General features: G+C 39.6%; 1 protein-coding gene, 1 non-coding gene and 1 pseudogene across 3 annotated transcripts; 2 read left to right on the top strand and 1 right to left on the bottom strand.

Annotated features, from left to right (window-relative positions):
• Positions 1-30421: 30421 nt before the first annotated feature.
• LOC123937835 lies at positions 30422-30564 on the bottom strand. Its single transcript, XR_006817617.1, has one exon. It is a non-coding gene; the product is annotated as a small nucleolar RNA SNORA67 (small nucleolar RNA).
• Positions 30565-32765: 2201 nt separating this feature from the next.
• On the top strand, positions 32766-121684 carry SMIM14 (small integral membrane protein 14). Of its 2 annotated transcripts, none has more exons than XM_045997100.1 (5): positions 32766-33048; positions 65890-65999; positions 93152-93200; positions 104166-104308; positions 120732-121684. In XM_045997100.1, exons 2-5 carry the CDS (start codon positions 65925-65927, stop codon positions 120753-120755), a joined length of 291 nt encoding a protein of 96 aa, XP_045853056.1. In that variant the 5' UTR covers positions 32766-33048; positions 65890-65924; the 3' UTR covers positions 120756-121684. The 2 variants fall into 2 exon arrangements, with proteins under 2 accessions (XP_045853056.1, XP_045853055.1); XM_045997099.1 differs by lacking the exon at positions 120732-121684 and adding an exon at positions 106615-109725 and having other exon boundaries at positions 32772-33048.
• Positions 69309-71883, top strand: LOC123936643 (annotated as a pseudogene).
• Positions 121685-121896: the final 212 nt, after the last annotated feature.

A 121896-nucleotide genomic window follows, 5' to 3' on the forward strand; every position in this document is an offset into this window, starting at 1 on the left:
AACGTAATATATAAGAACTGTTTTCCATGTCAAAGTTCTCCATCGTGTTATGTTGAAAAATGCTAATTTATAATTAATCAGTGGCTCTGTAGGACTGCACTGGCTCCTCTTTTCAATCTCAGCCACCCTGTTTCTCTTAACTGTACTTTTCAGGAAAGAAGCTGAAAATGAATCAGAATCCATAATAAAGGAGGACGAGGGGGAGGGGTTATGAATTACCATGGAAATGCAAATCCTATTTGACACCCGACAGGAACTACAGTAGACAAAGGTCCTGCTTCTCCCTCCCTAAATGATTGTCTAAACACGTGGTTGAGACTTAAAAAGGATTTGAAGGGAGTGTGAATGATGGAGAACTAGACTGTAGCAGACTATTTGGTTAGAGGCTTTTGGGTTTTCGGTTGTTTTTTTTTTTTTTTTTTTTTTTTTTTTTCAAGAAAGCTCTGTTCCCAACATGGCGCCCCAACTCACAACCTGGGTTGCATGCTCTACCAACTGAGCCAGCCAGGCGCCCCCTAGAGGCCTTTTTTCCCCTTAAGCTTTTGGGACAATAGCTGAGATTTGTTTGTTCTTGTGGTTTATTTTGTTTTCTTTTTATCTCTCTTTCTCTGAAAGAATGCCTTCTAAATATTTTAATTCTTTGCAACTAAAAGCAACCAGGAGAACATGACATAGAGCCGGCTGTTTAGGATTTGATCTAGTTGTAAAGAGGGATCTTGAGGTTGACTTCTATTAGTCTCTCTTTGAAATTGACCTAGGAAAAGAAACAGGAGTTAAAAGATCACATACTTATCCAAATCAAATATTGTACACTTAGGAACCTAGGCAATCACGTTTCAATACTTGGAGGAAATTTTACTAATTGCACTTTGAGGACAAGGCAATCAAAGTGGTTCATTTAGCAAATTGAAGATTAGACTGGAGGTTAAAACATCTGGCCAAACAATTTTCCAATCATCAATCTTCTCTCAAGCTATGAGCTCTCAGAGAATCATGTTTTACATGCTTCACATCTTACTTGTCTTTGTAACCAGCATGCCTGGCATATAACAGGTACTCAACAAATAGTAGCTGAATGCATAAACATGAAAACAGTCTCTTGGAGTTATGCATTCAAGCTATCAACTTCTTTTTCTCTGATTTTTTTTAAAGTTTATTTTTGTAATCTTTATACCTAACATGGGTCTGGAATTCATGACCCCAAGATCAAGAGTTACACACTCTTCCAACCCAGCCAACCAGACACCCTTTCCCTGACCGTTTCCAATTCTTGTTTTCAATGGACCATGCCCTAGTGATGGAAAGTATCAACAATTTCCTTCTCACCTATTAGCAGGAGGAGTGTCGGAGTATAAAGAGCACAACTGAGGCTGGTGCCATTCTCTGAGTTAGAGAGAAGGGGGACTTCAAAAGCCAGTAAGTAATTTTGTAATGGCCTTAAGCTCTTCAGAGGAGTAGGAAAGAAACCATTGGAAACTCATCGGCACAACGGGGAATCTTGATGACGGAGGACACGTTCTTCCTTCAGTATGAATTTAGACTTCGGTATTTTCAAGATAAGTCATTAATGCAAGTCCTTGGGAGACATACTTACATTACAAATGACCAAAGGACTGGCAGTGTTGCTGTTCACCTAGTTCAGAAAATTACTTGAGACCAGAGCCACTAAGAGTGGGTACTCCACTCATGAAAAATTCCTGCCCAGCAGAAGCAGATTATATTGTCAGACTTCTTACAATTATTTGTGTTGACTTCCTTCTTCTCTTATAGTTTCTTTATGAAACAATAAGTCCCCTAGGCTTGGGCGGATGTTGAGAGAAAGATCCAGAGGAAGAATTCTTTTCCTATAGAAGGAGAAGGACCAGGTTTTTTTCCCAAGGATAGTATGGGGTTGTAGGACTATCCTGAGGAGAAGATGTTTTGGGCAGAGGCAGGGCAAGAGCCTGAACTGTCTTATTAGGAATGGAGGGAAGGGCCTGGTGAGGGCAACCTCCCAATAAAGTCTTTGGATACTTTCCCTTCAAGTATGCAAAGGAAATCTCAAATTGTTGTTATGTTAACTCTTGTCTCTTGTATATTATAGTTCTCCTTTGTAAATAATTGTTTTTCTATTCCAGCACAGTCTGTCATGTTAATCTGTAGAGGCTCAAGGGACAGGGTAATAACAAGGAAAGGGCTCTTTTCATCATTGTTTTTTTAAGCACTCCAGTAGAGAAAGGCTATAAGCCCATCATGTGGACTCTGGCTGTTGGCTGAAGGTCTTGGTTCTTTTTTTTTTTCCCCCCTAAAGATTTTATTTATTTATTCGACAGGCAGAGATCACAAGCAGGCAGAGAGAGAGAGGAAGGGAAGCAGGATCTCTGCGAGCAGAGAGCCCAATGTGGGGCTCCATCCCAGGACCCCGAGATCATGACCCGAGCCGAAGGCAGAGGCTTTAACCCACTGAGCCACCTAGGCGCCCCAGAAGGTCTTGGTTCTTTGCCACATGGATCTCTTCTGATGAAATGGCAACTGGCTTCCCCACAGAGTGATCCAAGAAAGGCCAACACAGAAGCTAACATTTATGACCTCACCCTGAAGTAACATACCATCACTTCTGCCATATTCTGGTGCTCACATAAACCAATCCCGATACAGTGTGGGAATGATGAGGGAGCAGGAGGCTGGCTGAGGACAAAGCAAAAGCTGGCACCTTGCACCCCCTCTCCATCCACTCCCCTCGGTAATATGTGTAGTATTCCTCAGGTACTTCTGACCGCCATAAAGAAGAAACAAATAGCTAACTTGCCTGCAAGACAGGACTCTCCCAACTATCTTGATGTTAATGGCTTGGCAAAAGACCACACTGATCAAGCCTGAAGACCTCCAGGATACTCCCGGCACCTCAGAGGCCCTCTTTAGCATATGAAAGCTCCATTGAAACCTCCCTTCCCCTCACCTTCCCCTCACCGTCCCCTAATCGCAGGGTATATAACCTGCCATCCCTCACAACCCAGGGCAGCAGCTCTTTCTGCTGACAGGCTCTGTCCCCGTGCTTTTTTTTTTTTTTTTTTTTTTTTTTTTTTTTTTTTTTTTTTTAGATTTCTTTTTTTTGACAGATAGAGATTACAAGTAGGCAGAGAGGCAGGCAGAGAGAGAGAGAGGAGTAAGCAGGCTCCCAGCCAAGCAGAGAGCCCGATGCGGGGCTCGATCCCAGGACCCCGGGATCATGACCTGAGCCGAAGGCAGAGGCTTTAACCCGCTGAGCCACCCAGGCGCCCCCTGTCCCCGTGCTTTAATAAACCACCATTTTGCACCAAAGATGTCTCAAGAATTCTTTCTTAGTCATCGGCTCCGGACCTCAGCCCACCGAACCTCACCTAGGTTCTAGAACTTCATCAGGAAGGCACCATAGAAGAGAGTAAGTACCCAGAGATAGGAAGAATCATTGGGAGCTATCTCAAAATTTGGCTACCAAAGATGAAATTCCTAAATGTATTTGATCACAAAACCCTTTCTTTAATATTTTCCTGGGACTACTGTTCCATGGAACACATTCAGGAAATGCTGTCATAGGTCATGGAAATCTGTTGGAATTTCTGCCAAGTTACGTCTCAATCTCTGTTTTATTTAAAAGAATTTTTTTCACTCTATCTAAAAAGTTACTAGCAAAAAGAAACACGTCAAATGAAACAAAAGAAGAGGAAAGATTGGGGCGCCTGTGTGGCTCAGTGAGTTAAGCCTCTCCCTTCAGCTCAGGTCATGATCTCAGGGTCCTGGGATGGAGCCCCACATCGGGTTCTCTGCTCAGCTGGGAGCCTGCCCCCCCCCCCCCCCGCCCACCTGCCTCTCTGCCTACTTGTGATCTCTCTCTCTCTGTCAAATAAATAAATAAAATCTTAAAAAAAAAAAGGTAGAGAGACTCAGTTAGCAACTGTTGCAGTGTTGTAGGTCAGAGGTAATGGCTATGAGGTTGACAATAGGGAATGAAGAGAAGGAGCTGAAATGAGATTGTGGATGCAGAAACCACAGAACAATGTGATTGTGAAAGAAGAACGCATCTCCAGTGACTCTGATTTCTAGTGTAAGTGACTGTGTCCTTGATAAGTCCATCAACCAACAGTGAGTATGTCCATTAGAATACTTTTTGCAACAAGGGGCATAAGCCCTTACTCAAATGGACTGGAATAATAAGGAAAGTATTGGGTCCGCAGATCAGAAATCCAGAGGTGGGACGGGCTTTTAGGGCTAACATAAAGTACCTCCAGTTCCATTTCCCTTCTCTTGCTCTGTTCTCTTCCTTGTGTCAGCTTTTTCCTTAGACTGCTTTTTAAGATTCTTGAACTTTTCTGGCCTCATATCTGCACAAGATATTTGATAGAGTTTGGGGCAGGGTGCCCCCAAATATGCCTCTTTGGGATTTTGATTCTTTTAAATTAAAATTACTTAAGGAACAGGGGGCACCTGGGTGGCTCAGTGGGTTAAAGCTTCTGCCTTCAGCTCAGGTCATGATCCCAGGGTCCTGGGATGGAGCCCCACATCTGGCTCTCTGCTCCACGGGGAGCCTGCTTCCTCCTCTCTCTCTGCCTTGCCTCTCTGCCTGCCTCTCTGCTTACTTGTGATCTCTGTCTGTCAAGTGAATAAATAAAATCTTTAAAAATAAATAAATAAAATAAAATTACTTAAGGAACAGTCCCACAAAGACACTCTCAGCCTCTGTCCCCCTGAAGACAGAAAATAAATCCCCTATGTGAAGCTTGCCCTCTTTGCACCTGGAGAGTAGAAAGCATCCTTATTGCCAGAGAGAAGAGATTCAGGGCTGAGAAGGCTATATAAGCAAACCTAATTACTTAATGAACTTTCTACTTCAGGCCCAAACTTCTTTGTCTTGTCAGTTCTTCACGGATTTATCGTGTCTTTCCCAAAAACTCTTGGCTTTGGTCACTTCTTCTAGTCTCATATTTTTATGAGCTCCCATAAGTATGAAATTACATTTTTCTCCTGCTCATCTGTCTCATGTCAACTTCAGTATTAGACAAGCCAAAGAACCTAAAAAGGAAGAAAAAAAGTTTTCCTCCGTTACACTATATTGGAGAAAAAAGAGGCTATCTCTCCATGAGGCACTCTCTGTTTATTCACTTGTCAACGCCTAAATTGAATCTCAAACCCAGCACTGACTCAGGCCCTGAGACCAAAAAGAATGCTTTGTGCTCATTTAAACCAATAACTAGCAAGGAGGCTGGGCAGGATTCTTAGCCCTGCGAAGCCTGCCTCTGGACCTGGAGGGTATTGCACGGAGAGGAGATAACCACAAAGTCCGTTGGAATGAATCCCGCAGGCAGTTGGAAATGTGATTCCACAGCACAAAGAATTACAGATTGGGGAGTCATTTGCATTGACGTTAATTTGAAGACTTGGAAGAATTGAGGTCATTGAGGGTGACCATGTGTAGGAAGAAGAGCAAGAGAACATTGAGGAAGAGTTACGTTAAAGGGTCAATGCTGAGTGATGGGAGCCGCAGAAGAAAGTGATGGGTGGCCAGAGAGGCAGGTATTTGTGGAACCAGGGTGGTGACAGTCTCCCTGTAGGCATGGAATGAATGTTTCCAAAGGAATTCCCTTTTCATTTGTTTTTCTCTCCCACTCATAGACACTCATAGACAAATGCCCTGTCATCTATTTCTTTTCTCTCTCGCAATGTCCGTCAAAGTCTTAACAAATGGCAAACGCTCAGTAATTATCTGTCGCTTGATTAGGGTGGGAAATTTGGCTAATAAAGCACATTGTAAGAACGTATATGCAGGAGCGGAACCAAAAGCAAGAACACGTGAAGAACTGTGATCTTACTTAACTCAAGTGTTGGTGTCATGCTTAACAAAAAAGGTTATAAACTAAAAGCTACTTTTGTGCTAGTAAAACCACCGGAAGTATCTCCTGAGTACACTAGTGGCTTTAGAAATGTCTTTTGAAGCATATTTACTATTAATACAACAAAAATGGTCAAAATATAAAATTTCAGTTAAAAGTATTAGACGCTTCTCTGTTGTGTTTGAGAAAGTCTACCTTACATAATGTCAATTCAGTGATTCTCTTGTTACTTTCTTCCTCGAAGAATAGGAGTTTAAATGTGCACTTTTTTTAATATAAGAAAGAGAAAATCAAAGAATCACCTCTAAACCAGACAGTTCAGTCTCTATTTTACATACTTTTATTTTTATTATTTTTAAAGATTTTATTTTTTTATTTGACAAAGAGAGCACAAGCAGGGAGATTGGCAGGGGAAGGCAGAGGGAGAAGCAGGCTCCCTGCCCCGAAGCCAGGCTTGATCCCAGGACCTTGGGATCATGACCCGACCGAAGGCAGACGCTCAACTGACTGAGCCACAGGCGCCCCTGCTTATTTTTATTTTACATCATTCTGTGTTGTGCAGCATCTTCTCAGTAGGAGGGATTGTTTGGCTTTACTGAAGGGGAGTGGGAATCTGTTAAAATCCTCTGCATACCAGGAAGCAGAAGGTAAGGATTTTTTTATTGGCTGATTCTTTTTTTTTAAGTTTATATTATTTTTATTTTATTATTTTATTTATTTATTTGAGAGAGAGAAAGAGCACAAACAATGGGAGAAGCAGGTTCCCTGCTGAGCAGGGAGCCTGATGCAGGACTTGATCCCAGAACCCTGGGATTATGACATGAGCAGAAGATAGCCCCTTAACCAACTGAGCCACCCAGGCGTCTCTTGGTTGATTCTTTGATTAAGATTTAGTATATTAGGGCAATGCACTGTTTACAGTTAATACTGAGTGATGATGATGATGATGAAGAAGAAGAAGAAAGGAATGAATGAATGAATGAGGAACAAAAGAACATACTTTATAAAAGTGGAATTTAATTGGTGCTATGATTTGTATAAATTATGCATGATGTACAGAAGAAGAGCTGGAATGAATTCTTATGAATTCTTCATTTGAAATAATCACTTCTGGTCCTATCAGATTGTCTTTCTCCATTGCTGCATATAGCCTCTCTGCACAGGTCATTAAACAGGGACCCAAGGTCCAAAAACTGGAGTGCTTTATGGTCCTCAGTTTCTTCATCTGTGAAAAGGAAATAATAATGTTATCTATTACTGTGAGTTACATACTATAACTAACACATAACACAAGGACCAGCATCTCTAAAATATTCAACTACTGCTAGCTAACAACCATCAGATTTTATTCTAGACTGTCCCTGGTGATCTATTTACTCTTCCAAGTAATTGGTGGACAGAGTCATCCAGAATTTAATGGCAGTTTTTCCTTATGTGATTTCCAGTATTTGGGTGGAGAACTATTTATCTGAGCCAAGGACTGTGTGTGCTTTTCTTGTGTCATGTTTATTCAGTCGTGAAATAACCACAGTGTCTGTCTTATATTACCCAGTAGTTCTATGATTTAATTGTTGAAAATGATACCAGGTCCCAAATTATATTTGAAGGTAGGGTCAGTCTTCCAGTAGGAAAAGCAGGCTCCACCCATATAGATCATTCTGTTAGGGAAAACTTTGTCCTAGATTTTATCCCTGGTTCACCTACAAATACCTTGGTTTCTATAATTTTAGGGTAAGATTTCTTTGCTTTTACACCATGCTTTCAAAAAATTGTCAAATACCCTCTCTTTTTCATGCTTATCTGGTGGATCTAACTAATCTTATACTCCTTGAAACTTTTGCTCTAGTCCTAGATAACTATTATATTTAAGAACTGAAAATTTGTCTATGATTATGTTTCCAAATGATTCCCACTTCAGCTCACGTGGGATGCTACAAAGTATTTCACCAAACCAATTTATTCACCAATACCTCCCCTTAAATTTCCCCACTGTCTCATTTTAGACATGAAACATGGTGCTTGGAGTTAGGGAAGACTCTAGGAGTATAAGTTCAAATATCATAAAATCATTCTCTGGAGTCTGACCATGTTCTTGGTCAACCTCAGTATGATATCATAACAGCTGAATTGTTTAGTCAAGTGTTTTAATTTCAAATAAACTGTTATGTGTTGAGAATGGTTCCAACTGGACCTGGAGCAGCCAGTTTTGTCCCTCCCCTTAAGTAGTGGGGTTCTGGTGTCAAAATATTCTGCTTACTATGTTTCTGCTAAATTAAGTAATATCATCCTCTTGTCATCCTTTATTTCCTTTCTTATCTTTTAAACAGCGTCCCTGATGATAACCTAAACTACGTGTCTTTATTTTCTTAGGATATTTTTAGTTAATGTGTAATATCTACACATGCACTGACAGTAATAGTCAAACAGGGTTTTTATGGCTCAAGACTCAGAAAACTCAAAATGACAGTGCTTACAAATTTACAGTCTGTTAAAAAAAAAATATATATATATATATATATATCAATGGCATTAAAGTAAAGGTTGCATCACAACAAAGTCTGCCTCACTGGCAGGAGTCTGGAGAGGCCAGGGTAGGCTGCTTTGTTTGCTTTATGTGAGGGTTGAAGCCAGAGGCCATTTTCTGTCTCAGATCAGGAACTACTGACGTGTGCACAGAATATCATAGAAGCAGAAAGCCCAAGATGGCGTCTTGGTGAGGGGGGCGTTTGTTACATTTTACTGGTCCTGTAGTTATATTCCTGCTAAATAGCCAGTCTCAACAGCAGAGCTGAGACCAGCCATAAAGCATTGGTTTCGCTGATATTAATAATCACTGTTGACAAAGTGGTACAAATCACAACTACCCCCAAACTTGTCAGACCCATGGTTACGAAACAACACTATCGATCAATAAGTTTTGTGCCTTGGCCAGGGGTCAGTGCCAGGCAGGAACTTTAACAAAACAGTGCAGACTCATTTCTGGCCTGTGGGAATCAACTGTCACAGTTCAGTTTGCCATTCTAATCAGCAGTCAAGACCTTTTTTTTTTTTTTAAAGATTTATTTATTTATTTATTTATTTTACAGAGAGAGATCACAAGTAGGCAGAGAGGCAGGCACAGAGAGAGAGAGGGAAGCAGGCTCCCTGCTGAGCAGAGAGCCTGATGCGGGACTCGATCCCAGGACCCTGAGATCATGACCTGAGCCGAAGGCAGCAGCTTAACCCACTGAGCCACCCAGGCGCCCCAGCAGTCAAGACCTTTTTACAACAAAACAATTATCCTTATTTTGACAGAATGAATTTGCCTTATAATTGAAATGCATGCATAGATTCTAAATAAACATTTGCAATGACCAGTGAAGAGGTGGTATGAATTCAAGCAGAAACTAAACAGCTAAATAATATCAGCATAAATTTTCTCATATTTTTATGCTGACTTGATGATTCTCCTGACTCCCTAATCTAGAGCTTTCCGAACTATAAGGTATACATCTGCTAAATGATTAAGACCTATAATCAATCTATCATTAATCAAGTCTACCTCTTCCTTGGAAAGGCCAGTTCTCCTCTGTAGGGATAATGTCCTGTGAAACAAAAACCAAAAGACACAGTTACATAAATATTTTTCTATATAGTCATAGTTAGAGCTTCCCACTTTTATCATTCATTTTGAGAATGTAGACCATTCCTGGAAGTTTGTTTGTTTCTCCTCGGTTCACTTCCTGGCTCTTCAAAAGAGGAAGAGGTTTTGTTTTGTTTTTAAGATTTGATTTATTTATTTGAGAGAGGGAAAGAGAGAGAGTGATTGAGAGAGAGAGAGAGATCACAAGCCAGGGGGAGAGGCAGAGGAAGAAGCAGACTCCCCGCTGAGCAGGGAGCCCAATATGGGGTTTGATCCCAGGACCCTGAGATCATGACCTGAGCCAAAAGCAGACATGAGCCACCCAGGCATCCCTCAAAAGAGGAAGAGGTTTTGGCAGGGTCCTTCCTTAGAAACAGGCACCTGATTCTGAAGTAAGACAGAATATTATTCTCTTATTCTGAGTCTCTGTTTAAGCCTCGCCTTCATTGTTAGATTTTCCCTTCTGCAAAAGCCATTTATTGGCTCCTTTCCCCTCAGCAATAATTTCACATTTTTTCATTAATCATTAATTTTTATTCAAACCTTTCTTCCTGAATAAGATCTCTCTGCTTTAGCCCCTGGGCTAGTCTATGTAGCTGGTAATGAGATGAGATGTGCTTGGACTTAGCTTTCAGTCCATTCCAAATTTAGAGGGTCAGATTGAATAAGTAGAGAAAATGGGGCTATCCTGTCCACTAGGCAACAAAACATTTGTGCAATTAGCCCCATCTTGGAAAAGTGGGGGAAGGGATGGTCTATCCCATCAAGCTCTTCGAAATTCTTGCGTTAGGTTCAAATTAGCGGATGCTAGCCCGTTCTACGTTATCACCCTCGGGAGCCCTTGAATGTAAACCCAGGCCAGGGACTACTGTTCCAGTGTGTTTGTTACGGACTGATTGTTTGTGTCCATCCCCAACCCCCGAATTTATGTCAAAACTCTCCCCTCAATGTGGTGGTACTAGGAAGTGGAGCCTATGGGAGATGATCAAGATTAGATGAAGGTTGTGCCCTCATGAATAAGATTAGTGCCCCTATAAAAGTCATGAGGGAGACTGTTGCTCTCTTCTCTGTGCCTAGTGAGGACTCGATGAGAAATCAGTGTTTTGCAGACTTAAAGAGGGCCTCCAATAGAACTCAACCATGTTGGCACTGTGATCTCTGACTTTCAGCCTCCAGAACAGTAAATTTCTGTTGTACACAAGCCACCCGGTCTATGGTACTTTGTTCTAACACCCCAAATGGACTAGGACAGCATTAAAAAAAGAAAATTGTCTGGGGCACTTGGGTGGCTCAGTCGCTTAAGCACCCACCCTTGGCTCAGGTCATGATTTCAGGGTCTTGGGATAGAGCCCTGTACGGTGGGGGGGCAGGCGAGGTCCCTGCTCTGTAGGGAGTCTGTTTCTCCCTCTGCCCCTCCTCCTGCTCATGCTCTCTCTCTCTCTTTCTGAAATAAATAAATAAATAAAATCTCTTTTTTAAAAAAGGAAATTGTCATAAACCACGAAAGACCTTTCTTAAATGTTCCTCTATTATCCCCACTCTTTCCCCTACTTCTAATGTAAAAGCTTAACAATTTGTTTCACTGAGACCCAACTTTCAATCTCCCTCCTGTTAAGTTGCAAAACACAAGCGAGAGGTTTGTGGACCAATCCTTCAAACCATCGTCACCCCTGCATCTTTTTAAGTAGTTGTTGGGTTTAGTCCAGTTCTAGCTGTCTCTTAATCGACTCCTTTGAGGGTGATAAGGAGTATGATAAGCCCAGTCCATTGACTGCCATGTTTCTTTGTCCATTGTTTGTACCATGTGGGCAGAGGAGTGAGTGCTTTGATCTGTGGAATGTGAGAGGGCCATATGGGCACAATATTCTTTTCCCAGCTCTTTGGTAGTTTTGAAGACAGTGGCTTCAGTCACTAGATACGCAAAACCCAACCCAGAGGATGTATCAAGTTCAATATCCATCTAAGTTCCCCTGAAGCAATAGATAAAGGGTCAATATTATCTACTGGCCAGCTATGTGCTGGACCTTCTCCCCTGGGAATAATTCCAAAGGCTAATAGTAAACAGAAACATTATTAACAGTTTGAGTTTCGGTAAAAGCCACTGGTACATTTTGTCGTGCGGTCCATTGCTACATGGCTTGAATTCCTTAATGTCAACTCATTTCATGGACCCAGGTTGCCACTTCAAGACATCAAAATTGTTGGGGGCACTGGGGTGGCTCAGCCTGTAAGCATCTGCCTTCGGCTTAGGTCAAGATCCCAGGGTCCTGGGATTGAGCCCCACATGGAACCCCACATTGAGCTCCCCATCGAGCTCCGCATCGGGCTCCTTGCTCAAGTGGGAAGCCGGCTTCTCCCTCCCCAACTCTCCCTGCTTGTGTTTCCTCTCTTGCTCTCTGTCTCTGTTTCTCTCTGTCTCTGATAAATAAATAAAATCTTGAGATCACACTTGTTCATCCCTTTCATCAAGTTTCTTTGGTGAGGGTGCCTGGGTGGCTCAGTGGGTTAAGCCGCTGCCTTCAGCTCAGGTCATGATCTCAGGATCCTGGGATCGAGTCCCACATCGGGCTCTCTGCTCAGCGGAGAGCCTGCTTCCCTTCCTCTCTCTCTGCCTGCCTCTCTTGTGATTTCTCTCTGTCAAATAAATAAATAAAATCTTTAAAAAAAAAAGTTTCTTTGGTGAGCAGCAACGTGTTTCACTTTTGTTCGCTTTTGGAATTTACATAAAGATTTCCAAAGAGCAGTACCCCTTTTATCATCCAATGGTTTTTGGCACACTTTCTAGGCCAGATTGCAAATCCCTTGGTAACAGCCCAAGAGTCAGTAGACACTCAGAGAGTAGGACTTCTATTTCTATCTAATTCTATCACTGCCAGGAATGGTGCCTATAAGCCAGCCCCCTGGACCAACTTGTTTTTTTCTTTCACGAGAATTTTGCCATCTGGGGCACCTGGGTGGTTCAGTTGTTAAACGTCTATCTTCAGCTCTGGTCGTGATCCCGGGATCCTGGGATTGAGCCCCACATGGGGCTCCCTGTTCAGTGGGAAGCGTGCCCCTCCCTCTCCCACTCCCCCTGCTTGTGTTCCCTCTCTCTCTGTCACATAAATAAAAGAAATATTGAAAAACAAAGAAAATAAAAGAATTTTGCCATCTACTGGACTCTGGGCCACCACTTTCCATGACCCTGTGTTCTGGAATTGCTATCAGTGAACCAGGTTGATTGCTGGATATCCTTGAACAGTCAGTTGAAATGAGGGACCAAATTCTGCAAGAACATCAGGGAAGACCTGATTTAAGTTAACTCTGAAGGTTCTCATTTTGCCTCTCCAACTAGTACTGGTCAAAGAGTCAATTAATACATCATTCCCTTTTAAGTTTTTCTCAATAAGGAGAGAAATTTCTCTTAAAATCTTTATCTGTACGCACATTAAAGTAAAAAAGATACCTTGATGACATACATTTTTTAAAAATCATAGTTCTAAATTGTAACCACATTTTAGTTTTTATCTCTTTTGTAGTGGCATTCCATATCCCTTAAATTAATTCCATTACCCTAAGAGACTGATTAGCAAGCTTAACCAATCTTGTACATTGTACTCCTGTATTCAGTAGACCTAAAGGCATTTCATCCAGTCTTGGTGGTCATCTGATATACTAAAGCAGACCATGGGGGAATATCCAAGTGACAATCTGGAGCCGAATATTGTAAGAAACAAGAGCTCACAAAAGATGATTGGATAAAACACTCTCTAGACAAGCATTTTGGAATTAGGGGTGAAGGCTGCACAGATCAGTTGACTCGTCATTAATTATATACTTAGATGGCTTATTGACAGGGAGGATTCTCCAAGTTGGAAGTATATAATGACATAACAGGATTTGATCAGAGAAACAGTACTACTGCAAATGATAGAGGATTTGTTACAGGAATTTGACTGGGCCTGAAGCCAGCATGGCAGGCAGTCCAGAAGGAAAATGAACACGAAGTTGGGGAGAGCAAAGGAAAACTGGAATCCATGGAGACAGGCTGGAACCTGCTTTGGTCCCTCATGACTTCTAAGCCTTTAACTTCAGTGATGCAGGTAACTAACAAGAGAAGCTAATATCCTTCGTTACGAAGCTAAATGGGAAGCTGATTCAGGAGTCAGAGTTGGAGAAGCTAAGGGAGGAGATCCAACAGGAAACAGAATTGCTTTGGACCTCGCTGCTGCAGCAGACCTCCAAAGTGAGCCGACAAATCATTGACAATGTGCGCAAGCTGCTACAGTACGTGGTGTGTTGCATTGACCCATTGAGTGTAAAAAGATGATAATGGGTGAGTTTAACCAGATGGGGAGTGAATTGTGTCACAATAAAACTTCTTCTTCTTCTTCTTTTTTTTTAAGCTCGCTCCTTTCCTCCTTTATCACTTCTGCCTTCCAAATCTCTCCCTTGCCCAAAATGTCATTGTGGTTCAGGTGAACCTGTAACTATGTAAGGAAGAAAATTTCTGGGATTCAGTTCTTGTTTAACTGACGTAACACAGTACAAAACCACCACAAATGTTTTCTGTTAAATTGTGTTAATTTTGTTTAAAAAGTACTTTTTTTTTTTTTAAAGATTTTATTTATTTATTTGACGGAGAGAGAGATCACAAGCAGGCAGAGAGGCAGGCAGAGAGAGAGGAGGAAGCAGGCTCCCTGTGGAGCAGAGAGCCTGATGCGGGGCTCGATCCCAGGACCCTGAGATCATGACCTGAGCCGAAGGCAGCGGCTTAATCCACTGAGCCACCCAGGCGCCCCTAAAAAGTACTTTTAAGCTAGATGGACAACCCACATTCTAGCTCTAAGAAAGTCATCACTGGATATAAGTAAAGGTTCTACCAATATCTTTGCAGTTTAAAAAATGATATGTTTAGGGGCGCCTGGGTGGCTCAATCTTTAAGTGTCTGCCTTTGGCTCAGGTCTTGATACCAGGGTCCTGGGATCGAGCCCCACATTGGGCTCCCAGCTCCATGGGAAGCCTGCTTCTCCCTCTCCCACTCCCCCAGGTTGTGTTCCTTCTGCTGTGTCTCTCTCTGTTAAATAAAGAAATAAAATCTTTTTTAAAAAACGATATGTTTATACAAGAAAGCATAGGACTAAATAACCTTGTAAACAGTTACATTTTCTTGTCTCTAAAGAATAATGTGAATTATTATGGTACTAGGAACCATGGGTTTATTTTTATTTTTTAAAGATTTTATTTATTGGGGTGCCTGGGTGGGTTAAGTCTCTGCCTTCAGCTCAGGTCATGATCTCAGGGTGCTGGGATCAAGCCCTGCATTGGGCTCTCTGCTCAGCGGGGAGCCTGCTTCTCCCCCCACCACCCTGCCTGACTCTCTGCCTACTTGTGAGCTCTCTCTCTCTCTGTGTCAAATAAATAAATATAATCTTTTTTAAAAAAGATTATATTTATTTGACAGAGAGGGAGAGAGAGAGAGCACAAGTAGGAGGAGCAGCAGGCAGAGGGAGAAGTAGGCTCCGTACTGAGCAAGGAGCCCGATATGGAGCTTGATCCCAGGACCCTGAGATCATGACCTGAGCCAAAGGCAGAAACTTAACTGCCTGAGCCACCCAGGTACCCCAGAAACATGGTTTTTTTAAAAAAGCAAATTTAGCTTACTTCCTGGACATCTCTCAGATGTCAAAGCAAACTAAAACTAAAACTAAAACTATGACTATTTATATTCAGGTCATAAGATGACAGATAATTCTGGTAGACATTAAATAAGTATGATGATACTAAGCTTAGAAATTAAGTGATGCATGAGTTTTGCATAGACGTGTTTCCCAATGGCCATAAGTACATGCAAAGATACCCCATATAATGAGTCACTAGGGAAATGCAAGTCAAAATCACAGTGACATACCACTTCATACCCAATAAGATGGCTAAAACACAAAAGACAGTAACAAGTTGGAAAAAATGTAGAAGGTATGTGGAATTCATGGAACTCTCATACATTTTTTGTAGGATTGTAAAATGGTATAGGCACTTTGGAAGACAGTTGGGTAATTATTCAAAATGCTGAACCTAGAGTTACCATATGCCCAAGCAATTCCACTGCTGGGCCAGAACAGGCAAATCCACAGAAACAGAAAATACAGTAGTGGGTTCCAGCAGCCGGAAGAAGGAGGTGCATGGAAAATGATTCTTACTGATTATGAGGTTTCTTGTGGCAGTGATGAAAACGTTCTGTAAGTAGACAGTAGTAGTGGTTTCACGAATCTATGAGTATATTAAAAACTATGAACTGTATGTTTTATTTATTTTTTAAAAGATTTTATTTATTTAACAGAGACAGACACAGAATTGTGCTTTAAATGGGTGAATTTTATGGTGCATGAATCAGATCTCAATAAAGCTATTATTTTTTTTTAAAGATTTTGTTTATTTATTTCTTTATTTGACACAGAGAGAGATAGGGAGAGAGAGAGAGCACAAACGGGGGAGTGGCAGGCAGAGGCGCAGGGAGAAACAGGCTCTCCGCTGAGCAGGGCTGGATCCCAGGACCCTGGAATCATGACCTGAGCTGAAGGCTGACGTTTAACCAATAGTAAATACTTGGAGGTTTAAATTTTATGTTTATACCTCTTGAAAGCTGCTTCACTGAAATCTTTTAGACTTACTTGACCAAAGAGGGTATGTAACAGCAAATAAACACATGAAAAGATGCTCAACACTGTATTAGAGAAGCACAAATTAATAACCACAATGAGATAACACTCCACACCTATGCCTAAAACTGAAAAGACTGACCATACCAATTATTGGTGAGGATTAGAAGAAATTAACACATACACGCTGCTGATGGGAATATAAAATGATACTTTGGCAGCTTCTTAAAATAATAATATGTGCCTTCCATATGACGCAACCTTTCCACTCCTTGGTATTTATACAACAAACATGAAAGATATTATCCTACAAAGACAAAACACGAATGTTCCTAGTAGCTTTATTTTAAATAGCCCAAATCGAAAACCCAGACAAGTTCATGGATAAACAAATTAGGGTATGCTCTACAAATGGAATGTTACATGGCAATAAAAAAGAACGAACTATTCATACATGAAACCACAGGGATAAATCTCAAAATGAGTATGCTGAGTGAGAGATGTTAGACAAGAAAGATGTACATGTTGTGTGAATACATTTGTATAAAAGTCTATAAAATGCAAAATAATCTAGGTAGTGATCGCTTAGGGAAGAGGGGGTAGAACAAAGAGGAAGGAGGAATTACGAAAGCAACACGTGGGTGTGATAAATAAATTAGTTTTCTTGGTTGTGGTTGTGGTATGTTAATACTTATGATTAGACATGTTAATTCAAGGTAATATTTTTTAAACCATCAAGGAAGCTCTTCATACAGATCTTTTCTGTCAAATAAAAAATACATAAAAGTCATGTTTTCAGTATAATGTGCATATCTATGATATTTTATGCATGTATAGATTTTTTTTTTTGCATATGTAGATCCTTGTAACCACTACCACAGACAGGCTACAAAACAATTCAACACCTGAAATAATTCCCTCCTGCTGCCCCTATAATCCTTTTCCACTCTTAATCTTGGCAACCACTGATCTGTTATATTTGTTCCTATATTTTTACTTTTTAAAAAAGATTTTATTTATTTGGGGCGCCTGGGTGGCTCAGTGGGTTAAAGCCTTAAAGCCTCTGCCTTAGGCTCAGGTCATGATCCCAGGGTCCTGGGATCGAGCCCTACATCAGGCTCTCTGCTCAGCAGGGAGCCTGCTTCCTCCTCTCTCTCCCTGCCTGCCTTTCTGACTAGTTGCAATCTCTGTCTATCAAATAAATAAATAAAATCTTTTTTTTTTTTTTTAAGATTTTATTTATTTATTTATTTGATAGCGAGAGAGAGAGATCACAGGTAGGCAGAGAGGCAGGCAGAGAGAGAGAGAGAGAGGGAAGCAGGCTCCCTGCCGAGCAGAGAGCCCGATGTGGGACTCGATCCCAGGACCCTGAGATCATGACCTGAGCCGAAGGCAGCGGCTTAACCAACTGAGCCACCCAGGCGCCCAATAAAATCTTTTTAAAAAGATTTTATTTATTTGAGAGAGAGTGCATGCTCTCGAGCATGCGTCGGGGAGAGGCAGAGGGAGAGGGAAAGAAATTATTCCAAGTAGGCTCCACACCCAGCATGGATCCTGACCTAGGGCTTGACTCATGACCCTGAGATCATGACCTGAGCTGAAATGAAGAGTCGAACGCTCAACAGACTGAGCTACCCAGTCTGTACTTAAGATTTTTAATATGGTTTCCCAATTGTTCCAGCACCAGTACTCCACACAGTGATTTCCTTTTATAAGGCACTCAGTTTATTTGAACTTAACCATGACTGGAGCAGCAGAAAAACTTGACCTTCTGTAAGTGCTTTATAGGTAGGTATTTGTTATTATTGCTGATAATGATGACTACTTGTATACTGTGAACCTTCTTATGGTCCAAAAAACATTTTGCCTGGAAGTCAGGAACATAATGATTAACTAAAATTAGTTATTTCAAATGAGTACTTTCTTTTTTTGCTCTTGAGGTTTGTTTTTTGGGGGGTGGGGGGGGGGGACTGGGTGTTTTCCACAAATAATTTGGAGAGATAAAATATGTGACCACTTTTGCCAACTGCAGTCATGTAACAATGGCAATTAAGTTTTCCATTAAACATTATTCAATATTATAGGTCAATGACATTGTTCTTGTTGAGACTTTTGCCTCAAAATGCAAGATTTAGTCAGGGAATGGAACATATCTTCTCTTACAATGCACCAGTTTCCCAATTTCGTTATCATCAAAATATCGGTTGCAGATTACTCTGCTGGGAGGTCTGTCATTCACCTTCCATCCACTTCTTTTTTTTTTTTTTTAAGATTTTATTTATTTATTTGACAGAGATCACAAGTAGGCAGAGAGGCAGGCAGAGAGAGAGGAGGAAGGAAGCAGGCTCCCTGCAGAGCAGAGAGCCCGATGCGGGGCTCGATCCCAGGACCCTGGGATCATGACCCGAGCCAAAGGCAGAGGCTTTAACCCACTGAGCCACCCAAGTGCCCCCCATCCACTTCTTTAAACGAGATTGCCCATGCCTCCTTCTCCAAGAGTTGGCTCACACATAATATTGTTCTTCAGTCCCTAGCCAGCTGGATCAGGAGTGGACTAACCTGGGCTAATTGGTTTTTCTCTCCTCAGAATTTGGAGTTGGAGTTTCTTTGCCCGCTCGAGCGGGAGAGAATACATAGCTGGTATGGGTACGCGTTGCATGTACATTTGGGCATATGTGGTGCTGGGGCATTTGTCTAGGGCCCTGCTACATCATGTAGTACAACTTGGAAACTTGCCATTCTAAATAGTAGGTGTGCAGAATGCCCTGCTACCCAGCTGACAACCCTCTCTCAGTTTTACCCACTTTCTCATGTCTTTTCTAAATATTTAAAATTTTATTTATGTATTTATTTAAATAAGCTCTGTGCCCTATGTGATGCTTGAACTCATGACTCTAAGATCAAGGGTCTACTGACTGAGCCAGCCAGGCACCCTTCTCATGTCACCTTTTTCTATTCCCTAGCAGGATCAGGTGAATGGCTTAGCAATCTTTAGACCAGAGGCAATCACTGATTCTCAATTTATTGAGGCAGGTAATGGTTCAGAGGGTTCAAGCACCTCTACTTCATGAATGATTCTTTTGGTAACTCCCTTCCTGGTCTTAGGGAAGGGGAAATTCTTTACTCTCCCTCACAATGTAAGGAGAGAGAATGCCCTCTCTTTAGAACACTATATTCCCTCTAAAAGGCAGCTTTCGTTACTCCTGGCTTCCCTTACATGAGGAAGGGGATAATGGTGGGGGTTGTGTTCCTTTTCTTAACTGATGCCTCTCACGAGACCCAATAGGGAAGGGTTAGACTCTAAAAGCTGATGCTTAAAAAAAAAAAATAAATAAATAAATAAATAAATAAATAAAAGCCGGGGGCGCCTGGGGGGCTCAGTGGGTTAAGCCTCTGCCTTCGGCTCAGGTCATAATCTCAGGGTGCTGGGATGGAGCCCTGCATCAGGCTCTCTGCTCAGCAGGGAGTCTCCCCCCCCCACCTGCCTCTCTTCCTACTTGTGATCTCCGTCTATCAAACAAATAAATAAAATCTTTTTTTTTTTAAAGATTTTATTTATTTATTTGACAGAGAGAGAGATCACAAGTAGGCAGAGAGGCAGGCAGAGTGAGAGGAGGAAGCAGTCTCCCTGCAGAGCAGAGAGCCCGATGCCACTGAGCCACCCAGGCGCCCCTAAATAAAATCTTTTAAAAAAATAAATAAATAAAAGCTGATGCTTCTTCAAACACCGAATGGGTTAGGGGAAGATAGACCTTTTCTTTTTTTCTTTCTTTCTTTCTTTTTTTTTTAAAGTAATCTCTACACCCAATGCGGGGTTTGAACTCATGACCTTGAGATCAAGAGTCCCATGATCCACTGCCTGAGCCAGCTAGGTGTCCCAGGGGAGGGTAGTCTTTAGTGTCATGTATTCTTAGCTGTGGGCCAAAAACAGAACCTCTTTTCACTTGAAATGAAACAATCCCTGATACAGACAGTGATTTGAGCTGGACTCTTTACAAACTCTGTTTTATATAATTAGAAGCGTAAGTGCATCATTTGAAGTAGAGACTTGATAATATGTATATAAGACTAATACTACAAATCATTCAGAATTGCTTGGTTTTTTAATAGTCTAGTTCATTATTGTTTACAGAGCATTTTAATATATATTATACCATTTAATTAAATGTGTGGGTTGTTGCTGACCCACAGTCCTATGGGATTGAATCTATGAACATTCCAGAGCATCCTAATATCCCATTTAGTTTCTAATTATCTTTCTTCCTCAAGGTCTACAGCCTCCTTCCCAGAGCCAAAGGTTTTCTAGTCATAGCTGATCCTAGATTAAATCCTGTTCGCATTTAGATTCCTTTTAACAACTTAAAGTTGATTTCCACTAGCAAGGGAAAGTTAAATAGGTGGCATTTTGGAATGTGGCTGAAGCTAAAAGTCTGTGGATTTAGTCAGACAAAGAGGTAATAATAATAGCCAAGAATAGGAAATGGGTACTTAAAATCCTCCTGTAATGCTTTGGGGTGCCTTTAAGATGTACAATTCTACATATCACATTAGGAGAAAGAATATTCCTATAGTAGATGATAATATCTTTAAAATTTTTAAAATATTTTATTTATTTATTTGCACGCGTGCGAGCGCGCGAGAGAATGCATATGCACAAGCAGGGTGTGGGAGAAGCAGGACCCAGGGATCATGACCTGAGCTGAAGGTAGTCACTTACCCAACTGAATCACCTAGGTGCCCCAAAGATGGTATCTTTCAAGCTTTAAAGAGACTGAAATATTTTGATGAGGAATTAAATAGAGATTGCGGAATCAAAACAGACATAACTTAATAAATGTTAGAACTTAATAACCCCTAGTTTTATTTGTGTGTGTGTCTAATGTGTTCCAGAGGATGAAATAAGTAATATATTTTTTAAAAGATTTTATTTTTAAGTGGTCTCTATACCAGCATGTGACTGGAATCCACAAACCCCAAGTTCAAGAAGTTGCGAGCTTGGTAAGAATGTCCAGTAGAAAAAAGACAGTCTCTTCAACAAATGGTGTTGGGAAAATTGGACAGCCACATGCAGAAGAATGAAACTGGACCATTTCCTTACACCACACACAAAAATAGACTCAAAGTGGATGAAAGATCTCCATGTGAGACAGTAACCCATCAAAATTCTGGAGAACAGAGGCAGGAATCTCTTTGACCTCAGCTGCAGCAAATTCTTCCTAGAAACATCGCCAAAGGCAACAGAGGCAAGGGCAAAAATGATCTATTGGGATTTCATCAAGATAAAAAGCTTTTGCACAGCAAAGTAAACAGTCAACAAAACCAAAAGACAACTGACAGAATGGGAGAGGATATGGCAAATGACATATCAGATAAAGGGCTAATATCCAAAATCTATAAAGAACTTATCAAATTCAACACACAAAGAACAAATAATCCAATCAAGAAATGGGCAGAGGGGGCGCCTGGGTGGCTCAGTGGATTAAGCCGCTGCCTTCGGCTCAGGTCATGATCTCAGGGTCCTGGGATCGAGCCCCACATCGGGCTCTCTGCTCCGCAGGGAGCCTGCTTCCTCCTCTCTCTCTGCCTGCCTCTCTGCCTACTTGTGATCTCTCTGTCAAATAAATAAATAAAATCTTAAAAAAAAAAAAAAAGAAATGGGCAGAGGACATGAACAGTCGCTTCTGCAAAGAAGACATCCAGATGGCCAACAGACACATGAAAAAGTGCTCCACGTCACTCGATATCAAGAAAATACAAATCAAAACCACAGTGAGATACCACCTCACACCAGTCAGAATGGAAACAACAGATGTTGGCAAGGATGTGGAGAAAGGGGAACCCTCTTACACTGTTGATGGGAATGTAAGATGGTGCATCCACTTTGGAAAACAGTGTGGAGATTCCTCAAAAAATTAAAAATAAGAGCTACCCTATGACCCAGCAATCGCACTACTGTACCCTAAAGATACAAATGTAGTGATCCAAAGGGGCACATGCACCTGAATGTTTATATCAGCAATGTCCACAATAGCCAAACTATGGAAAGAACCTAGATGTCCATCAACAGATGAATGGATAAGAAGATGTGGTGTATATATGCGATGGAATACTATGCAGCCATCAAAACCCCTGAAATCCTGCCATTTGCAACTATGTGGATAGAGCTAGAGGGCATTATGCTAAGTGAAATAAGTTCAATCAGAGAAAGATAGTTATCATATAATCTTTCTAATATGAGGAATTTGAGAGGCAGGGCAGGAGGTCATGGGGAGGGGAAGGGAGGGAAAAAATGAAACAAGATGGGACCAAGGAGGGAGACAAACTATAAGAGACTTTTAATCTCAGGAAACAAACTGAGGGTTGCTGGGGGCTGAGGGGGAAGGGATAGGGTGGCTGGGTTGTGGATATTGGGGAGGGTATGTGCTATGGTGAGTTCTGTGAATTGTGTAAGCCTGACGATTCATAGACCTGTACCCCTGAAGCAAATAATACATTATATGTTAATTTAAAAAAAAAAAGAAGTTGCATGCTCTACTCACTGAGCCAGCCATGCACTCACAAGTAATATCTTCTAAAAAGAAGAAATGTGGAAGGGCAAATTGCAACTGTACTGAAGCTATCATACTGCTTCTCCACACTTACTAAATATTATCCATACTTGCTTATTAAACATTATCCCCAATGTCAGGGGACAAATAATTTGCCTTTTTTTTCCCTAACCCAAAGAAAAGTCTTTCTTACTCAAATTTCTACTCATGAAACAAATACATTCCTTCACCACATCCCCTTCCTCAATATCTGTTACACAAAATTTTGAAAGATTATTCTAGAAATTCTATCTTAATGTTATTACTTTCTAAAAATTAGTAAATAGAATATTATCTATTTATTATTATATAGAATAAGACGAACATCCAAAATCTTATTTGGCTTCTTTTGCAGTTTTTTTTTTCCCTTTGCTGTTTTAAATTATGAAGATACAACTCATTTTCTCTATCTGAGGAAAGTGTACAATAGTAATGAGGCAGAAAACTCTTAAAATTTAAGAGTAATTTAATTTATTCTGGTGACTATAAAAGTGAATATACTTTCTCAAGATCTAATTCTCCTGAATTTAAGTTATATAACTAACTTCAACTGGCTAACAGTGAAGGTTTTACACTGAATAATAAAATAGCTCTAATATGAATTTGAAGTGCCTCACTAACTTTCAAAAAAAAGTTAGTTGGGGTGCCTGGGTGCCTCAGTCGTTGAGTGTCTGCCTCCAGCTCAGGTCATGATCCCAGAGTCCTGGGATTGAGCCCCGCATCAGCTCCCTGCTCTATGGAGGCCTGCTTCTGCCTCTCTCACTCCCCCTGCTTGTGTTTCCTCTCTTGCTGTGTCTCTCTTTGTCAAATAAATAAATGAAATCTTAAAAAAAAAAAAGTTAGTTACTATAGAAGCATTATTGACCAAAATTAATCCCGAGTAAATTAAGAATTTACATATAAAAAATTGAGAATTTGGAAGAAATTAGAATAAATATTCATTAAATGTTTGGATCTGTATTTTCTTTGTAGGCCCCATGACTTTCACTCAAAAATGTGCCCATAGTGTCCCAGCACACAATAGGTATTCAACAAACAGCTGCTGAACTGAAGATAACCTAGGCTGAGAAGGAAAAAAAAAAAGCTCAAAGGAAAATAGGAAATATTTAATTAAATTTAAATTTTTAAATCAGCACATTAAAAATTAATGCAAAGAAGACTGCAAACTGTAAAAGCATTGGAAGTAAATATGATAGGTTTTTTAAAAAAATATTTTATTTGAGAGAGAGAGAGTGAGCACAAGCAGGGGGAGGGGTAGAGGGAGAGGGAGAAGCAGACTTCCTGCTGAGCAGGAAGCTGGATGCAGGGCTGGATCCCAGATACCAGGATCATGACCTGAGCCAAAAGCAGATGCTTAACCAACTGAGCCATCCAGGTGCCCAAGAGTAGAGATCTTTATTAAAAAGGTAAAACATAAAAAAAAAAAAAAAGATAAAACATAAAAACATAGATGTCTCTGAATTTCAAGTTATCTCAGGCATTTTAACAGTTTGTAAACTATTTTAATAGGTGCAGAGCCTTCAGGTCTGATATAAAACATCAATCTCAACTACTATTTGGAATGAACAGATTAATTTTAAGAACAAAGCCCAATATCCTTAGAATATTAATATTAAAAAACACAGCAATTCTCAATATGCTCAATTCAGACTACAGTCCAGCTGCTGCAATATTTTTAAAATTTCAAACATGAAGGGTACCTAGGTGGTTCAGTTGGTTGAGCATCTGACTGTTGATTTTAGCTTAGGTCATGATCTCAGTGACCTGGAATCGAGCCCATGTTGGGCTCTGCATTCAGTATGGAGTTTGCTTGAGATTCTCTCTCCCTCTCCCTCTGCTCCTCCCTTCACTTGTATATACACACTCTCTCTGTAAATAAATAAAATATTAAAAAAATGTTTTTCAGGGGAGCCTGGGTGGCTCAGTGGGTTAAAGTCTCTGCCTTTGGCTCAGGTCATAATCCCAGGGTCCTGGGATTGAGCCCCACATCGGGCTCCCTGCTCAGCGGGGAGCCTGCTTCCTCCTCTCTCTCTGCCTGCCTCTCTGCCTACTTGTGATCTCTGTCTGTCAGATAAATAAATAAAATCTAAAAAAAAAAAAAAAAAGAAACCATCTTCTTCATCTTCTTTAAAAAAAATTTTTTTTCAAACATGCTAAGATCAGAATTATCTCACTTCCTAATACCACCACCTTCACCTTTTAATATTCCTTTGCTTAGTGTTTATTCATCTGTGTAATAATCTTTACCCAGATGTAATTATAGTGTGCATGTTGTCTCATTTTCCCCCTTAACAATAGGTCCATAAGCATTTTTCCATGTGCTGTATAGTAGTCATAATTCATTCACTGATGACTTCTATAGAACATTATACTGGAAGTCCTAGCTAGAGCCATTAGACAAGAAAAATAAATAAAAGTCCTCCAAATTGGAAAGGAATTAAAATTATCTCTGTTTGGAGATGAAATTATCTTATATGTAGAAAACTAAAGATTCCACAAAAAAACTGTTAGAACTAATAAATTCAGAAAGGTTGCAGGATACAAAATCAACACTAAAAAATCAGTTTGCATTTCTATATACAAATAATGAATAATCCAAAAGAAAAATTAAGAAAACAGGGTCTCCTGGGTGGCTCAGTGGGTTAAGCCTCTGTCCTCAGCTCAGGTCATGATCTCAGGGTTCTGGGATCGAGGCCTACATTGGGCTCTGCTCAGCAGGGAGCCTGCTTTCCCCTCTCTCTCTGCCTACTTATGATCTCTCTCTCTCTGTCAAATAAATAAATAAAATCTTTTAAAAAAAGAAAAGAAAAATTAAGAAATTCAATTTGTAATAGCATCAAAAAGAATAAAATATTGAAGAATAAACTTAAGGAAGTGAAATACCACTACACCAAAAACAAGAAAACATTCCTGAAAGAAATTGAAGATACAAGTAAATGAAAAGACATCCATCTTGTCTTCATGGATTGGAAGACTTTATATCATTTTGACATCTATACCACCCAAAGTGATCTATAGATCAACACATTCCCTATCAAAATCACAATGACTTTTTTTTCAGAAATAGAAAAATCATTCCTAAAGTTGATATGGAATCTCAAGGGACCCTGAATAGTTAAAAAAAAAAAAATTTTTTTAATATGAAGAAAAAAGTTGGAGGTCTCACTTTTCTAGATTTCATAACTTACTATAGGGCCACAGTAATCATAGTCAAACAGTGTGGTACTGGCATAAAAATGGACACACACACACACACGTGTGCACGTGCGCACACACAAATAAGAATAGAGAACCCAGAAGTAAACACTCACATGTATGGCCAGATGATTTTTGACAAGAGTATCAAGGTTATTCAATAGGGAAAGAACAGTCTTTTCAACAAATGGTGCTCAGAAAAATGAATATCCAATGCAAAGGAATGAAGTTTGACCATTACCTTCCACTATATTAAAAAATCAGCTGAAAATTGATCAAAGATTTAAACTTAATAGCTAAAACTATAAAACTCTCAGAAGAGAACAGACAGGGGGGAGGGGGGCCCTAGGTGGCTCAGCTTATTAAGTGTCTGCCTTTGGCTCCAGTTGTGGTCTCAGAGTCCTGGGATCAAGCAGCATTAGACTCCCTCTCCCTTTGTATGTGCATGCTCTCTCTCTGTCAAATAAATAAAATTTTACATTAAAGAAAGAGAGAGAGAGAAGAAAACAGAGGAAAAGCTTCATTGGATTTGGTAATGACTTCCTGGATATGGCACCAAAAGCATAGGCAATAAAAGAAAAAAAATAAATTGGACTTCATCAAAATTTAAAACTTTGTGCAAAGGACACTGTCAACAGAGTGAAAAGGCAACCCATGCAATGAAAGAAAATATTTGTCAATTATATATCTGATAAGGAGTTAATATCCAGAATATACAGAGAACTCCTATAACCTGACAACAGAAAAACGAGCCACCCAATTAAAAAGTGGGCAAAGAACTTGAACAGACAGTTCTCTAAAGAAGATATATAATACAAATTGCCAATAAACACATGTAAAGATTTTCAGCATCCCTAATTATCAGGACAATGCAAATCAAAGCTATAATCACACCCCTTAGGATGAATAATATGGAAAACAAAGGAAGTAACAAGTGTTGTGAGGATGTGAAGAAATTGGAAACCTCATGCACTGCTGGTGGGAATGTAAAATGGTACAGCTATTGTGGATAACAGTATGATGATTCCTCAACCATATGATCCAGCAATTTCACTTCAGGGTGTATGTCTAAAAGAATTCAAAGCAGTGACTTGAATAGATATTTGTACTCCCATATTCATGGAAGTTTTACAATAAGCCAAAAGGTGGAATCAACCCAAGTTTTTATCAATGGATGAACAAATAAACAAAACATGGCAAACACATGCAATGGAACATTATTCAACCTTAAAAAGGAAAGAAATTCTGCTATAAGCTACATGGATAACTTTAAATTATGCTCAATGAGGGGTGCCTGGGTGGTCCAATAGTTTAAGTATCTGACTCCTGGTTTTGGCTCAGGTCATGATCTCAGGGTTGTGAAACTGAGCCCCATGTCTTGTGGAGTCTGCTTATGACTCTTTCTTCCTCCACCCCCCCATAAATAAATCTTTAAAAAAGAAATTATGCTAAGTGAAATAAATTAGTCACAAAAGGACGAATATTGTATGATTCATTTATTTTTTTTAAGCCTTATTTAAGTAATCTCTACACCCAACATAGGGATCGAACACATGATCCTAAGATGAAAAGTCACACGTTCTTCTGGACTGAGCCAGCCAAGCACCCTCTGTGATTTATTTTTATGAGGTTCCAAGTGTAGTCAATTTTACAGAGACAGAAAATGGAATGGTGTTTGCCAGAGACTGGGAGAAGGGGAATGGCAAATTAGTGTTTAACAGGCATAGAGTTTTAATTGGGAAAGATGAAAAAGTTCTGGAAATAGATGTTGGTGATTTTTGCACAACATGAATGTAGTTAATGCCATAGAACTGTATTTTCAAAGATGGTTAGAATGGTAAATTTCATGATATATATATCCGTATATCTGTGTGTATATATACATATGTATATGTGCATTCACACATACACACACACACACATAAAATCACTCTTTTGGATTAAATTATGTCTCTTCAGATTCATATGTTGAAGCTCTAACACTCAATGTGACTATATTTGGAGAGAGGGCCTATAAGGAAGTAATTAAAGTTAAATGAGGTCATAAGGGCAAGCCCTAATTCAACAACATTAGTGTCCTTATAAGAAGAGACGTTAGGGGCGCCTGGGTGGCTCAGTGGGTTGAGCCGCTGCCTTTGGCTCAGGTCATGATCTCAGGGTCCTAGGATCGAGTCCTGCATTGGGCTCTCTGCTCAGCGGGGAGCCTGCTTCCCTCTCTCTCTCTGCCTGCCTCTCTATCTACTTGTGATCTCTCTCTGTCAAATAAATAAATAAAATCTTTAAAAAAAAATAAAAAAAAGAAGGGACGTTAGGAGGGCCTGGCACAGAATAAAGACCATGTGAGGACACAGCCAGATGGTGGTCATTTATAAGCCAGAAGGAGAGATCTCACCAGAAACCAACCCTATGGACACCTTAATCTTGGATTTCCTACCACCAGAACCTTGAGAAAATAAATTTCTGTTGTTTGAGCCATCCAGCCTGTGGTATTCTGTTATGGCAGCCTGTATAAAAACAGGCAGCCTTATACAACCACAAAAAAGGTAAAAAAAAAAAAATGTTAATAACTGGGGTGATTGAGTGGTTCAGTGGGTTAAGACTATGCCTTCGGCTCAGGTCATGATCTCAGGGTCCTGGGATCAAGCCCTGCATCAGGCTCCCCACTCAGTGGGGAGCCTGCTTCTTCCTCTCTCTCTGTCTGCCTCTCTGCCTACTTCTGATCTATCAAATAAATAAAATAAAAATAAAAATAAAAATAAGTTACTTCTATACTCAAGTTTCTTAGATCCTAACACACAATGCAACAATATTATCTATTCCATTACCAGTGATCACATAGGTTATTTCCATATTTTTATTCCATCATATAAGTGCAATTAATATCTTTATAATGTTATTAACTTTTAAATTACTTAAGTTCCTAATAGTGAAATCGAGCTAATGGATGTGATTTTTACAGAACTTCTTATATACAGCCAAATTAATCTTCAAAAAGCTAACTGCCAACTTAAAATTTCTACCAGTAAAACTAACAGTACCAATATTAGATACTCCTATTTAAAAATATCTCCAGGGCTGCCTGGCTGGCTTGGTCAGTGGAACATGAGATGCTTGATCTCAGGGTTGTGAATTTTTTTTTTAAGGATTTTATTTATTTGACAGAGAGAGATAGATCACAAGCAGGCAGAGCAGCAGGCAGAGAGAGGAGGGAAAGCAGGCTTCCTGCTCAGCAGAGAGCCCGATGCTGGGCTTGATCCCAGGACTCTGAGATCATGACCCAAGCCGAAGGCAGAGGCCTAACCCACTAAGCCACCCAGACGCCCCAGGGTTATGAATTTTGAGCCCCACGTTGGGTATAGAGATTACTTAAAAATAAAAAATCTTAAAAATCTCCATAAAGTAGTAGTTTACAAAGAAAATTTTACTTTAATTTGCATTTATTTATGTAGAGTAGGGTCCACACGCAGCATGGAGCCCAATGTGGGGCTTGAACTCATGACCCTGAGATCAAGACCCGGAGCTGAGATCAAGAGTTGGATATTTAACTGACTCAGCCACCAAGCACATCTTAATTTGCATTTTGATGAGATCAAAGATTTTCAAATATTAGTTATTTGTATTTTTTTGTGTGTCAACTCTTTTTGTGTTTATACTCTATACCTCACAAGTATTAGCGGCATTGATTTCTTCCATATGGATATGTATGAGTTCATATATTATGGTATTACTCCTTTATCAGTATTTATTCCCAATATTTTCCAAATGTTGTGTCTTTTAATTTTATGTGTCCATGGGCATCTGGGTGGCTCAGTCAGTTGAGTATCTGACTCCTGGTTTCTGCTCAGGTCATGATCTCATGGGTCCCGAGATTGAGCCCTACCTTGAGCACTGGGTTCAGCAGGGAATCCTCACCATGAGTCTCTCTCTCTGCCCCTCCCCTGACTCATGCATTTGTACACAAGGTCTCTCTAAAATGGATAAATCTTTTTTTTTCACGGTTCCTTCTTTTGCCTCAAAAAGTGACATTTATTCAAAGAAAAAAATGAAAGATGTCCATCCCTTGGTTCCCTTCCCTTCCCCCTCCTGTTCCTCTTCAGTCCCCCAGACTGAACCCTGGGTGGGGCTAGGTAGCAGGACAGCTCCTCAGATGAGGTCAGTGACATTGAGGGACATCACTTCAATGGAGGTGTTGTAGAAGGTCTTGCTGTCTTCCCCCAGACTGAACCCTGGGTGGGGCTAGGTAGCAGGACAGCTCCTCAGATGAGGTCAGTGACATTGAGGGACATCACCTCAATGGAGGTATTGTAGAAGGTCTTGCTGTCTTCTTCTGTCGCCATGTTAATAGCCACACCCTACGGCCAAACCGTCCACTGACCAATTCTGTGGATATTGTTTTCCCTGCTCGTGGGAAGGTCATAGTTGATGACTAAAAAAATCTGCTGCACATCAATGCCTCTGGCCTAGGTCAGGGGAGAGGACACGACAGCATGAGCACGAGGAGGGGACACAATTGAGCCACAAGGGACTAGAGTTGAGTGTAGGCAGCCAAAGGAAGGCAAAGGAAACAGACATGCCCTCTCCCCCAGCAACCTCAGGCATGCCAGATTTTCTTTGAAGTTGCTACTTTCCTGAAGAGGAGCACGAGCAGGACCCCTGGAGGGGGAATCAGCTTGGATTAAAATGGATAATTCTTTAAGTATTTATTGGGTAACTCTTTTGGGTCCTCTACCTCTTTGGGGGCTTTGTACTGTCAATAAACTTTGATTTACTATCACTCAAATCTTGCTTTGTTGCCCCCCCAAAATGAATAAAAAATAATTTAAGAAGTATTTATTCAGTATCTACCATGTTCCAGGTACTGTGGTAGGAATTCTATGTTATTCTTCAAATTACTTTATGTATAGAATCACACACATTTTGTCTTTCTGTTATTTAAAGTTTAGAAAGGTTGAACTTTACGATTGGGCATAAACCATGTAAGATCCCGTATCACTGTCTGGGAATAAAATTGGCCCTTTCTCTCTCTCAGGGATTGCAAGAGGATGCTGGGCAGGGATACAGTCATCCAATGCTTGGCTAAGGTTACAAGATCAGCCCAGTCAAAGCAGTTCCCTCACATGGCTGGCAAATTGGTGAGGCTGTTGGTAGAGGCTCTTGTTCCTCTCGACATGGTCCCATTACAGAGCTGTTTGAGTGCAGTTGTGTATACACTAGCTTCCCCCAATGCAAGCACTCCAAAAGAATGAAGTGGAAAGCTGCAATCAGTGCCTTTATGACCTAGCCTCAGAAGCCACACACCTTCAGCTGTATTCTATGGATGGGACCAGTACTGATTCAAAGGGCTGGAGGGGACTACATTTCCAGAGGTGAGAATCATTGGAGGTTACCTTGGAAGCTGCCTACCAAGGATCCTAACATCTTAACTTTCCTGTAATATAGTTTATAAAGCAGGTATTGATAATTTTGCAACAACTTGTTCAATTCTAGTTTCGTGACATTCTGTTGTTTTAAACAGTGTTCTCAAACACACCTGCGCACATGGGTGCACCTAAGCATTTAAGACTTTCTGTTCGACAGTTAAAGTTCCACACATTAAAAACCCTCTGCTATATAGTATCAGCACATGAACTTCTTTAGGGCATTAGATCCCACCTCACGCTCTCTAACTTAGAGGAAACAGAGTTCAAGACGGCAGATTGACTTCTACTTACTGGTAATCTGTAAATTAACGAAGAAACACTTTTGAGTTTTACCAAAAACTTTTAATTTTCTAGAAATCTTTATCTGTGTGCAATATCCACGTGCATTAAAAAGATCTTGCAGATTATACTACTAACTGCTGAAGGTGACTCAAGCGAGAGGATTTACAGAGTGGCTGGGTAGAAATTCAGAAAGGCGAAAAGGTCAAGTCACAGTAAAGGAAGACAGTTTTTTACAGCTAACTTTCACCTCTTCTGCAAGACAGGCGGAGGATATGCCTCTGTGAAACCTGTTTGGAACTTTCGCTTTTATTTTGCCACTGGCCCTGTTCTAATTAAAGTTTGTTCATTCATGGACCTAAAACAGAGTAGCCCTAGGTTTTGCCATTCTGGGAAATTTCCGGGGCAGCAAAGGTTTAGCTGGGAGGCTACGTAGGCCAGAATGGGGGTGTAGGAAGGATCAAACTAGTTCCCAAAGAAGTGAGGATTTTACTCCCCAAATAGTATCCTTATTCTGGCAACAAAGGCTTAGGGCTGCTGTCCAACAGAGCTTCCCTCCCCCCCCCGCCCATTCCCCATCTCCCGACCAACAAGCCATGGTTGGTGACATATTCCCTTTAATATCTCTCTTGAGCTTGATTTTAGAAAGCTTTCCGGGTGCAAAAACGTTAGTTCGGGTAAAGGGGTTCAATAACTGCTACATTTGACTTACTTTTGTGCATCGAACTAAATTCTCATCTCCAATTTTCACCCGGGGCCTAAGTGAGCCAAAAAACCCCCCCAGCCCCCTCCCCCCAAATAACCAAACCAAACCAAACACTACACCACACACACGCAAAACAAAAAACCCACAACCCTACAGAGGTATCCTTTCTTAGCAGACATGAACTTGCGCCCACCTCTGCTTCTCCCCTCGCTATTCTAAGGGTTCGGGCCAGAGACAGCCACCAAATTATGCAAAGGGAGACGCACAGCAAAGGACATTGTTCACCAAAGACGAAACAGAGGTTACGCGGGCTAGTTCCACAGACGCGGAGCCTCGCCCTCTCCACTTCACAGCGCTCGGCTCCACCCCTCCCAACCGGAACTGCAACCCCCGCGCTCTGCGCCCCCACGAATAGCGTGTGGCTCGCGCCCGTAGCGAGCGCGCCCGCCCCGCCTACCCCGACGCACTGGGCAGGCGCGGGGCTGCGCATGCTCTGCAGGCGGGCCGCTGGGGTCTCGAGTCGCTGCAATCTGTTGCGCCGCCGCCCGCGGGAGCCGGCAGATCCGGGTCTCGTGGCTTAGAGTGACGTGGTCAGTCGAATCAAAACAGAGGAGGGGAGGAAGCCAGCGGCCAGGAGCAGCAGCGGCCGCGGCGTCCCGAGCAGCCGCAGCGTTCCGGAAGCTTCAGGCGGTCTTTCTGCTGAGCCTTGGTCCCGGCCCCCATCCTCCCCGCCCCGTCGGTTGTTGTCTGGGCGGGTGAGTGTCTCCCCCTCTACCACCGCCGTTTGCCGGCCCACCCTCCCCTCACCCTGTTTTTCTTGGGGGCTCCTCAGGCTCCGGGGGACTGCGGCGGCTGCGGCAGAGCGGGGCTGGCTTCTCGGGTTCCGTGGTTCTCCGGCCGGTCTGGTGACTCTGCAACGGGAGAAGCCCGCTCCTGCCGAGCCCGCGCCCCCCCGGCCAAGAGCGAGGCAGAGAGCCTGCAATTTGGCTTTCTCTGCAGGAAACCAGAGTCGGGGCTTAGCAGGAAAGTGGACGGTAGCCACGGGTGGTTTTATTTTTAGGGCAAGACAGTCAGCTCGGGTGGAGGCGTATAATGGAGTAAAAAGAAGAGAGTCGTAGCTGGAAGGAAGAACCCACAAACCCTGAAATCCACACTGTATCATTTACCTCTCTTTCTCTAGGTTTGATGAAGTCATTAGGATGCGTCCTTTGTTGTGATTGATGAGACAGGAAAGCTGCCATCCAGAAAGCGGGAGCTTTTTTAGTCCTTATTGTGCGAATTGGAAGTATTCCTTATTTCTGTTTGTTCAGTAAGTGGAACTAGAGCTGACAGTAAAGAGGTAGCACCCTTTATAAGACATAATGTGCGATAAACTGGTTACCGGAGCACTTGAAGTCTAGCGTTGCCGTTTAAAGCCAAAGTTTTCCAAAGTGGCTGCTTCTGCGTGTGTTTGGATTTTAGCCAAGATGATATTTGTTAGCTGTAGAAAGTCAGCAAGATGTTTTGAGTTGTCCTAGTTTGCAGAATCGAAGATACGGCCTTAATAAGAGAAGGTGTCTTGGTTTTTGCATCGCGAGTCGAGTGAGCCTCACGCCCGTAATACCTGCGTTTGTTGAAGAGCCCTTCCAGTTTTTGCGTTATTGTCAGAAACCGTTGGCAGCTCTACATACACAATAACTTGTATAGTGTAAGCCCTTTCAAGTGTTTTAGCCTTGAGACTTAGGAGGTGGTCTCACCGGCCCAGTTCAGTGGAGATTGTAGAAAGCTTGTGTTCCCTTCCACTTCAGGTGATCTGCCACGCAGATTCCTCTAGTGTAGCCTGCTTCAAGCCCTGCCACCCTCCGCACCCGTCGACAGCACAAAGGAGACCAGAGGGCCAAACCTCCTTTTCGCCCTAACTTAGGAACACCCTCCCCCCCCCCCCCCCCCCCCCGGCCTTTTTGTTTCCCAGAGAACTGGTTGAGGTGTTTCTTTGGTAAATGGTAAGAAAGAACAACAAGTATGTGCTAATTGATTGCACCTTATGAAATTCAGGAAGAGTACTTAGGCATTTAGACCACTTCCTTGAAGGGTGTATCCTTGAGTGGTAGATCATGGGCCTCTTAACAAATTTCTTTCTCCTGTGTGCTGTGTGTGCAGTTGAGATCTTTTTTCTTAATACCACAGTTAGAATCCTGCTGATTTAGATAAATGAAATTAGGTTTCCTTGAAGTGGTTTTTTTTTTAACCTTTTATGTAATGTGAACTGAATATTCTGGCTTATATGAAATAGTTTATAATTGAAGAATTATTACAAAGGAAAAAAGAAGAAAGTCATTGATAATCCTGCCATCCAGAGATGATCAAAATGTTGGCAGTGATTTCTATCCTTCCAGACTTCTTTTTTGCAGTTATACATTTTACACAAAAGTGGTATCATACTGCATATGCTTTTCTGTAACCTGTTCTTCCTATGTGGTAGTACTTTGGAGAAACAATTTATGTTTTGGTGGAGAGGGACTTTTGGGCCTTAAATTTTAGGGTATATTCACTGTGTGTTTGCCAAACCATAATGATTAAAATGATTGTTTTATTATTGTTTTTAAAGATTTTGATTTATTTATTTTAGAGAGAGAGAGAAAGAGAACGAGCAGTGGGGAGAGGCAGAGGAAGAAGCAGGCTCCCCGCGGACCAAGGAGCCTGATAGGGGACTAATCCCAGGAGGGATCATGACCCTAGCCAGACTCTAAACCGACTGAGCCACCCAGGTGTCTCTAAAATCGTGGTTTTAAAAGATTTCCTCCCAGACTTCTATGATAACATTAAGAAGTTAACGTGCATTGTGTGTCACTGTAGGTTTTCTTGTTTAACTTGTGGGAGAGCAGGGACAGAATAGCCTAAGCTGACGATAGAAAGTTTAAAAGGGTTTTACTGATTTAGTGATTTGATTCAGGTAAAGCTTTAGTTCTGTTCCATAGCTACACTGTGCTCCAAATGCTGACCACCTGGCCAGGCCTCTGTCAGTGAGGTCCCGAAAGATTTTACTTTATGAATCACACTTAAGGGTGTTGGGTGTATGCCTGTTTAGCCCAGTGCCTTCTTGGTGGTGCCAAAAGAAAAGGAAATGTCCCCTTCGTCTCAACTTCAGAGGATAAATATTTATTAGGAAGTATCCTAAATATTCTATTAACCCATTCACGATCCTTAGTCATAAACATCCCTAAAACCTTAAATTTCAATTTTTATTCCATTTCTCTTGGATAATGAGTCCCAGATGCTTACTACTTATTTTGCAACTTAGTTCTTTTTCTCTGATTTGCATTTAATTATAGTGTTTAATATATGTATTCTAAATTTGGCCACTACTTCCCTTTGCTACTGCTTCTACTTTTGCCAGCTCTCAGTATCTCTTACCTGGCCTACTGTATTAACCTCCTGGTCTAACCTCCACTTGGTCTTTTTGTGGTGCATTCCCCTTACCACAGCCTAAGAGATCCTTTAAAGTGCAAATCAGATTATGTTACCCTTTTTTTGGAAAGACTTCCATCATGTTCAGAATAAAATCCACACTACATGCTCTGGCCCTGCCTCCTTCCCTTAACTCACCATATATCCCTATGCCTAGATTAGTATCCGGGAGCCTGGCCATGTCAGTTTCTTCCTGTTTTCCAGCCCTACGGGCTGTGTCGCTGGAACTTGCCAGGCTTGTTCCTGCCTTAGGGCATTTACACTTGCTGTACCCTGTGGCTTCAGTATTCTCCAGATCTTGTGGCTGATTCTATCATGTCATTCAGGTCTCAGTTCAGATGTTTCTTTTTTTTTCCTTTTTTTAAAAGAATTTATTTATTTATTTGACAGAGAGATACAGTGAGAGAGGGAACACAAGCAGGGGGAGTGGGAGAGGGAGAAGCAGGCTTCCTGCAGAGTAGGGAGCCCGATGTGGGGCTCAGTCCCAGGATCCTGGGATCATGAACTGAGCCGAAGGCAGCCACTTAACGACTGAGCCGCCCAGGTGCCCCCAGATGTTTCTTTGAGAAGATTACTCCCTAATTATCTCTCCATTCTCTTATTTTCTTCATAACATTTTGCACTATCTGGAATTTCCTTATGTATGTATTCTGTTTCCTATACTAGAAATTCATCTGAGAGAATGGGGACCTTGTATATCCTTTTCACTGCATAGTAGGAACTCAGTGAATGTTAGTTGAATGAATGAACTTGCTGAACAGGTGTGTATTCCTCTTGAACATACTGTTTTAGATTAGTTCTTTGAATGGAAGAACCCTCGATTTTAGCCTTTTTTTTTTTTTTTAAATAGGGTTGTACCTGGATTCTCTTACTTGATGTTTGGGCTAGAGAAAGGCCACATTCTATTTTATGTTTTATTTTTATGTTTAATTTTTTATTCCCCCCACATTCTGCTTTAGACTTGTAGATTTAATCCCTGGGAGGAATGGGTCCTAGGAATCTGCATTTTCAACAAGCCATTTAGGTGATTTTAATGCATATCAATGTTTAAGAATGTCTCTTGATATTGTAATGGCTTTTCTCTGGGAGATTACTTCATGCATTATAGTAGTAATGATAACTACCACTTTGGGGAACACTTTTATATGTTAGGTACTATGCTAAGTAATTACATGTTTTTTCATTTAATTGCAGAACAACTCAGGTAGGTCTACTCCCATTTTACAAGTGAAGGAACTGTGACATATAAGTGGCGGCAGAAAGTTGGATTTGAATACGTCTGTTAATCACTGTACTTGACTGCCTCTGAACTAGAGTTTAGAACTGTACACAGTACTTTGGTTTGAAAGGCCATGTTTTTGTTAAGGGCGAGACAGTGTATTCTGTCCCATTTCCAATCCAGTCCTTAATGAAGTCCATTGTTTTGTTGGGCTTTTTAACTGAAGTTTCGCAGGCAAAGTAGCAGAAGATGACCTCTGCAAAGACTCCTAGGTCTTCCTGCTTTGTTGTATTGAGAGCCTATCAGGCTTAAATTTTAAGTATTTGAAGTGTTTTCTCCTTCCTGTGCATTACCTTGTGTTCCACACACCAGAAACCTGTCACTTCCTGTCTGCTTGTATAGTCCATTTGAATTTTTCCTACATTTTCTCCATTGAGTTGGGTGTTATATTACTTGATCATCGTAAACTGAATAGATTTCTCACTGGAAGACCCCTTTCCAAATGAGTTTGAAAATTTTTTAAATTTGATTGGTGTGTTGGTTTTTTTAAGGTGGGGGCACTTAATCTAGAGAAATACTGTCTGTCTTTAGTCTCTTCCGAGTTTTTAAGCCTGGCTGTTACCTGTGGAGGCTCAGGTCGCACATGACCTTTACCTGAGCTCTGTCCTTGCCCACCTTAGGCTTCTGTAAATAGCCATATGTCTGCTTCTATCACTTCCTTTTGTATTTAATTGGCGGTGGCTATCTGGCCTATTTCATTGGGAGGACCAATTAGATAATCAGTAGGCTTGTTGATGGAATAAATAAATGAAGAAAGATCACAACTTTAATCTATGCTTGTAAAAGATGGTACATTGCTGAAAGGAATTATTTGTGATCTTTTCCCATATAATTTAATAGGACTTAGAACAAAACCTCAATATAAGACACTAAATTGTCTAAGTTGGTACTGACAAATAGTGCTATATTAGTATATGGAGTGTAAAAATTCTGCAAAAAGTTTAGCACTCCCAAACTGTTCTTTGTTATATTTTGGCTTATATTAGGATTTTTTTTTAAGATTATAAAACTTCTGGGGCACCTGGATTGGGCTCAGTCAGTTAAGCGTCTGCCTTAGGCTCAGGTCATGATTCTGGGGTCCTGGGATAGACCAGGGAAGAGTCTGCTTTTCCCTCTCCTTGTCCTTCTTGGCGGCTCACTCTCACTTGCTCTTTCAAATAAATAAATAAAATCTTTTTAAAAAATCATAAAACTTCTGAGAATTAACTGCTATAGGCTTATAAGTTAACGGTATTCTTTTGGTTTGTATTTATGTGTATATTCATGCGTTGGTCCACATAATAAATACTAACCATATGAATAATTGTTTCTGTAGTTGGGCACTTATGAGTAGATCTTGCATCTGTGTAAAGGGCAGTGTGGGCACTTTCAAAGCCATTTTGAAAAGTGGCTGAAAATGATTTTGAGTCTGAAATTAAAATACAGTTACCTGGTTGAATATCAGTAATAATGGCATTTACTATTTATGGCTATATTTGCCAGCCCCTTGAGTTCCTTTGCATACTTTATGTTTACCTGTCAAATCAGTCCTCTAAATCAGATTGTTAACCCTACTTTACAGGGAAAAGAGGAAACAGGTTCTGGTGAGTTAGGTAAGTTGCCCAGGGTAAAGGCCCTGGTACTATTGGGATTCAAACCCAACTTTCCCTTGACCTTGGGACTTTGTTGTAACAGTATTGACTAGTCTTTTTCTTACAGAATCCTAGAAGTTATAATAAGTAAACCTACTTGTTACAGCTGTCAGAATACACTAGTAGAACTACTTTCATGAATTGATTTGTTCTATTTAAACCTGAACTGGATATGGATTTCTTTTTTTTTTTCCAAAAAAATTTTTTTTCCAATTTATTTGACACGGAGAGAGAGAGATCACAAGTAGGGAGAGAGGCGAAAGCAGGCTCTCGGCCAAGCTGAGAGCCCTATGCGGGACTGGATCCTAGGACCTTGAGATCATGACCTGAGCCGAAGGCAGAGGCTTTAACCCACTAAGCCACCCAGGCGCCCTGGATATAGATTTCTAATCGCCCCTCTTAACACAAGACATCCTTGTTACTGAAAAGCTGCAAGAGATAGTACTATATGAAGCCCAAAACAACAAAATCTATAATCTCATTCAGAAGTGAACTCTGTGTATTTTCTTCCAGTGTTTTATTTATTTATTTAAAATGTATCTTCGGTATAAATGAGATATAATACCCACATAAGCTTGCATCTTCATTTTGTTTTGTTTTAGTGTTTGTTTGTTTGTTTAACTTAATGAGCTTTTTACCATGGCCTTAGAAACTTTCTAAACTTGATTTACTAGGTACATTTTATTATTTTTTTTTTTAAAGTTTTATTTTTTTAGTAATCTCTACATCCAGTGTGGGCCTTGAACTCATGATCCCCAGATCAAGAGTCACATGCACTTCAGACTGAGCCAGCCAGGCATCCCTTTACTGGCTACATTTTAGAAGATATTTTGAATAAACTGATTACTGGAGGTTTTCAATTAATGTTGAACATGAATGTAGTTTCCAGTTCTTACCATTATAAATGATATTGTGATGAACATTGGCTTCAAAAGTTAACCTAAGCTCTGAATAATTAGAGTAACCGGTCTAATAATTTTTAAAAAGTTATATTTAAGACATTTTAGTGAGTTGAAATGTAGTGACTTTAATTATACCTTGACAAGTGTATACCACATGCATATACTTGTACTTCCTAGAAAATTTACATGAGAGTTTTTAATAGACATTGCCTCAGAGGAGAGGAGAGTACCTTTTACTTTGCTTTTTTTTTTTTTTTTTACCTTTTTTATTTGAATTTTGTATTGCTTTTAAAAAAACTTTCTTCGAAAAATTAAAATCTTGGTTCTAAACTAATACCCAATTTAAAAATATATAATAGGGTTTATATTTTGTTTATAACATTTTAAACTTCAGTGCTTTTGTTTTGGAGAAAGTTACCTTCTCATTGCTCATTTTCATATTGACTTTTCATTTCCTTTTTTAAATTTAGAGCAAAGCACAGATGTCTCAGCTTTGTAAAAATACAAAATGAAGCTGGTTTTTGCTTGACTGCACTCATTGACAAGTACTACATCTATTGTGTTTCCAGAATTTAACAGCTAATATAGATGTTTCAAGTCAGGATAGGAGTGCAGTAAACATCCTCATGGTATGTGCACCAGACTTAGAGGTCAGTATTCTGGCTGCTGTCTTATTTTATCTTACAACATACTTTTTTTTTTTTTTTATATTTTATTTATTTATTTGACAGAGAGAGATCACAAGTAGATAGGCAGGCAGAGAGAGAGAGGGAAGCAGGCTCCCTGCTCAGCAGAGAGCCCGATGTGGGACTCGATCCCAGGACCCTGAGATCATGACCTGAGCCGAAGGCAGCGGCTTAAACCACTGAGCCACCCAGGCGCCCCCGACATACTTTTTAAAATACAGGTTTTTGGGTTTTTTTTTTGCATAGTATGTATTTTGTTTCTTACTCTTAGTAAAGGTAATGTAAAAGAAACTGACCTGCTTAAAATTTTGAAGGCTTAAAAAAAAAACTGTGGTGTTTATTCAAATTTCATTTTTTGATAATGTTGGTTTCTTTAACTCAGTGGTTGTGAGCATTTTTCCTGTCATCGTGAATGGCATTTATGTGCATCTATGTATAAAAATGTTATCTAGCCATAACATTGTTGAGAGGAGTTACATGAGGTGGGAGAGCAGAAACCATAACTCCTTTCTGTTCAAGAAGTCATATAGGCAAGCAGATGAATGAGATAAAAAGTCTTGATTCCACTCTTAATTTATTTGAATGATGTAAATCATTCACAAACTTATTACTTGTGATATACTTCACAATTTCAGAACAGAGTAATATTTTGTAAAACAGCTACCAAAAACTCTTTTCTTAACTAAGTAACTTCTATCCACTATGATTTGGGATGACATCGTATGGAATTTTTATGTCATCTTCTGTTGAATTTTTGTTTCTAACTTAGGAAAAACAGCCATATTTCCTTAGTTTAAAATTTTCTTAATCAGAATATGACTTATGTGTACTTGTGAGTAGAAATTTTATTTTATTTTTTTTATTTATTATTTTTTTTAAAAGATTTTATTTATTTATTTGACAGACAGATCACAAGTGGGCAGAGAGGCAGGCAGACAGAGAGAGGGGGACGCAGGCTCCACACTAAGCAGAGAGCCCGATGCTGGGCTTGATCCCAGGACCCTGGGATCATGACCTGAGCTGAAGGCAGAGGCTTTAACCCACTGAGCCACCCAGCCGCCCCTTATTTTATTTTTTTAAAGATTTTATTTATTTATTTGATAGGCAGAGATCACAAGTAGGCAGAGAGGCAGGCAGAGAGAGAGAGGAGGAAGTAGGCTCCCTGCTGAGCAGAGAGCGGGATGTGGGGCTTGATCCCAGGACCCGGAGATCAGGACCTGAGCCCAAGGCAGAGGCTTTAACCCACTGAGCCACCCAGGTGCCCCTTGAGTAGAAATTTTAGAAAACATTTCAGAGTATGAAAATTTTAGTTATGATATTGGTTATGATATTTGGTTATGATATGATATATGATATGAATATAAACAAAGATCATTCATTTGGAAAGTTTTCTTTGTTTGACCATTCATGATAAATCTTACCCCAGACCTTGAGAGAATCTTCGGGATTGTACAAAAGTAAAAAACAGCCAAAAAAAGGAAATTCATAGGTGAGGGACCAAGATTCAGAACAGAAGACTTCTTTCTGCTCTTTTATGCAGAAGAGTGATAGCTGAGCCTCACGGGAATACAAACATACCAAAGCAGTATACAGAGATCTTAGGCTGAGATTTGAGGATAAATTTCAAATCTAAGGGCTTAGAGTTGAATTTTCCTAGAGCATTTTATAGCTTAAAAAGCACTCTTACACATTCTCATTTGATCCTCGAAACAACCCTTTAAAAAGAATAATTTCCGTTATCACGCCTGTTTTATAGATAGTGAAACTGAAGTCACAGAGAAGCTAATTTATCCTTTTCTCAGTAGTGCCGTAACTTGAATCATATATCTAAGATGTACTCTTTCTGCTATCCCATGATGTTTTAGCCTAAGGTGATTCCTAGAATACAGTCAAGTAGGTAAGGGAGGGAAAAGGTCACTGAGGAAAGAGAAGGTCGTGTCTCAGACATAGGAAAATGGGGTCACATTAACTGAGTTTCCAGAAGAGTGGTGGCAGCCCTGGGGATGGACCTATATAACAGAGTCGTGTGCTGCAGAGATGTGGAGGAATTGAAGAGGGGAGGAAATTCTTGATGACCTCCAAGTGTTAAGCTTTCAGAAGCAATGGGATAGAAGGTTAGTTGAGGAGAGTAGTTCTTTCCTTCGATTTTGAGCTTTCTCCTGAGAAGTCATTTGTCTGTGACATTTATTTTGGCTGTTAATTATATGCTGGTATGTAATTATTATTCTGTGAGTTAATTATAATTAATAATTAACTTGATTGCAGGCTCTTAGAGGTAGAGGATGCCTTTTATTTCTTTTATATCCTCCTCTAAACTCCTCTTCCAGTTGCTTAGTCCCCTGAAGACTTGTTAGATATATCACTCTGAGGAAAGGTGAAATAAGAGAAAACATGGGTTTGAATCCCATGTCTGCTTCATGATGTTGGGTAAGTCGCTGAAGCTGTCTGAGCCTCAGTTCTTTTGTCTTTAAATGAGTAGGTGAGAACTGCTGCATCCCCAGAGTGTTAATAGTACAACTTGTCAAGTTGTGATTTGTTGAATTATGAGTAAGCAAAGACCTGTCATTCTCTAATGTATATCTTATCCATACAGTGATGTCTTACACAGCGAGCCTGTTAGTCACATTCACCTTGTTTCTTGTATACATTAGCATTCCACTCTGTGGAAAGTAAGTATTTTGTTGTTATCCTTTCTAGCCTGCTTTAGTTTCTTCCTTTTGAATAGTATGCTCTCTCTGAAAGGGTGTCTTAAAGCTTTTTGTTATTGTAAAAATATTTTGTAAGAATTTCAGAGTTGGATCTTAATTGTATTTTCTCTTGTAAATGGCTCTAGGTGGAACAGTATAGGGTCACCTGTTGGGATCGGTACAGGAAATACAAGGAATTTGTAACTATAATTGTTGGCTATTAATTTGAGTTTTAAAACTTGTCATGATAGAATCCATGGAGTCTTAACTTCTAAGAACTAAGAATTGTGACTATTTAGGCTATATAATGGGGTTTGTTTCAACATTTAAATTTTTAAAATGTCTTTAACTTCTCCCAGGCATAGTTTTAGCACAATTTTTAGTAAATGATTGACTAATTTGAACTTCTGTCTGTATCCTTTCCTTGCCCGTTTCCCATCAGAGATGCAAATGTGTTTAAAAGTATGTCATTAGTAAGAAGTAATAGGAAGTCAGTTGATAGTTATGTAATTTCTGTATTGCTCCGAAGGAATCTTTGTAAGAGTGAAACAAATGTCGGTAGTGGGATTGGTCATAATCAGACAGATGTAGAATGGGTCCTGATCAGGAATTTACATTTTGACTTCCTGTGCAGAGTTTATCTCAGATGTGTGACCATGGTCAAATTGCTAGCTTCCCTGAACCTATTTTCCTCATTTAAAAACAGGGATAATTCTGCTTTGACTTTGTCAGAAGGACTGTTGTTAGCATGTAAAAGTACTTAGCCATTATATAGGCAGATATAAACTATAGGTATGGCTTTGTTTGATTGAGATCCATTTCCAATAAAAGAATAGAGCAGGTGAATGTGTTAGAAAGAAGTGTTGTATATGAGTGAACTTGAACATCTTATTACATTGAGATGTTGGGTCATCTGATGAAAGTAATCCCAAATGGTAGTATATTAGTCTATAGCATCATAATGTTAGTATTACTAAGTGATAGACAAATATTTTGTTCTCCGTGCTTAATATGAAAGGTAGCCAAAGTTTTGGGACATCTCTTCCCTTTCATTTGGTCAGTTGTCAGATTTACTACTGGATAAAAACTTCTGCATAAAAACTTGGGGTCAGAAAGGTGTTTCTAGAAGAAAATTATTTTTAGAGGTGAGCAATTACCTCTGTGATATAATTGGGAATAAGGTTAAAAATAGAGTAGAAAGCAAACCGAGGTGTAGGCTCCCTAAATGCCCTAGAGGCAGTTCTAGCAGTTTCTGGCATATTTCACTTTCTCGGTTTTATAACTTTGGAGCTCTCATCAGTAGAATTGATGCTTTTTAGAAAAAAAGTAGAATGCTTATTCTGAGTTCCCCATTTCACTGACCTTCATCTCTATTTTCTGTTTAAAAAAAAAAACAAATTATATGCGTTCTAAGTTTTTACTTTGCTTTTTGCTCTTGTTGTGGGTTTTTATTTTTTAAATGGAAAGAATTTTGATACCATTGTTGATCACTGTAAAGATTTGGTTGGCTATTTGAAAAGATGATTTCATCATAAATCACTTGCTTAAAATCACAGTAGAAGATAATTTCCATCCTCTGACCTTGAATCAACCTTGGTTTCCCATGCTTTTTCAAGAAAAGCCCCCAATGTTTGCCTGGGGGGAAACAGAAGAGTGCTTTGTTTTTCTGTAACACTATATTTACATTTTTTTTTTTAAAGATTTTATCCATTTTTGAGAGAGAGAATGTGCATGCAAACCTGAATAGGGTGGGGGAGGGACAGAGGGATAAGCAGACTCTCCACTGAGCAGGGAGCCCAATACCAGACTCAAGCCCAGGAAGCAGGATCATGACCATAGCTGCAGGCATATGCTTAACCCACTGAGCCACCCAGGTGCCCTGTATAAAACTACTTGAAAAAGGTCTTAAGTATGTTTGAAATTTTTGGTGCTAAAAGATAAAATAGTACAATGAGTCTTTGTGTACTTATGAGTTGGCTTCAACAATTATTTAACTCATGGTTGTTTTATTTTGTCTATACTTCTTCCTTTGCATTTTCAACTAGATCCCAGGCATTATCTCTCTTTGACTGAAAATACCTAGAGGGATCTCTCAGAGATAAGGACTCTTTTTAGATATGATAATTGGCATTGTAATTATGCTAAAAAATTTTTTTTAGTAATTCCTAAATGTCGTCTAATCCAGTCACTGTTCAAAGTTTCTGGTTCTTGCATAAATGTTCTTTTATAATGTTTGTTTGAATCGGGATTCAAACAAGGTCTGTACATTGCATTTGATTAATGTCTCCTAAATCTCTTCACCATATCCCTGCCATATCTTTATTTACTTTTTACCATTTATTTACTGTTAAATCTTAGTTTTCCTGGATTTAGGCGCTACATCCAAAGTTTTTTCCTTATTCAGAGAGTTGATACATGATCATTATAGGATACTTGAAATGAATAAAGTGGAAAGTAAAATCCTGTCACCCAGAGACACCCAATGTTGAACTTTTGGTATACATTCTTTCAACTTTTTTAAGCATGTGTTTTCCTGTGCTTTTTAACCATGTGCATGTGCTATGCTTATTTTTATATCCTTCTTGATATACTTTAATATTGTGTTGTGATCATTTCCCCTTGTCATTATGAAAGAAAATGAAACATTTGACTGCATGATACTTCACAGTATGTATCATAATTTAAACATTGCCTTTTACCCATTTAGATTGTTCCAGTTTTTGACTCTTATAAAATTATGAGAACCATCTTTGTACATAAATCTTTGTATTTTAGATTTTTTTTTGATAGAAGCAGAATAATTCAGAGGGCATGAATATTTTTTAACTTCTGGATTCATTTTGCCATAATAGTTATTATAGTTTTTAATCTCAAATATAGTCTATAGCTTACTTAAGAATCTGTTTGTCTGTGCTCTATGTTATTAAAATGCCTTTGCCAGCCATGTTAGTCAAATGTGTTTTTTTCCCAGTTCTTTTGCTCTTTTTATTTTATTTGGGATCTTCTTCTTCTTCTTCTTTAATGCACACAGTATTATATTGTAAATTTGTTGGTATTTTCTATTGTATTTGGTAGTTCTTCCACAGTGGTCAAATATTCAACTAAATTGTCTTCTAGAATTACTGATAGGTGTTTTTCCTTTTTACTTGCTAGGAGGTTTTTCTAGGACCATTTATTAAAATATTGATCCTATTATTTGTAATTCAGACTTTGATGTATAAATAAATACATTTCGTGGTTGGTATGTTCAGAAAATTCTATAAGAAAGAATTATTATTTACTATGTCATATTATCTCTTATCCTTCTGCTTCCTCCACCTTCTTTTTTCCTCCTTACCATCCCAGCTATTGTGTGTATCCAGATGTCTTTGATTCTGGATGTGCCTTGGGAAAATGCTTGTAACAAAACTAGTCTAGTCCTTGTCTTTTTCCTCTTGTTCTTTTTTAATGTATATTTTAGAAATGAATTTAAAAGTGAATTCCCATTTGCCTTTATTTTAAACTCAATTTGACAAAACATCCTATCAACATTAGTAGTTTGTGGTATTTACAGCTTCAGTATTTTGATTTTCTTGTTAAAGCTTTCACCGGAGAGTGAGTAGGAGAAAGGAATGGTAAACTTTTTTTTAAAATTTAAGTTTTTAATTTTAATTACAGTATAGGAAATATACAGCATTATGTTAGTTTCAGGTGTACAATATAGTGATTCAGCAGTGTGGTGCAAGTGCTCATCATGATAAACGTACTCTTTAGGGAAAGGTAAACTTTTCCAAACTGAGTTTGCAAAGAATGATTACACTAGATTTAGGGCAGAGGCTGATTTTAGAAATACCCATTGTGTGGTCCATTATATACTTAGTCATTTCTTGTTGATGATGGAATTTGGTTCATTTTGTAATACATTTACTTAAAAAGTTTAGAAACCTTTATATATATATATATATGTATATATATATACATACACACACACACATACATATATATACACACACATAAGTGCTCACACACATTTTTTTTTTTGAGAGAGAGGGAGGTGGGGAAGGGGCAGAGGGAGAGGGAGAGAATCTTAAGCAGTCTTCTTGCCCAGCACAGAAACCAACATGGGGCTCAATCTTACAACCCTGAGATCATGACCTGAGCCAAAATCAAGAGTCACATGCTTAACCAACTGAGCCACCCAGGTGTCCCACCTTTTATTATATAAACTCTAGCCAACAAATTCAGCGATGACAAGGGGTCAGATGAGGATTAAGAAGATTTAGTATATTCAGTCCAAGAGAAAATTGAGATGCAATTATTTGTTCCTAGAGTTAATAGTTCTGGTAGGGGGAAGAATAAAAACCTTACTGTATGGTTATTCTTTTTAAAAGTTAATATTTTGGGGGGTGCCTGGGTGGCTCAGTCATTAAGTCTCTGCCCTCCACTCAGGTCATGATACCAGAGTCCTGGGATCGAGCCCCACATCAGGCTCCCTGCATCAGCCTCCCTGCTTGGCCAGAATCCTGCTTCTCCCTCTCCCACTCCCTGCTTGTGTTCCCTCTCTCACTGTGTCTCTCTGTCAAATAAATAAAATCTTTAAAAAATAATAGTAAAAGCTAATGCTTTTTGAATAGTTCTGAAGCCACAAAATGGTATACAGTGAAGTGTCCTTACTACTTCTGCCTCCTAGCCACTTAGGCCCCCTTCTAGAGGCAACCAATTATGTAATTATTTTTACATACCAAATTCTTAAGGTTTTAGGTCATTTGTCAACATAGATAAATTTTTATCTCTATAGATAAGTTCTTATTGTGTGGGAGTTTTGGTATCAGTCTTTAGTATTTTGGGTAGAATCATTTATTTAATGTACAAAAGTTTATGTGTATATACAAGTTTACATATCCTTATGTAAATACATAATTGATTCGAGCAGTAAAATGTAGTATGACAACTTCTGAAAATGAGATGTCATCTGATCACCTTAACAGAACCCGTACAGTCATTTTTTTCTTTTTTTTTTTTTTAAAGATTTTATTTATTTACTTGACAGAAAGAGATCACAAGTAGGCAGAGAGGCAGGCAGAGAGAGAGAGAGAGGGAAGCAGGCCCCCTGCTGAGCAGAGAGCCCGATGCAGGACTCAATCCCAGGACCCTGAGATCATGACCTGAGCCGAAGGCAGCGGCTTAACCCACTGAGCCACCCAGGCGCCCCTCGTACAGTCATTTTAACGTGGTGTAATTCTTCCCTATGTTTAAATTCTGGGCATATAGTAATTCTACATACTTTTTCCCCCTAACCACAAGAATTTCACATTGAGCATTCTGGATTACTCATTTCTTATGAGGGAAATGAATTTTCAGTAATACTGCTCTTGGAAGCAGGGCAGGGAACTAATCTTTATTGAAGAAGAGAGAAAACTAGAGACTAGCAACAAAGTAGGGAGGTTAAATAAGGGTACATATTTTTATAATGCAGCCTTGAGAAAAATAAAGGAAAAATCAAGTTATAGTAATTCTTGGTTTTTTACTTTTATAGAAAGATTTTATTTATTTAGCAGAGATAGATTTGGTAGAGAGGGAACACAAGCAGGGGGAGTGGGAGAGGGAGAACAGCTTCCCACTGAGCAGGGAGCCAGATGTAGGACTTGAACCCAGGACCCTGGGATCATGACCTGAGCTGAAGGCAGTTGCTTAATGACTGAGCCACCTAGGTCCCCCATAATTCTGGGTTTTTAGACCTGATTTTCTTTGCTTTCCTTTTTTTTTTTCTTTTCTTTTCTCTTCTCTTCTTTCTCTTTCTCTTTACTACTCCTCCCCCCTCCTCTCCCTTTCCTTTCCCCTTCTTTTCTTCTCCTCCTCCCCTCCCCCCACCCACTGTGGGGCTTGAACTCATGATCCCAAGATTGAGTCGCATGCTTTACTGACTGAGCCAGCCAGGTGCCCACTCCTCTCTCGCTGCCCCCCCTCCCCCCGCCTTTTTTTAAAGGAATGAATATGAGATTTGTAGAGGATAATTTGCCATTTTGTTAAGTTTTGATGTAGGTACCGGGAGGATTTATTTAAAAAAGGAAAGGAAAAGACCTTTCCAAGTCATACATTTGGTTCATGATGGGACCACAATGGAGCAGGGGCAGCAGAAGCCAAAGACTTCAGATCATAAAATGTAAAGTGGTTGAGTGCTTGCTTGGAAGGTCAGAAATGCCTAATACATAGTATTCTACCTCAAGTAAAAATTAATTTATTAGCCTTTTGGTAGAATTACAGGGAGGGTACCCCAAAAAGTTTCTGGAGAACAGTGGATAATTGTGGATTAATAGTACATTGCTCAGTTTTGCTCATTTAAGATAGAGTGTCAGTAATAATCTGTTTCTTTTTATCATTTGCATAAAATGATTTCCTAGGATCACCTGGAAGTAGTGTTAGTCTGCTTTGTCTTCTCTGGTCTGTTATAGTTTTGTGTGCTTTTCTTGTATTTTGATGTCCTTGACAGTTTCGACAAGTATTGGTTAGGTAGTTTGTAGAATTCCTCTCAATTTGGGTTTGATGATTTTTCTCATGATTAGACTTAGTGTGATGTTTTGGGGGAAGAATACCACAGAGGTGAACTGTCTTTCTTATCACATCGTATTAAAGGGTACATGACAGCAACATGATTTATCACTATTGATGTACACTTTGATCTTTAGGTTAAGGTAGTATTTGCTAGGTTTCTCCACTATAAAGTCACCTTCTCTTTCTGTATTCTACCCGTTAGAAGTTAAGTCACTAAGTCCAGGACACATTCAAGGTCGGAGGAGAGTTAAGCTTTACCTCTTAAAGGGGTTAAATCTACTTAAGTTATTTGGAATTCTTTGTGGAAGATTTATTCCTTTCCATCCTTCTGCTTTCCCTCCTCTGTTGGGACTATTTAAAAATAAACCACAAATAACATACATCATTGATATGAACATTTTCATGGTCTGTTTTTTTTTTTAATTTGTTTTTTAGTAACTCTGCACCCAGTGTGGGATCCAAACTCACAGCTCCTAGATCTAGAGTTCAAGAGTTGCCTGTTCTGCAAAGGAGCCAGCCTGGTACCCCTATTGATCTTGATACATATTGTCAGATTACTTTTCAGAATTGTGCAGCAGTTAGCTGCAGGACTAGCAGTGTATGAGTAAACTTCCAGTGTACTCTTGTACCTTCTGTGTTTTGTTTTTTAAGTGAAAGTTCACATTAGTTTGCATGTATTTGATGACTTAGTTAAGGTGACCTTTTTTTTTTTTTTAAGATTTTATTTATTTATTTGTCAGAGAGAGGAACACAAGCAGGTAGAGCAGCAGGCAGAGGCAGAGAGAGAAGCAGGCTCCCCGCTGAGCAAGGAGCCCGATGCAGGACTCGATCCCAGGACCCTGGGATCATGACCTGAGCCAAAGGCAGCAGCTTAACCAACTGAGCCACCCAGGTGTCCTTTTTTTTTTTTTTTTTTTTTTAAGTAAACTCTACCTTCCAGTTTGGGGCTTGAAACTAAAGATCAAGAGTTGCATGTTTTGCAGACTGAGCCAGCCAGGTGACCCAGGGTGACTTTATGTTTGTTAATGAGCAGTAGTGACTTTTTTGGGAATTGTCTTTTCTCTTGGGCTTTACCTATTCCAGAAATTTTTTAGAGACTCTCATGGCTATTTTATTAGCTCTGTTGTCTCTTAGAGACTTAGGAGATTTATCTACCATTTTGCTTACTGGCTCCTAATTTTTAATGATCTTCAGAGTTTTGTTTTTTATTCACATTTCATGACCACATCCTTCTCGGTCCTGTTGTATTTTTAAAAATTTTTCCTGTTTCTATTACATTTACCTACTCATAGGAAATTTGCTATCCACTGATAAAGCAAGAAGTAAACAGTTTAAGGCCATTTATAGGTAAAGGTCATGTATCAGTAGTTCCATTCCAGCTTAATGAGAACTGTTGTAGGTTAATTTAGCATATGACCAGATTATTTCCTTTAAAAATTCATGACCGAGTCTCCCAACCATTTTGTGTTAAAAGCACTTTTGAAATATTTACTGTTTTGTAGTGTGCTATAGAAATTGCTAACTCATTTGAAAATGACTTTTATAACCTTGAAACCTATGATAACATTTTATTACATTTTGGAAATTTTTGATACTTCTAGGTATTTGTAAAATTGCCTCTTTTATTTTATTTTTTTAAAGATTTTATTTATTTATTTGACAGAGAGATCACAAGTAGGCAGAGGGGCAGGCAGAGAGAGAGAGGAGGAAGCAGGCTCTGTGAAGCAGAGAGCCCGATGTGGGACTCGCTGCCAGGACCCTGAGATCATGACCTGAGCCAAAGGCAGAGGCTTTAACCCACTGAGCCACCCAGGCGCCCCTATTTTATTTTTTTAAAGATTTATTTATTTATTTGACAGAGAGAGACATAGCGGAGAGAGGAAACATAAGTAGGGGGAGTGGCAGAGGGAGAAGCAGCCTTTCCGTGGAGCAGGGAGCCTGATGCAGGGCTCCATCCCAGGACCCTGGGATCATGACCTGAGCTGAAGGCATATGCTTAACGACTGAGCCACCCAGGTGCCCCAAAATTATCTTTTGAAAGAATTTAGAATATAATGGTTTCTTTTTTTTTTTTAAAGATTTTATTTATTTATTTGGCAGAGAGAGATCACAAGTTGGCAGAGAGGCAGGCAGAGAGAGAGGGAAGCAGGCTCCCTGCCGAGCAGAGAGCCCGATGCAGGACTTGATCCCAGGACCCTGAGATCATGACCCGAGCCGAAGGCAGTGGCTTAACCCACTGAGCCACCCAGGCGCCCTAGAATATAATGGTTTCTTAAAAGGATCTAACCAAACCAAGTATTTTCTTCTGTAAGAGGAACCAAAATGAATACTCACATACACATACTAACATAGAAATGCTTTCCTCCTTAAATCTTTTTTTTTTTTGAAGATTTTATTTATTCATTTGAGAGAGAGAGATCACAAGTAGGCAGAGAAGCAGGCAGACAGGGAACCAAGCACCCTGAGCAGAGAGCCAGATGCAGGGCTCTATCCCAGGACCCCAAGATCATGACCTGAGCTGAAGACAGAGGCCTAACCCACTGAGCCACTTAGGCGCCCCTCCCTAAATCTTTAATGGCTTGGAAGACATTTTTTTCCTTCATGTGAGTTCTTAACCTCTATGGCAACAAAAAGTAGTTCCAAAATGAAAGAGCTTAAGTAAAATTACCAAAAGATAATCTAGGGTTTATTGCTAGTGTTTTAGTTAAAACATTAAAGAAAATTAAAATACCTTCTAAATATTATTTCGTATTGTCCTTGTTACTTTCAATTACTGTCCTAGAATTTTAGATCTTTTTTTTTTTAAAGGTTTTACCTGTTTGAGAGAGAGAGAACAGGTGGCAGGGAGAGGGAGAAGCAGACTCCCTGCTGAGCGGGGAACTTGATGGGGAGGGCTCTATCCCAGGACTCTGGAATTATGACCTGAGCTGAAGGCAAACACTTAACTGACTTAGCCACCCAGGTGCCCCTAGATCTATTTTTTATGGTTTGTAATTTTATTAACTCTTTAGCTAATAGTCTAAGATAAATATTTAAATAGGAAAATATGTAAAAATAGACCATTATGAATCTGGCTTTGGAACCACCTAGAAGGAAGGGACACAAATAACTTATAAAAAGTTCTTAATCTTACTATGATATAACAATGGATTAATACTACATAAAAAGCTATAATAAATAAAAAGCTATAAAGAGCTACTAAAATCAATAAGACAGAAGTTTGAAAAAGAAGAAATATAAATGCCAATAAACTTGAAAATATATGCAGCCTTATTGGAATTAGGAAATAAAAACAATGAGTTACATTTTTGGGATCAGACATTCTGGCATAGATATATTTTGAGTATATCCATATGTTATTGTACTATCAGTGATAATATTGTCTGTAATTACTATGTTACCTAGTAACATGTACTATGTGCTGTTGATAATTGGCAAAGGCTTTTTGTGAATGACCTTAGGCCTAGATATTTAATTTTTTTTGTACTCCGCCCCACAAAAATATGGGCACAAAGATGGTTGTTGCAGTATTATACTAATAAAAAGTTGGAAAGTCCATGGCGGCCTGGCTGGCTCAGTAGAGCATGCAGACCTTGATTTCAGGGTCATGAGTTTGAGCACCCTATTGGGGGTAGAGTTTACTTAAACAAACATTGGCAAGTTTCTGAGTAATCTCTACTGAAGGAATGCTAAATATGTTCATGTTTTTGGAGTATTATGTAGTCATTACAAAGAATGATGTAGAGCTTTATGTATTGAAAGGTCTGAAGGTTTGTTGTTGTTGTTGTTTTAAGATTTTATTTATGTGAAAGAGAGCATGGGGAGGGTAAGGGGCAGAGGGAGAAGCAGACTCCCTACCCAGCAGGGAGCCTGATGCAGGGGTTGATGCCAGGACTCTGGGATCATGACCTGAGTTGAAGGCAGAGGCTTAACCAACTGGGGCACCCAGGAGCCGTGGTCTGAAGGTTTTTTATGCTACAAAAGTGCAAGTTGCAGAATATGTATAATATGATCTGTAAGATCAACCAAAATGATATATGTATATATGTACTTATAAGGGTGTACATACATGCATATGGAAAAACCTGCAAGTATTCACACCAGACTATCAGCAGTGATACCTCTGGGGAAAGGGAGGAGACTTGGGCAGAGGGGAATGGGAAAGTTGACATTTTCCGTTTTACTCTGTATACTCTTGGGGTTACCACTGATACCAAGTGATCTGATAAAATTATGAAACACTGATAACTTCAGTTATTTGCCATTAAGAATGTTTAGCCTCATTAAAAACAACTTTTAAGGGGTGCCTGGGTGGCTCAGTCAATTAAGCATCTGCCTTTGGCTCAGGTCATGATCCTGATGACCAGGGATTGAGCCCTGCATTGAGCTCCCCAGCCAGTAGGGAGTCTGCTTCTCCCTCTGCTCTCACCCTGCTCATGCTCTCTCTCTCTCAAATAAATAAATACAGTCTTAAAAAAAAAAAAAGAACCACTTTTAAGAAGTTAATTTCCCAAGGAATAAATCTTGTATATAAGCATGTAATTCTATGGCATAATTCTACAAAATAGGGTAGTGAAACTACAATATCTACTTTTTCACCTTTTCCAAAGTTATAAGTAGGAGATTAAATTTGACTTCCCGAAGGTGAAATAAGGTAAATTAAACCCACCCAGCATGAGCTGGAGTGTTTAAGGTTCTAACAGCAGATAATAACCTGGTTAACAGCACTGGAAAGTTCCGTCAGCATATAGAAACAGGATGACTTAACTGACTTATTACCACTGAACTCTACCAGGTCTGCTAGTTACAGTGGAAGGAGGAAATGACCTGAATCCGAGGGATATGGGGAATTGCATTTGCCCTCCCAATATTCAGAGTGTATTCTTTCACTTATATGATAGGAGTTGCTTAAGAGGGAATGGTTTGAGAGCTTTAGGTGTGTGCGCAGTTCTGTCCCTTTATGTGCATAAAAAGCAACCCATAAACTGATGGTTAATTTATGCCCACAGATTGCTGTCGCAAATATTAATTGTGTTAGGAACATACTGATGTATAAATTAAATGCTTATTATCAAAAATTTCAGAGTATGGAAAAGAATTATATAGGAACTCTCTAATAGCTGCCACCCAACTTCAGTAATTATCAATGAATGGCCTATTTTATTTCATCTATTTTCTCTATGTCCACATTTAATTCCTTCCTTCCTCACCTGGATTATTTTGGATTTTGATTTTTTTTTTCAGTGTATTGTTCATGGTTTCATGACTTAGGCATTTTATGACCAATTGCAGTAAAGCTGGTTGTCTTCAAGAGTCAAGTCCAAAAAAAAAAGAGTCAAGTCCATGGCTTTGGTATTATTTAGCATTGTTCTCATATTAGGGACATATATTGAGGTGAACAACAACTCTGCAACAAAGACATCAAAACCATTGTTTTAATATCCTTAGGTATTTGTAAAATACCCTGCTGTACCCTGAAATAAATCTAGGTATTTGTAAAACACCCCAAATAAATTCTGATATACCAGAATTCTGATTCAGTAACAATAGAGTTCTGTCTTGCCCATGATAGAGCAGCTACTGAATGTCTGTGGATGCATGAGGCTTAAATGTGAGGTGGGATTGGTTAAGTTTTTTGCTCTAGTGCTTAGCTGCTGATATGCATTGATGCATGTTCTGAGGTCCTTGCCAAAAAAGAGCTGTTCCATTCTGTTTAAAAAAACAAACAAACAAACAAACAAACAAAAACCCAGGTAATTTTAAAGTGGAAACTACTAACTGAAAACTGCATAGTACTTAAAATAGTTCAAGTTTATGTGAAGAAAAGTTCCACAGAAGCATGGTACTATTGAAGAATGTCCTGGGTATAAATACATTTTCTCATTTTACTGGAGGCTAAGTAGTACTGTCATATACATTTGGAATATCTGGGTGGCTCAGTCAGTTAGGCATCTGCCTTCAGCTCCGGTAATGATCCCAAGGTCCTGGGATCAAGTCCCACATCAGGCTCTTTGCTCAGTGGGGAGCCTGCTTCACCCTTTGCCTGAGGCTTCTGCTGCTTGTGCTCTCTCTCTGACAAATCAGTAAAATCTTAAAAATTCGAGTTGATTTACATGCTTCTGGCATATGTAGATAGAAAATAAACGTCAGGGGCGCCTGGGTGGCTCAGTGGATTAAGCCGCTGCCTTCGGCTCAGGTCATGATCTCAGGGTCCTGGGATCGAGCCCCGCATCGGGCTCTCTGCTCTGCAGGGAGCCTGCTTCCTCCTCTCTCTCTACCTGCCTCTCTGCCTACTTGTGATCTCTGTCTGTCAAATAAATAAACTCTTTAAAAAAAAAAAAAGAAAAGAAAATAAATGTCAGAGATTCAGCAAGTATTTATTCATTGCTGTAGCTTACGCAGTGAAGGAGGTGTTTAGAGACAGAGTGAGTAAGATAGGTTTCTGCCCTCAAGAAGCTGTGGACTCTTTGGAGGTGGAGGGTGATGGTGGTATTGGTGGAATCTGGCCTTATTAATCAAATGGATTTAAAAAAAGACTTAAAAATATCTGTGTTCTGCAGTTTTTGTGGGTGATAAAAACAAGTCTCCCTTTTTTCATAAAAGTCGATTTTTTAGCATTTCTGCATTCAGAGGGTACAGAACTGGGTAGGTATTAGGCATTTCAGTATTTGAATTTCATTTAAAAAAATCTTATAGTATCTTTTAATTTCAGCTGACATTTTTATTGGCCTGGGGAGGCACAGATAAGAGGGAAGGAGAGACCACAATTTTTAAGTAGAGATTTGCTTATGGATTTGAAAAGACTGGTGAGAAACAGGCTTTCAGGGGTGAATTTTTATCTGCCCGTAGGAGTAGAATACATTTACTTTCAGGGTTTTCTGTATTGGGTATGTACAGTAAGTTCCCTAACATGAAGCCTAATAATTTTTTTAAAGAATTGGGCTCAGACCATACGGTGAAGTAGTTTGTATTAGGTATTTCCTACCTTCTGAAAGAGTTAGGCTCTCCAGCTTAGGTGGCCTAAGACTTCTCTTTCCCTTCTAATTCCCACATCCTCTTAGCTCAGGCATACAGATCTCCAAAGATACTAGGTGGGAAGTAGGTTTGCCTTGACTGTTCTGAAACTTGATTTCATCCCAGTTTATCTTGGGTATTTCCCCAAATCATTACAAAGAAATTTGCCTCATTATTTTTTTTTAAAGACTTTATTTATTTATTTGACATAGAGACAGAGTGAGCATGAGCAGGGGGAGGGGTAGAGGGAGAAGGACAAGATGATTCCTCGATGAGCTCTGAGCCAACTGTGGTACTCCATCCTAGTACCCTAAGACCATGACCTGAGCCGAAGTCAGCCACTTAACTGACTAAGCCACCCAGGTGCCCCATGCCTCACTGTTTTAACAGCTGTGTAGGATTTCATGTACTCATACTATCATTTATTTAATCAGAACCACAGGGAAGAAGGATACACATTTTGCTTTATAATTTTTTTCTTTCATAAACAGTGAACATCCTTATACAACTACATTATGTGATTATTTGGATATGGATATCCAAGTTATCTAGATAAATTAATTTTTACCAATCTTTGGGTAGATTAAAAGTGATAATTGGATTTGCATCTTTTAATATGTTTTGTTTATTGGCTCCGTATTTCCCTGTGAACATGATCTTTGCTTATTTTTTGTAAGGTTGTCATTTCTATAATGATTTTTCAGAGTTCACTGTAAAGTAAGGAAATGAACCAGATGTGTGTTGCAAGCGTTTTTCCAAGTTCTTTGTCTTTTTATTTTACAGTATATTTTTGTTTTATAGAAACTTTCATAATTTTTGGCTGCCAGATTTATTGGTCCTATATGGTTTCTTGGATTTATGTTGCTTTGCAAGTATTCCAATAGTTTTCTTGTAGTTACACATTTGTGGCTTTTAAAAATTTCTGTACTTTGAAAGTCTTAATATATGAGTACACATTCATTATAAGAAGTGTTCAAAAATTGACAAAGTGAAAGTCTGTCTTTAAATTATATTCTTTTCCCTAGAGCTAACAACTTACTAATGTGGGTATATATTTTCCCAATCTTTTATGTGTGCATCATACTTCAATTAAAAAGAAAAGGGATATCTTACCATTTATTATTAGATGGTTGATGGTTGAAAGTGGCACCTTTATCATATTCTAAATGCCCCTTAAAAAGCTTGGGTTAGTTTGTGGGTGTTCTAATCCATTTTTCTAGTTGGTTTAGTTGACTTTTTGTGTGTGGCCTTATTTTATTTATTTACTTTTTAAGATATTATTTATTTATTAGAGATAGACACAGTGAGAGAGGGAACACAGGAGGAGGAGTGGGAGCAGGAGAAGCAGGCTCTCTGCTGAGCAGAGAACCCGATGTGGGGCTCCATCCCAGGACCCTGGGATCATGACCTGAGCTGAAGGCAGACACTTAACAATTCAGCCACCTGTGTGACCTTATTATTTTTAAAAAGTTAAATCATTGGGACACCTGGGTGGCTCAGTCAGTTAAGCAGCTGCCTTCTGCTCATGGCATGATCCCAGGATCCTGGGATTGAGTTCCTGCATCAGGGTCCTTGCTCAGCGGCGAGTTTGCTTCTCCCTCTGCCTGCTGCTCCCCCTACTTGTGTGTTCTCTCTGACAAATAAATAAATATTTAAAAAAAAAAAAGTTGGGGGCGCCTGGGTGGCTCAGTCGTTAAGTGTTTGCCTTCCGCTTGGGTCCTGAGATTGAGCCCCAACATCAGGCTCCCTGCTCAGCAGGAAGCCTGCTTCTTCCTCTCTCACTGCCCCTGGTTGTGTTCCCTCTCTTGCTGTGTTTCTTTCTGTCAAATAAATAAATAAATAAAATCTTTAAAATATACAAATTAAAAAAAAAAAAAAGTTAAACCACTAACACATTTGGAATTTGTTTTGGTGTAAGGAATAAGGATGGGGAGCCAACAGTGCCCTACATCATTTATGGAATAATTTGTCTCCCCCCCAGTGATTTAATATGCTGTCATCAAACCTGGATAATTCTAGAAAGGAAGGACACCTGTTATCTCTGACCTGTTGAAAGAGCATTTTGATTAGGTTTCCTGTATTGACCAGCTTTCCATAATACAGCCAAGGTGATCTTTTCGAACCACCCTTTGTGCGCTTCACATTGCTATTTGGATGAAGACCTACGGCTTTCTTTGAGTTCCTCCTCTGGCTTTCTTTGAGTTCCTCCGTGTCAATACTCTTACTTGCTCCAGGGTCTTTACACTCCTATTCCTTTTGTGTCTGCAATGCCCTCCAGAACCCAATCCTCACACCTTCCACTTCTGTCTTGCCCTGTTGTATTCTAGTGCATCCTTCCACTTTCAACTCAAAGTTAACTTTTTTCTTTTTTAAAGATTCTATTTATTTATTTGACAGAGATCACAAGTAGGCAGAGAGGCAGGCGGGGGGTTGGGGGGAAGCAGGCTCCTGGATGAGCAGGGAGCCTGTTGCAGGGTTCTATCCCAGGACTCTGAGATCATGACCTGAGCTGAAGGCAGAGATTTAACCCACTGGGCCACCCAGGCGCCCCACAAAGTTAACTTCCTGGTAAAATCTTCCCTGGCTCCCTAGGTAAGTTTAGAACTTGTATGTGCTTTCTAAGCACCATTTATCTTTAAAAAAAAAAAAAAAAAAAAAAAATTTTTTTTTTTTTTTTTTTTTTTTTTTTTTTTTTTTTTTTTTTTTTTTAATAAACTCTGCGCCCAATGTGGGGCTTGAACTCATGACTCTGAGTTCAAGAGTCACACACCCTTCTGACTGAGACAGCCAGGTGCCCTCCCCACCCCCTCTTTTAAAAATAACAGCCTTTTAAAGATATAATTCACATGCCGTATTTTGCATCATTTAAAGTGTAAAATGCAGTGGTTTTTAGTGTATTCATGGAGTTGTGTGACCATCACCCTAATCAATTTTGAAACATTTTCTTAACCGCAAAAGAAAGCAGGTATCAGTTAGCAGTCAGTCCCCATTTCTTCTCAAGCCCTCTAGTCCTGGACAACCAGAATTTTTTTTTTAATTTTGGTAAAATATATAATATATATAATATAACAAATTTTTGCTGTTTTGGCTTTCTGTCTCATTAACAGCTCACCGCTTTTGATAAGACTTGCAGCTTCACTGAGATGTGTGATCAATGTTTAAGGCATTAAGACCACTTTCAGCTCTGAAGTTCTCACCATTTCTGTCCTTCTTTTAAGATTTTATTCATTTCTCAGGGAGGGAGAGAGAGACAAGCAGGGGGAGCCACAAGCAGAGCAGGCAGAGGGAGAAGCAGGCTCCCTACTGGGCAAGAAACCCAGCGTGAGCCAAGGCAGCTGCTTAACCAACTGAGCCATCCAGATCCCAGGTGTCCCGGTTTCTGTCCATTTTTTGTTTGGGATATTCACAGGTTGTGACATTTTTTTTCTTTTTTGCTTAATCTCTGTGATAGGCCACGACTTAAAGTTCACAGTTCTTTTTTTTTTTTTTAAGATTTTACTTTCGGGGCGCCTGGGTGGCTCAGTCAGTTAAACATCTGCCTTTGGCTCAGGTCGTGATCCTGTTCTCAGATCAAGCCCCACTTTGGGCTCCCTGCTCAGTAGGGAGTCTGCTTTTCCCTCTGCCTTTGCCCCTCCCTCTGCTTATGCTTTCCCTCTCCCTCCCCCCTCCAATAAATAAATCTTTTTTTAAAAAAGATTTTATTTATTTATTTGACAGAGATCACAAGTAGGCAGAGAGGTAGGCAGAGAGAGGGGGAAGCAGGCTCCTTGCCGAGCAGAGAGCCCAATGTGGGGCTTGATCCCTGGGATCATGACCTGAGCTGAAGGCAGAGGTTTTAACCCACTGAGCCAGCCAGGCACCCCTCCAATAAAGAAATAAAGTCTTAAAAAAGAAAAAAAGATTTTATTTCCAAGTGTTCTCCATACCCAAGATCCAGAGTCACATGCCCTACCAACTGAGGCAACCAGGCACTCCTCTTTGGTCTTCTTCTGATGTTCCTATCTTAGGGAGATCATTTGCATGGTGTTTAAGAGCTAGGAACATGCATGTAAAGCTTTTGAGAGAATCCAGTGTGCTTAGTATGATTATTATGATTATTATATTCAGAATGGTTTCCCAGTGCACTTCAGAGCTGTGGTTCCCAGGACCAAAACCAATCAAAATCAAGTAAGTCGAGGAAAGACCCTGCTGAAGGAGGTCATTTTTTTTTTTTTTTAAGATTTTTTATTTACTTATTTGACAGAGAGCGATCACAAGTAGGCAGAGAGGCAGGCAGAGAGAGAGGGAAGCAGGCTTGCTGCTGAGCAGAGAGCCCGATGCGGGACTCGATCCCAGGACCCTGAGATCATGACCTGAGCCGAAGGCAGCGGCTTTAACCACTGAGCCACCCAGGTGCCCCAGGAGGTCATTTTTTTAAGCCAAGCCACTTGCTCATTGATGTTACATAATTGAGTTTCAACTTTCCTCGAAATGTTAATCCACGAGCAGCAGGCAGTGGTGGTCACAGCACAGACACCTCGTTGCCCAGTTAAACGATAAGTAAGGGCTATCCTGTTACCGAAAACAACTGCAAAACAAAATAAGAAACAAACAGAAAAAAAAACTACTGTGGCCAGACAGTCTAAGATTTTTGTTGTACAGCTGTTGTGGATTTTGTAATACTTTCAAGAGTTAAGGAGAGGTTTCTGAATGTAGCCTCATTTAGATTTATTAATCTAAACTAGGGCCTTGCCAAAGAAGGTGAATCTTGAATCATGAAAGCCTCCTTTTAGGTCTTTTCTAACTTGGCAGTGTAAATTGAGGGGAGTTAACCAGTGAGGCGAAACAGTTACAGGCACACTTTGATAACCAAAGAGGCATTGCCAGCTGTCTAGGCGTTGATGGATAACCGCCATCAACAAAGATAAACCCTGTTGGGGCACAAACCATTCCCGTTTAGGTAGTACTGTTAATAGGTGAAAGCAGAGGGAATATTGTGTTTGCTCGTTCAAGCCACAGGTCAGTTAGGTTTTCTCTTTAGTTTGAAATAAAATATTCTAAATTCCGTAGCTTACCCCACCCTACTGCCCTGTAACAGTGGCCTGGGAGATACGGATGATAGCATCATCTTTCCAGGGCAGTACCACTGTAAAGAAAGGGAAAAAGAAAGGGTTTCACGTTTAGTTAAAATATGAAGTCTTGATCCAGTGTCTTCAGAGGAGCGCCTCGATGTCAGCTAATCTTCCTAATCAACCTGATATGGAGGTCTCTGGTGTTTGCATAGGACCGGATGTCTGGTGCAGTTTTTGTCAGCGGTGGGATGTGTGTCCAGGGTTCGAATCCCTTTCCTCTGGGTCGTGAAGAGGACCTAGTATATAATCCCTTCCAAGGAAATTCCAGGGCAGTCTTTGTTCTTAGTGACTCCAAATCAGAAGAATGGGAGAAAACTGGAAACAGTATGGTGTGTTCCAGCCAGATACTTGAGGAAACTTAGAATTCAGGATCTAGTCCCAATTTATAGGCCTTCTTTACCAAAAACACACATCCTACTTGCCTTGCATAGGGAGATGTTTCCCTTATTATATATTGAAGATTTTAACCTTTAGAAACCTTAGTTTCTAATGGAAGTAAAGAAGTAAACAATTGTGAACGGACATTGCTTTAGCATCCTGTGGTTTGGCAGACTTTAAATCTTTCTGTAATTTCTAGAAACGTGGTTTCCCCAAATATCTTTAGTTCCTCTGTAAAAGGAAGGCAAAATTGATAAACCTGTGTTCAGTAATTAGTGTTTCAGTATTTTATCTTATTTAGAAATGATATGGCTGTTTAATGAATTTAAATCATTATCTAAATTAACAGAACTTTAAAGTTTCAGGTTATCAAAAAGATTAGGAAACTAAAGTTTACCTAAAACCTTTTTATTTAGTCTTTTTAATTGTTTTTAACAATTATGTTTAGATTACATACAAAAGCCTTAGACATTTTTTTTTTTGGCTGGCAGATTTTATGAGAGAGAAAATGAACTTATAAAAGTTTTGTATTTGATCTGATAACCCATAAGACATGTCTTGTTTTAGTTTAATCAACATACTTAAACTAGCTTTTATACTCAAAATTATCCTACATCATGTGAATTTGAAAAACATTTGGGTTCATTTCTGTTATATTTCTGAGGTTTAGAATGAGTCCCGCATCGGGCTCTCTGCTCAGCAGGGAGCCTGCTTCCCTCTCTCTCTCTCTGCCTGCCTCTCTGTCTACTTGTGATCTCTCTCTGTCAAATAAATAAAATCTTAAAGAAAAAGAAATACTTAAGCACTTGTTTATAAGCCAATTAAACAGTTCTTTTTTAAAGTAAGCTCTACGCCTAGCATGGAGTTCGAACTCACAACTGGAGATCAAGGGATGCCTGCGCTACCACCTGAGCCACCCAGGCGCCCCATGGAGAAGACTTTCCGGACTTGTACTTGTTGGGGTACCTGGCTGGCTCAGTAGGAAGAGCATGCAACTCTTGATCCTTAAGGTCAGAGTTCCAACCCCACGTTGGGCATAGAGATTACTAAAGAAAGAGGAAAAAAAAGATTTGTATTTGTAGAGACAGGCATACCACCCCGAATGCCAGATCTTGTCTGATCTCAGAAGCTAAGCGGTGTCGGGCCTGGTTGGTACTTGGATGGGAGACAGGAAATCTTAAGGAGGCTAGCCTAGAGTTTGGACAAGAGAGGCTCATTTGCAATTTGAATTTTAACTCCCCCAACCCCCCACATACACACCGCTTTTATTTTCAGTCTTAGGAATTGGGGTGGTCTAGATAGGAGTTAATATTTACATTTCAAAGGCACAGGGGAAGAATGCAAGTTGCTCTGAGACTTTGGTTTTGTAAGGTCAATAAGCCTTTTGAGATAAATAGAGGTTTTGGAATTGGTAATAAAAGGAATAGGTGAACTTTGAATTGCCTCTGTAGGGCCGCATTCCTATTTTTGCCAAGATTTGTAAAATGCAGACAGTTGCTCTCAATTCCTCAAAGAATCGGGTTATAATTTGAATGACGTCATAGGTGGGTCCACCCATCTGATTGCCTTTTTAAGGTAAATACTTATACAAAGGCTTCAGAAGATTTTTTTTTTCTTTCCTTCTGGGTACCTAGTTTCATTTTAGCTTATGGGAGGAGGCCTAAAAAAAAAAATATTCTTATCAGGATATACACATCCTGAAACACAGACTGAAAGCTGGCCAATGGCTAGTCCCACAGCTACTTAAAAATTCTTTTAGGTTTCTTGTCAGTTTTCGCCTAGGACAAATAGCAAACATTTCTGGCTGTATTAAATAACCCCCCTTAGATAGAGAAGTACTAGAAGGAGTCCTCAAATAAAGGAAGATACAAGGAAGTGGTAAGAATGAAAGCTTTTTGCTTTTAGGTACCTTTTCCAACTTTAGTTTTTCAGTAGCCTTTTACAACAAATCTTTTAATGAAGGTATTTTGGAATTTTGAAGCATTTTGGAGTCTCTTGCATACCGTTTAAAATAGGCATCGCATTCTGTTTGAAGTTTTGCTTTTTAAATGATATTATCTAATTGGAACGTTTCTTGTAATGACCACTGTAATTCCTTTGAGGAAGTTTTGTAGGACCCTAGCCACAGTTAGAATTTAACGTGCCTATCTGTGCAGCATTTCTAGCTGTAAATGGGGTGTAATCCACATTTTTGTCTGGCCTCATTTTGAGGCTGCCAGTCTGATGGTTACCAAGCCAGGTTGTGAGGACATAATAAAACTTAGTAAGATTTTGCCACTTTGTCAATATATCTTAGGCATAAAATAAGCCGGGGTGCCAGAAGGAAGCATTTGGGTTTCTTGGGAGGTGAGCTGGTATCTAAAAGGAATGTGCCTCTAGGTTGGGAATTGTGCAGTGTTACAGTTAACTCATTGCACAGGAATTTTCTTCAGGTTGGAGGGGGCCTAGTGTCAACCTAACCTGTTCAGTGACCCACTTAATGTGGGAGTTTTTGAGTTGGGGGATGGGTACTCTTAGCAGCTCATAAGTGTTCTTCTAGTGCCCACCAGCTTTTGTGGCTTTTTTTTCTTCTTCTGAGGTTCTCTTAGCTATAACCCTTTATCTAGACAAAATAAGACAAACAAATGTGCACCCTAACATACCAGCAGCAACCAAAAGGTGTTACTGTGGACTGGCCAAGAAAAGGCCTTGCATACCATCACCAGTTCTCAGCATGCATTCAACCAGCAGACTCCAGGAAGCAGGGACTGTGGGTTGGAACTGAGGAGAGGACTAAACCACCATATTCCAGTAAGTGGGTACTGTGGCTGAAACTGAGGAAGTGTATTCCAAACAACTGGGGAATTGTGGGACTGAACCAAGAGGTAGGGACTCAGGTTCCAGATGGAACTGTACGTCAGCTAAAACTGTCCCACTAAGCCCTGGACTGAAAAGCTGGTTAGTTTAGAAGTTCAACACAAAGATAGCAGAGCTCAAAACTGACAGGAACTTCCCAATTCCCAGTGGCCCCAGAAATGGCTAGAAAGAAAGAAAACTCAAACAGTTCATGGGGTACCACACCTGTGTTTCTTGTTGTCCCCAAAGCTATCAGAAGTCTCTTTTGATCCTGCCGCTTTCACCAAATTTGTTAAATAACAAAACTTAAACAGTAAATTGAAAGATCAAATTGGCTTTATTCAGCAATTCATGAGTTGGGCAGCATCCCATCTAACAAATAGAAGGGAGCTCCACCAAGCTGTAGAAAAGGAAAGGTTTTTAAAGGCAAAAAGGGGGAAAAAGGAAATTATTAGCAAAGAATATATTATTTTAGGCAAGGTCACCTTCCCAAGGGGAATGGTGTATATGGGGTGTATATGTAGAGGTATATGGATGGATTAGCTCACTAATGTTGACTGGGTAATTCCGTGTTGGTTGGTTAAAGGTTATGGTTCTTAGAGTTGAAACTGCAATTAGATTGGGTGATTAGGTCTTGGTTTGCTGACATGGGCTTTAGCATGAGTGACTCTCATTTTTGGGCCTGCTGTCTCCTTTTTAACAATAAGAATTTTAAGGGGTGGCATAAGCATTTGGTCTATAACAGTACTATAGCTAACATGAATTAAAGAAGATTTAATTTAAATTTAAATTTAAGTTAAAGAAGCAAGCAGAGTAGGACTCTAGCATCATCTGCCACACAAGAGAGCCAGGATAGAGCATCTGAAGACAGTCACATTTGTAGGAAATCAGTCTGATGGTAGAAGGGGTAGACGGTTGTTTCTATAAATTCATAATTTATATGTTAGTATAAATACATAAATATAGGTCATTAATAAGTAAACTACCTTAGTGTAAGAGAATTATTATGAGTCTATACAATAAATGAGTTTTTCATAGCTCAACAGAAAGAGTAATGCTCAGTAGTTGTCTTACACTTTTTTTTCTTGCTCCTAGATTTAAACAGTCGAGTTAAATCAAGCTGGGCAATCATGGCAGAAGGTGGATTCGATCCCTGTGAATGTGTTTGCTCTCATGAACATGCAATGAGAAGGCTGATCAATCTGGTGAGATGAATGGGACAGTCCTATTCAGAATTGAACTGTGTACCCTTTCTGTCTTATTTTTGTGGGCATGGGTTATTGGAGAATTTTCATCTGATGGTTACTAAAATTATTTCATAATTGAAATTCCACAGCAGTTTAAGTCATAATGGTCAAAATGCCTGCCAGCAATTCTTTGTTAGAGATGAAAACAGATTGTTATCTGTTTATGGTAGATTTATGTTGGTGATATCACCGTCATAGGTAAGTAATGTGTGTATAACCTTTTCTGTTCTGTATTAAGGAATATAGTCTTTATCTATATGGAACTTGTTTACCTGATAAATTGCTATATGAAGTCACAGTTCCTGTTGTGACATGGTTCAGATCCTACTCTAACAAATGACATAATAATAAAAATCTCTATATAAAACATTTCCAAATCCATATCAGTTATTCTATAGGGGCAGGGTCTGAACAATAAGCTTTAGATAGTCTCATTGAATTGATTGTTGTGAGGTTTGAATTTATAGGGTTTTTAAGACTTTCCTAAGTCTCTAGAATCTTAAATACAGGACTTTTAATGTATTATACTTTATACTTTTTATGTGCAAAAGAAGAAATTAACTATTATTAGCAGTGAGATATATTATTATTATGTTAGATGACATTTTATTGTTCTAGAATATTCTTGTACAGAGGTATTATCATAGACCAGTTAATAAAGCCAGGAATAAACATTTGTTCAAATATTTGAATTTTTGGTGGTTAGTAAGCAGGTTTTCTGCTGACTCAGTGTCTATATATAGTGATCAGAAGTGTGATTTTTGTGAGTGATATTCCTCTTAGAGTCAGCATGTGCTGGGACTTATGATCCTAAAGAATGTCTTAGAGGGAAATCAATAAAATAAGAACTTGTAAATTAGACTCGTGGCTATAGTGATAAAATGGCAGAATCATATCTCTGATAACTTGATGTGAAAATAGATGAGTCTGAGGAGAGAATATTTAAAATATATTCTCCTATTCATGATGTTACATAGCTGATAGTTTTTATGTCTAAATTTAAACATGAGGCCTTTTTTTTTTTTTTTTTTTTCCAAATTACTGTGATACTAGAAACAAAAAAATAGTCTTGAATTTAACTGGTAAATTTTCCCAGGAGATCAGTTTTTAATAAGAATTACTACCTCTTGGGACGCCTGGGTGGCTCAGTGGGTTAGGCCGCTGCCTTCAGCTCAGGTCATGATCTCAGGATCCTGGGATCGAGTCCCGCATCGGGCTCTCCGCTCAGCGGAGAGCCTGCTTCCCTTCCTCTCTCTCTGCCTGCCTCTCTTGTGATTTCTCTCTGTCAAATAAATAAATAAAATCTTTAAAAAAAAAAAAAAAAAGAATTACTACCTCTTTTTTTCTTAGTATAGTATTTTTTTTTTTTTAAAGACTTTATTCATTTGACAGAGAGAGAGATCACAAGTAGGCAGAGAGGCAGGCAGAGAGAGGAGGAAGCAGGCTCCCTGCTGAGCAGAGAGCCCAATGCGGGGCTCGATCCCAGGACCCTGAGATCATGACCTGAGCCGAAGGCAGCGGCTTAATCCACTGAGCCACCCAGGCGCCCCCTTAGTATAGTATTTTTATTGTTAACATAGTATCATGCTTTTTCCTCTTAGCTCTGCTGGGGTTTTTTGGTTTTTTTTTTTTTTTTTTGGTTTTTTTTTTAGAGATAGCTAAAACAAATCCCTACTTTTTATGATTCCTTGTACATTTCTGTCCTCTTTACTAGACTGCCAAGGAAACCATACTTAGTTTTTGTTTTGTTTTGTCTTTAATGCATACATTCATGCTTGATGGAACATTGTTTATAGCAATCCTAGTGGAAAGTACTTTATGTGAATATAGATTTTAGATTTTACAAGCCTTTAAAAGTTTACAGTTTTTAGCCTGTGCTGCATATTTTCACATGCTATATAAATCAGTGATAGGTAATCCTGGATGGGTGATCCACTGGTGTATAACATGCTGATAAGCAGAATTGAAGATGCCAGAAGGGAGGAGAAACTCATTTGATTCAATAAGGAAACTTACAGATTAGGCTTGATAGACATTTGTTTGATTTGAATTGTGCTTTATAATTTTTATTTCTTTTATTTAAACTCCTAATCAGGCAGCATTTGGGGGCCATATCTACCTTGTAGCTATTTTATTTTTATTTTATTAACTTATATTATTTCGTTCAGGGGTACAGGTCTGTGAATCACAATTCACAGCAATCACCATAGCACATACCCTCCCCAATGTCTATCACCCAGCCACCCTCCCCCTCTCCCCCACCCCCCAACAGCCCTCAGTTTGTTTCCTGAGATTAAGAGTCTCTTAAGGTTTGTTTCCCTCCCCATCCCATCTTGTTTCATTTTTCCCTCCCTTCCCCGATGATCTCCCAAATTCCTCATATCAGAGAGATCATATGATAATTGTCTTTCTCTGATTGACTTATTTCACTCAGCATAATACTCTCTAGTTCCATCCACTACCTAGTAGCTATTAAGTGCTTCCTCAAAATGGTTTTTTTCTGAAAGTATCTTTTGAAATAAGATTTCTATTTCAGAAATTCAGAAATAAGGTCTAACTTCTCTAAATTCAGTAGTGTGTAATACTATTTAGTGTAGCATTATTTCTGATAGTGAATAGTTACAAACATACCTAACTGCCTACCAGGAGGGCAGTGGTTATATCTTGTATGTTCATATGATGAAATCTTATACAGATGTTTAAAATAATTACGTCTTTATTTATTTATTTATTTTTTAAAGATTTTATTTATTTATTCGACAGAGAAATCACAAGTAGGCAGAGAGGCAGGCAGAGAGAGAGGGGGGAAGCAGGCTCCCTGCTGAGCAGAGAGCCTAATGAGATGGGGGCTCAATCCCAGGACCCTGGGATCATGACCTGAGTTGAAGGCAGAGGTTTAACCCATTGAGCCACCCAAGTGGCCCCAAATAATTACTTCTTTAAAGAATATTTAATAACATAAGGGAAATTCATATATGAAGTAAATAAAAGCAAGATATAGAAATGGCATTTAGTATGGTCTTGCTTTTCTGTACCCACATACACTATATATATGTGTGCACAGGAAAAAAAGACTTGAAGAAAATATGTCAATATGTTAACATTGTTTATCTCTGGATTGTAGAATATAAAGTGAGGCTTTTTTAAAAGATAGTTTTCTGAGCTTTCAAGATGGCGGTGGCTGGGTGGCTGACCGGTACACAGAGGTGAAGGCCCCTACGAGGTTTTTTTGTTTTTCTGTTTTAATGAACAAGTAAACCATACAAATTGTCAACATGGGACAGAGATCGACATCATCCACCAAGAGTGGGAATTTATGAACCCCACAGACCAAGCCCGAAAAGAAGCCCGGAAGAGAGAATTAAAGAACAAAAAACAGCACGTGATGGTACGAGCTGCAGTTTTGAAGATGAAGGATCCCAAGCAGATTATCCGGGACATGGAGAAATTGGATGAAATGGAGTTTAACCCGGTGCAGCAACCACAGTTAAACGAGAAGGTGCTGAAAGACAAGCGTAAAAAGCTGCGTGAAACCTTTGAACGTATCCTATGACTCTATGAAAAAGAGAATCCAGATATTTACAAAGAACTGAGAAAGCTAGAAGTAGAATATGAACAGAAAAGGGCGCAACTTAGCCAATATTTTGATGCTGTCAAGAATGCTCAGCATGTGGAAGTGGAGAGCATTCCCTTGCCAGATATGCCTCATGCTCCTTCCAACATCTTGATCCAGGACATTCCACTTCCTGGTGCCCAGCTACCCTCCATCCTTAAAAAAAGTTCAGCCTATGGACCTCCAACACGGGCAGTTTCTGTATTTCCTCTTCTTGGACATGGTGTGCCACGTTTCCCCCCTGGCAGAAAACCTCCTGGTCCTCCCCCCGGGTCCACCACCTCCTCAAGTCTTGCAAATGTATGGCCGTAAAGTGGGCTTTGCCCTAGATCTTCCCCCTTGTAGGCGGGATGAAGACATGTTATATAGCCCGGAACTTGCTCAGCGGGGCCATGATGATGATGTTTCCAGCACCAGTGAAGATGACGGGTATCCTGAGGACATAGATCAAGATAAGCACAGTGACAGTACTGATGACAGCGACACTGACCGATCTGATGGAGAAAGTGAAGGGGATGAATTTGTGCACCGTGATGATAACGAGAGAGACAACAATGAAGAAAAAAAGTCAGGTCTGAGTGTAAGATTTGCAGATATGCCTGGAAAATCAAGGAAGAAAAAGAAGAACATGAAGGAGCAGACTCCTCTTCAAGCCATGATGCTTCGAATGGCAGGTCAGGAAATCCCCGAGGAGGGACGAGAAGTAGAAGAATTTTCAGAGGATGATGACGAAGATGATTCTGATGATTCTGAAGCAGAAAAGCAATCACAAAAACAGCATAAAGAGAAATCTCTTTCTGATGGCACATCTACTGCTTCTTCACAGCAGCAAGCCCCCCCCACAGTCTGTTCCTCCTCCTCAGATTCAAGCACCTCCCATGCCGGGACCGCCTCCTCTTGGACCACCCCTGGCTCCACCTTTACGGCCTCCTGGACCTCCCACCGGCCTTCCTCCTGGACCTCCCACCGACCTTCCTCCTGGACCACCTCCCGGAGCTCCTCCATTCCTGAGACCACCCGGAATGCTGGGACTCCTAGGGCCTTTACCCCGACTTTTGCCTCCAGGCCCACCACCAGGCCGACCCCCTGGCCCTCCCCCAGGTCCACCTCCAGGTCTGCCTCCTGGCCCTCCTCCTCGGGGACCCCCACCAAGGCCACCTCCCCCTGCTCCTCCAGGTATCCCTCCACCTCGTCCTGGCATGATGCGCCCACCTTTGGTGCCTCCGCTTGGACCTGCCCCACCTGGGCTTTTCCCACCAGCTCCGCTGCCAAACCCCCGGGTTTTAAGTGCTCCACCCAACTTGATTCAGCAACCCAAGGCGGATGATACAAGTGCAGCCACCATTGAGAAGAAAGCAACAGCAACCATCAGTGCCAAGCCACAGATCACTAATCCCAAGGCAGAGATCACTCGATTCGTGCCCACTGCATTGAGGGTATGTCAGGAGAATAAAGGGGCCACTGCTGCTCCCCAAAGAAAGTCAGAGGATGATTCTGCTGTGCCTCTTGCCAAGGCAGCTCCCAAGTCTGGTCCGTCTGTTCCTGTCTCAGTGCAGACTAAGGATGATGTTTATGAAGCTTTCATGAAAGAGATGGAAGGGCTCCTGTAACAGCTTTTAATGCCAGAGCAGGTTTCTGTTCATATCAGTGGTTCGTGGGGAAAGAGGCTCTTTCTAAACTTAGTGAAAGAGCGACTTTCACTGTCAGGGTATTTTTAAATTTCAGTTCAAGGAATATCCTAAAGTTTGGCCTTGTTCAGAATTTATTGCATATAAGAGAGGATTATTTCATTCAGAATAGATTGGTTATTGAAGCAGTGCTGCTAATATCCATTCCCTTTCATACCACCGTTTTCATCCCATTTGTTCCCCTTCTCCAATTCTTTGGAAACTTGTGATCCAGGGGATCTTTGTTACTTACTTGTTTTGATTCTCTTGAGTGCAGTGGGCACTGGAGTAGAGATTTCTGAAAAAAACAGTTTATTTTATCCCATCTTGCCTTTTGTGTTTGAGTTATTTTAATATTTTCTTGTAAATATTTTGTAATATTTTAGTGAAATGGATTGCAGTGTCATTTCCTAATACAAAGCAAGATATGAGGGAAGAAAATGTACAATTCTTTGATTAAAATTATTTCCCACTGACCTAAACTTTGAGTGTTTTGTGAAATAAATAAATAAATGTTCTACACCAAGGGAAAAAAAAAGAAGATAGTTTTCTGTATTTTCTGTGATAATATACCTTATAATCAGAAAAAGGTTATTTAATGAAAACTATCTTTTTTTCATTCAAATATTGTCAGCTATAATATACTAGGCTTTTCTACCTCTCTCTCATTCTTTATCTTCTACTCTTATACTTTTTAGTACCTTTATCTTATTACTCTGTGGAAGTCTAACTCCCCAGCCTTTATTTCAAAAGCAGTGTATAATTTTTCTGTATTAGTTATAACCACCATGATTTAGATGTCTACATGTTCAGGAAACTCATAGATATAATAATAAGGTATTACAGTATGATGATAGAGCAGAAATTTATTTTCATCTTTCTAAAAATGGACATTTAATTCATCCTTGCAATAGAGTAGTATCTTATTAATTTTAGGTACTAATTTGGAATTTTTGTTATTTTTTACCTCATATAATCAAATTGGATTTTCTTGTAGGTTAGAGTATTACTAATTCCTAAGGATTAAAGTGCTGATAGCAAATAAAAGCCTGGGGAAACTTAAGGATTCTTTTTTTTTTTTTTTTTTTTTAAGATTTTATTTATTTATCTGACAGACAGAGATCACAAGTAGGCAGAGAGGCAGGCAGAGACAGGGGAGCATGCTTCCCCGCTAAGCAGAGAGCCTGATGCAGGGCTCAGGGCTTGATCTAGGACCCTGAGGTCATGACCTGAGCCGAAGGCAGAGGCTTAACCCACCAAGCCACCCAGGCACCCCGAAACTTGAGGATTCTAATGAGTATTTATGGTTAGTTCATTAGTTGGATGCTGGGCTGCAGTTTAGTTTTGCCTGTTCTGGAGGAATAGATGGGCTTTGCCAAGGGAGGTATTCAGCTTAGGAGCAGTTAAGATTTTATCATTATTTCCTTTCTATTTCAATAAAGTTCTATTCATTCACAATTTAAGCTAACTGCCTTCCCTAATTTAGTAACAATATCAGTTAAGGTTCTTTATTATAGGTTATAGAAGTTCTGGCTGAGTTAAGCAGAAAAAGACGTATTAAAAGGAAATCATGTGGCTCACACAGGAGAGCCTGGCACAGAAAATGAATAGGATCAAAGGGAGGGTAAATGCCAAAACAAGAAAGAGCCAAAGTCGTGCCATAGAACAAGAGCAGCCAAGACGCTGCTTGCTCCTGAATTCCAGAATTTTGTATGTCCAAGTGTTGATGCAGCATCTCCATCTAGATAAGTAGTAAGTGTCTTACAGTTAATATGCACATTACCAAACGTTTTTTCTTGTCCAAACTTTGTTTCTTGCTTAAACTTTCTTGACTTCTCTATTCACTCCATTGTTCTCGTTGCTTAAACCATACCTTTTGTGTCAATGTTTACTCTTTCAACCTCACAGCTAATGCAGAAACAATCCTTTTGGCTCAACCTTGAAAATATATCCAGAATCCAGACATTTCTCACACTTCCAGTAAACATCCTGGTCTTTCATATTTTATACTGGTGAATCAATGGATATTGTTTAAAACTGATAAATCAAGGGGTGCCTGGGTGGCTCAGTGGGCTGAGCCTCTGCCTTCAGCTCAGGTCATCATCTCAGAGTCCTGGGATTGAGCCCCGAGTCAGGCTCTCTGCTCAGCCAGGAACTTGCTTCCCCCTCTCTCTCTGCCTGTCTCTCTGCCTGTCTCTCTGCCTGGTTGTGATCTCTTTCTCTGTCAAATAAATAAATAAAATCTTTAAAAAAAAAACAAACTGAAAAATCAAGAAGTAGCAATAATGTGTATTTATATATAAAGACATGGAGGTAAATACTAAAATAATCACCTAAAAGTTGAAAGTGGTTGCCTCTCTGGGAGGGGAAGTGGGTAGGAGGGGATGGGAACTGCTTTTTAGGGAGAGAGAGCACACAAACTATTAGAAATACAAGAAGAAACATATTTTAGAAGTATCTGAGAGGTGATAGTGAAAGCCATAGAGATGCTTTTGCACATTGGAGTATGAGTGGGATGGGAGTGTATGGGAGATTGTGTGTATGTCAGTATAATATGTTTGTAAATATGTAGAAGTGGTTTCCAAGGGATTTACCTTGGGCTCATAATAATGGTTACATTAAGGAGAATTTGAAGCTAGTCTAGCTACTGGTAAGCCCATAGAAAGTCTCTGATGTAAGTTTGCCTTTTGCAAACGAGGAAACTGAGGCACAGAGAAGTTAAGTCACTTTTTCCAGGTGTCATAGCTGACCAGAGAATGGCGGAGGCATATTCAACCTTGGCAGTTCTGCTCTAGGCCCTGTGGTTTCTATAGTGCCGTGCTGCTACCTGTTGGTCTCCTTCAAACACCTTTAAAAACACTGTATTTGTGATCAAGGGCCCTTTTGGGGGAGGGGCGGTAGGAGAAAGTAGTAAGGGAGATTCTTCACTGTATTTCACATTTTAAAACTATGTAATGCTTTACCTAGTCAAATAATTAATCTCAAAAATAAAACTTTTATTTATTTATTTATTTATTTGAAAGAGAGTTGCTGCCGTGGGAGAAGCAGAGGGGAGAGAGAGTCTTCAGCAGACTCCCTGCTGAGCTCGAGCCCATGACCCTGAGATCATGACTCGAGCCAGAATTAAGAATCAGCGGCTTAACTGACTGAGCCACCCAGGCGCCCCTAAAAATAAAACTTTGTAAGCTACTTCAGAGACATTATAAGCAGTAAAATAATATACAATAATTAAGACAGACTTTTTTCATTAAAGAATAAAATTTTTGAATGCACTGTTACATTATTTGAAAAGAAAATACATTCTATGATGTTTAGCTTTCCAATAATTCTTTTTTTTATTTCTCATTTTCTTTTTTATTTTTTTTAAGAACTTATTTATTTGACAGAGAGAGATCACAAGTAGGCAGAGAGGCAGGCAGAGAGAGAAGGGGAATCAGGCTCCCTGCTGAACAGAGAGCCCGATGTGGAGCTTCATCCCAGGACCCTGAGATCATGACCTGAGCCGAAGACAGAGGCTTAACCCACTGAGCCACCCAGGTTCCCTGCTTTCCAATAATTCTAATAAGACCTTTTTCTCTTCTTTGATTTCTAAATTGGTAGATTTTTTTTTTCTCATCAGTATTAAAATATATATATATATAAATAGAAAAAGCTAGTGACACCTGGGTGGCTTAGTCAGTTAAACATCTGACTTTCACTCAGGTCATGATCTCCGGGTCCTGAGATTGAGCACTGCACTGGGCTCCCCGCTCAGCGGGGAGTCTACTTGTCCCTCTCCCTCTGCCGCCCCGCTTCATGCTCTCCGTTTCTCTCTCAAATAAATAAAACCTTGGAAAAAAAATAGAAGACACTTATATGTTTCTTAAGGCAAAACGGACACAAGCAGCAATTCAAATTCTTTACTATTGCCTCATCAGTGCTTATGTAAGTTTTGATTCTTTAACTGCTAAGCTGTATTAGTACAAAGAATATAAGTATGATTTTAATTCATTTTATTGTCTGTCTGCATTATTGACCTTAAAGCAAGAGACTGTATTTCTGACTGTGTTATAGGAGTGTTTTAGATGATACATTGTAAACAGAATTTAAGTGTAAGGTTGATAAGACTGCAGTACAATGAATGCCCATTTTGGGGTGCTCATGACAAAGTTTTGCTTACTCACTTGGCATGTCTCCTTCCAGTGATTTAATTACATCATTGAGTTACACACATGTTCATAACAGTTGTATTTTCCTGGGTGCATGCATGTTTCTATTAGTCTTAGGAATGTTCAGAAACATTAATAAATATTTATTTATCTAGAAATAAATAAATAATAAATATATAGACTATATCAGAGATTATAGTCTATTTCTAGCCTATTCTAGTTAGTGCTTTACTCATTAAATACTGGCTGATAAGACTCAAAGAAGTGGATAAGAATATACAATGAGTTTCTTTCAATCAAAATCAGATATCTTAATCAAGTTTTTCTATGTTTCATTACTTGATTTAATATGGGAATATGCCCAGTGATGAATATGGATTTTTGTTGATATCATAGTAGAATACTACTACATGTGTAGAAAGATGCCCACACAAAATCATAATCTAGTTATAAATCGTTTTTTAAAAGATTCGATTGATTGATTGATTTGAGAGGGACTGAAAAAGCTAGCAGGAGTAGGAGCAGAGAGAGAGGAACAAGAAGACTCCATGTTGAGCACGAAGCCCAGTGCGGGGCTTGGTCTTATGACTCTGAAATGGTGACCTGAGCCAAAATCAAGTCAGACGCTTAACCAGCTCAGCCACCCAGGTGCCCCATAAATCATTTTAAGTTGTCTGGTATTTTTTTGTCCCTTGTGAGGTTAGTATTAAAAAAAAAAATCCTTATAACAACTATATTTAGTTGTTTTTGGGTATAGTGTTTTTTGGTTGTTGTTGTTGTTGTTTTAATGACTACTACTTCCTTAAAACAATAAAAGTGGCCTGCAGAGGGACTTTGTCCATTCTTCTCATTGAAGCCTTTTGCAGAATTATTCCAGCTGCACCCTCTTCTGCTCCCTTTCCACCTCTCCTCCTGTTCTCCTTGACTAGCTGCCTCTTGGCATAAAGTTTCTTCTATTAATGATAGAAGTTCCAGAAAGAGAGAACAGATTTAGTAATGTGAACTTGGATTATGCTCTATGTTTTTCCTGTTCTGTGTTGTAACCTAAGATTTGGAATACAGATAATGCCTTTTTTTTTTGGTTTGTTGAGCTCTGTATTTCAGGTCTAAACAGTATAACTGAAACTTCTACATTTTTAATTTACTTAACTTTATTTTCATATTAAAATACTATAAGCATGTGATCTGGGAGATCCTTGGTCAGATTTCTCTTAATAGGCCCAAAGGCCCTGTAAATTGTGGCTGATGTTCATTGTACTTAAATAAGTCGCATCAAGATTGATTGGCCTCTTTCCCAGAAGAAAAATATGTATGCCTGAAAAATTTCTTGAGAAACTTCTCCACCTAGCAAATATGGCTACTGATAGTATCTTTTTCTTATTTAATTGTAAACTTAAATTGTAAAATATTTAGTTATTGAAATAATATATGAATATGTTCTCAAAAAAAAAATCAGTACATTAAAAGTAAGACTAAACTCGTCACTCACGTCTCTGTATGTGGCTTATTCTTGACTTCCCTAAATGAATTTGGTGTGCACTGTCCCAGATCTTTTTAACAAATATATATTTAGATACTATGGTGTGTGTGTGTATTTTTATATATATATATTTCCCCAATTTGATACTGATATCTACCATTTTCATGTGGCTACAAAGCCTTTTGAATCATCTGATTAACTTTTGAGTTTTATTTTAGTCAATAAAGGAAATTTTTTTTTACTTTTTTCTTTCAAATCTTAATACTTTCTATCAGTATCATCTAGGCACTGGAAGACTAGTTAGTCCTCCTGTAATTAGAGGTATAATTCACTTTACCAATTAGGAAGTGAGGTTATGTTTTATTTAAAAGATAAAATGGTGATTGCATGTCAGTATATTTAATTCAATAATTCAAGCAGTATACTAACTGTTGAAAGAGAAAGTAAACATCTCCCTGTATTCTCCCACTCTTCATTGGTTCTTTACTGAATATGAACTAGAAACTGATTCTTTTGTATTATTCTAGTTTGTATGTCTGCAGAGCAAATTACTCCAAAACTTAGCGGCATAAAAGAACCTTCTATTAAGCTGATAGACCGTCTGTCTGAAGTTCACACACAGCATCGTGGGGATGGCTCATGTGCTGCATCATGTCTGGGTTCTTAGCTCTAAGACTCAGAGGCTGGGAGCAGGAAGTATGTGGAGGCTCACTTACTCACTGTCTGGCAGTTGATACTGGTAGGTGACGGAAACCCTACCTAGTGCTGTCAGCCGGAACACCTACTTGGATGGCTTTTTCGTGTGGTTGCTTGGCTTCCTCGCAGCACGGTGGCTTGGTTCCAAGGTTGAGTATCCATCCCAAGGGAGGATGTGGGAGGGAGAGAACCAGGCAACAGGTGGATACTTTTTTTAAAAAATTTCCTTAAGTAATCTCTACACTCAACATGGGGCTCAAATTCACAATTCCAAGATTAAGAGTCGCATGCTCTACTGTCTGAGGCAGTCAGGCACCCCAGCATCTGGATGCTTTTTATGACTTGGCCTAAAAAGTTGCATACAACACTTCTGTTATACTTTTAAAAAAATTTTTTTCAAGATTTTATTTTTTTGTTTCACAGAGAGAGAGAGGGAGAGATTGCCCAAGCAGGCAGAGTGGTAGCGGAGAGAGAAGCAGGCTTCCCACTAAGCAGCTAGCTTGATGTGGGGCTCAATCCTAGGGCCCTAGGGTCATGACCTGAGCTAAAGGCAGATGCCAAACTGACTAAGCCACCCAGCTGCCCCTTTTTAAAAATTTTCATTTTTAAGTAGGCTCCATGCCCAATGTGGGGCTTGAATTCTCCACCCTGAGATCAAGAGTCACATGCTCTACCGACTAAGCCAGCCAGAAGCCCTTTTATTAAATTTTTTTGTTGTTATACTTTTGTTTTTTAAAAAAACTTATTTAAGGGGCACCTGGGTGGCTCGGTGGGTTAAGGCCTCTGCCTTCGGCTCAGGTCATGATCCCAGGGTCCTGGGATCGAGCCCCACATCAGGCTCTCTGCTATGCAGGGAGCCTGCTTCCTCCTCTCTCTCTGCCTGCCTCTCTGCCTACTTGTGATCTCTGTCTGTCAAATAAATAAATAAAATCTTTAAAAAAAAAAAAAAACTTATTTAAGAGAAAGAAAGTACGAGTGGGGGGAAGGGGCAGAGGGAGAGGGACAAGAAGACTACCTGTTGAGCAGGGAGCCCATGGTGGGTCTCCATCCCAGGAACCTGAGATCGTGACCTGAGTGGAAGTCAGATGCTTAACTGACGAAGCCACCCAGGCGCCCCATCTTTTTTTTTTTTTTTTTTTTAAAGATTTATTTATTTATTTAAGAGAGAGAGAGAGAGAGAGAGAGAGAGAGAGCGCGCCGCGCAGGTGCATGCAAGTGCTGCGGGGAGGGGCAGAGGGAGATAGAGAACGTCAAGCACACTCCTTGCACCGAGCACAGAGCCCATTGTGGGGCTTGATCCCACAATCCGGAGGTCATGACCTGAGCCAAAATCAAGAGTTGGTTGTTCAGTTGACTGAGCTACCCAGGCGCCCCTGTTATATTTTTTATTACAGTGGTCAACAAGCCTGTTCAGGTTCAAGAGGAGAGGAAGTAGACTCCACCTCCTTTTTTTTTTTTCAAGTATAATTGACAAATAACATTTAATTTCAGGTATACAACAAAATGATTTGATACTTACATATTACTAAATGATCACCACAGTAAGTCTAGTTAACGTCTATCGTCATACGTAGATAGAAAGTTTTGACCCCCGTAGCCATTTTGCCTGCCCTCTACCACCCACCTCTGGCATCCACCAGTCTGTTCTCTGTATTTATTTGGTTAGTCGTTTTAAATTCCGCATATAAAACAGATTATACAGTAATTGTCTCCTCTGACTTATGTCACTTAGCATGTGTCCTCAGAGTCCATCTGGGTTGTCACAAATGGCAAGATTTCATTCTTTCTATGGCTGAATATTATTCCTGTGTGTGTGTGTGTGTGTGTGTGTATACACCATCTTTACCCATCAGTAGACACTTAGGTTGTTTCCATATCTTGGCTCTTGAAAATAATGTGGCAGAATGCACATGGGTATGCGTATATCTTTTCAAATAAGTGTTTTCATTTTCCTCAGATAAATACCTGGAAGTGGAATTGCTGGATCATGTAGCAATAGTTCCAGTCTTACTTTTTTTTTTTGAGAAACCTTACACCATTTTCAATAGTGGCTGCACCAATTTATATTCCCACCAGTAGCGCACAATTCCCACTAATGCTTGTTACTTGTCTTTTTGGTAATAGTTACTCTAACAGGTATGAGGTGATGTCTCACTGTAGTTTTGATTTGCAGTTAGTTCCCTGATGATTAGTGATGTTGAACATTTTTTCATGTGCTTGTTGCCCATCTGTATGTCATCTTAGGGTAAATGTCTATTTAGAATGTTTAAATCAGTTTTGGTTTTTTTTTTGCCTATTGAGTTGTAGGAGTTTTTTAAAAATATTTTGGATATTAATCCCTTATCAGACAGATGATTTGCAAATATTTTCTTCTACTCAGTAGATTACCTTTTCATTTGGTTGATGGTTTCCTTAGTTGTGCAGAAGATTTTTAGTTTGACATGGTTCCACTTACTTATTTTTGCTTTTGTTGCCTTTGCTTTTAGAGTCAGATCAAAAATATGCCACTAAGGGGCGCCTGGGTGGCTCAGTGTGTTAAAGCCTCTGCCTTCGGCTCAGGTCTTGATCCCAGGGTCCTGGGGTGGAGCCCTGCATCGAGCCCTGCATCGGGCTCTCTGCTCAGCGGGGAGCCTGCTTCCTCTTCTCTCTCTCTGCCTGCTTCTCTGTGATCTCTGTCTGTCAAATGAATAAATAAAATCTTAAAAAAAAAAAAATGCCACTAATACCGGTATCAAGGAGCTTACTGCCTGTGCTTTCTTCTAGGGGTTTTATGGTTTCAGATCTTATATTCAAGTCTTTAACCCATTTTGAGTTAATTTTGATTAATTTTAACTTAATGTTAATCAGTTTCTTAGTTAAGACCCTCCACCTCTTAATAGGGAGTAGAAAGACCTGGGAGAGCATATGTGACTGCAAATAAGGCTATGGATGGTTTTGGAAAATACAGTTTACTACATACATCATTCTAGAAATTTGTTTTACATAGAAGGGATCCATAGTACACATACATTTCTAGAAGCAATTGTTTTTTCTTACTTTATATATCTTTTCATGTTAGCAAATGTCTTAGTTTAGTTTTCTACAGCAATACTATAGACTGGGTGGCTTATAAACAGCAGCCATTTATCCTTAACAGTTCTGGAGACTTGGAAGTTCCAAGATTAGATGCCAACATGGTTGGGTTCTGGTGAGAGCCCTCTTCCAGGTGGCAGACCTCTGTTTTCTGGTTGGATCTTCCCATGGTAGAGAGAGTGCAAGAGTATTCTGGGGTCTCTTTTAAAAGGACATTCATTGTGGGCACCTGGATGGCTCAGTTGGCTAAGCGTCTGTTTTCAGCTCATGTCATGATCCCAGAGTCCCAGGATCAAGCCTGCATCAGGCTCTCCGCTCAGTGGGGAGTCTGCTTCTCCCTCTGACCCTCTCCTGTCCAGTGCTCATGCGCACACTCTCTCTCTCTCTCTCTCTCTCAAATTAAAAAAAAAAAAAAATGAAAAAAAATGACATTAGTCCTATTCATAAGGGCTCCATCCTTATGATCTAATCACCTCTGAAAATCCCCTCCTCCAAATACTAGCACATTAAGGATTAAGATTTCAACATTTTTAACAGTGTAATGGTATTGGAATTTTCTCTTTCAGAAACACAAGAGGTAAATATTAAAATTGTGAATATTTGAAATAATATAGAAAAATAGAGCAAAAAGTCAAAATCTTTTGACTTTGGCAACTTCCTGTGGCCTACCCCTCAGCTCTGACCCCATGGTCACTATTACTTGCTTCGCTAGGGGTTGCATTTAGTTTGTGGACTTCCCAGTCACATATCTTATGCATTTATGTATCTTTACAGATTTACATATCTATCTAACTATCCTTATATAGGTATAAAATCAAAATCACTTGTACCATCAGGGTATAGCATATGAATTTCCTTGTTCCCTTGTCAGTGGCTTTAAGTTGTGTATTGATTTTGGTTCAATAAATTAATTAAACTCAAAATCAGAAGATATTTTGTAGGCTTGGAGAAAGTATATCATTTGGGCAAAGAAACCCAACCTATTAGTGTTTAGACATTTAAAAAAATATTTTCAAAATATTCAGACTTCCCTTTAACTCAGCTATTTGAAGTCTTCAGGCTTGAAAGGCGCATGGATTATTGTGGTTGCCACAAGTTATTTTTGTTAATGTTACAGGAAAATATGTAGAGATGCTACTTAGTCATTAAGAACTTAGTGTGATCAAGGGCACCTGGGTGTCTCAGTCAGTTAAGTGTCTGCTTTTGGCTCAGGTCATGATTCCAGAGTCCTGGGATGGAGCCCCGCAACGTGTTCTCTGCTCAGTGGGGAGTTTGCTTCTCCCTCTGCTCCTCCCTCTGCTCGTGCTCTCTCAAATAAATAAATAAAATCTTAAATAAAAAAAAAAAAGAACTAAGTATGATCAAAGTACTAGGTTCTAGATGATCTCCCAGTTGAAACATTGGACTTCTGCAGTGGGGTGATTATATAGAAATATTTGAATTGAACCTTCTTTTTTTGTATTTTGTCATTTCTTTAAAGTATCCCTCCTGTAATTGGATAATGTGTATGAAAACTTAAAATGTGTATACCTTTATTCTAACAATTTCTCTCCTTATCCTAAAGAGACTAATTAAGGAGTAAGAATGTATTTATAGGAACGTTCATGTATAAATTGGGAAATGATGTAATTAAATGGAATACTGTGCAACATTAAAAGTTACATAGAGCTGGTTTTGGACATTAAAAGATTTGTGACTGGGAACACCTGGGTGGCTCAGTTGGTTAAGTGTCTGACTCTTGGTTTCAGCTCAGGTCGTGATCTCAGGGTCATGGGATTGAACCGCACACTCAGCATGGAGTCTGCTTCTCTCTCTTTCTCTCACCCTCTCCTTGTCCCTCCCCCTCCCATGCATGTGTGCTCTAAAATAAATAAATCTTTTAAAAAAAGATTTGTGACTGATTGTTGAATATGGCAAAAAAGATAGCAAGATTACATGGAGAGGGTTGTTTTGTAAAATTATATACACATACATATATGCAATTGACCCTTGAACAACATGGGTTTGTACTGTGTGGGTCCACATATACCCACGGTTTTTTTTGATAGATGCATCAAGAGAAAACCATACCATGTTTTCTCTTGTCATTAACATTTTCTTTTTCTCTAGCTTGCTTTATTATAAGAATACAGTATATGATACAGATAGCATACAAAATATGTGTTAATCAGCTGTTATGGATAAGGCTTTCAGTCAGCAGTAGTGTATTAATAGTTAAGTTTGGGGGGAGTAAAAACTTAATACATGGATTTGGGGTGGGGGGCCAACATCCCTACTCACTGTGTTCAAGGATAAACTATATTACGAATGCGTGTGTCTGGAATATATTACCCAGAATGTTAAAAAAGAGTTATTGTATGGTAGGCTTTTGTCCATTTTGGTCACTGCTCTTTCCCTAAGAACTACTAGAACATTACTGAGCCCCATTAGGATGTAGGAAGTGTTCTGTATTGATATTTTGAGGAAAGCCGCAGGAATCTCCCTGCTTGGATATTTTCAAGCCAGCCTTACAACTGTGAGCTGTATGAGGGCTGGCGAGAGAAGACATTGACCCAACTGTTTAGTCATTGCTTTGAAAGTACTTTGTTGTTGGTTTTAGAGTTTCATTTTTTTAAAAAAAATAGTAGTGATAAATTTGAGCATGCTTATTTCACAGACAAGCAGCCCTGTTGTATAGTAAAAGAACATTTTCTCTCTTGCCTGTATATTATTTGCTGTGATGCTGTGACCTAAAAACATAATCCTTTGGGCCATGAACTGGGTTTTTTATATACATATTTTACTTTATATATGTTTAATTATATCATTTAATCCTCACGATGCCTTAAGGTTCATAATGTTAGGAAGGTAGTTAGGGTAGTTAGGTCTGAGCAAGGAGAGAGAAAGCCCATGGTAGCCATACCCTTGCAGCCATCCCTAAGGGTTAACAGCCACACCTTCACAGCCACCTCCAAGGGCTAACAGAGCAGGAGAGGCCTAGCCATGGAGCTGGCCCAGAAGCGGCAAGAGGACCTCCAGGAGCTGAGCAGGCACACAGAAGGTGCAGCTTGCCCTGAGGTCCAGGCAAATACTCACTAGAAACTCAAGAATATGGAAGGCGTAAGTAAATAGAGTTATAACAGAATGCATCATGGGTAGGCGGATGCGTAGAAGCCAAAATGTTATATAACCACCAGCTGTCAGTCAAAAATGTCAGTCAAAGCCAAATTTACATATACAGAAAGCAGGCTTAATGCAGCTAGAGCTTCTTGGAGCCATTGCCACTCTTGCTCACTTTCTCTCTTGAAAATGTACTATACTTAGTATCTCCTCAGTAAACTCTATCTCCCCATTCTGGTCTGAGGTCTCTTAATTCTTTGGATATCTGGGACAGTTAACGAAGCAACCCAGTGACATCGGTAGGTCATATTTACGTCTTTTATAGTTTGAAACTTTATAGAAAGTAACAGACACAGAGTTTGAACCTGAATATCTCTGACTTCAAGTAAAGCTTCACTTTTAACCACTCTTCCATTTACCAGTGCATAGGCAGCTCCTGTCCATGGGATGGGAGGGGACTTCCAGTATGTTTGTGGTTCCTGAGCAGACATAGGAAAATAGTAAATAACTTCTTGTTTAGGTACTTAGTTCGGGCCACTATAGCAATTTACCACAAACAGGTGACTTGAACAGCAAACATTTATTTCTTACAGTTCTGGAGTCTGGAAAGTCCAAGATCAAGTGCACACAGATTTGGGGTCTGGTGAAAACTCTACTTGGTTGGCAGATGGTTGCCTTCTTGCTGTATCCTCCTCACATAGCATGGAGAGAATGAGGGCTCCAGTCTCTTCTTCTAGGGCACTAATCCCATCATGAGGGCTTCACCCTTACGACCTCCTTTAAACCTAATTACCTCCCAAAGGCCCTGCTTCCAAATACCATCACATTGGGGATTTAGGGCTTCAGCCTAATGAAGTTGGGGTACATCCAGTCTCCATAACGGGTACATTTTGAAAACTCCAAAAAGAGACTGTTCTTTGTAATTCTTTTCAATAATTTTTTTCCAAAGTAAGATTGCTCATAGAAGATCCACTTACCTGCTTTTTGTCATTAGAATCTTCTCTTTGGTCTACATTTTTTCCATAGACCTCCGACAGTGAAGGTATTCTGTTAGGCTTCTGGGATATCCTAACAGACTATTTTAGATTCTTTAATGTCCGCTAACATGAAATCTGTGTGCCAGGTATCTTTTTTTTTTTTTTTTTAATTTTATTTATTTGACACAGAAAGAGCAAGAGAGGGAACAGGGGTGGGAGAAAGGAAAGCAGGTTTCCCGCTGAGCAGGGAGCCAATGCAGGGCTCAAACTAAGGACCCAGAGATCATGATCTGAGCCAAAGACAGACACTTCCCAATTGCGCCACCCAGATACTCCTCTTTCAATCTCTCTTAATCCCTGTTTTCCGCCTTTTTCCCCAGTGAAGAAATATATTTATTGTACTCATAACTGTGATGTCTGTGATTTTGAAGCTGACTCACTTCAAGAACTTTCCATGACCATCCTAGTTAGGTGGAGAGATCTAAATCTACTTTTACTTCTTTTCTGGGATCCTGGGATCAACGTTAACACGAAAGTTTACCAGGACAGGAACTATTGGCTATAGATAATCCGCACTTGGTTCCCTCCTCATCCCCTCCATTGTAGTACAGAAAATATTTGAAGTCCATGACCATCCTATAGATACTGGCATTTCTGTTTCCTTCACATATTATCCTTGGTTTCCTTCTATTTGCTTTCACAAATAGTTTCCTTTTGGAGTAGCCAAAATTAGCATCAGTAGTACCACTGTGTTCCTCAAATAAGTCAAAAGAAAACTGAGATGTATTGTAAATTAGGCCTTTGTTTAAAGAGTTCCATCAAAACAGTGAGATCCTCTTGTTGTACTAAATACATGGTTTTTGAATTTTTTTAAGATTGTAATGTATTCAGGATAGGTGTTTGAATCTGAACACTGGTTGTAGACATAGGTATAGATATAAATATATTCCAAAACCCTGTTTTGGAAGCACGCTAAGTGCTGGACTAGGAATGTGGTCGTGATACTTTGGCACCTCATTCATTATTCAGAGCCTGCAGTATTGCCTCCTTGTGAACATGGAGAGTGTCACCGCAAACTCAAAGACCGGTCAGAAGAGCAGGATCCCACCACAGCTCTTGGTGGAATGTTCCAAAGTTTCGCTGCACTCAGCCAGGCTTCCAGTGAATAAATTCTTCTCATTCTTGGTTGTGTGTGTGTGTGTGTGTGAGCTTGTGCACATGCCCACAGGCACTCATTTTTAATTTTCTTAAAGCTCAGGGAGCTCCTGTCTGCACAGCATAAGCCATAGGGTTTATCCTTTCTTGCTGAAAAGCATTTGACTCCCACTCTTCTGGCCGCCTTTACCTAGGAAAAATCACTTCTTATGAACCAACATAGCTTCCACGTTAAACTGGCATAATTTCTCTTTTTACCAATTATATGTGAATTAATTTTCTAAAACTTATATAGCAGGACAAATTGTACATTACTTTTTTTTTTAAAGATTTTATTTCTTTGACAGAGATTACAAGGAGGCAGAGAGGCAGGCAGAGAGAGAGGGGGAAGCAGGCTCTTCACTGAGCAGAGAGCCCGATGCGGGGCTCGATCCCAGGACCCTGAGATCATGACCTGAGCCGAAGGCAGAGGCTTAACCCACTGAGCCACCCAGGTGCCCTGTACATTACTATTTTTTTTTTAAGATTTTTTTTTTTTAATTTTTTATTTGACAGAGATCACAAGCAGGCGGAGAGGCAGGCAGAGAGAGGAAGGGAAGCAGGCTCCCTGCTGAGCAGAGAGCCCGAAGCAGGGCTCGATCCCAGGACTCTGAGATCATGACCTGAGCGGAAGGCAGAGGCTTTAACCCACTGAACCACCCCAGTGCCCCTACATTACTATTTTTAATCATAGTCTTAAAGGGAGGCCTACTCTTTCTTCCTGTGGCACTTTTTCTTCTTTTTTTTTTTTTTTTTAGAACTCACAACCTCATTATCAAGAGTCACTTGCTATATGGACTGAGCCAGCCAGTACCTCCAGAGAGATCTCTTTTAGTGCAGTTAACAAAAATTATGGCACAGAATTTTGTACATTGTGAAGTAGAATGAAATTGTGTTAAGAATTTAGACTTTAGGGTGCCTGGGTGGCTCAGTTGGTTAAACTAAATCTGCCTTCAGCTTAGGCCATGATCCCCGGGTCCTGGAATCTAGCCCCACATTAGGCTCCTTGCTGATGGGGAGCCTGCTTCTCCCTCTCCCTCTAACCCCCACTGGTACTTGCTCTCTCTCTCTTTCAAATAGGTAGATAAAATCTTAAAAAAAAAAAAAAAGAATTTAGACTTTGTAAAAAAAATTTATAATTTGGAGTTCACACTAAGTAGCTAACCTTCCACAAACTCAGGTTTCATCCATTCATAAAATACCAAAAATAGAACTTGCCTCCAGCCCTTGGTTGAGAATTAAAGAAGACAACAAGTTAAAGTTCTTAGTACATACAAATTTCTAATATTTGTTATCATAATTGTGATTATGTGAAAGTGTGCATATTTTAAGACTAGAAAAGCATACATGGGGGGCGCCTGGGTGGCTCAGTGGGTTAAAGCCTCTGCCTTCAGCTCAGGTCATGGTCCCAGGGTCCTGGGATCGAGCCCCGCATCGGGCTCTCTGCTCAGCGGGGAGCCTGCTTCCCTTCCTCTCTCTCTGCCTGCTTCTCTGCCTACTTGTGATCTCTGTCTGTCAAATGAATAAATAAAATCTTTAAAAAAAAAAAAAAAGAATGAAAAGCATACATGGGTCAGTGAGTTAATCCACATTAATTTCTAAGTATTCATAATGTTTTATTGTAATATATAAATTATGTTATTTAAATTATAATAAGTCATTTTAAGAGTAATAATTTATCAATTTTAACATATTAAAAATATTTTTATTTTTATTTAAATATATCTCAGGTGTAAAATAATGAGAAAGTACTGCAATTCCACACTGTTGAACAAACGACGTAGGTATCTGTTGTATATTGGTATATGTCTCCGACTTGGGGGCAGTCAGACAAATGACATCAATAGCATACTGTGATGATTTGAGTGTAGAGAGCATTTGGTTGTGGGGTTAAATACAAAAGCTAATAAGTAGCATGGCTCTTATGCTCTAGCCACACTAGCTTTGTGGTTCCTCATCACCATTCTTATTGTTTACTTTGCCTAGAATGCCCAGAGTGCTCATCCCCTTGACCTTCACTATCATGTAGATACCCACTTATGACTCACTGCCTCTGTCTTGCTGCCGGATTTAGATATAATGCCATCCTGTTTTTGTTCTCTGCAAGGCTCTCTGACATTTTTATGATATATTTATTTGTCAGTTGTCTGATTTCCCCCCAAGACTGTATGGTCCATAACAGTAGAAACTTTGTCTTTTGCATACCATATCCTCAGTACCTAGAACTCAACATGGCACATAGTAGGCATTCGTTAAATATTTTGAATTAGTAAGTGAACAAATGATTGTTAAATTTTTTTTTCAAGATATTATTTATTTATTTGACAGAGATCACAAGTAGGCAGAGAGGCAGGCAGAGAGAGAGGAGGAAGCAGGCTCCTCGCTCAGTCCCAGGACCCTGAGATCATGACCTGAGCTAAAGGCAGAGGCTTAACCCACTGAGCCACCCAGGTGCCCCTGTTGTGTTATTATTATTAGGTAGATGTAGTTCATGAGCATCTCCCATTTCTAAATGAACATTTTTATATAGCTACACAGAAATATTTGTTTTTTTCCTCTTATCCCATGTGTTTTTTCTAGGTTCAGTGATTTAAGGGCAAGGCAGTAAATATTTCAGGCTTGATGTCTTCATACTCACCTCAGCTATTGTAGTGAAAGCATCCGTAGACAATATGTAAATGAATGAGTGTGGCTATGTTTCAGTTAAACTACAGGTGTACCTAATTTTTTTTTAATATTTTATTTATTTATTTGACAGAGAGAGACAGATCACAAGTAGTCAGAGAGGCAGGCAGAGAGAGAGGAGGAAGCAGGCTCCCCACTGAGGAGAGAGCCCGATGCGGGGCTCAGTCCCAGGACCCTGAGATCATGACCTGAGCCGAAGGCAGAGGCTTTAACCCACTGAGCCACCCAGGCGCCCCTACAGGTGTACCTAATTTTAATTGTACTTCATTGCACTTTTCACATACTGCATTTTTTTACAGACTGTAGGTTTGTAGCAACCCTGCCTTGAGCCAAGTCTTATCAGTACCATTTTTCTATCTACATTTGCTCACTTCGTGTCTCTCTGTCACATTTGGGTAATTCTTGTAAAATTTCAAACCTTATCATTATTACTATTTATGATGGTGATCTGTGATCAGTAGTCTTTGATGTTACTATTATAATTGATTTGGGGGCACCATGAACTGCACCCATATAAGATGGCAAACTTAATCCATAAATGTTGTGTGTCGTGACTGCTCCACCAACTGACTATCCCACCCCCATCTCTCTCCCTCTCCTCTGTCCTCGTTATTCCCTGAGACACTGCAGTGTTGAAATTGGTTCAGTGAATAACCCTATGATGACCTCTAAGTGTTCAAGTGAAAGGAAGAGTCCCACATCTCATACTTTAATTTAAAAACTAGAAATGATTAAGCTTAGTGAGAAAGGCATGTCAACACCTGAGATGGACTGAAAGCTAGGCCTCTTGTGCCAGTTAGCCAAGCTGTGAATGCAAAAGTTCTTTTTTTTTTTTTAAGATTTTATTTATTTATTTGACAGACAGAGATCACAAGTAGGCGGAGAGGCAGGCAGAGAGAAAGAGGGGGAAGCAGGCTCCCTGCTGAGCAGAGAGCCCGATGTGGGGCTCGAACCCAGGATCCTGGGATCATGACCCGAGCCGAAGGCAGAGGCTTTAACCCACTGAGCCAGCCAGGTGCCCCAAAAGAAAAGTTCTTGAAGGAAAATTAAAAATTCTATTCCAGCGAACACATGAATTATTAGAAAGCAAAACAGCCTTATTGCTGATAATGGGTAAAGTTTGAGTGGTCTGGATAGAAGAACAACCAGCCACCATCTTCCCTTAAGCCAAAGCCCAATCCAGAACAAGAGCCTAAATCTCTTCAATTCCATGAAGTCTGAGAGAGGTGAAGAAGCTGCAGAAGAAAATTTTGAAGCTAACAGAGGTTATTCATGAGTTTTAAGGAAAGAGGTCATCTCCATAACAAAAAGTGCAAGGTAAAGCCCCTGGTGTTGCTGTCGAAGCTGCAGCTGAGATAGTCATGAAGGTAACCACACCAAACCCTAGATTTTCTTTTTTCCTTTTTTAAAAGATTTTATTTATTTATTTGATAGAAGACACAGCAACAGAAGGAACACAAGCAGGGAGAATGGGAGAGAGAGAAGCAGGCTTCCCACTGAGCAGGGAGCCCAATGCGGGACTCCATCCCAGGATCCTGGGATCATGACCTGAGCCGAAGGTGGACGCTTAACGACCGAGCCACCCACGCGTCCCTAACACTAGATTTTCAACGAAGGTGAAACAGCTTCTATTGGAAGAAGACACCATTTAGTACTTTCTTAGCCAGAGAGAAGATGTCAATACTTGGCTTCAGAGGACAAGTTGACTGTCTTATTAGAGGCTAATGTAGGTGGTAACTTCAAGTTGAAGTCAAGTGCTTACTGTTCCCCAAATTCTAGGGTTCTTAAGAATTATTCTGATTCTGTTCTGCTGTGCTCTGTAAATGGAACGACAAAGCCTGCATGACAGCACATCTGTTCACAACATGGTTTACTGAATATTTTAAACCCGCTGAGATTATTGCTCAGTAAAAAAGAGATTCCTTTCAAATTATTACTGCTCCTGGACAACGCACCTGGTTACTCAAGAGCTGTGATGATGATCTCCAACAAGATGAATGTTGTTTTCATGCCTGCTAACACACCGTGGAGTCTGCAGCCCATGGATCAGGGAATCATTTTAGCATTCAGGTCTTGTTACTTAAGAAGTACATTTCATCAGGCCAGGGCTGCCACACACAGTGATTCCTGTGATGCATCTGGGCAAAATAATAATCTGGTCTCTATGTCCATAAATTCTGTTTGCTTTTTGTTTTTATATTCCACATATAAATGAGATCATATAGTATTTATGTTTTTCTTTGTGACTTCCTTCACTTAGCCTGATGTCTTCCCAGTCCATCCTTGTGGTTGCAAATGGCAGAGTAATATCCCATTGTGTATGTTTGCTGCGTTTTCCCTACCCATTTGTACACTGGTAGACATTTAGCTTGCTTCTATGTCTTGACTATTGTAAGTAATGCTGCAGTGAAATAGGGGGTGCATATATTTTCAAACTAGAACTTTCCTTTTTTTCAGATAAATACCCAGAAGTGGAATTGCTAAATCATATGGTGATTGTATTTTTAAAGATTTTATTTATTTATTTGACAGAGAGAGATCACAAGTAGGCAGAGAGGCAGGCAGGGAGAGAGAGAGAGAGGAGGAAGCAGGCTCCCTGCCAAGCAGAGAGCCCGATGCGGGACTCGATCCTAGGACCCTGGGATCATGACCTGAGCCGAAGGCAGAGGCTTAAACCACTGAGCCACCCAGGCACCCGGTGATTGTATTTTTAATTTTTTGAGGAACTTCCATACTGTTTTCCATAGTGGCTTGTACCAGTTTACATTCCCACCAGCATTGCACAAGGGCTCCCTTCTCTCCATATCCTTATCAACACTTGTTGTTTTTTGTCTTTTTGAAAATGACCATAGAATGTATAATTTTTGAAGAGTTTTTTGATTAATTCCTTTCATATTTAGGGTTAGGATATACAGCATATTTTTACATTAAGATCTGTTTTCCCATTTTAATTCAAGTAGGATGACTTTTAGAGGTACACACCAAAGCAAGCCAGTCCTCTTAGAGAACAATTTACAAAATGATTTGTGTAGTTAATTGCAGTAATTGCTTAGATGAGGTTGTAATTGGTGTGGCACAGTAGTAATAATCACTAACATTCCTTGGGTTGTTACTACATTTCACATGCATTATCTGTTTTAATTCTTAAATTCTTACTAGTACTCAAAAATAGGTAACAGTATACCTGATTTACCGGGTGAGGAAACTCCAGCTTAGAAGTATTAAAGACCTTTCCCAAGACCTTGAAACTCTAGAAAGTTGCAGATCCAGACTTAAAGACCAGGTCTTTCTGCAGAGCTCATACTTAACCAGCTAAGCACAACGACTCTGTTGTTGCTTTTCCCCCAGCAACTGTAAGTCTTGAGTTACTGCTGTAATGCAGAAAGGGTAACCAGACTGATTTGAAAAGTCCCATGCTCCTCGTTCTCTTTACTATATAGTCATCTCTATTTTAAGGTTTATCACATTATCGTTTCAAAACATCCTAGAATGTCTCAGCATAGGGCGAACATAAAAGGATGATGTATGTCTATGATCGTTTTTTTCTTTTTACATTTTCTTTTGAAAATTGATAAGCACATGGTTCCCAAATTAAATTGTGGAAAAAGAGACATTGGAAACTTCAGCTTTCATCTCTGTCAGCATCTACTCCTCCATCCCCTCTCCACCCCTGCGGTATCCATTTTTATTAGTTTCTTATTTATCCAGCCACTGCTTATCCAAATACAAGCAAAAAGGGAGAAAAATAGATTGCTTCCTTTCAAAGATACATTTTCTACAAGTAGAATCTGTTTTTTCTCGATCTGCTTCTAATTTTCAGTAAGAAAAAAATCTCATTAACAAGTTTACTGTCTTTCTAGTCATCTTCGTCTACAGTTTACAGCGTTTCCTTTGGGAAGTCTGTTAACGTGAAGTAGGCGTCTCTGTCACAGGTGCTTTTTTTATTTTTTATTTTTTTATTTTTCTTTTTCCCATTTTATTTATTTTTTTCAGCATAACAGTATTCATTGTTTTTGCACAACACCCAGTGCTCCATGCAAAACGTGCCCTCCCTATTACCCACCACCTGTTCCCCCAACCTCCCACCCCTGACCCTTCAAAACCCTCAGGTTGTTTTTCAGAGTCCATAGTCTCTTATGGTTCGCCTCCCCTCCCCAATGTCCATAGCCCCCTCCCCCTCTCCCAATCCCACCTCCCCCCAGCAACCCCCTGTCACAGGTGCTTTTTTAAAAAATTCCTTAATTTAGATAAGTGAACTGCACTAGATCACAGTATATTTGAAAATTATTTTTAGTAGAAAAAAGGCCCCCAAAGCTGGACTACTCTTCAGTGTGGTGTTTGTTAGTATTTAATTCTGCAGGTACAGTATATCTAGTATGGTAACATTCATTAAAAAATAAAACATGGCTTTTCTAATAAAGATTATCCCTTTTTGGTTAAGTCCAATGGCTAACTTTCCTTTCTTCTTATTCATTGTAGTTGAGGCAGTCCCAGTCCTACTGCACAGACACGGAATGTCTTCAGGAATGTAAGTAATGATGGGACAGGAGGAACCTTAGCACTGGGGGCAGAATTAGAGGACAGAGAACTGTGAATATTTGTCAGAAATTTTTCTTACAGTTTACTATTTAAGGAAATGGTTCTCAGTAATGTATTTCCTACTTATTTAGTTTTTTAATTGAAAAAATTTTTTGCCTCGAAAACAAACTGGTCATTGAAGAAAATTTTTAAATCATAGATAAGAAAAGACTTCCAGAATACTAAAAGATAACCATTATTGACAACTTGGTGCAAAACCTTTCAGACCTTTTTCTTGGCAAACATATGTGTAACAGTGTATTTTTGGCTGGTCCTACCGGACCATCAAGGTTGCTAGCACAAACCCCTCACCCTTTCTCTATCATCTCCTTGCTTCTCTTGGCAGCTTTGGGAACTTCTGAATGAAGGAAGGAAGCCATTTTCTCCTATGGTTTGGAAACTTAGGGCCTTTTGGTTCTGACATTGGCATTTTCAAGAGAGCATAGGCAGCTGGGAGGTTTCTTAATGTGGCTTTATGGCAGTGTTGATATACAAAGTGAGAATGAGAGCAGGAAGATGGATCCTGCATTGTGAATATAGCTGAGAGACTTGGTGACCTTTTTTTTTTTTTTTTTTTTTTAAAGATTTATTTTAGAGAGAGAGGGTGCACACAAGTAGGGGGAGGGGCAGATGGAGAGAGAAAGGAAAGGAAAATTCCCCACTGAGCATGGAGCCAACTTGAGGCTCAGTCTCATAACCCATGGGAGCTAAAACCCAGAGTTGAAGGCTCAACCGACTGAGCCACCCAAGTGCCCCTAGACTGGCTATTAGGTGAGACATCTTTTTTTTCAGGACACAAATGACTTGAGGGGAACTAATAACTAACATTTAAGCCAGTTCTGTCTTAGGCCATAATAATTTGACTAAGAACGGAAGTTTGACATTAATGGGAGGCTGAAACCTGGTACAATTAATTTTAAAACACTTAGGAAAATGGAATCACTTTGTATATGTTGTTTTTCACTACTGTATTATAAACATATCAGTATATATTTATCTTAAAAAATAGTAACTGACTAAATAATATTTTATGGGGATACACCAGTGTTTGTTTGTTTAAAGAGTTTATTTATTTATTTGACAGGCAGAGATCACAAGTAGGCAGAGAGGCGGGCAGAGAGAGAGAGAGGTGGAAGCAGGCTCCCTGCTGAGCAGAGAGCCTGATTTGGGGCTGGATCCCAGGACCCCGGGATCATGACCTGAGCCGAAGTCAGAGGCTTTAACCCACTGAGCCACCCAGGCACCCCTATTTGTTTGTTTTTAATTTTTATTTATTTTAGAACACGAGCTTGTGCATGCAAGTGGGGGAGGGGCCAGAGGGAGAGGACTAGAAAATCTCAAGCAGACTCCCTGCTGAGTGTGGAACCAGGCTTGGGCCTTGAGCTCATGACCGTGACCTCATGACCTGAGCCCAAATCAGGAGTTGGATGCTTAACCGACTTAGCCACCCAAGTGCCCTGGGATATACCAGTGTTTAAATTATTTCCTTTCATTGAAATCTTAGGCTGCTGGTATATTTTTTGCTATTACAAATAATAGTTGAACAAGCATCCTTTGTATGCACATTTTTAAGTTGTGTTTTACCTTCTCCTTCCACTTCATTTTCTCCCACCCTTCACCTCCCTCTGGCGACCACCAGTAGTTTCTTTGTGTCTGTGAGCTTGTTTTGTTTTGTTAGCGTCCACATATAAGTGAGATAATATGGCATTTGTCTTTCTCTGTCTTGCTTATTTCACATCCATCCATGTTGTCACAGTGTCAAAATTTCATTGTTTTTGTGGCTGAAAAATATTCTCTTGTGTATGTACACTGCAAGTTCTTTATCCATTCAATCCTTGATGGACACTTGATTGTTTCCAGCTCTTAGCTATTGTAAATAGTGGCGCATTGAACATGGGCGTGCATATATTTTTTTGAATTAATGTTTTCATTTTCTTTGTAAAAAACCAAAAAGTAGAATTGCTGGATCATATAATGGTAATTCTTGTTTAAATTTTTTGAGAAAACTACATACTGTCTTTCATAGTGGCTGCACCAGTTTACCTTCCTACCCACAGTGCACAAGGGCTCTTTTTCTCTATAGCCTCATCAACACTTATTTGCTGTCTTTTGGGTGATAGACTTTCTAACAGGTATGAGATGATATCTCATTATGCTTTTGTTTGCATTTCCTGATGATTAGTGATTTTGATCTGTTGGCCATCTGCGTCTTCTTTGGGAAAATGCCTATTCAAGTCTTCTGATGATTTTTTAATCAGATTGTTTTTTGCTATTGAGTTATATAGGTTTTTTATATATTTTGAATATTAACACAAAAAATATTCAAATATTTGAATATTTATATGATTTGCAAATATTTTCTTTGTTTTTTTTTTTTAAGATTTATTTTAGGGGCACCTGGGTGGCTCAGTGGGTTAAGCCTCTGCCTTCGGCTTAGTCATGATCCAGGGTCCTGGGATCGAGCCCTGCATTGGGCTCTCTGCTCAGCAGGGAGCCTGCTTCCTCCTCTCTCTCTGCCTGCCTCTCTGCCTATTTGTGATCTCTCTCTCTGTCAAATAAATAAATAAAATATTTTTAAAAAAAGATTTTAGACATTGAGCATGTGCTCAGTGGGAAGGAGCAGAGAGAAAGGTAGAGAGAGTCCAAAGCAGACTCTGTGCTGAGCATGGAACCTGACGCAGGGCTCGATCTCATGACCCTGAGAAAACAGCCTGAGCTGAATGCTTAACTGACTGTACCACCCAGGCACCCCCATCTTTTTTTAAAGAGTAAATATTTTCTTGTATTCAGTAGGTTACCTTTTTATTTTGTTGATTGCTTTCTTTGCTGTGCAGAAGTCTTTTAGTTTGGGGCGCCTAGGTGGTTCAGTTAGTGAAGCGTCTGCCTTCAGCTCAGGTCATGATCCCAGAGTCCTGGGATCAAGCCCTGCATCGGGCTCCCTGCTCGGTGAAGAGCCTGCTTCTCCCTTTCCCTCTGCTGCTCTGCCTGCTTGTGCTCTCTGGCTCTCTCTGCCAAATAAATAAATAAAATCTTAAAAAAAAAACAAAAAAAAAAACATTTGGTAGAACTCATCAGTGAAGCCATCTGGTCCTGGACTTTGGTTTGTTGGAGGTTTTTCATTACTGATTCTTCTCCTTACTAGTTATCAGTCTGTTCAGATTTTCTGTTTTATGGTAGGCTGCATGTTTCTAGGAATTTATTCATTTCTTGGTATATGATTATATACCAAGAATATGGTATATGATGATTCATACTAGTCTGTTTTCATCCTTTATATTTCTGTACTGTCAGTTGTAACATCTCCTCTTTCATTTCTGATTTTAGCTCTCTCTCTCTTTTCTGGTTAGTCTGACTAAAGGTTTGTCAGTTTTGTTTATCTTTTCAGAGGCTCAGTATTGATCTTCTCTGTTACCTTTATAATTTCTGTATCATTTATTTCTACTCTAGTCCTTGGTATTTCCTTATATCTACTGACTCTGGGCTTCAGTTGTTCTTTTTTTTTTTTTTTTTTTTTTCTCTAGCTTTTGGGATGTAAAATTAGACTGAGATTTTTCTTATTTCTTGAGGTAGACATTTATCACTCTGAACTTCCCACTTAGAACTGCTTTTGCTGCATCCCCTAAATTTGGGTGTTATATTTCCATATTTATTTGATTTGGCATATTTTTGGATTCTATAAAAATTTTTTTCTGGGGTGCCTAGCTGGTTCAGTTGGTAGAGCATGTAACTTTTGATCTTAGGGTCCTGAGTTCAAGCCCCATGTTGGGTGTGGAGCCTACTTTAAAAAATAATAAATAAGTAAAAGTACAAGTGGGTGAATACTGTCTTTAAAAAATTTTGTTTTTCTTTAAGCTACTGGCTGTTCAGTAGTGTGTTTAATCTCTGCATATTTGTGAATTTTCCTGCTTTCTTTGTATAATTGACTTCTAGTTTTATGTTGCTGTGGTCGGAAATGATGCTTAGTATGATTTCAGTCCTCTTAAATTTAGTAAGACTTGTCTTATGGTCAACATCTGATTTGTTCTAGAGAATGTTCTGTGTACACTTGGGAAGGATGTGTATTGTGTTGCTTTTGGCTGGAATGTTCTGTATATACAGTTAAGTCCATCTAGTCTGGTGTGTCATTTAAGGATGACGTTTCCGTATTGATTTCCTGTCTAGTGATCTGTCCACTGATGTAAGTGAGGTATTAAAGTCTCCTACTATTACTGTATTGCTGTCTGTTTCTCTATTTAGGTCTGTTAATATTTGCTTTATATATTAGGTGTTCCTATAAATATTTGCAAATGTCATATCCTCCTAGTGGATTTACCCCTTCATTATGTAATGCCCTTATTTGTCTCTTACAGTCTTTGTATTAAAATTGATTTTATCTGATACGAGTATAGCTACTCCAGCTTTCTTTCGGTTTCTGTTTGCATGGAATATCTTTTTCTGTGCCTTCACTTTCAGTCTGTGTATGTCATTACATTTGAAGTGAGTCTCTTACAGGCAGCATATAGATAGGTCTTGTTTTTTTAATCCATTCAGCCACTCTGTGCTTTTTTTTTCCCCTCCAAGTAAGCTCTGCACCCAACATGGGGCTTGAATTCATGACCCTGAGATCAAAAGTCACATGCTGACGGAGCCAGCCAGGCACCCCACCACTCTGTGTCTTTTTTTTTTTTTTTTTTTTTAAAGATTTTATTTATTTATTTGACAGACAGAGATCACAAGTAGGCAGAGAGGCAGGCAGAGAGAGAGGGAGAAGCAGGCTCCCTTCCGAGCAGAGAGCCCGATGCGGGGCTCGATCCCAGGACCCTGAGACCATGACCTGAGCCGAAGGCAGAGGCTTAACCCACTGAGCCACCCAGGCGCCCCACTCTGTGTCTTTTGATTGGAGAATTTAGTTTGCTTACAGTTAAAATAATTAGTGATGGGTATATTTACTTGTTGCCATTGTGTTCATTGTTTTCTGGCTGTTTTTGTAGTTCCTTTCTGTTCCTTTCTTCTCTTGCTTTCTTCCTTTGTGGTCTGAAGACTTTCTTTAGTGTTAGGCTTATATTTCTTTCTCTTTATCTTCTGTGTATTTACTATAGGTTTTTGTTTTGTGGTTACCATGATGCTTACATAAAACAACTTAAAAGAGTCTATTTTAAGTTGATAACTAAAGTGTGATCCCATTCTAAATCCCAATATTTTAACACCTCCTGCTACATTTTATGTACATTTTAAGGCTTTTGGCCTATTACCAAATCGCATTTATTAATAGGCTATTTGCTTATACTTATTATCCTTGAAGCTGAGCTCTACTTTATTTTGTATCTGACACAAAATACAGTAAGTACTATTATAGAAGGACTTTAATTGCATTATTAATTATTGTTATTGCTGTGTAAACCAGATGGCCCATTAAATTCTGTAAATACAACAACTTAGAGAAATAAGAGCTAGTACAGTGCTTCGCCCAAAGTAGATATTTTGTCAGATCATCGTCCACTGGTGCAGTCTCTGAAAAAGAAGGTAATGGTCATGTGTGGACTTTGTGTTAGATTGTTGGGATACTGGGTGGTGGTTCCTCCAGTCTTGATTTCTTTGTGGTATTTTTTCAGTAGCATTCATTAATCTACACTCTGCCCTCCGACAAGCAGCTCAAAAATTTCCCCTAGCAGGTTAAGTTAAAACCTGTTCTTCTAGTTGAAAATAATCTTATTGAACTCCTTATGGAAAAACAAGTATGTATTACATTTGTGGTATTTACCATGCTCGAGCCAGCCCCCCCTTAAACCAAATAAACTATTTCTTTGAGTGAGATTTCATTTTCTTAATCTACATATAAAGACAAAACTTTAGAGCTTTAGTATCAATTTAGTTATATTGGCCAGTTTTTCTCCACTGCTTCCTTCAGTGTTTGGTGGAAATCCTGTTTGAAAGCTGTATTTTTAAACAGTTTAGGCAGTTGTTTCCTGTGGGCGATAGAATTACTTTTCTTTGTATTCTAAATTTTCTCCAGTGAGTTTTGCTGTTTTCATAAAATATATATTAAGAGTCCCCACAGTCCCTTCTCAATCTCAGTAATTTGCTAGAATGGCTCACAGAACTCAGGAAAACAGTTTACTTACATTACGAGTGTATCATAAAGGGTACAACTCAAGAACAGTCAGACAGAAGGGTTGTACAGGGCAAGGTATGTGGTGGAGGGGTGCAGAGTTTCCCTCTTTTCTCTGGGTGTGCCACTTTCCCAGCAATCCTATGTATTCACCAGTTAGGAAGTTCTCTGAACCCCGTTGTTTAGAGTTTTTATGGAGATTCCATTCTGAGGACGTGAATGACTAAATCATTGGTCATTGGTGATTAACTCAATCTCCAGCCCCTCTCCTCTCTGGAGATTAGTTCCAGCTCTCTAATTATATGGTCCAACTTTGGCAACCAGACCCCATCCTGAAGCTCTCGAGAGGCCCACCAAGGTCACCTCATTAGCATAGACTCAAGTTTATTATTAATAACAACAAATGACATTTCTCTCCTGTCTCTCAGGAAATTCCAAGGGTTTTAAGATTTCTGTGCCAGGAACTGGAATGAAAACCAAATCTGTATTTCTTACTAGATCACAGTACCCATTGTGCCTGCCATGGTATCATGTTGCATGTATTTGAGATGATTTAATTTCATATGGAGCTCATTACTTTGTGTGGTAGCGGAATTTAGCTGCAATGTGTTAGCAGATTCAGTTCCTGCATGATTCTTTATATTGAGCTAACCTCCGCTTCACCGTGGTGTTCACCCATAGTTTTGCTGTCTAGTGCAGTACAGAGCAAGTCTGCTCGCTCTTCTGAAAGACTGCCTTTCAGATAAAGCGTTACATGGAAACCGGCTCTATCGCTAACGTAATTCTGGAGTAAATCACCTTGAAACAGGTAGCTGTGCTGGAGATAATGTAATTATTCCCTACAACCCCAAAATTGTGGAGTGAAAACCTCCCGGTGCTACAGCACCACATTCACTGTTGTTCTGTTTCTACTTTTCCACTGGAAACCTGTATCAATTTGTAGAAATAATCCTTTGGGATCTACCAGCTCTTAGAGGCTCCCTCTCTACTCTTTCATCTTCCTGGTATCCAGCTAAGTTAATGGCTTTATTGTGAATATTCCGTTTGTAAGCTATTTGTAATACATTTGCGTGTAACTAAAGACTTAAACTTTAAGCAACATAGAATGCTGTACTTTCATGTAGAGTCCTTTTACATTTTTTTTATTTGACTCCTTTCCAGACCATAGAGTAAATAAGCGTTTACTCTCTTAAGACAAAGTTTCTAGACAGTAAGGGAACAGATTTTATAACTTCCATTTGAGTTGGCACTTGTAAGTGCCAAAAAGTTATCACAATAAAAACCACAGTGGTACTGGGTATTTACCCCAAAGATACAGATGTAGTGAAAAGAAGGGCCATCTGTACCCCAATGTTTATAGCAGCAATGGCCACGGTCACCAAACTGTGGAAAGAACCAAGATGCCCTTTGACGGACGAATGGATAAGGAAGATGTGGTACATATACACAATGGAGTATTATGCCTCCATCAGGAAGGATGAATACCCAACTTTTGTAGCAACATGGATGGGACTGGAAGAGATTATGCTGAGTGAAATAAGTCAAGCAGAGAGAGTCAAGTATCATATGGTCTCACTTATTTGTGGAGCATAACAAATAACACGGAGGACATGGAGAGATGGAGAGGAGAAGGGAGTTGAGGGAAATTGGAGGGGGAGGCGAACCATGAGAAACTGTGGACTCTGAAAAACAACCTGAGGGTCTAGAAGGGGCGGGGGGTGGGAGGTTGGGGGAACAAGGTGGTGGGTATTAGTGAGGGCACGTATTGCATGGAGCACTGGGTGTGGTGCAAAAACAATGAACACTTATGCTGAAAAGAAATAATAATAATAATAAAAAAGAAACCACAGTGGTGAGGCGCCTGGGTGGCTCAGTGGGTTAAGCCTCTGCCTTTGGCTCAGGTTATGAGATCAGGGTCCTGGGATCGAGCCCCGCATCAGGCTCTCTGCTCAGCAGGGAGCCTGATTCCCCTTCTCTCTCTGCCTGCCTTACTGCCTACTTGTGATCTCTCTCTCTGTCAAATAAATAAATAAATCTCAAAAAAAGAAAAAAAAGAAAACTCACTTTAAAAAAAAAACAGACAAGGGACGCCTGGGTGGCTCAGTTAGTTAAGCGGCTGCCTTCGGCTCGGGTCATGATCCCATCGTCCTGGGATCCGCATCGAGCTCCTTGCTTGGCAAGGGGCCTGCTTCTCCCTCTGCCTCTGCCTGCCACTCTGTCTGCCTGTGCTTGCTCTCTCGCTCTCTCTCTCTCTGACAAATAAATAAAATCTTTAAAAAAACAAACAGACAAACAAAAACACACACACAGTGGCCAGAACCTATCCACCTCTCTTTACTGACTTTAAAATAGCTGCTCCTTAGGGCTCCTGGCTGGCTCAGTCAGAAGAGCATGCGACTCTTCATCTTGGGATAGTGAGTTCAAGCCCCATGTTGGATGTAGACGTTACTTAAATAAAACTAAACTTGGGGCGCCTGGGTGGCTCAGTGGATTAAGCCGCTGCCTTCGGCTCAGGTCATGATCCCAGGCTCCTGGGATCGAGCCCCATATCCGGCTCTCCGCTCAGCAGGGAGCCTGCTTCCTTCTCTCTCTGCCTGCCTCTCTGCCTACTTGTGATCTCTCTCTCACTGTCAAATAAATAAAATAAAAAATAAATAAATAAATAAATAAAACTAAACTTAAAAAAAGGTTTTTAAAAAGCTGTTCCTTAACAGTTGTTTGTATTTATTGCTTGTAGTCTGAGGGAATTTGAGTAGCATACCTGTTTTGAGACTTTATGAAGTGTCTTGTCATAAGGGACTGCAAATAATCACAGAAAGCCTTCAGTTACTCCATTCGTCTCTGTTTCTGAATATTTCAGCAAGTCCAAGTCAGTTCAGATACCCAGTATCTCCAGTCGTGAAATGTCATGATTTCAGGGTCCTGAGATCGAGCCCCGTATCCAGCTCCCTGCTCAGGGGGGAGTCTGCTTCTCCCTCTCCCTCTGCCTGCTGCTCCCCCTACTTGTTCTCTCTCTCTCTGTCAAATAAATAAATAAAATCTTTAAAAAATAATAAAAATAAATAAAATCCAGGAAGAGGAGAATAAGCATATATGGAGTCGTAAGTGTAAGAAAGAAAACTAGGCAGTAATAAGGCAAGACGAAGAAAGTGTTTTAAAAAGGAGAGAATGGTCATGGAAAATGAGCTCAATAATTATCCATGAGACTTAGCAGCATGGAGATGTATAGGTGATCTTTTGAAGAGCTGCTGCAGGACGGAGGTGGGTACCCACCTGAAGGGTGAATGGGAGGTAGTGAAATGTACTCATTTCTTAAGCTGTTAGCTTTGATAGCTGGGGAAGGAAAGGGTTTGAGGGAGGGATTTTTTTTCCCCCAATCGGGGAAAGTTGATATGTTTAAGTAATTTACAGGATGGCTGCAACGGGGAGGGGTGTTGAACACATAAGAGAGTGGATAATGGATAAGATTTCTGCAAGAGAGATGGGATCCAAAGCCAAGTGGAGAAATTGTCTTAGTTACGAGGGAGGCATGTTTAATATAGTTGCAGAGAACAAAGAAAGGAATGGGTATGATACAGAGGAAAAAAATACTGATGCATTGTGTGATTACACAGCTTTGGTGACCTGGAGTCCTGTGTTTTCTGTTTCTGGGGAAGTGATGGGGGCTTGGATAAGAGGCCGCATTCCTCTCCAGCCTGCCCTTGGGCCAGCCCAGCAATTTGCTTGGCTGTTGTTCCCTTTGGTCACTAACCTTTGTCCTCAGTAAGTCCACCCATCCCTTCCCTTGCTTGGGAGTGAGATCTGGGCCCATGTACCCCAATTTGGTGCATCAGCTTGGTTTCAACTTCTTGTCTGGATTTTACTTTACTTTACTCCAGGCAGGGAGACTAAATTAAATAGAGTCCTGATGAACTATTTTAGTAATCATGTAGATATACTGTTTTTCTTTAGAAATCTAATCTTTAACTCTCATTTTTGACAACTGAGTTCTCTAATGTACCTCAATGATAAGTTTGTTTTATTTATCAGAAATTTGTTAAACTCATACTGTGGGCCAAGCACTAGGCTAAGTACTTGTTATAATGGATTAAATAAGATATGGCTGCCTCAGGCAGCTGGGAGAGACCAACACACACAGCCCTGACATTTTTCTTTTGATAAATGCATAGACTTTAGAATATCTACATCTGAATCCAACTTCTTTTTGCAAAAAAGAAGGCCAAATTATTATCTCTTTGTTCGAGAATATCATGAAATTCATTTATATATTATATAACCCAGATGATCCCTTTTCCTTATACTCTGTTGTTTTTTCATGCTGCTTCTATAATTAAAATGCGGAATTTTCCCGTCCTGATGTAGAGTGTTTTTACTGTACATCAGGTGGTCTTAATCTGGGTTTTGTAGATCTCAATGTATCTAGGGATTGGTGGTTTTGTGCGTTCGTGAACCTTCCAAATTATATGCAAAATTGAGTGTTTATACATGAGTTATTAGAGTAGAAAGAATCTGTAATTTTTCTAAATGCTCAAAGAAGTCTATCACACAAAAATATTAAGAACCACTAGACTATTAAAATCCTTATGTAATATAGGTTTTGTCCTATGATTGTTTTATGCTATTAACCATTTAGATTTTCTCACAAGAGGAAAGGAAAGTTGAAGATGTATTTCATAATTGCACTTCTTAAAATTATTTATACAATTTTTAATATTGATACAATTTTTGAAATTGGCATTTAAACATTAGAACTTCTTTTTGTATTATCTAACAATGTTAAGGTATGCTACAGGTTTTTTTGCAAATATATTTTTTGTTTGTCTTTAGTACCAGGGCCCTCTGGTGATAATGGCATCAGTATTACCATGATCTTGATGGCCTGGATGGTTATCGCAGTGATCTTGTTTCTACTGAGACCTCCTAATCTAAGAGGATCCAACCTAACGGGCAAGCCAACCAGTCCTCATAATGTAAGTGTTGTGGATTAGAAATTCATTTGGATACGGGAGGGGTATGGCCTGGAAATGGGAGGAGTTTGTTTTGACTGAAACACCAGAATTAGCAAAAGGAGGATTTAACTCACGGAATAAGTTCTTGCCGTGGAGTCCTTGCAAATCTTGCAACCCCAAATAGCTTAGTATTCAAGGAATTACATAGAAAAGCACAGACCAGTAGCCCAAAGAGAATTTTAAAACACATTCCAATCTTCACTCACATTCCAGTCTTTCTTAATATAAAAAAATAATCCAGTTTGTAATAATCCACAGCAGTATTTCTCAAATCTCAGTCTTCCATTCCCCAGTTCCTCACAGTTGGTCCCTTCAGCTTCCTAAATTCTCTCACTAGCTACAGTTCAAATGTTTTTCCCTCTACTTCTTTTTCTCCCCTTCTTTCTTAGCTATTAAATGTAATAGAGGTCCTGAGCCTGTCTGGTGAAATCCATTTTTCCTCTTGTTTTCCATCCAATTTCTCTTAAACTCTTCCATTTCTGCATAATAGGTCAGCTGAACTGACGAAGGAGAGGTAGTTCATGTTAGTAAATCTTGATAGTCCTGATAACGACCATTTTTAGAACCCTCTAGATTAAAAAACATGATAAATAAAGTGACCCAACAGGAAGTTTTTGGTGCTGTCTTTAACAGAAACTTCATGGAAAGATTCCTTTTAATCGTTTGGAGAATGGGTATTTATATTTTTTCTTTTCTATTTGTCTTGGTTATTACTTCTTTAAAGATATTTACATGGTGAGTTCACTTGTTGAACACCAAATTATCCCACTGATTCCATTCTCCAACCTTCACCACATGGAATTCCTAAAATAATTTCTTTTTTTCCACAATCTTGTATTGCTAATATTAGAAGTTGAGTTAAACTAACTCCTTACGTGGGAGAAAGCAAATGTGGAATGATAATTGGTCAGTGCTTTGGTCTGTTTAGGAAAGGAACATTTAGATAATAGCCATCCTGACTTTAAGAAAGAAGGCATCATTAGCTCTATATAAAATGCCTTAAATTTTTTTTTCTTTGTTTCTCTTGGAGAAGAAGGTATCCATAAAACAGCTTATATGTTATCCTGGTAAGATGCTTTCTCCTCGGTGTTTTTTCTTACTTTCTAGGTATAGTTTTATTTCTTTCATATCAGAGAGCAACTTCCTCAACATTTGCAGCTAAAGAAATCCAACTTAATAAGCCGACCTAGAAGCCATTGAAAGGGACAGAAATTTAAGATGGCAGCCCCTAAACCTTATTGCATCATAGGTCAGCAGTTCTTGGCTAGTAGGCCCACTGCCCTAGGAGTAAGCAAGAAAACATACTGACTAATTTCGAGCAGAAAATTGACCAGCCTCCACCAGCACCTCCTGTAACGTGTCAGAATAAATAAATGGCATCTCCCTGAAGATTCCTAAAAGCTCTGAACTTTCCCTTCCAGTTCACATACTTTCTCTTGCAAGTAACAGTGATCAGCTCTGCCTGGTTTAAACAAGTGGCTCTATTGGTTCACACAGGATATCCAGAGAGGTAGGGGTAGTGTTTGGATTCTTTAACAATATCACCAGTCTGGGTGGCTCAGTGGGTTAAACCTGGGTGGCTCAGTGGGTTAAGCCTCTACCTTCTGCTCAGGTCATGATCTCAGGGTCCTGGGATCGAGCCTCACATCAGGCTCTCTGCTCAGCAGGGGGCCTGCTTCTCCCTCCCCCCCCCCCCACCCCCCAGCCTGCCTCTCTGCCTACTTGGGATCTCTCTGTCAAATAAATAAATAAAATCTTAAAAAAAAAAAAAAAAACCAAAAACATCATCAAAGACCTCCTTTCTTTCTTCAGCCATCAGCCTCCCTCCAAAGTGGGCTCCCTTTGTGGTCACAGAATGCCTGCCAGTAGCAACAGGGGCCACATGCTTCCTCATTGACCTTCCGTAGGGAGAAGCAAGAGTCTCTACCTCACTTTGTAATGTGCTCGAGGGATGGTGCCATCTTTATTGGTGTAAATGTCACCTCTGGTGCTGTCCGGGAGAGCAGTGTCATTCAAATCATTTTACTGTTACATAGTTTTCCTTTCTTCCATACCACAGGGAGGAGTGAGACAAACTTTGGTGAATTATAGTGTTAATCTAGCGTTCCCTGGTGTAACAGCACATGAGAAGTCCAAATAAGTATATGATTAGGGATTGGGAGGGATTGGGAGGGTGGATTGAATGCCTTCAGTTCTTACTATGTGCTAGATTGGTTGCACTGGGATTCAAGAAGCCGGTTCCATAATTTCTGTCTTTCTAATGCCAGGGACAAGATCCACCAGCCCCTCCTGTGGACTAACTTTGTGATATGGAAAGTGAAAATAGTTAACACCTTGCACGACCAAATGAACGAAGATGACCAGAGTACTCTTAACCCCATTAGACTGTTTTTCCTTTTGCATCTGCAATATGGGATGGTATTGTTTTCATGAGCTTCTAGAAATTTCACTCGCAAGCTTATTTTTGCTTCCTGTGTTATCACCATTCCTTTTTACAGTATATTTGAGTAAATGATTACATTAAAAAATTTACATGGGCTTTTTTGGTTATCCTAAACTTAAACATTCCACTCATTCTATTTGTAACTGTGATCATAATTTTTTTGTGATGATTTCTGGCCTGATTGAAGGAAATTTGAGATCCTGCCTTTAAATATTTTAAATAGTTTTGATAGGTTTTTAAAATTGCTTTTTTTTTCATAAGGTATTTATAAAGTTACTTGGTGTTCTCTGAGATTGTATGAAAAAAAAATTAGAACCACACTGTATTTACATTTACCTTAATAGTTTATTTGTGGGTGGCAGTTTTTTCTAGTTCTTGGGACTGTGGCAGCCTTTGGAATATTTTACAGATCTGTGTCATCCACTACAACTGGCTTTTGTGGCTAGAAAAAGAGGGGAGAAGAAATGAAATATTTGTTTACTAAGTTTTTTAGTCCCACAAAAATGTCTAATATTAGGAGAACTTTAAATAAGCATGATTTAAATATGGTGGGTGATTTACAGTCCATCGTAGCCTTTTAAGGTTCATGAAAGGAAAAAAGTTAATGCGTTCTGCCTTTGCCAGGTATATTCTATACAGTAATAATTTAAGCTATAATTTATTTGTTAAATGGGTGCCTCTCAGGAACCTTTTCTGTTCTAACACTTCCCTGTTAAATGGAACTCTCTGAAAGCTGTAGTGGGGGCCTATTTGGTTGCTGACATTTGAATGCTGTTTACTTATTTAGCCTATTTTTTTCTGTGAAGAAAAAATTGAGTCTTTTGTTACCCTTCTGACTTCAGAAAATATTTGATGGTTTACTCCAAGGGAAAAAGAGGAAAATGAAAAAGCAATCAAGGATCTTTTTCTCACCCCTTATCTCATTCTTTTTTAGTAATAAGATGGATTGGGGTGGGGAGGAACATTATTATAAGTAAAATTTTGAAATGTATAAAAAGCAAAAGGTTGCATTGTTTTGCTCAGTTTGAAAGAAAATGAATACAAATGGCATAAATACAAGTTGGCATGACCTATGTGGTTATAGAATTTTTTTCTTAGCAAATGGTTACAGATGGTTTATGGGGGCTAGAAGATATTTTGCTCTTGATGTAAGGATTTTCCCCCCAGATCAGTCTAGCTTTTCACTGTATCAATCTGAGAAATTACATGTATGAATTAATAAACTTCTCTATATCATTGTACTGTTTAATAGAGTCTCTGATACAATTGTGTGATGCTCCTAGGGTATTTTTTCCCCCTTTGTTATGATGACATTTTAGGCCATAAACTTTTTAAGGGCTTCATTTCATTATATAATCCAATATTGACTGCTTGCATTCCTTCTATGGATCTTAGCTTTGAGCCCAACTTCTTGACATAGTATCATCTATTCTTAATTACTTGTGCTAATTGAGGGGTATCATAACACAGGTAAGTCAAGTCTTAGATAAGGGAGCACCATAGATTTAAATCTTCCTCTTGCTGTGGCCTACTGGAAGCGTTCCCAGCTTTACAGCTGTTAGAGTATTCAGTGTGGAAAGGGTAGGGATGGCATAGGTTGGAGTTAAATCTCTATAAGCATTCCTTTTTCTGCCCTTGGCCCCTGGACTTTGAAGGCTTGCACATACATCCTAGCAGTTTGTTCTCTAAGCTGCTAGAAAGCCAACCTCTGGCGGAGATGCTGATGCATTCACTGAATCTGTGGCTCACAAGTAATTGAGAATTGGCTTTGGTTGAAGCCAGTTGGCCTTGACGAGGAAACAGAGTGTCTAGTGTTAGTTGGCTAGAGACCTACAAATCTAGATTCTTACTTCTGGTTCTTCATTTCTGTCACACACACTTAATTGACAGTACATCTAGTATATTAACCTTTGCTGTATGGACCGTCTATTTAATTAGGAACAAAAGTTCCTTAGTTTTGGGTTTTTTACTTGTAAAATTTCTCTGCATTCCTGAGAAAGACCGCATACTACTGCTTATAAAGTATTCCTGTTAACCTAACTAGTAATTTATATTACTCTATTTAATTCTTAAAGCTTCTACATGTGGCCTTTTTATTGAGCACACTCTTACTCATTACTTGGCTTACATTCACCGGAACTGTGGCTACATTCATTTTTAAATAATCTGGAAAAAGGAAAGATAAAGCTTCATATTTTAATCACTTTGGGCTCTTAAATGTTCCACAAATAACATTAAGTTTATTTGTTTTAGAGTCATATAATGTCCCTTATGCAAAATAATGTTTCCTTGCTTTCCGTATGGAAAAAGTTAACATTGGAACTGTGTATAGTAAAAGAGTTTATCATGTATCTATCCAAGCACTATCCCATGGCCAGCAAGTCATATTTTAAACAAACTTGCAGAGATTTTCTAAAGTAACTATTAGGTTCAGCTAGTCCATGGTTACTTTTAGTGTCATCGTGGTATGTGATGTGATAGTGTTTATAGAATGACCGAATTCTTTTATTTTCAAAGGAACCTTGGAAATGTATCACTCTGAATTAAAGCCTGTCACTCTAAATAAACATGCTAAAATTTGACCAGCTCATCAGCTTAAGACACAAAACAGCAACTTGAGGAGAAACGAAGAGTTTACACATAAGGGGTTAAATTTTTGTTGTTGCAATAGTAGATTTAGTCTTAACACAATATTTCTAAATGAAGAGCATATGTATTTGTTACCATGTCTGATGATTACTTTGTTAAAAGCGAAAGTGGTCATGTGATGTACTAAGTATGAATTGCTGTTTTTCAATGTTTAAATCATGCCAAACAAATCATGTCTGTGCCATCCAGGGTTTATTGTAATCTTTTACTGAGTACTTGGACTGGGATAAAGGGCTTGTACTATGCACTTTTTATTAATGAATAAATAGAAAACATTAGTAACGTATTGTTTTCTGTTTGGCTTTTTGGGGGAAATGAATCTTTTGCTTAGTAGAACGTTTACATCCTTTATTAAACGGTTTCTTTGTAAGACTTTTTACCCCTAACCGAAGACCTTCCACAGAGAGAACTTTAAGTTACAAGAAAAAATATGTATGTAATAGCAGTGGGGCCAATATTCAGAAGTAGGGATTCTGAGAATCTCTAGGAGATTAGATCACAATTACATTTCTTTACTTACTCTTTTTTTTTTTAAATTTCTTCCTAGAATACAGGGTTAATAGACCTATGCTTTGAAGGAATAATATTCAATAATGTTAATTATGTATTTGAGCAGGCCTATGTTACTTCAAGGGACCAAGATGTGTAACTGTACGAACACACACACAAGTAAAGATCTGCTTTTTGTCTTGTGACCTGGAATGCACCCAGAAACCAAAGGTCATTAATCCCCACATACACGTAAAAATGGTAAAATTGCCCTGGCATGGGTCAGTGTCTGTGTGATACTTAAGTGTTCTTTAAAATAGCAAAATGTGTGAAACATAATTTTCTGGAGATAATTAATGATTTCAATTTAAAATTTGTCATGAATGTCAATATATACCTGAACCCCTGTAAAACTAAGTTTTCATTAAATGGTTCTGCAATATTTGTTTTCCTCTCAGAAAGTAGAGTTCTCTTAAGTTTTTTTTTCTTGCCATTTCATCTGATAGTTGTCGCAGTCCCAAATCTGTTTTTAAGAGTCGATTTTTCTCACTACCAAGAAGTTCCATAAACACCAACTGAGATTATGATGCACTCACATTTTTAAAAACTGGATTTATCAAAGTGACCTTTTCCCCTGAGCAACTTAACTTTGCATATCTTTTCTCATACAATAGACTATGTCAGTTCAATAAACATTTCAACAGTGTATTTATTTCTGCTTTAAAATGGGTGTTATTGGGGCACCTGGGTGGTTCAGTGGGTTAAGCCTCTGCCTTCGGCTCAGGTCATGATCCCAGGGTCCTGGGATCGAGCCCCACATCGGGCTCTCTGCTCCGCAGGGAGCCTGCTTCCTCCTCTCTCTCTGCCTGCCTCTCTGCCTAGTTGTGATTTCTCTCTGTCAAATAAATAAAATATTAAAAAAAAAAATGGGTGTTATTCAGGGGTGCCTGGGTGGTTCAGTGTGTTAAGCCTCTGCCTTCGGCTCAGGTCATGATCTCAGGGTCCTGGGATCGAGCCCCGCATCGGGCTCTCTGCTCAGGAGAGAGCCTGCTTCCCCTTCTCTCTCTGCCTGCCTCTCTGCCTGCTTGTGGTCTCTCTCTCTGTCAAATAAATAAATTTTAAAAATCTGTATTAAAAAAAAAAAAGCCAACCCTGCCCCCAAATAAAATGGGTGTTATTCAGAATTATGTTACAGAAAACATTTTAAACCATCAGGCGCCAGATTAAGACGTCTTGTGAAAGGGAAGTGGAAGATGTTTGGGAAGCAGGGAGTAGATAGGGATGAAGAATAATATGTGTAGCTTTTCTTTTTTTTAAGGTTTTATTTATTTGACAGAAAGAGATCACAAGTAGGCAGAGAGGCAGGCAGAGAGAGAAGGGAAGCAGGCTCCCTGCCGAGCAGAGAGCCTGATGTGGGGCTCAATCCAGGGACCCTGAGATCTTGACCTGAACCAAAGGCAGAGGCTTAACCTACTGAGCCATCCAGGTGCACCTATGTGTAGCTTTAAGAATAAAGCAACTTTCATGTCAAGAAAGAATATTCCTGGGGTGCCTGGGGGGCTTAGTCGGTTGAGTATGCAGCTCTTGATTTCCATTCAAGTCATGATCTCAGGGATGTGGGACTGAGCCGTGCTTTAGGCTCTGCCCTGGTGGGGAGTCTGCTTGGGATTCTCTCTCCCTCTCCCTCTGCCTTGCCCTCTCTAAAAAATCAATCTTTTTAAAAATCATATTCCCTTTTATAAACTCTGCTTATTTCCAGGAAGTTTAGGAATGAGAAAAAAATATAACCCCTGCAATACTAGAGGCCTTATTACTTCTTAAATATTTGGTTCCCATACTGCTCATAACCTCAGACACTCAGGCTATGTTTTGATGATGAATGGATTTGAATTGCATTGCCTTTATTCATTTTGAAGAACTGAGCACAGTTTCTCCAAGAGGACGAGTACTACATAGCAGATTCAGCATTATGGAAAAAGTCTACTATTTTGCTGTTTTTGTTGTTTTTTAATATTTATTTATTTGAGGGGGGCAGAACACAGAGGAAGAAGCAGATTCCCTGCTGAGTGGAGAGCCTGATACAGGGCTTGGTCCCAGGACCGTGAGATCCATGACCTGTAATCATGTATATGGGCTGCCGAAGCGAGCACACCATGACCTGTAGTCATGTAATTGTAATAATTGTCTCATGTGCAGTAAAAATTTTTAGCATTGCTAATAGTGTTGAGCCTTGAGGAAAAGTGTTCAAGTAGCTTTGTGTGAGCTGAGCTTAAGGTAAATAATTCATTCAGATCTTTAGCTTTTCTTACATCTAAAAGATAGTATATAGTTTATAGCATATAGCTTATAGTGATTCTCAAACTTTCTGGTTTGGAGACCCCAAAGAAGTTTTGTTTATATGCATTGTTTTGTCTATGAATATATACTGTATCCAAAATTAAAACAGAACATTTAAAAGCATTAAGTATTTTAAAATAACAATATACCCAATACATGTTAACATGAAGGTTTTTATGAAAAAGCCATTTTCCAAAATGAAAACTTAGAAGACTGGCATGTTTTACATTTTTGCAAATCTCTTCAATAGTTGGCTCTTCAATAGTTCAAAAGAAGTCTGGGTTATTATTATTTTTTAAGATTTATTTATTTGAGAGAGAGTAGGGAGGGGCAGAGGGAGAGGGGGAGAGAAAAATCTCCAGCAGAACTGTGGACTGAGCAGGGAGCCTCATGGCGGGTTTGATCTCACGACTCCAATATCATTACCAAGAGCCAGACGCTTAACCGACTGAGCCACCCAGGTGCCCCAGGTTATATTTCTACTTCTACATTCAATATGGCAGTTCCCTTCTTGTGAAACTGTGTGAATATTAGTTTTTGACAACTAAATGACTAATGGTATTTTGAGCAGCCTATACGAGGGAAAACAAATTATGTAACCGTTGGACTGCCTACTTAATTCGGAGCTTTAGTTTCCTCATTTACTTATCAAATATGGTACCACTTTACAGAATGCTGAAGTAAATATCAAATGAAATGTTTGTAAAAATGTTAAGTCCTAAATAAATACTGTATATAAAGACCCTCACCATCCCAACACACACACACACACATACACACACATACCCACTCTCCCTCTTCAAAAACCTTAAGTTGTACAGATACTAGGTATTTAGGGGGGCACTTCCATTGAATTTCTGTTGGAAAGAATTCACTCTACTAAGAATGGACAATGGCACATTTAGGCCAGAGTCTGGCATAAGAAAAACATTAAAGATTAAAACATTAGGGACCCCTGGGTGGTTCAGTCAGTTAAGCGTCTGCTTTCAGCTCAGGTCATGATCCCAGGGTCCTGGGATTGAGTCCCACATCGGGCTCCCTTCTCAGCAAGAAGCCTGCTTCTCCCTCTCCCACTCCCCCAGTTTGTGTTCCCTCTTTCGCTGTCTCTCTCTCTGTCAAATAAATAAATAAAATCCTAAAAAAAAGATTAAAACATTAAATAGAATGTCAGTGTCCAATCAATATTTTAAAATCCTTGAAAGGTAAACTGGAAAGCAAATACATTTTGACTAATAGGTGAATAAATCCATGTGGTAAAAGCTAAAGAGCAAACTAATTAGACTAATAGTTCTCAACGTTGGCAGCACTTTGAGAGCTTTAAAAACCTGGTGCTTTGGCCTCACACCTCAGAGATTGTGGTATGGGGTTTGACCTAAGCATCTATAGGTAATTCCAGTAGCAGTTAAGGGTAAGAACTCTTGGCATTAAGAATGCTATGCCTTGGGGCACCTGGGTGCCTCAGTTGGTCAAATGTCTGACTCTTGATTTCTGTTTAGGTCATGATCTCTGGGTGGTAAGATCAAGCTTAGGTCCAGCCCCCTGCAAGCCCTGTTTAACCCCACCTCAGGCTCTGGGATCAGTGGGGAGTCTGCTCAAGATTCTCTCTCTCTCTCTCTCTCTCTGCTCCTCCCCCACCCACAGTCTCTCTCTAAAATCAACAAATCTTTTGAAAAAGAATGCTAAAGCTTGTTTTTAGTTCTAGAGATGAAAAACTAAACAAAAGCATAAATTAATTTACTTTATACTAACTGACTTCTGTATATGGGCAGGGAATTAAGTGAAGTCTTATATTCTCCTGCAGTAGAGTCATTTTTAATAGTGATATTTCACAGTTTTTCCTCATGCTTAAAAATAATGCTTTTTTATTTTCTCAAATTTTTCTTATGGGGATGAGAAAGGGAGATGTCATCCTTCTTCATGGATGACCATAAAAGAAGCCTGTTCAGTTCATGAGAAGGCTCTAGGTTAAAAAAAAGAAGAAGGAGGAGAAGGAGATGAAAGAAGGAAAGAGAGGAGGAAGGAAAAGAAATAATAAAGCATGCCAAGGAAACAAAAACACCACTGTTATAATAAGGAATAAAGGTGGGATTATTACTTTGCAAGGACTTGGATCACAATTGTTAATAGGATAAATATTAATTCTTCACATAATAGACTTAATGGTCTCAGAAAACATGAATTCTTGTGGTGATAAGGCCATTTGTTTTTAGTCCCTGTCCTCAAGAAGTTTATATTGTAGGGGCGCCTGGGTGGCTCAGTGGGTTAAAGCCTTCAGCTCAGGTCATGATCCCAGGGTCCTGGGATCGAGCCCCACATCGGGTTCTCTGCTCAGCAGGGAGCCTGCTTCCTCCTCTCTCTGTCTGCCTGCCTCTCTGCCTACTTGTAATCTCTGTCTGTTAAATAAATCTTAAAAAAAAAAAAAAAAGAAGTTTATATTGTATTTACCAGGGAAAGACAAATATGAAAGCTAACAAATATACTAATATTTCAGGAACTAACTGCTAAAGTAAAGTTAAAAAATAATGGTGAAAGAGCTTTCTGAAGAGATGATATTTGAAGGGGCGCCTGGGTGGCTCAGTAGGTTAAGTGTCTGCCTTCAGCTCTGGTCATGATCCCACGGTCCTGGGATCGAGCCCTGCGTCAGGCTCCCTGCTCAGCAGGGAGTCTGCTTCTCCCTCTCCTTCTGTTCCTCCCCACCCGGCTCATACTCTCCCTCTCTCAAATAAAGTCTTTTTTAAAAAGAGAGAGAGATGATATTTGGGGTGAGATTTGATGATGCAGCTATGCAAAGATGTGGGTAGTTTTGCAAGAGAAAAAAAGTATGAAGGACAGGAGACTGAAGCATAATTGGGATTTTCAAGGGACCCGAATAAGGCCAAATGACCTGTGCAAATTAAGATCAGAAGTATGGTCTAGAGGGGTGCTTGGATGGCTCAGTCGCTTAGGCGACCAACTCTTTGAGTTTGGCTCAGGTCATGATCTCAGGGTCATGAGATTGAGCCCAGCCTTGGACTCAGTCTCAGCATACAGTCTGCCTTTCCCTCTCCCTTCCCTCTGCCCCCCCCTCCCCAACTCATGCACTTATGCAAGAGCTCTCTCTCTGTCTCTGTCTGTCTCTCTCTCAAACAAAAGAAATGAGGTAGGTCTACATCTTAGAGGATCTTGAACTCCAAAATAAGGAATTTGAGTTTTATTGTGAGTATAAAAGCCCTTGGGACAGAGGATGAGAGATATATGATTTGATTTATGGTTTTAAAAATCTCACTCTGGCTGTTATAGGGAAGATGAACTGTGTGCATCAGAAAGGAAGGTAGGAAGCTAGGAAGCCACTGGGGTCCAGAGAAGAGATGCTAATCTCTTTGGCAAAGGGTTGTGGCAACGTGAATTAGAAGAGGAGATTGGATTTGTGATATATGTTGGAGTAAAGCCAACTGGCCGCATGGATGGCCTGACAGTGAATGGAAGGGAAGAGAGAAAACAAGACTTCAGTCTAGTTTTGGGGCCTTAGCCACTGGATGGTTGATGATTGAAATTGAGATGGGAAAAGTTGATGGTAAGGAAAATGGCCAATGAGAAGGAGCAGATTGGGAGCAATCAGTAGGATACAGGTTAACTTGCTGGAATAAGGAAACAGACTCCAGTGGCTTAACCCAGATCTACTTAAGTTCTCTTTCAGGCAACAGTTCAAAAATATAAGCAATGTACGAGTGAAAGGCTTGCTTTAGGTATTCAGAACCCAAACTAACTTGTTGCCGCACTGACCCGTAGAGCAGTGTTTCTCAAACTGCTGTTGTCCACCCAGTGTTGTCCTCTGCATTGTCAAAGGTCACCATGATACTCACTGGGTCAGTGCTCCCTCAGACTTGAGGGAGGTGGTGAAGGAAACATGGAGGGCCTACCTGTTCATTTAAGGGTTTGTCCTGGAAGTTGTACATCTCCCTTCCATTCACATTCTGTTAGCCAGAACTTGGTAACACGACCATACCCAAAAGAGGCTAGATGTCAGGGCGCCTGGTAGGCTCAGTGGGTTAAACCTCTGCCTTCGGCTCAGGTCATGATCTCGGGGTCCTGGGATAGAGCCCCGCATTGGGCTCTCTGCTTGGTGGGGAGCCTGCTTCCCCATCTCTCTCTGCCTGCCTCTCTGTCTACTTGTGATCTCTCTCTGTATCAAATAAATAAAATCTTTAAAAAAAAAGAGAGATTAGATGTCATTGATGTTCATCCTGGAAAATATCCGCCCAGTTAAAATTTGGGAATTCTATTACCAAATAAGTGAAGTATGGCTATTGGAGTCAGCTGGCAGTCGCTGTCACAGAGGAAAAACAATACTCATGTGTTGGCTATGATGATTTTAAGGTGCATACGACATATCCAAGTGGAGCTCTTGAATAGGTTAAGTAAGAGATGTGTAGAGCTAAGGAAGGTTCCATCACTAAGAGAGAGAAAAATTAAAAGCCAACAGAATACAGGTAATACTCGAATCTTTGGGACTGGATAAAGTCACTTAAAGAGATGGTAAGACAGAGAAAAGAAGAAATCCCAGCACTGGGACTCAGGGTACTGCAATATTTAGAGCTCTGATTGAGAAAGAGGAACCAACACACCGGGAAGGACCATCCAGTGAAAGAAGGAAACCAAGTCTGATAAGTCAAATCATGGGGACGGCAAATTGAACATTTTAGCAGAAAGGATTCATTGGTGAACTCGCTAAAAGATGTTTTGGTGGAGTGAGGGGGATGAAAGCCCATCTGGAGTAGCTAAAGAAAGAACTGGGGGTACAGGAGGAGAGAAGTGCAAGCAGTTCTTTGGAGGAGTTTTACAATGAATGGGGGCAGAACAATGGGGCAGTTACTTGAGTGGGAGATGAGTCTTGGGTGAAAGGGAGATGTTCATATTGTTTTATTGAGATGGGAGAAAAGATTATCTACAGAATTGTCAATACCCAGAGTCCCCTTTCTTCTCCATAGTGGGGTTACTTCCTTGTTGACCTCAACACTATCCTCATGTCTGAAAGGAAGACCCATTGAGATCTACATGTTTTTGCAAAGGCTCCCTCAACTCTGCCTTCCTGTACTCTCCCTATGCTCATGACCTCACTGTGATAACTGGCCTTAGAGCCTATCATGATTAATCCAGTCACATCCTACACGGTGTTCACTAGAACTCCAAGACTCCCCGGTCATCACTAAGCCATCCCCCTTAGCTGATTCAGTTTTATACCCTTCCTTATGCCTCAAACATCCTAACTCAAAGGCCATCATCAGCAAAAGCCCCACACCTTCACTCTTTTTCTCTGAACATCCCCTTCACCAAACTTGTCATCTCTTTATGCACACTGACTCTCCCACTGCCATCTCAAATGGGAGCTGTTGTCTTTTCCAGACCCATAAAGCCAAAGAATGTTGAGGAAGAGTGAGCTTCTTCTTCCCAGTTTCTCAATTTTGGCTGCCAGGCTATCCCTCTCTCATCCTTAAAACTTTCCCACTCTTGGGGCGCCTGGTGGCTCAGTGGGTTAAAGCCTCTGCCTTCAGCTCAGGTCATGATCGGGTCCTGGGATTGAGCCCGGCATCAGGCTCTCTGCTCGGCAGGGAGCCTGCTTCCCTTCCTCTCTCCCTGCCTGCCTCTCTACTTGTGATCTCTGTCTGTCAAGTAAATAAATAAAATCTTAAAAAACAAAAACAAAAACTTTCCTTTGTAAGTTCCTACTGGCAAAGCATTCCATATGATACTCTATCTTCCAAAGTCATAGACCCCTGGACAATTCCTCAGTTTAGCACTGAACTTTCTGCCTGCCTTTTCAGCACTTTTCCTATTGTGACCCTTGGGGATATCAATATCCAGCTAGACAATTCTTCCACTACTCAGTCCCCTAACCTCTCCTCCAGCCATCTTGTTTTCCACACAACTGCAACCACCTACTCCCACTGGTATATCCTAGACCTGTAATTTCCAACTTTGCTGCTCATATATTCCTAAAAGAATCTTGAAAAACAATGTATGGTCTTGCACATTTTTTAGATGTACAATGAAAAAAAAAATGCAATGCAAAGCAATCTTGATGCTTTCCCCTAATAAAGGTTCATATATATTTCTTCTACTTCAGTCTCTTGTCCAACTGACCGTACCATTGGTGTCATTTATTCTTTTCACTCTATTTGGCCAAAATATACAAGGAGGCAGAATGGGATCTAACTAAGCCTTGATTTGTACCTTTTCACCTAAACTCACTTGACTCCATCAGTGAACAAACGAAGTGGAATCTCTACTCCACATTCAAAATTACCTCTGTTTGTCTTAATGCAATTTTAGGGTAAAGACACCTAATGACAGCCAGATCACAATGCAAAAACTACAAGAGAATTTGCAAGACTTGTACACAAAACTGGGTAGCTCCAAAGCATGAAAACAACCACAATCCCAGCTGCTGTCCAGAATGCCAGAATCCATGTGATTAAACAGCATGGAAATTTTGGAGAGTGACTCTGACTTCAGTCAATGCCTCATACCTTTTAAGTTGACATTTACTATGGTCCTAGGTATATGTTTAGTTTTGTTTAAAAAAAAAGTATTAAACATTGTATAAAATGAAGACTATAAGTGAAAAACATCTCAAGATTTGATATAATTAAGTTAAATTACTTTACTGAGTAAATCTTGTAAATTTTCTCCATTTCAGTTTTATTCAATATCTTTAGAAAATTTTAGTAGTCCTGCAAAATGCTCAAGTTGCTTTTTTAAAGATTTTATTTATTTATTTGAGAGAGAGAGAAAGAACACATGCTCGAGAGAGGGGGGTGTTGGGGGGTGATGAGGAGCCGGGGAGGAGCAAAGGGAGAGGGAGGGGGAAAGAATCTCAAGCAAACTCCATGCTGAGCACGATGCAAAGCTCTATCTCTCAACTCTGAGATCAAGACCTGAGCCAAAACCAAGAGTCGGACACTTAACTGACTGACCCACCCAGACATCCCAATACTCAAGTTGCTTTTTATTTATTTATTTATTTATTTTTTAAGATTTTATTTATATATTTGGCAGATAGAGATCACAAGTAGGGAGCGAGGCAGGCAGAGAGAGAGAGGAGGAAGCAGGCTCCCTGCCAAGCAGAGAGCCCGATGCAGGGCTCGATCCCAGGACCCTGGGATCACGACCCGAGCGAAAGGCAGAGGCTTTAACCAACTGAGCCACCCAGGCGCCCCCTCAAGTTGCTTTTTAAAGAATCAAGGTCACTAATTTATATGGCATCTTCTTTGGAATTCAGAATATGCCAACATAGACCAACATGTCCTGTTTCAAACTCTGGACTTCAGTCTTAGCAAAAATGAGTATAAAATGAAGAAAGATGGATTTGAGGTGTCTTTACTGATCACCGTAGGGGATTTCCCCCAAACAATAATCCAGTTTACTTCTTTGGTACTCAGGAGAAGTTTACCCCTCTGTAATGGATGATAGTAAGGTTTTACTTGGGTGAAAGTTAAGCCTTTCTTTTATAAAATGGACTGTTATTAGGCATATCATTTTGGGGAAAGGGCCCTGTGGAAGTTGAGCTGGAAATTGATTTCCTTAAATATATCTGTGCAGGGCAAAACTAAAATAAACTGTCAGAAATCAGAATAGTGTCACCCTTGGTGGGTGTTGGGGGCGGGGGGAGTGTTGGAGAACATTACCAAAGTCTTACTGCTTTTATTTCCTGATTGTCTCTTGAATCTGTTCATTGCTTTGAATCTCCATGGCTATTACCCTAGATATGCTATTTCTAATTCTTAATTACTGTAATTAGTTCTGAATTGCTCTCCTCACATTCACTCTATTTATTCCTGTAACTACCCTCTTCATTCCCCCCAGTTAATTCCCATATGTCCTTTAAGTGTTCAATGATCACAACTTGAGGAAGCATCCCTAATACTATGTTTAATACTCCTATTGTATACTCTCATAAGACCATATATATCCCACCTTAATAAAGTTGTAATTTTACATTTATCTGTGTGGTTGATTGATGGTTTCCCTATAGAATAAAATCTATGAAAGAAGGGAATGTATCATTCTTTACTCAATTATATTCCTAGTGACTAGCACATTGGAAATACTTGGAGAGAAATACTTATCCAATGAATCTATGTTTTTTAAGTTTGAAGAGGAGCCCATGTATAAATTGAAACCATACATAAAAAAATTGATATATAGTATGGAGAGGGTGGTTGGGTTATGGACATTGGGGAGGGTATGTATGTGATATAGTGAGTGCTGTGAAATGTGTAAGCCTGATGATTCACAGACCTGTACCCCTGGGCCAAATAATACATTATATGTTCATAACAATAATTAATAAAAAATTTATATATAAAGCAGATTAAACAGATAAAAGTAGAACTGCTCTGATTTGGAGGAAAGGGGAGATGTATGACACTCAGAACCCTGTTTTAACTGTTTTAACCTTCCACTCATCCACTATTCTCTTTCTCACAGAGTGACACCACCAGAGAAGCTTAGAGCTCCAAGAAACACAACTTGAAAATAATTGGTCTATATCAAGCAGTTCTCAAGCTTTTTGTTCTCAGAACTCCTTAACACATTTAAAATTTGAGGGCCCAAAAAGCTTTTTCATGTTGATTACAGATATTGGCATATGTTATTAGAAATAAAAATTGACAAGTCATACATAAATTCCTTAACGTTGACAATAATAACTCTATGACATTAACATTACTGTATTTCCAAATTAAAAATTAGACTATATTTTTTGCATTTTTATAAATCTATAATATCTGCATCGATCTATTATGATATCACATGTCATACGGCCTCTGGAAAATTCCACTGTATACTTCCGAGAAGATGAGAGTAAAAAACCAAATAACAGGTATTGTTATGAAAATGTTTTGACTTCCTGGATCCCCTGAAATGGTCTCAGGGATTGTCAGTACATTTTGAGAACTGCTGTCCTCAAATGTCCAAAGCTCCATTCTAGCTAGTATTGATATTTTGATTTAATTTCTGTGATTATACTGTTTAAAAGATTTGATTATCAAAATACTAAGAGTGTGAAATGAATTCTAGGTAGAAGAATGTTTAATTCAAAACAAGGAGAAGAATAACAGAAAAGTGTGTTTTATTACAAAGCTAACTGTAATAGATAATTTAAATCTATGTATATGCCAAGTGCAAAAAGATAACCCTACTATAACACAGTATTTGTCACATGTATTGCGATTACTTGTTAACTTATCTCTCCTACTAAACTGTGAGCTTTGGAAGAAGGAATTGGGCCTTAATCCATTTTACATTTTTGGTCTCTAGGATAAAGTCTAACACACAACAGGCACTCGGGGCGCCTGGGTGGCTCAGTGGTTTAAGCCGCTGCCTTCTGCTCAGGTCATGATCTCAGGGTCCTGGGATCAAGTCCCGCATCGGGCTCTCTGCTCGGCACCCTCTCACTCTCTCTGCCTGCCTCTCTGCCTACTTGTGATCTCTCTCTGTCAAATAAATAAATAAAATCTTAAAAAAAAAAAAAAGTCTAACACACAACAGGCACTAAATATTTGTTGGACTAATGAATTTACCTGCTTAGAATGTACAACACCTACATAACATATCATACTTTTTATAACTCAACAGCAAACTTTTTAATCAA

Source organism: Meles meles, chromosome 2 (assembly GCF_922984935.1).
Source record: "Meles meles chromosome 2, mMelMel3.1 paternal haplotype, whole genome shotgun sequence".
In the NCBI taxonomy this organism is placed as follows: domain Eukaryota; kingdom Metazoa; phylum Chordata; class Mammalia; order Carnivora; family Mustelidae; genus Meles; species Meles meles.

Bases quoted from the DNA above. Each gene is read 5' to 3' on its own strand.
- SMIM14 (XM_045997099.1), top strand. From the start codon at position 65,925: ATGGCAGAAGGTGGATTCGATCCCTGTGAATGTGTTTGCTCTCATGAA. The intron at 66,000-93,151 runs GTGAGATGAATG...TATTCATTGTAG, and splicing joins TGAGAAGGCTGATCAATCTG to TTGAGGCAGTCCCAGTCCTA. The intron at 104,309-106,614 runs GTAAGTGTTGTG...TTCTAATGCCAG, and splicing joins AGCCAACCAGTCCTCATAAT to GGACAAGATCCACCAGCCCC.